The sequence below is a fragment of the Tasmannia lanceolata genome, unplaced genomic scaffold (assembly GCF_043159265.1).
Source record: "Tasmannia lanceolata isolate RefF3 unplaced genomic scaffold, GAP_Taslan_0.1 ptg000008l, whole genome shotgun sequence".
NCBI lineage: Eukaryota > Viridiplantae > Streptophyta > Magnoliopsida > Canellales > Winteraceae > Tasmannia > Tasmannia lanceolata.
In genome coordinates, this window is record NW_027518685.1 from 12,379,820 (window position 1) to 12,519,425 (window position 139,606).

General features: G+C 38.9%; 14 protein-coding genes and 3 non-coding genes across 24 annotated transcripts in view; 6 read left to right on the plus strand and 11 right to left on the minus strand.

Annotated features, from left to right (window-relative positions):
* Positions 1-2,017, minus strand: part of LOC143884379 (uncharacterized) — a 6,805-nt gene extending 4,788 nt beyond the window's left edge. The window contains exon 1 of the mRNA XM_077387908.1: positions 1,844-2,017. The gene's annotated coding sequence lies outside the window, so the exon portion shown is untranslated. The remainder of the gene's footprint in view (positions 1-1,843) is intronic.
* A 3,338-nt stretch (positions 2,018-5,355) lies between these two features.
* LOC143883000 (Cytochrome b561/ferric reductase transmembrane protein family) lies at positions 5,356-7,076 on the minus strand. Of its 2 annotated transcripts, none has more exons than XM_077386372.1 (4): positions 6,815-7,076; positions 6,673-6,724; positions 6,257-6,384; positions 5,356-5,827 (listed from the first exon to the last, which is right to left on the minus strand). In XM_077386372.1, the coding sequence occupies exons 1-4, from the start codon at positions 6,956-6,958 to the stop codon at positions 5,486-5,488; spliced, it is 666 nt and encodes a 221-aa protein (XP_077242487.1). In that variant the 5' UTR covers positions 6,959-7,076; the 3' UTR covers positions 5,356-5,485. The 2 variants fall into 2 exon arrangements, with proteins under 2 accessions (XP_077242487.1, XP_077242486.1); XM_077386371.1 differs by having other exon boundaries at positions 6,257-6,453.
* A 2,573-nt stretch (positions 7,077-9,649) lies between these two features.
* On the minus strand, positions 9,650-22,854 carry LOC143884380 (BED zinc finger and hAT dimerization domain-containing protein). Of its 3 annotated transcripts, none has more exons than XM_077387911.1 (6): positions 22,467-22,854; positions 22,342-22,392; positions 15,922-15,994; positions 12,709-12,930; positions 10,900-11,762; positions 9,650-10,792 (listed from the first exon to the last, which is right to left on the minus strand). In XM_077387911.1, exons 2-6 carry the CDS (start codon positions 22,351-22,353, stop codon positions 9,881-9,883), a joined length of 2,082 nt encoding a protein of 693 aa, XP_077244026.1. In that variant the 5' UTR covers positions 22,354-22,392; positions 22,467-22,854; the 3' UTR covers positions 9,650-9,880. The 3 variants fall into 3 exon arrangements, with proteins under 3 accessions (XP_077244026.1, XP_077244024.1, XP_077244025.1); XM_077387909.1 differs by lacking the exon at positions 22,467-22,854 and adding an exon at positions 13,960-14,187 and having other exon boundaries at positions 22,342-22,390; XM_077387910.1 differs by lacking the exons at positions 15,922-15,994; positions 22,342-22,392; positions 22,467-22,854 and adding exons at positions 13,960-14,187; positions 14,276-15,372.
* A 5,342-nt stretch (positions 22,855-28,196) lies between these two features.
* Positions 28,197-30,556, minus strand: LOC143883002 (Adenine nucleotide alpha hydrolases-like superfamily protein). Its single transcript, XM_077386376.1, has 4 exons — positions 30,146-30,556; positions 29,627-29,745; positions 28,822-28,947; positions 28,197-28,731 (listed from the first exon to the last, which is right to left on the minus strand). The coding sequence occupies exons 1-4, from the start codon at positions 30,365-30,367 to the stop codon at positions 28,644-28,646; spliced, it is 555 nt and encodes a 184-aa protein (XP_077242491.1). The 5' UTR covers positions 30,368-30,556; the 3' UTR covers positions 28,197-28,643.
* A 2,028-nt stretch (positions 30,557-32,584) lies between these two features.
* LOC143884383 (clavaminate synthase-like protein At3g21360) lies at positions 32,585-34,844 on the plus strand. The gene is made up of 3 exons (XM_077387914.1): positions 32,585-33,217; positions 33,659-33,912; positions 34,212-34,844. Exons 1-3 carry the CDS (start codon positions 32,852-32,854, stop codon positions 34,555-34,557), a joined length of 966 nt encoding a protein of 321 aa, XP_077244029.1. The 5' UTR covers positions 32,585-32,851; the 3' UTR covers positions 34,558-34,844.
* A 318-nt stretch (positions 34,845-35,162) lies between these two features.
* On the minus strand, positions 35,163-35,968 carry LOC143882734 (protein decapping 5-like). Its single transcript, XM_077386168.1, has 4 exons — positions 35,876-35,968; positions 35,610-35,804; positions 35,414-35,524; positions 35,163-35,312 (listed from the first exon to the last, which is right to left on the minus strand). Exons 1-4 carry the CDS (start codon positions 35,966-35,968, stop codon positions 35,163-35,165), a joined length of 549 nt encoding a protein of 182 aa, XP_077242283.1.
* Positions 35,969-37,842: 1,874 nt separating this feature from the next.
* Positions 37,843-40,089, plus strand: LOC143884384 (clavaminate synthase-like protein At3g21360). Its single transcript, XM_077387915.1, has 3 exons — positions 37,843-38,498; positions 38,928-39,181; positions 39,481-40,089. Exons 1-3 carry the CDS (start codon positions 38,133-38,135, stop codon positions 39,824-39,826), a joined length of 966 nt encoding a protein of 321 aa, XP_077244030.1. The 5' UTR covers positions 37,843-38,132; the 3' UTR covers positions 39,827-40,089.
* On the minus strand, positions 40,008-57,790 carry LOC143884382 (protein decapping 5-like). The gene is made up of 8 exons (XM_077387912.1): positions 57,449-57,790; positions 46,549-46,649; positions 45,499-45,570; positions 44,487-45,401; positions 43,968-44,033; positions 40,862-41,056; positions 40,667-40,777; positions 40,008-40,568 (listed from the first exon to the last, which is right to left on the minus strand). The coding sequence occupies exons 1-8, from the start codon at positions 57,591-57,593 to the stop codon at positions 40,419-40,421; spliced, it is 1,755 nt and encodes a 584-aa protein (XP_077244027.1). The 5' UTR covers positions 57,594-57,790; the 3' UTR covers positions 40,008-40,418.
* A 2,724-nt stretch (positions 57,791-60,514) lies between these two features.
* Positions 60,515-61,904, plus strand: LOC143883005 (Cyclophilin-like peptidyl-prolyl cis-trans isomerase family protein). The gene is made up of 2 exons (XM_077386378.1): positions 60,515-61,533; positions 61,645-61,904. Exons 1-2 carry the CDS (start codon positions 60,632-60,634, stop codon positions 61,745-61,747), a joined length of 1,005 nt encoding a protein of 334 aa, XP_077242493.1. The 5' UTR covers positions 60,515-60,631; the 3' UTR covers positions 61,748-61,904.
* Positions 61,905-66,942: 5,038 nt separating this feature from the next.
* LOC143884385 (nuclear matrix constituent protein 1-like) lies at positions 66,943-87,859 on the plus strand. Of its 2 annotated transcripts, XM_077387917.1 has the most exons (9): positions 66,943-67,279; positions 67,357-67,698; positions 70,982-71,191; positions 82,394-82,647; positions 82,800-83,070; positions 83,149-83,232; positions 83,473-85,586; positions 85,703-85,955; positions 87,303-87,859. In XM_077387917.1, exons 2-9 carry the CDS (start codon positions 67,390-67,392, stop codon positions 87,567-87,569), a joined length of 3,762 nt encoding a protein of 1,253 aa, XP_077244032.1. In that variant the 5' UTR covers positions 66,943-67,279; positions 67,357-67,389; the 3' UTR covers positions 87,570-87,859. The 2 variants fall into 2 exon arrangements, with proteins under 2 accessions (XP_077244032.1, XP_077244031.1); XM_077387916.1 differs by having other exon boundaries at positions 66,943-67,698.
* On the minus strand, positions 79,227-79,328 carry LOC143885698 (small nucleolar RNA snoR97). The gene has a single exon (XR_013253562.1). It is a non-coding gene; the product is annotated as a small nucleolar RNA snoR97 (small nucleolar RNA).
* Positions 79,651-79,766, minus strand: LOC143885679 (small nucleolar RNA Z278). The gene has a single exon (XR_013253545.1). It is a non-coding gene; the product is annotated as a small nucleolar RNA Z278 (small nucleolar RNA).
* LOC143885680 (small nucleolar RNA Z278) lies at positions 79,884-80,000 on the minus strand. Its single transcript, XR_013253546.1, has one exon. It is a non-coding gene; the product is annotated as a small nucleolar RNA Z278 (small nucleolar RNA).
* Positions 87,860-90,274: 2,415 nt separating the features above from the next.
* On the plus strand, positions 90,275-92,915 carry LOC143883010 (RNI-like superfamily protein). The gene has a single exon (XM_077386381.1). It carries the CDS (start codon positions 91,140-91,142, stop codon positions 92,550-92,552), a length of 1,413 nt encoding a protein of 470 aa, XP_077242496.1. The 5' UTR covers positions 90,275-91,139; the 3' UTR covers positions 92,553-92,915.
* Positions 92,916-107,367: 14,452 nt separating this feature from the next.
* Positions 107,368-110,145, minus strand: NUDX1 (nudix hydrolase 1). Its single transcript, XM_077387918.1, has 3 exons — positions 109,806-110,145; positions 108,708-108,902; positions 107,368-107,878 (listed from the first exon to the last, which is right to left on the minus strand). Exons 1-3 carry the CDS (start codon positions 110,068-110,070, stop codon positions 107,580-107,582), a joined length of 759 nt encoding a protein of 252 aa, XP_077244033.1. The 5' UTR covers positions 110,071-110,145; the 3' UTR covers positions 107,368-107,579.
* Positions 110,146-110,904: 759 nt separating this feature from the next.
* NF-YB13 (nuclear factor Y, subunit B13) lies at positions 110,905-118,882 on the minus strand. 3 transcript variants are annotated; one of them, XM_077387919.1, is made up of 5 exons: positions 118,576-118,882; positions 115,896-115,985; positions 112,477-112,571; positions 111,356-111,424; positions 110,905-111,261 (listed from the first exon to the last, which is right to left on the minus strand). In XM_077387919.1, exons 1-5 carry the CDS (start codon positions 118,628-118,630, stop codon positions 111,097-111,099), a joined length of 474 nt encoding a protein of 157 aa, XP_077244034.1. In that variant the 5' UTR covers positions 118,631-118,882; the 3' UTR covers positions 110,905-111,096. The 3 variants fall into 3 exon arrangements, with proteins under 3 accessions (XP_077244034.1, XP_077244035.1, XP_077244036.1); XM_077387920.1 differs by having other exon boundaries at positions 110,905-111,258; positions 118,576-118,872; XM_077387921.1 differs by lacking the exon at positions 118,576-118,882 and adding an exon at positions 118,137-118,227.
* A 1,491-nt stretch (positions 118,883-120,373) lies between these two features.
* Positions 120,374-139,606, plus strand: part of ELF9 (RNA binding (RRM/RBD/RNP motifs) family protein) — a 20,308-nt gene continuing 1,075 nt past the window's right edge. The window contains exons 1-13 of one of the 2 annotated variants that reach the window (XM_077387923.1): positions 120,374-120,462; positions 123,898-124,008; positions 125,673-125,807; positions 125,915-126,186; positions 126,847-127,035; positions 127,242-127,334; positions 127,553-127,591; positions 131,362-131,451; positions 131,601-131,703; positions 131,918-131,998; positions 132,967-133,043; positions 133,455-133,535; positions 134,155-134,246. In XM_077387923.1, the coding sequence (XP_077244038.1) occupies positions 123,900-124,008; positions 125,673-125,807; positions 125,915-126,186; positions 126,847-127,035; positions 127,242-127,334; positions 127,553-127,591; positions 131,362-131,451; positions 131,601-131,703; positions 131,918-131,998; positions 132,967-133,043; positions 133,455-133,535; positions 134,155-134,246 (1,361 nt within the window). In that variant the 5' untranslated portion in view covers positions 120,374-120,462; positions 123,898-123,899. Of the gene's footprint in view, positions 120,463-120,814; positions 121,266-123,897; positions 124,009-125,672; positions 125,808-125,914; positions 126,187-126,846; positions 127,036-127,241; positions 127,335-127,552; positions 127,592-131,361; positions 131,452-131,600; positions 131,704-131,917; positions 131,999-132,966; positions 133,044-133,454; positions 133,536-134,154; positions 134,247-139,606 lie in introns of those variants that run through there. The other variant, XM_077387922.1, reaches the window with a different exon arrangement.

A 139,606-nucleotide genomic window follows, 5' to 3' on the forward strand; every position in this document is an offset into this window, starting at 1 on the left:
AGAAAATTGTTGCAACTTGGAGAGGTAAACATGGCTGCTGACCATCTTTCAAAAAAAATCATTCTCTATCCATGGCTCTTATATTTCACTTTCTCTCTTACCCAAGATGTTCTACAGATTATTAATAACGATGTTATTGGGATAGAGTATTTTTGGATGTAACTCATTCTAATAAACCTGGTTGGGATCCGCCGAACCTAACTTGCCTATCAAAAAGAGAGAGAAAACATTGCTATTTGAATACACCCACAAACCTCCCATGATTGTAATCTTTTCTTGAAACTTTTCTAGGTGCACACCAACTTTCTTAACTCAAAACTCAAACTGTTCAACTTCCCAATACAAAGAATCGAATAGTTGCAGTCCATCCACTCAACCCATCCTCCATTAACAGGCTGAAAACTTCAAAACTGCATACACCAGCGCATGGTTGCCCCCGTGCACAGTTGTAGAACACATCTAGACGTCCAAGAAGCTTCAAAGCACACTTAATGATAGAAAAAAATGAGAATGACACAATTAGATCACAACGTCTTAACACAAAATGCAAGGTACTATAGCCTTGGGCATGGTGATGAATGTTAGGTTATCTAATTTATCCAAGCAATGCATCAAAATAACAATGGTAAGAACATAAAACCATATGCAAGAACGGCTTTTGCTAATGGAGAAAATACTTAGATGAGTCCCAATAACCATGTTTTCCAGCGTCTGTTTATGCCCAATTTAAAACAATTTGCATTTAAACATCTCCAATTGCTGCAAAAATAAAAAATTTAGATTGTAAAGAGGTAACATACAAAACAGCCAATGGCTGCATCAGCTTCATGGTAACTAATCCCCACCACCACAACTAAGTCCTCTTAATGGGGGAAATATTTAAATGAGTTTTAATGTCTAGGATTGAGGATGCATTAGCACCACCCATCTTGATAAAGACAATGACATGGGTATATATGGTAGTATTCAGGATGCAGAACCAAACTTCCAGCTAATTTTGATGAAGATAAACGTAACACACTTAGATTTCAGAATCCTTCCTTCAATTCTTCCATCTTTCACCATCCACTTGATGCTGCTCTCCCAATCAATAGTATTGAGGGAGTTGTCTTCCATTAATAGCTAGCCCTATGTGAGCAATAAAAAATCCTTAAACCCTTATGTGCTGAATCACTGATTAAAAATGAATATGGGCGTTCAATGTTTGCCAGAATTGGGTCACCTAAACCTGCATTGCCTTCCAAGCTTTATACAGATAATTCCAGGTGATATCCTTTTTCTAACCTTAAAACCATCCAACCAAATGCCTCAAAGAACTTTGCAAGAGTACCCAATTAAAGACCGACAGTAGGGACACTTGCTTGGGACCTATAGCATCACAAGGAAACACAATCACCCCCAAAGATGTGTGCTCTTTGGGACTAGACAAAACCTCCAACTATGCCTTTTCTACATTGTTTGTGAGTTTTGAAACTTTGTCTTTTCTGGTGCCATGGAACTATTTTTAGTGAGCAGAGAGATTAGGGTTTGGAGTGTGGCTTGTCATGCAAGAAGAAGAAAACAGAAAATAACAGAGGCCTCCAACTACTAATTATCAGTGGAGATATTTGCAGGTCTTGATTCTTATGAGAATCAAGCAGAAATATTTTGAAATGGCCAAACCAGAAATACATAACCATATTTCCAGGTCTTGCTGCTTCAAAGTAGTCTATATATGTAGTTAAAATTTTAGGGTAAAAAATCAAACTCATGACCAGAAATCAATTGCCTTCTGATTGTAAAAAAAAAGGTATAAAACTCCATCGAACCTACTGAGAGAGAGAGAGAGAGAGAGAGAGATTACTTTGTCGAGGAGAGACGAGCGTGACGTGAGAGCGTTAGGTCTTCACTTTTCAATGAAGTTGCAGGAAACATTCAGCAGCGATGAATTGCCCTTCGGCGGAAAACCTATTTAACGAAGGAAAGAGGTGTGGATCCGTAATGCCAATGGATGAACCTCTAGGGGCGGAGAATTATACTCATGCTTCTTACTTTTTTAGAATCAGAATCAAAATAATAAAAAACGAATCAATAATCAGAATTAAAATCAAGAAACCGGATTAGAATCATTTCCAAATGCACCTTTAGGCCTGTTTGTTTTAGATTATGACAACCGGTTGTGGAGTCCTCAACCTATTATTGGACCGGAAATCGCACTAAATTTGAGTCTAATAATCGGTTGGGGACTCCAAAATCGGTTGTCATAATCTAAAACAAAATTTGACCCCAGTTGCAACCCATGATTGGAAAACCAATTGTAACCGGCGGTTTGAATGTAGGGAAAAAAATTCAGACTTTTTTTCTTGGAAAATGAATTTTTCAGTGTTTGGTAAACTTCGTTTTTTTTTTTTTTAACAATGTTTGGTAAGCTCATTGTCCATGGAAAATTTTCTTTGCAACTTGGACCGAGTTTCATCCAACCAGCTTTGACCTGCTGACCCGACCCAAAAGTATCCTGGGTTGGGTTCAGAAATCATGGGTCATGGGTTGGACGGCCCTGACCCAATCTCAGATTGGTATTAGGGGCATTTGGAGTTTCGTCTCTAATGACACTTTTTTAGTTATGGATAGTAATTGTGGCAGTTAATTCCTTTATTTTGATATTGAAAATCAGATTTTTTAGATCGACAATCGTAGTGACAATCGCTATTATGATTGTTACATGTACGATATTAAATATAGTTGGAACAATCACATTAATAGTTACCGTTCAAAAAAAAAACCACATTAATAGTTGCATACCGAAGTTCAATAGTACTCTTTGGGTACCTATATATCATGAGATCTATGGCCTCTTCTACTAAGAAGTGTAAAAAAAAAAAAATCTTTTGTATATACATTTTGATGGGCGTAAAAATAACCGCCCAATCGGCAAGCTCCACGTGTCAGAGGCCCTCACAGTATGAAAAGGGTCTTTGAGTAATTTCCCCATGGTCAACAAAAGACCCCTGCAAAAAGCAGTATTTACGGCTCGTTGCTACCCTCTCAAGGGTAATATGGTAATCATACCACAAGGGAAATTACGGATTAACCCTAACACACCCAACCACTATAAATAGGGGTAAAACAAAAAAGGTAAGGAACACGATTCCCAAAACTTACTATTTCCATTGAGTTTTCCTTATCTGTTGCTGTCACTGACTTAAGCATCGGAGGGCCTTCCTGGAGAACCCCTCCGGGTTGGTCTTCTAACCGTTCTTTCGTGTGTGTAGGACAAAAGCATTTTCTTTTATATCGAGAAATAGAAGAAGGGTTTAAAGAAAAGAAAACACCCGTCCCAATCCAATCTCGGATCGGATCATGTTTAAAGAAAAGAAAAAGCCCAACCCAATCACACCTAGGGCTGCAACTCGAGCCGGGTTTTACCCGACCCGCATCGACCCGACCGGAAAATAGCCTGGGTTGGGTTCAGGTTTCATGGGTTTCGGGTTGAGCATTCAAAAGCCCGCATGAATCTCAGGTCGAGCCGGGTTTGAAGGGGCCCGACCCGAGTTACATAAGTTATAGTATGTACATTTTTTTCTATTATTAGTTAAAAGTTAAAAGTAAAAACACACGCACCCACTGTTATTGTGTGTGAGTGTAATTTCTGCTTCTATGAGTTGAGTTCATTCAAGTGTTTGATTCAGCATTGTTTGATTGTAATTACAACATTGTTTGATTCAAGTGTAATGTGAGCGTAATTACATCATTGTTTGATTCAAGTGTAATGTGAGTGTAATTTCTGCTTCTATGAGTTGAGTTCCCTTGCGAAACAAGAATTTTCCTTTAAAAATTGCGTCAATGTGAAAAAAACCCGACCCGAGATTTATCATGGGTAGGGCCAGGTTTGGGAATCATGGGTTTTCCGAAAAAAACCCGACCCGAGATATTTCTAGGGTAAGGTTGGGTTCTCTAAAACCCGACCCGCCCGACCCGAGTTGCAGCCCTAATCACACCCCCTGACATTATTGCATCTTTGCATTGATCAAATAATAATTGCTATGTACATAACCTAATCTGTCATGCGCACGAGAAGGCGCATATTGGAATGGATGGTATGTGACATGTGAGGAAAAAAAAAACAAAAGAATGTTGAGCGTGAGGAGTCCATCCTCCAATTAGATGCGTCAAGTACCTCCATATATGAGGATAAATAGAGTAGCAAGTACCTCCAATTAGATAGCTAGTAAAACACTTAGACTGAAAATCATCATTTAAATACTTTATTCTGGGACTACCATTCCAGGCCCATGCTATTGCAAAGCATGAGGTAAATGGTGGGCCCCACTTCAAAACATGATGTGTAAAATAGGAGCCCATTTTATGCATGGGTTGGGCAGAAACAGTGGACCCCAGCCCATCAAAACATCACCGGTAGAATGGTGAGCCCCACCACATGCTATGTATGGGTGTAACATGGTGGACCTCACTCCATCAAATCGTGAGATGTTAAATGGTGGGTCCCACCCATACTATGCAGTAAAAATATTCTATGAAGAATAATATTCCATGGGAAAAACAAGTATAGGAGGTTTATAATTTTCCTTGAGAAGGAGCGTGGGGGGTTGGCGTGGGAATAATTTTATTGAAAAATGTGTTAAAAAAATTGCTGAAAATTATATTTTCTATGGAAAATTCCAATAAAAACCTTTCATAAAAAAATTTCCAATAAAAAATTTCCAAGGAAAAAAATGAACGATAGGAAAAGCTTACATTGAGTACATATATTATCACAAGAATCCTAAATTGAAGGACGCCCTTGCCATAATCAGGTGCAAGGGCGCGCCCATTGGGACCATGTCAACAAAGTGCATTCATTATTCCTTTTACTTTATCATTATGGGAATGTACATGTAGAATTACGTCAATCCATTGAGTTATGGTATGAGAAATTCTAGATCATATTTGCTACCCTGAAATTCAAGTAATCGGTTACTTCCCAAACAAATCCTCCTACATCTATATCTATATATAAATGCTGGTTCATCAAGAATACGCAAGAAAAGCACTTCGAATTGTTGATTCATCGCCAGTTACATCTTGCAGATTAGCAGACTTGGTCCTTGTTCAAGAGTAAATGGACATCCCATCTATAAGATAACAGGACAAAACAATCAAAGGTGGATCTTAAAACGAGCGCGGGGTAGGATCATTCGATCAAGGTACGCAATGGGTCTGATTTATGGTTGCCTAGACCAGTGATGAACCGAGTCCATGTCACATGGGCTCCAAAAAAGTGACTTTTTGAAAGATTTACGAGTTATAGACTGAATAAGATGCTAGATTTGAACTCGGATTGAATCTATTAGGCAAGAAATACTATCCAAAACAAACTTTAGGTAGACCGGACCCAATGGATCCATCGGGCTTGCTATTGCCCGCCCACTCCAAATCTTTATTTTGGCCAAAAAAGAACACCATACAAAAGCATAACTAACCAAGATTTATATACAAAATAAATCTTCTAAGAAGACACCCATTTCCCATCTGAGTAGATGAATTTACTTTTAGGGTTCTGATGATAATGATGAGAATGATACTTAGGAGAAATGGCAGCCAAAATGACAATGCCGCTGAGCAAGGCGAGTCCGAGTCCGAGGCTGTTGACGACGAGTGACTCGGACGAGTGTCGCAACACATTCCTCTTCGTTTGTAATAAGGTGAGCTTTTCAAGGAGACCCGTCTCAGCAGTAGCCACCGCTAGGCCGTAAGTGTAGAGCCCGAGAAACACGTGCCATGGTAGGACTCTCACTCTTATGGTGCGCACCTCACCCCTGTGCCAGAAGCTCATGAAACCCACCACCCACTGCGCACAGTAGAGAAGAGCCCCAATTGTCAGGTGGAGGGGAAAAGGACACTAGTGGTGGGCCCGCTCATATCACGCTGGATGATATGAAACAATCATTGCGTGGGTCCCACCATGGAGATGTCCAAAAATTAATTTATTGGTTTGTAAATTCTAATCAAATTACGTTGCCTGCACATTGCGGTTAGAAAGATAGAGAAAGAAGGGCATCTAGATGTTACACCCCCACAGGATGAACAATCCAAAACCATGCTGATGTCATGGATGTGGGTCCACTGTGGATAGGCCAAAGCATAATAAAGAAGGGGAATGTAGGGCATCTAGATTTTTATTTTTATTTTGAAATGGAGATGTAGAGAATTTTAAACAAAATGGTAGAAAATTTTTACAATCTAAGCAATTTGTTAATGAATGTGAGGAACTACAGACCTGGGCAGAGAAGAAGAAGAGGCAGATCAAACCCATCCATGAATGCAAGCTGTAGAAATTGGCCACAATCCCTTTCTTTCCATGGAATTTCGTCCACACTCCGAAAACCCCACATGCAAGTGCCATTCCTTGCAGAGACAGATGCACAGATTTCTTAAAATTCCTCGAACCTGGCACCCATCTATGTACCAAAATAGCTACCACAGATAAACCAGAAGCATCAGTGAAGCAACAAGGAGAATGAGTCTTTCCTTTTTCAGTTCAAAATCACTCATTTTTTCAATTCCTACATAACAAAAAATGAGAAAAGGGGACATGGGTTTTTCTCCTTTTATCATTTGCAGAAATGGGTTCTGAGCATTCACATCCAATTTTCAACGGAATGTAAAAAAAAAGGGTTGTGGGTTTGTATTTACCTTCTCCACTGACAAGTATGAAACCGATTACCATGAAAAGAGGATGTAGGACCTGTAAAAAGGGTAAGAGATTTCTGGGTGGGTGTTTTTTGAAATGTAGATTAGAGGATGTGAGGATTTGGGGAAGAAAAATAGAACTTACAGCGTAGATAAGATCTTCATGGGAGGAAGAGAGTGGGAGAAAGCTTGTTTGGAAGACAAGTGCCCAAATGAGGACTAAGAATGCTACTGTGAGAGCTGAGATTCTGGCAAAGATAAGGAGGGGAAGTGAAGAGACAGTGGCCATGAATTGAAATGCTTTGAAATTCAGTAGCAGTAGATCTACTGAATGTTGAGAATTCTTTTGTTCTCTTTAATTATTACTTTAACATCTGCTCAGAGAGACAGAATTAAAGGGTGGATTATCTTAATATAAATGAAGCCTAATTTGGTAGTCCTCTGACTACCAATGTTGGTAGTCTGCCCTTATCTACATTGCATACATGACACGTGTATGATGATGGTAGACTCTCATCCAGTGGTCCCACCATGATACCTAGAATTCTCACCAATCAAACAATCCTAGTTTTCTGATCAACGGCCTGGAAGTGAGACTGTTAAGACCAAAAACGATCCCCAGTTCACTTTCATCAGGTACAGGTCATTGATCAGACGGTTAGGATCAATCAAACGCTGAGATATGGGTTCAGTGCTGAGAAACACTAGGCCCCACACAATAACTTTGGTGGTCCCAGAACTACCTTCCTGTTCCCAAGCTGAGTGGATGTAGCTAACGTGCGCCTAGGGATGATTGTAGCTTCTTACCGACACTTATAAGACTAGAACTTTTACAAATTCTGCCTTGGAACTTGGGTGGCAACTTTACTTTTTTTTTTTTTTTTTCTGGTTTGTCTGTGCCGTTTTGTAATTGGATTGCTTTGAAACCTATTTCTGGTGTATTACAATTTACAAGTTTACAACTACAAGGAATCTACGTGGTAAATTAAATAAATTAGTGTTTTACATTAGAATAAGGGAAGTGATATCAGCACAGCCATGCTTTAATAATTCAACAAATGCAGATTGTCTTTTCATCTATAATTGGTTTGTAAGAGCTTCTGGGGAACTGTAATAACTCTTGACAGCTCTTTAAATAATAGAAAGACGAGATGGGTCAGTGCAATTATCAAAACATGGTTGTGCTGATATTACTTTCTGCTCTTTAAGAGCACGTTTATTGTCAGTGATCACGACCCCTACGCTTAGATCTAGGTTGGAGGATCCAGGCCGTCCATATTGTGGGCCTTTTGGTATAGGGGCTTTAAAATGGATGATTGGAAACAAAAAAAGAGCGGGGCCAACATTCAAGTGTTTTTTATCAAAGGGTTACGATCACTCCTTGAATTGGGTGAAATAACGGGGATGTTCCAATGGAATCCATAATAGTAGAGATGAAAGTGACAGATTAACTACTAATAAAGGCCTCCTAGGATACCCCTAAAAAATTAGGGAAATGTTGTCAGCATAACCATGTTTTCATATTTGCAGTAACTCTTCTTGTCTTTTATCACTTAAAGAGCTGTCAAAGGTTATAACCGTTTGTGCAATTATTAAAGGGAAATGATATCCCTCCCCAACCGATAAAATCCCCCGTCCCTTTAACATTTTTCTTTGCCTTTAAAACTTAACGAATAACGTTAAAGGGGGGAATTTTATCTGCGGGGATATCATTTCCCTTATTAAAACAAGGTTGTGCTGATATAATTTCCCAAAATTTATTTGTGCAATTAGGGATTTGCTAGCGTCCATCGCAGAAGGCATTTCACTGATGGCCTGCTGATTGTGAGAGTAGCCACCTCGTGAAAGAAGACAAAATGTGCTGAAAAGTGAGTCTGTGGGCGGTTGGCTGCTCTCACATGCAACAGGCCGTCCGTAAAATGCCTTCTGCAATGAACACTAGCAAATCCCTAATTCAGTAATGCGTAGTCTTATTTTGTATATAATTTTAGGAGTGTCTACGAAATTTTGCAAAACCATTTCACAACCAGTTTTTTTTTATGTAGGAGCATTGGATAAAAAACTTAAAAATGAACACATAGGTGACATTTCTTTCCAAAGGAAGATGCAAGTGAAGTGGGATTGGAAAATGAGATTAGTGATTTTTAAGTAAAATATGATTATCTGCAAACAATGGTTACAATAGTTGAAGAAATGATAAAGCTAATGGCATCCAAAGTAACCTTAATTACCTTAATGATCCATTTGCAAAAACCATTAAATCAAAACAATCTTATTTGCAAGTAAGAACTAATTTTGGTGGCATCCAATGAGGCCCTGAATTAGCGCATCACTAATAGAATAAAACAAATTAAAAATGGGTTAAGATGCAGGATAATACATGAGTTCTAGTAGAGTAAGCATTTGCTTGTAGGAATGCCCATGAATCAGATCAATGACTCATCGTGCTACACACACATTTGCTTTGTTTAAATAGTTTTGAATCAAAATTAACAGCCTTTGAATTCGAAGCTACTGTCATATCGACTGATAATTTGAACTTCAAATCTTAAAAGTATGAAAAATCATTTCATTAACATAATAATGCATGATTACATTACAATTTAGCTTTCCTAACTTCATTGAACTTCCTCTTTTCTTTCAAATCCAGCTCCACGCTCATTGGCAAATGGCAACTATGGTTTCTTTAAAAAATAATCTGCGACTCCGAGTTCTTCAACTGAAAATCAAATGGGTTCTTTGTTCAAAGAGCTTCGATGCAGGAGATCATCTTTCTGTGAACATCAGTACGAGTACATAAATATCAAATAGAAATATAATACAAATGAAACAAACACGAGACATAACACTTCAAAGAGAAAGCACCTTGGCAACAGTGTGTTTACCGCCTTTTCTGATCTGGCATCTGTACAACGTAACCTTCTGTGTACCATTCACTCAAAAAACAAAACAAAACCTTCTGTCTGTAACAATAAAGAGGAAGAGAGAAAAATCCTCATGACAAAGAGGAGCTACATTCCTTTTCTATTTTTTTCAGTTACAAAATACAAATAGAACCTGTGAAAACAGGAAAGTACTAGATTAACATGGCCTGAATGATGATTTATGTAATACACTGACTCTGGCCCCTAGTCTAGAGTCGGCAGTCAACATTCTCATTCTAACAAGGTTACAAGTTTTTACATACATTCTCATGCCTAGGTTCTCTTTCTCATTTTAATCTCCTTTCAAAACCTACAATAGTACCATCAGGTACGGAAGCAGAAGACTCGAGCAACTTCTCAAAGTCAATTTCAGTTGACCGGAACTTGAATTTGTATCCACTCTGAGTCCACGACCGAATGCACAACACGGCTTGAGCGTTGCTATGGTACAAACACTTCCTTTGCTTGTCTATTTCATCACCTTTGCTCGAGAATAGCTCGTCGGGGGCCACAGAAGTGGCCTGGATGGCTAAGTAATCTCGAGCCATGACAGAGAGTCGTGGATAGCGTGTACTGTTCACCTTCCACCATTCTAAAACATCGGTCGCGATAGGTGCCGGAGGCTCTGATAGATACTGGGAGAGCTCGTCCATGGTGGTCCCCATGCTCACCCTCCGCCTCTTTCGAGCAATCTCCTCCGCAAATGACACACTACTACCTTCTTCACTATCCTGAGCACTATATCCATTACCAATCGATGGGAAATGGCTGGTCGAGTAATTCCTTACAAAATGATTCCTGGCTTCCTCTAGATTGCTCTCCGAGTTGAGATTCTCTGGAAGAAGATCCCCTTTGATTCTCGGATCAAGGATTGCAGACATATAAGTGAATAGATTATGTACTTGGGTGCTGTAACTCCAAGCTTTCTTGGCCATCTCGCCAGCAGCGGCCTTGAGCCAATCAGGGCTACCGCGACCCTCGGTGCACGTACTAATCATTTCGATGACATGGTCCATGAAAAAGAGAACCAGGCCAATCGTGGGGGATTTGCTCGTGCAGAGATTGTTTGTTGTTTTATAGAACGGCTCTAGAAACACGTGAACGATATTCATCACATTCTTCTCTGTATGGTTCAACATATACCTTGTTCCCAGATTCTCCTCGTGCTTCCGCATAACAGTTTCTATAACACTAGGAGCCTGCATAACAAATATCAATTCAGGAGCTCATGATAAAAAAAATGGTTTTACAAATGGTAAAAAAAACTTAGCACTCAGTAGGAGCCCACTCTTCAAATAAGTAATACCTTGCGTACAATGTCAAGCATTGTGTACTCGCCACTCCAACGTGTTGATGCATCTAGCGGTAACTTCCAAACATCTTGATAGCCAGTTGTCAATTGCTTGAAATCATGTGTTATCTCCAAAGAGGCATTCATCTCAAGAACAAATTCCCGGACCTTAGATATTGCCGGTTTTACTGTTTTCAAACCATCCTCTATGATGAGGTTCAAAGCGCGGGCAGCACAAGGGATATAGCAGAAAGGCACCTTCCGTCCATCCAAATCCTCCTTCAAGTTGTGACCGGAATGTATTGCACTCTGACTGTTATCATAAGTACAGGAAAGGATTTTTTTGTCAATATTAAACATCTTGAGTACCTTCAATAGGGTCTGATAGATCTCAGCGCCCCCATAAGGTACATGAGAAATATCAAGAAGAACCTTGTGCGAGGACCAGTTCTCATCGATCCAGTGGCCCGTGATGCTCATATAGCTGACTTTCTCGTAGGAAGTCCAGAAATCAAGTGTGATAGATACCCTAGAATTCACCTGTTCCAGAGATGTCTTTACGTCCTCCACCATGCTTTTGAAAACCTCAAGAATGATTGCTTGGACCCTTTCTCTGGGCCACAACTTGACAGAGGGATTGAGAAACTTGAAGCAATTTGATAGGCCCTCATCCTCAAAGATGGAGATAGGAAGAGAGGATCCAATGAGCCACCTCAGCAGCAACCAGTTCAGATGGTCAAAATCCACAGAAACTGATTTTACTTGAAGTTGAGGCTTCTTGCTTACAGAAACGGATGGCTGTGATACCTGCATGTCAGCATCCCCTTGTTGGCGATCATATCCAGGATGTCGATGGTTAAGGTGTCTGCCCAGATTTCCTTCAAAGAACGTCAAAGTAAAAATTAACAAAAGTAAGTAGTGGCTACCAAAACATTCCATTCTATGTGAAATGGGAAATAATATTAGATAATGATTGATCCCTACTTCAAGTGTTACTATTGAATTTCTTTATAACATCCCTTCCTTTTCTTCAGTGGCAAAATAACTCAGTTCATTTACATACAAGAAAATCATATTTGCTTTTAATGACCCTGCTTAACAAATAAACCAAAAGAGTACTAGAACTGCAGGCCTTTTAAAATACTGAATCAGCTAGAATGAGCGGGAAGCAGGGGTGCTGCTGAATATTTAATAAACATGGTTGCTTGACAACCTGCTGATTTCAAATTGGAGAAGAAAAGCTACTCCAAAATGCCCATTTCTTTTCACAATCATGTGTATTTCTAATGACAAAAATATTTGTAACTTGATAGAGTATTTTATCATTTTGAAGCGGGAGAATTTTTCTCATCCTGTGCACAAAGGGGATGCTCCTCAATCATGGTAACTATGAATGGAAAAGTGTTTTTTCTCACCCCGTGCCCAAAGGGATTCTTCTCATTCGTGGAACTGCATGTGTGTATAAAGAGGGTGAAAAGAGAGAGAGCTTTCATCACATATGGAAACCGTAACATTTTTCAATTAAAAACATGCAAACTCATTGGCCCCAATGATGGGGTGATTTCCATATGGAGTGCACGCAGCGTGCGTGCGTGCGTGCGTGCGTGCGTGTGTGTGTGTGTGAGAGAGAGAGAGAGAGAGAGAGAGAGAGAGAGGAGGAGGAGAGAGAGAGAGAGAGAGAGAGAGAGAGAGAGAGAGAGAGAGAGAGAGAGAGAGAGAGAGGAGGAGGAGGAGGAGGAGGAGGAGGAGGAGAGGGGGGGGATTAGACGTGCACATGAACACACAAATGCTTCTATATCAGGAAATGTGATTGATAGTAATTACCAGTGGCAGTTGCAATGGAATAGTTTTGCTTGCAGAACTTGCACTTTCGACTCTTCCCATCAGGAGCGGTTTCAAAGAACTTGAGATACAAGGATGTCATTGATTTCTTTCTTGGCTTTGGTGCAGGAACAGCATTCCCTTTTTCTGAAGAACCTAACGCAATATCTATTGGATCCATGGTTGGTATGAGTGCCATGTCCATCATAGTTTTGGGTTCCATCTCTGCTCAAGCAACAAACTAAAATCAAATGCAAATATGACAAAGCAAACAAGGAAAAATGAAATATCCACATTCTCAAAAGCGGCCATCCAAAGTTATTAAATAAATCAATAACAGGCACAGACCTTTGTTTATATGAGATTCCTATTCATTTGTCCCTAGCAATTATGTCTGTTTAGTATAAAATATATATGCGTATGCATACACACATAATTTACAACAATTTGTTGGGAACATACATAGCATTACGATTTATGAGCATTAGAAGAGCAAAAGAGCAAAGTTGAGGATTATTTTTTTTTATGGGCAAGGCATAACTTAGATCGAGGAGGGAGACAACTATAACGAGGACATCGACAACTTACTACTTTTTTATAGTTAATATTTTTCATATGATGTTTGAGACTTTGAGAATGAGAATTGATCTCTCTCTCTCTCTCTCTCTCTCTCTCTCTCTCTCTCTATATATATATATATATATATATATATATATATATATATATATATATATATATATATATATATTTGAATGGTGATCTTGTGCCTATATTAGTTTGAAAATTATAAGATTATTGCCCAATATGCATGGGTTAGGATGAGAAAAAGATAATTAGTATGTAATAAGCTTGTTAGCAAACAATTTGTATTATGATATTGAATAATCAATCATAGTAGTTTCTAAATTAATGGATTTGGATGAAAAATGAATAATTGACAATTTCTTTTTCTCTAAATTATTTATAATTTTTTATCTTATATATGTGTGCGTGTGTGTGTCTGTGTGTAGAGAGAGAGAGAGAGAGAGAGAGAGATCTGATTCATCTGAATGAATCTTACGATTTATTATTCGACTCCTATTACAATTTACAGTTCGATTCTTATTTTCAAACATTGCATACAACAAAAAATACCATAAGATGATTGCTTTTATGACCCATCAGAACAAGATTCACTTGACTGGTATGTGTACCAATCCGGAATAGATCAAATACATTTGATCAAATCATGTCACGAATGGATTCAACTTGTACCTTGACCCAAATTATAGGGGGCACTTTCTACATGAAGCTCAGTCATATCAACCTCCACTCGGCATGATGAATCTGCCACTCCATTCACACTTCTTTGAAGGTGTTCGAGACTCTCTATGGAAAGACTCATATTTCCAAGGTTGTATTTGTTAATGCATAGAGCTCGACTTTAATGTGAACCCCATCAAATTGGAAGAGTCCCCTCCATTCAGAGTGGGTCGTCCACTCCTGCAATATATGAAAGTCCATAAAGTAAAGCACACACGAAATTTTCAAATATTTCAGAGAAAGGTGAGAACATGGCAGTAAGCATTACTTGATATCAAACTTGCCATAATTGCTTGGGCTAAGGGCCAAGGCTGGACTCCCATGTTTGGTGGGAACAATTTTAAGGAACTGGACAACGGTTATCACTGAGAAAAAGGGATCCATGAGGGAGATGCCTAGATGGTCGCCACCACCAGATGGGTGCTTCAAACTGAATTTTGACAGCAGTGTTTTCGGGAATCCGGGAAGGGCAGGAGTCAGTGGGGTTATTTGCGATTCCGATGGTCGTGCTATCATGTCATTCTCGGGGCAGCCGGGCATATGCGATGCTAACGAGGCAGAAGCAAAGGCATTACTTTTTGGGCTTCAATGGTATAAAAAACATAACTTAGGTCCATTGATAGTTGAAGGTGATTCTTCTAATACCATCGCTTGGGCTCTGAACCGAAGCAGTGGGCCGTGGCATCAACATGTCACCCTAGACGCTATATGCGACCTTGTTCGACTACTCCATCCTCAACTCTCGCATAAGAGAAGGACTGTGAATACCATGGCAGATGAGTTGGCAAAGGTGGGGGTGGATCATGAGGAAATTGCTGTCATGTTATTCAATCAGTCGAGCAGCAGGCCATGAGGGCTTTTTCCGATTGTATTACTCGGTTCTGTTGTATCTTTGATGTAAGGTGTTGGTTTTTGGGATGTAATGCAGCGGGACACCTTGTCCCCTGTGTTGCTTATTAATGAAATTACCGTTACCTTTAAAAAAAAAAAAAACGTAAAGCACACACGACCACTTTGTTGGAGTTTCTTAATGCATATCGGAATGGAGTAAGCCTTAACAAGTTCAATATCATTTTAATACCCTACTAAACCTGGTCGGCCCCACAGGTTTCTATTAAAACTCATGCTGAAGTTTAGTTTGATGGCACTGAGCAAGTCACAACACCTAACCATGATCATGTCCGGTTTTGCATAGCTTTAGAAATATCTTACCATTCTGGAGATTCGGGCAAACGGTGCCCTCATAAAACGCTATTGTGGGCAATCCACATTTTTTTATTTTAATATTTTGAAAAGATCAATTTATTAAGATACCTAAAAAGGAACTAAGGCTGAGATCAGCAAATATAGTTACAGTATCCAATAATGTTGGGATACTCTATGTTAAGTGATGTCTGTAAATCAAACTAAATTTCTAAACAAGAAAATATGTAACAACAATAAGTAAAGAACTAATATCACAAACTAACTATATGTAACAGGATCTCATGACAATTGAAAAATGAACTAGATGAAAACATCAATTGCGATATATATAAATATATGTGTATATATAGTATAAAATGCGTATGCATGTATGTGTGTGTGTGTGTATACAAATTTATAGAGAGAGAGAGAGAGGAAAAGTATATAGACCACCCTGATGCAACAATCGCAAGAGTTGAGGCGAAAACATCCAATAAAGTCTCCACGGAGAACTCTTCGATATAAGTATGATCAAGTGTAGTTGGTAACTTGGTATCCTATAATGCTCAAACTTAAAAGGTAGTATACCATGCTTCAAAAGAGATACAAGCCAATAAGTGAAACAAACTTCTCTAATTAGGATCACTGTCCAATCCCATGTACAATGTAAAGCCAACTTCACATGTTTTTGGACAGCATAAATGTATGCAAGATACAAGTGCCAATTACCTTTCATGCTTTTGTACGGATTATTAACATGCCAATCCATCATGTTCCCAGTTTTGTCACCGAAGGTTCCAGCCTGACAATCCAATATTTTTCATAAGAAAAACCTTCAATAAATATGTGATAGCTTAAGTAAAGCATGAAGGCAACTCTAAAATCGAAAAAAGAAACCTTATTTGTTTTGTTTATATAACTCATGAATTAATTTCACGCATTTCAAAAAATCGGCAGTGTGATGGGGGCATGCTCCACCTTTATTGAACAGCAATGTATATGGATACTAAATTAAATAATACCTTCCCTCCAAAATTCAAATCTTTAAGAAAATTACTCCAATATTGGGAAATACATATTAGAAGAAAGAAAGACTTCAATGCTCAAGAAACATACAACAAAAAGATATGACACAACATCCATGCCACACTCTATTCCCAAACCAACAATTAGTTTTGACTCTCAGTTGGGCCCAGTGGCTCTCATATGTACTGAAGGAGAAAAAAAAAGGAAGTAATAATTCTCTTACATGAGGTAATTCAAGCTTTACCAGATTGGACCGGGTGCATGATTCCTTGGATATGCAGATTTAAACTTTAGTGAAGCAGACTTTCCACCACATCGTCTAATATAATCACAAACTCCAGATGATTGCAAAATTATTATTGAGATAACTTAACCCTTGGCTTAGTGTGAAGTGCAAGAACTCAATGGTTGGATGCCATCCTTTCAAGAAAAGAAGTCCACAAAAAACCAAAAAAAATAAATTTATCATGTAAAACAGAAGGGCTAACAAAGTGACCGATGTGATATCCAACAAGGGAGTCAAACTCCAAAAGAGTGCACGTCTTTCTGAATCTCAAGTTATACATCCTCCTCAACTTCTACCATTAGTGGACTGTTATACTTTATTCTTTTATTTTCTAATGTTTCACACCTTCAGTCACTAGTCACTGCCCTCTCTTAACTACCATCATCAGTGAACTGTTCCATGTTATTGTTTTGGTTGTGCCTTTCTTTTGGCAAAAGTAATGAACCTATGTGTAGATGTTGTGTGAGCTCTTGCAAAGGAGCCAACAGAGGTAGCACGAAAGACAAGCTGAAATGCATTAATTGTGGCAAACAGAGGCAAACCATAGACATGTGTTGGGATCTTCATCCCCATCCACAACAGAGGTTCAGGGTCCTCGTGCTCACACAGCACCTACAAAGGGCGGCAGGATCTCCATCCATACAGAAAAAGAGAAGGCAGAACCATCCATCTTTCATGAGAAAAGAGCACTAGAAGACCCGCAGCGAACCTCACGGATGGAAGAAAACAAAAAAGATATACACTTTGGGCACTCATATGTGCTGAAGAAAAATAAAAGGGATATTAGTAATTCTTGTACATGAGGCAATTTGACTTTTACAGATTGGGTATGGTGCACGATTCCTTGGATATGCAGATTTTAACTTTAGTGAAGTAGCTTACCCACCGCATGGTCATTGGTCTAATATAACCACGAACTCCGGCCAATTGTGCAATTGTTATTGAGATAACTAATTAAACAACATTGGTTAGCTTAACATAAAGTGCAAGAACTCAATGGCTGATGTGAAGAATTAATGAGGCCTTACCATTCAAAAAAAAAGAAATAATGAGGCCTATCAATGTGTGAGCTAATGCGTAAGTTTATTTAACATTTTGTGGGGTTATACTTGTAAAAATGTCAATTTGGAGATTTTTTTTATTGTGTTATGTTAATATCACTTAAGTTCACTTAAGTGACTTAAGTGTAGGCCCTCTTTGGGTTTTCCCCCTTGTGCAAGTTAATAAAACTGTTTGTGGGTTGGTGGAATTTCCAACACAAGAACACACTTCCTTCCCTTTCTCCTCGTCTGGTCTTTTCACCCCTCATCTTGATCCTCTATTACTTCTTTTCTCTTGCACCTTTCCTTCCAGGGAATTTCTCATGTGGCGAGAAATTGAGAGATGGTCTTCTCTCTCCGTAAATGTGTACGGTCTTGGTTGAGAAGAAGGGATGTAAAGGGTTACAGTTTCTACGTTTCGGGTTAATCCGTTGTAATTCTTGTATTCTTTCTTTCTCATAGTGGATAATCCGTTGTAACTCTTGTATTCTTTCTTTCTCATAGTGGAAGATTGTGATCTCACCTGTGGATGTAGGCATCTTGGCCCAACCACGTAAAAAGTTGGTGTGTCCATCTTGTGGTATGTTGCTTTCTACTATTTTGTGTTTGGTTCGATTGGCTTTCACCCGTCGGATTTCTCAACAAGTGGTATCAGAGCCACAGTTGAAGCGATCATGGGTGTAGTGGTTAGATTGCCCTTAGAGTGATCACCAGAGGAGAATATCAGAGGTAGAAAGATTATTCATTGGTAGAAAGATTGTTCGAAAGATTCGCATTCGAGGTGGAGCTTCGTACCAAGATATTTATTATCTAAACATTCTATCATTTTGGATGGTTACTGTATCAATCTAGGATTGACTAGCGTGATCGGTATGGGGAAAGAGGGATTCTTACTCGTCTTTTCCAGGTTTTCCACCTTGTGTGGAACGACCAAATTTATAGAATATTGTTTAGAGGTGTGGGGTAATCTGAATTAGCCGTAAAGTTGAGTTCTACCCAGCTCAATATCGATAAGTTTGACGGAAAGGGTAGTTTCACCTTATAGCAGATGAGGGTAAAAGACATCATCGTTCAACAATGTTTGTCTAAGGCCTTGAAGGGAAATGATGAGAAGCCGAAGAAGATTATGAATGCCAAGTGGGAACACAATGAGTAGAAGGCAGATCGCAAAATTTGACTGGGTCTAGTGGATAATGTTATGTTCAACGTTAAGGAAGAAGAATCTAGGGGTGAGCATTATTCGGTTAAAACCGAATAACCGAACCGAACCGAACCGAATCAGCCAATTCGGTTCGGTTTTTTTCTTTTCGGTTCGGTTTCGGTTTTTTTTTTCGGAAATTCGGTTATTCGGTTTCGGTTTCGGTTTTATAAAAAAAAAATTCGGTTAACCGAAATAATGGATGAAAACCATTTTTTCCCAAAAAAAAGTGCTATATGTGTACTCCGTAGGATGATCAAAACCGTCCATTTGATTGATCACAACTTAATTAGGTTATGCTCAAAAAATCATTTCGATCGGATGATCCTAGCCCTCCGATCCAAACCGAGATTTTGATTTTTTTCCCCTCTTTTCTCCCACAATTCGGTTATTCGGTTATAACCGAATAACCGAATAAAATTTCGGTTCGGTTTCGGTTCGGTTTTTGGCAAATTTCGGTTCGGTTTCGGTTACCGAAATTTGGAACCGAAATTATTTCGGTTTCCAAATTTCGGTCTATTCGGTTCGGTTTTAACCGAATAACCACCCCTAGAAGAATCAGTGCTTAAGTGCCCACATTATGGGAGAAGTTGGAGAAGCTTTATATGTCGAAAAGCTTGGCCAACAAACTGTATTTGAAGCTGCAGTTGTACAAGTTGAAGATGCAAGAAGGCAGAAATCTTTTAGAACAAATAACTGTGTACAACGGGCTTATGGATCAGCTCCACAAGGTTGATGAAAAGATGAAGGAAGAAGGCAAGTCCCTTATGCTTCTAACCTCGCTCCCAGATTCGTACGACAACCTAGTGACTACTCTATTATATAGTAAGGATACAATAAAGTTAGAAGAGGTCACGACATCGCTCTAATCTAATGAGATGCGAAAGAAACCTTTTCTTGATACAAGTCAATAGCATGGATAGATTGTTCATGGTGGAAATCAAAGACAAGTGTCATCTAACAAGGGATCAAGTAAAGATAGGTCAAGATCCATGATCGGTAGAAAGGGAGTGCAATGTAATCGTTGCAAAGAATATGGTCATGCGAAGCGAAATTGTCCTCAGTGGGCTAACGGTGATTCAGGGAGCACACTTCACTTGTAGTGGCAGGTGAGCTTGACAATTGTGATAGAGATGTATTGATAGTCTCAAAAGGTACGTGCACTTTATCTCATGCCAATGAGTGGTTATTAGATTCCAGCTATTCTATTTATATTTTCTCTGAGCGTGATTATTTTGATAAGTTCCAACACAGAAAGGCAGGTGTTGTGTCATTAGGTGACGGATCCACTTGTGACGTTATGGGTTGGGACCGTTAAAAAAATGTTTGATGAAGTGGTGCGCACTTTTAGTAGTGAGACTGACACATATGTCCCAAAGGTGCGTACGAATCTAATTTCAATTGGCCAGTTGGACTGAAGGTGGACCCATGAAAATCACATGTAGTTGCATTGTCTAAATGAAATGTGAGAAGTGCAGAAAGTTGTATCTTCTGACTGAGGATATCGTAACTAGTGCTCCTAAGATCCCAATGGATGGTGCTATTCAAAAAAAAAAAAAAAAAAAAAAAAAAAGATCTCGATGGATGGTTTGCAACGGTGCACGAATTGCAGGTACTTGTGTACGGTCTCTTTTACAACTGGTACAAATGCTCATGCTGATGGTTTCTGTGATGCATAAGGTGGTGAAGTAATGGCAGAACCTATGATGGGGAGGACATATCGAGATCCCTCTCTAAGGTTAATCGGGTGAGTCAACTGGTTGGCAGCTATACATGAACATTAGCCGTGTTGTTTGAGTCGGGAGAACGAATTGACTAAATGGTGTACGTCCGGTGCTTCAAAAGGCCAATGGTGGTTTGAGGTGACAACGGAATGGTGGAGACATGACATCAATGAAAAATCTTCAAGTGGCCAGAAAACAAGCCAAAGGTGGAGAATGTTGGAATAGGCATCTTGTTTTCCACTCAGGTAGAGTGGGCCCATCCTAGTTTTACTAGGAGTAGGATATGGATCCTTGGTATTATCCCAGTTGGATTTGGAGGAAGGGGGGTAACTTAAGTCTCTAGAAGGTAGAAGCAAGGTGAGAAACCACATGGCCATAAGAGAGTGGAGTGGTGAGGGAAAAGACAGAGTGAGAGGGTGAGAGGGAGAGTTTCTTCTTGGGAATTTTGGGAATTTTTCATGTGGTGAAAAATTGAGAGAGGGTGTTTTCTCTTTGTACTTGTGTACGGTCTTGGTTGAGAAGAAAGGATGGAAAGGGTTATGGCTATTAGGTTTCGGATGAATCCATTGTAATCCTTATAGTTTTGCTTTCTCATAGTGGAAGATCGGGATCTCACCGTGGATGTAGGCATCTTGGCCAGAACACGTAAAATTCGGTGTGTGCATCTTGCGGTTTGTTTCTTTCCAGTATTTTCGTGCATGATCAGATCGGTTGAAGCCCGTCAAAATTTCCAAACAAAGAAAAATAACCAAAAGCAGACATCAAGCTCCCAGAAACAACAAAACAAAAATCGTAGTCCCTGTCAAAGAAATCATCCCGAAGAGTGTAACAATTAGTAAACTCATTGGCCATATTAGCTACTGTGAGTCTGTGACAGTCTTCACTCATTGTCGATTCCCAACAGATGTCGACATTGTTCTCCTTGGTGTTAATACACAGTTTCACACTCTTCACCTGCACAGTTCCCTCTAACGACGCCCAAAAGCTTCCTTCCTCCTCCATGTACGCTTTATTTCAACATACAAATGCCTCGTTGATTCTTGATGGGCCCTACAGAAACTGTGACTCGTACCAACTTTAAAGCTTCTAAGGTAGGACCGGAGGAGGCGGGAATGGGCATGGGAGCCAGAGCACATCAGAGTAAAAGTTGGTACTCTTCATGTTCATGGTTTGAACTTTGAAGCAGACTAGGGAACGCATGCTAGTGGCAGGATCTGGCCTCTAAGCTTCACAGTGATTACAGAAAACTCGATTGTACACGAGAACAATCACACAGTTGTTCACGCATGATTGCGTGCATCCATAGGGATTAGTCCCGCCCTAAAAATGGGATGGGGATACCCTATGTCATCAAATAAAAAAATCACACAGTGAATGCTTCAGAGTCCAAACTTCAGTATGATTACAAACAAACATTCTACATATGCCAATCCAACACCTAATTTAAGGTCCAACAGCATACATCGACTAAAATCAAGATTAATCTACATCAAGATTGATCTACATAGCACATATAAGAAGGACAACCAATGCCACTGCTAATTATACACCTCATATATGAATAAAACTAATTCCTCTTCCATTTCTCCTTCATTGATCTATCTGGTATCATAATTGAACTCATCGAGACCGAGGAATTGGCCGATGACTCGCAACATCATAAACTGTTTATATTTCTCCTCAGTTTGACAAGTAACTATGAACAAACCACTCAAATCATGCATTTGATACTAAAAATCAAAACAACTTTACATATTAAAATTTACTGTCTCAAAAACTAATCAAAGCATCGACCTTTATTTATTCACTACAAGAATGTTTAAAAAAAAGTCCAGGCAAATTTTGAAGGAAGAAAAATTAGTTGCCGATTTTTACCTCAAAACGCATCAGAACCGGAGGCAGGCGTCAACAAGTTGAAAACACGATCTGAAAAACGCGAGGAAATCAGAGAGACATGCAAAAAAACGGAAATTAGGGTTTCGGCAAGAGAGAAAACTCACTGAGAGACGCTTTTTAGGGTTTCTTTGCCTTCTTCCGGCGCCGGATCGAGTCGCCGGAAATTGATCGGAGAACGGCGGCGAGGAACATTCAATTGAATTGAGAGAGGAAGAGAAGATGGAGAAATGGTGGAAATTGTAAGGAAATTGGAGGGAAGAGGAGAGCGAGAGAGGGGAGTTGCAGGGAGGAATTGGAGCCGGATCGGAGCTGGATCGGAGCCGGATCTGAGCCGAGCGAGAGAGATGAGGGCGAGGCGAGAGAGAGAGAGCAGGTACAGAGAGAGATGAGTTTTTTTTTCGTGAAGTCGACGCCTTTTAGCAGGAGCCGCGACGCCTAACATGCGTTTTTTGACGCCTTTTCGACGGCTTGGAGACCACGTTTTGCTTTTTCCTTTCTTTTTTTTTTGGGGGGGGGGGGGGGGGGGAGATGATAAATTCGCACCCGCCTGTAAAAAGGGTTAAAGTTCGCCACATACTCTAACCTTCCAGTGGTGCGAATCATCCTGCAGCGGGTGCGAATTTATCATCGACTTTTTGGGTTTTTTTGTTGCTGGAATCTCATTCCCGGCTAGGATCTGTACTTGGGCTCGGAACTTATCGGTGGAGTCCAGCCAATACAAGCCGTTCGTTAGCTGTATCTTCTATTTCTTGTAAGAGGATGTGCCTCCCACTCCTCCTACTCTATTTGATAAGATTAAAGATTTGATTAATCTTCATTAGCAATAATCAGCACTTATATAAGTACATGCTGATGAACATGATAAAAGATAAAGAGAAGCATAAGAATGATGATCCTGATCTAAACTATCCACCATAATTCAACTCTAGATCCAATGGGTCAGATCTAATATTCTCTTACACTAATCCACCATGTTTTGAAGTACATATATTTTTTCGCTAATTTTATCCCATTCTAGTACACTTAGCTCTATTAGGAGAGCCATTTTGGAACTATTAATCAGATGGTTGAACGTTCAATCCGTCTGATTTATGACTAGAAGTCATCCACGTGAACTACCAATTGTAGATGCTTGACTAGTCTCACACCAAACTAACATCATACCCATAACCCATTGATAGGGGTGCAATTCAAGTCTACTTTTGGGAATTTCGGTTGAGACTTTATCATAAAATCAGATCGCGTTTGGGTCTACTCCAACTCATTTTTTTTTAGCAAAAGCTCAACCCAACACAACCCAAATTGCACCCTTACCACTCGATTAAAGGCTTTCGAATATCGAAGTTCGAACACTTTTATTTTTGGGAAAAATGTCTCAGACAATCCATTTGAATTTTGAATCAATAGGCTGTTATCATCCATTCGGTACAAGATCAAAGAATCCTATAATCTTGTGGTGGCCTAGAAAAGAAAATTCATTCTTCCAAAAAATGAAAATTTGTAATCATGATTCATAAATAAGAGGCGGTCTTGGGTCGGGGTCAATTAAAAACCTATGTATGGTAGAATTTAAAAAAAATGGGAAAGGCATCCTGTAACACTTTTTTTTTTTTTTCTATTTACAACACGCGTGTGCCTGTACATATATAAACTTATTTTCTAAATAAGATAGACAAATAATGAAAGGATAGCTAAGTCCTTGTTCCTTTGAAATTGTCGCAGCCGATTGTGATTATTCGACTCAAAATTACGTTTAGTTTTGAGTCCAATAATCATAATCAGCTGCCACAATCCCAAACGAAGAGGGCCTAAGTGCATATGTTTCCTTAGATTATTTTGGGAGTTTAGCGTGTATATTTGTGCTTCAAATAGATGGTTAAAATTCAACGGCTAGAATCCAACATGGTCTCTTCAAGCCAAACAGGAGCGGTAAAGAGCTGTAGATGCGAGTCACAACTCTCTTTATCCTGTAGGACCCCTTTTACACATTAAAAAGCGTTAAAGTCAGCCATAGGCCCACAGCTCAAGTGAAGAGGGGTGCGAATCATCCAACAGGGGGGGTGAGAATTTCTCATCGCCATTTTTTTGTCTCTTTTTAAATTTCCTTATTTGCTGATGTAGTTGAGTGGGTGGAGTCGATGATATGTAAATGGAGCCGCGAAAGCGACGTGAAAAAGCAGAAAAGGCGCACCCACAGGAGCCAGCCGTCCGAGCCTTTCTTGGTCGCGGCGCTATCTCTCAAGTCCCGACTCAACCAACATGGCTTGGATTTTGCGCTCTTTCCTCTTTCTCTCTCCCTCCTTTCTACACATTTAAACGAGGCTCCATATAGATATTAGCACGTGCATAATTAGCGTCTACTAAAAACCTTGAAGTTGTGAACCCGCTATGCAACCCCACGTCGTCCTAGTCCATCAAGAATGAACATCCCCATTCCTAAGATTAAGGGTTTTAAATATCAACGGTTTAGATTTTCTTGGAGGAACCCTAAAACGATGCTTGTTGGTAAAAAAAAATTTATAGAAAATCTCCGTGAATCAGACAGAAACGATATAATTGTGGTTAATTCAGAAGGATATCATCATAAATTAAAGGCCCTTCTAAATAAAAGGAATGATAGAATGACGGGCGCCCTTGCAAAAATCACCTTCATGAGCGCCCCTATTGGCTACATTATGCAAAGTGTGGTGCCAGGGGCAGAGTCAGGAATTTACACTTGGGGGAAGGACTAATTTACACTTTGCTTGCATTTGTCATTGGGGGGCCGCTTGCTATTACTGGCGTTCAAGAACGTTGGCATATGTATTTTTGTCAACCATTTCTATTGTAGTGATAAAAGGAATTTTGAAAGTTTGGCAACCATGAAATTTTATTTTTTATTTTTTCGTGGAATATTAGCCTATCCAATGAGGAGAGACGGTAGAGGGAAGGATCTGAGGAGTTAGTGAGGAGAGGGTAAGAAGAGGTTGAAAAACAATGAAAAAAATTAATCCACTCAAAATGCAATTTATATTTTCCAATTTTTGTCAATTCTCACCCTCTCCTCACGGGTGTCCTCTCAAAATTGCTCATTCTATGGAAACATATTTCATGATTCCCAAATAATGGCCTAGGTAAACAAATATTCCATGATTTTTTTTTTCATGGTTGTCAGACATACCTCTAGTTTTGCAAAGGTGGGGAAAGGCATTCCAAAACCTAGGGTGCAAGGGTGTCATCCAGTTGGATTAAAATGAGTTTTGTTAAGGATTGGTCCGATTAAATTTGTATCCAGGGTCCATTTTAATCACATCAAATTTTGAGGATCAGTGGATCGCCGAGTCCATTGAAACCCCTATTAGAGAGATCCTACAACTGTCCTTCCTCTGAATTGCATTACCATTTTGGCATTTCCAAATATAAGTCACACAATTCTTCTATGAAAGTGGCACACTTATTTACCTTTAAGACCCTCTTTGTTTTGGATTTTGAGGACTGATTGTGAGTCGGCCCACCCTTGAGAGTATTGGTGTTAGTCCCCTTCTCTATGGTTTTTTGTCTTTTTCCTGCTGTGGGACTTTTTCTTAAAATTACCTAATTGGACTAGTGTTGAGAAAATCCACTTGGCAAATCTAGTCTAATCATGCACAAATAATTGAAAAATAGAAAATAAAAGCAAGCCACAAGATGAACACCGAGATTTACTTGGTTTGGCTGAGATGCCTATGTCCACGGGCGAGAAGTTCTTTTACTATGAGAAAAACAATATACAAGGATTGCAATGGATTCAACCTGAAAACCCACAAACCCGCAACCCTTTCCTTGCCCTCTCACCCAAGATCGTATAGGGGAGTAACCAATGAAAAAAACCAAGAAAAGGGGCGACTTTATCATTTCCTTTTTATATAAAACCTACACAACAAGTGTTTCCATTTTGCCTCCCACCCCTAGGGCTGCAAATGAACGGAGCCAAATCACAAACATGTTTGGGTTCGGCTCATTAAAAGCTCGGCTCAGGCCCGTTCATTTACTAAACGAACCGAACCCGAGCCCAAAAATTAGGCTCGTCAAATAAACGAGCCGAACTTGAGCTTTGTATCGTTCAGCTTGTACAAGCTCGTGAACATTTTAGGCTCGGTTCATAAAGCGAAGCAGAGCTTTAAAGCTCGGATTATGTTCGTTATATATATATTACTTAATGGTATTTATTTGATGTGTTTACTAAACAAGTTGAACCCGAACCCAACCAAGCTCAAGCCTGGCTTGGCTCGGCTCATTAAAAGCTCGTCTCGGGCTCCTTCGTTACTAAACGAGCCGAGCTCAAGCTTTGTTGAATTTTGGCGAGCCGAACACGAGCCCAAAAAAAAAGCTCGTCACGAACACGAACCAAACCTCAAACTAAGCGAGCCGAGTACGAACACCCCAATGTTCGGCTCGGCTCGGCTCGTTTGCAGCCCTACCCACCCCACGTAGGAAACAGGGCAACATTCCCAACAACTAGGATTGGTGTGTTTTAGCCTATTTTGAATAACAGTGGGTTTTTTAAAACTCGAGAAATGTTGGGTATTGAGGTGGCTAACCTAAAACCATGGAGAAGGGGAATAACATCAATACCCTCAAGGGTGGGGGAAGGGGTTTCTCTTGATTGTGAGTGGAGAGAGGGTATTTCCTTGGATTACTAGGGAAAAGTTAAAGAAAAGGGACTTTTTGGGTGAGAAGAAAGGGGGTTTCTGAGGATTGGTCAGTGAAAATCAATTCTTGCCCCGTGGATGCAACTTTTATGCCAAACTACTTGAATCTTCATGTCATACTTGTGCTCTTTATATTTGCTATTTTCTTATTTTTTGTGTGTGATCGGATCAGTTTCTGCCTAACGATTTTCTACATAGTACCGGAGCTATTTAGTGTAATCTATGGTGTCTATGGTTTTGAATTATAACAAAACAACGAGGTAGTAGGAAATTAAAATAGAAGTAATTGAAAATGATCAGATGATGAAAGTAAATTCACTTATCCATCGAGTGAAGTCACTAATCCACATCCGAAATTCACCCCACAAATGACTGATTGACGGTGCAAATGGATTAATAACATATGCCTCGTGATACAAAAATTACACTAGGGTGTGTACTCACGTGGTCTGATAACCTTACGAACACACTAAGTTGTCTTGCCGGTATTCTTGTTTGATAGTATCAAAACAAACTTAAACCTTTTTCTTATTGTTGGGGGTTCCAGGCAAAAGCAAAGATCCCACATCGGAAAAGTGAAGGGATGGTTGATGGGCTTATAAAGGCTCGGGCACTCTTGCTGGGTTTTTTTTTTCCTGGGATTTATGTGGGAAAATATTTAGTGGTCACATCAGCTTTTTCTTGCTGACATCAGCAAAATCTTGTCTTGAAAATGGTGGCATCTCTTTCTCTCTCTACTCTTTCTCTCCGCTCATCATAATATCTTTCTCTAATTAATGATTGTCCCCTCTTTTGTCTCCTACCTTTACCCACATAAATCCCAGGAAAAGAAAAAAACCCGGCATCCAAACGGAGCAGCGGCTAGCTTTTAAGGGTGAGTTCTAACAGTGTCCCATCACTTGTCACTTGCCAATTTATTTATTCATAATGATGTTTCTACTAACTGCAATTCTTCCTACATGTACTTTATCATTATTGCAAGGCAATCTTTTCTCTATCAAACTACACATGGAAAGTTGATGTATAGACTGTGCCTAGTGTCCTATCAGTGCATAAGGTGATTGATCTGGACCATCAAATCACATGGGTACCTCTTAAACAAGCAATAATCTACATCCTTTGATCACAACCGATTAATGTGAAGATTAGGCTATGTCTCATCCAGTGGTCATAATTGATTTCACTAGAGACTGTTTATATAATTGAATGGTTGATACAAAAGATCATTCCTCATTTATCCATGTAAATGCAGAAGGAATAAAATATTCAACTTCAGAGAATTGTAAGTAATCTCATTTTTCTTCACCTCAATGTGAAGGACCCACGAGTTTAATCATACAAAAATCTCTGTTTCTTGCTGCCAATTATGTCAATCAGAAAGGTTATCAAATTCCTGTAACTTTCAAATAGGTGAATTTGTAACATCAATTTTTCCTCCTTGTCAACTTCCAACTGCTCCTCATCAGTACATTCAAGCAGAAAGTGACATGGTAGATTTAGAAATTAAGGAGTAGGTGAGCTTGGCCGGCTACTTAAATCTTACCCAAATCAAAGTTAGCAAGAACATATACGGTGTGATGTGGGCATGACAGTTAGTGAACAGAGCGAAGTTCACATGCTCTCTTTGCTCCTCCTTGATCTCCAAATCATCCCTAGAGAATTAGGGAAGATTTGAAGTGGGGTTTTATGCTCTGAGACACTGAAATTGAAAGGAATTTGGTTAGACAAACAATATTTTTCTTGGAGGATTAAGGTCAAGTATAGATATTAGAAGATTGTTAAAACTCACCGTAATCTTGTGATCTCAATCTGCGAAAACTCCACGTTTCTAGCGCTTTCTTTCCTTGTCGATGGTTGCTTCACGGCGAGAACTCGACAATTGAGCTTGCTTATGCAGTTATTGGCCATTGTCAATCTGAAAAAACAGAGGTTTTAGATCATTTTGAATTCAAGTTCACAAGATTAAGATAATAATAATAGGAATGGTTAGATGGCTAGACTATACACCGATATTCGGTGTATATTCAATCATTTCTCATCCATTTTTCTAAAAGGATCCTCAGATAGTGCACCCCTTGAGACCCACCTCGAGATGATAGTACAGTAGAACAAGATTATCTCTAGAATGGATGGTCGAATATACACCAGATAATAGTGTATATTCATGTACCTGGTCATTCATCTATGAATTTGCAAATTATAGAACCACACTAGAGTCCAAACTTTGGATTTCAAAATTTTTTGGGAAATGACCACTGATCCTAATTAAATAATTCAGAGCCCAGCTGCCTAGCTCCCACCATACATGCGGGTCCCACCCATCGATGGCGTATTCGCCACCTTGGATGATTCATGACCACATATTGATAGGATCCAACGGTCGATTCAGAGCCGACAAATGGACAGTGAGAAACATAATCAAAAAGTAAGTAGATGGTTATATTGATACAATCAGGTCGACTTTTAGGCCATGGCCAATCCAAGGTCGGACCCACTTACTTAGATCACCCTCACCCTACTAATAATGGGGCAATTCTCTCAGCTCTAAATGGAGAATCTTATCCAAATTTGTCATGGAAAGATGAACTTCTTACTTGTAAAGAAAACTGTGATCATGGAGTCCTAAGACCAGCGTCGAAGCTCCGATTTCTTCCGCTAAGGACGCAACTGTTGCACCCTGATCACCCTCTGTGACAATAATCTCCACCTTCGCCTAGCACAATCGGGACCGTTCGATCAAATCAAACCAATTGCAAATAAATTAAAACATCAATAATTAGCCTAGTTCCATTCCAAATGTGATCACATGAAATTTGATATGAACATCTAATAAAGATAAAACAATACACTGGAATTTTGGTATATATGAAAGCATCTCTAACTCCCCAATAATCGGCTAAAGCCTAACCCTCCATTCAAGAGAAACTTATGGGCAATTAGCAAAAGATATGTGAACATTCATAGATTGAGAAGTCCACTGATCAGACAGTTAGGATCAATGACATATAGAGTGATTTGATGGTAGAGATCTATATACTGAGATTTTGTGTATATCCTATACTTAATGATCATAACCCAGAAAGAATACCAAAAAAACTCATTAAAAAACATACCTCAGGAATACCAACACAAAGATCCTTGAAAGACAAGGCCAATTGAAAGCCTTTCAGTCTAAGAACCCTCTGCTTCTGCTTGTTTTTCGATCTCGAACAAGGGAAGACATGGAGTAAGGTGATGAGATCCCCATTGCGAAGGAGATTCTCGACGGCCCATCGGAGCGCGAATCGGGCTGCATCCACATCCTCTACCACCACAATTATCTTTTGATTCTCCATCTATGAGTTGAGAGACTGTGAATTCATTTAAAACTTGAGATGGGTTTGTCTTTAACTGTGCCAAATGAAAATGATTGATAAAAGAAGATTCGGGCTGAGAAGGAGGGCAGTGGTCTAACAAAAGAACCGAGTCCCACTCCTTTTTTAATCTCCTTTTTTTGTTTGTCATTCTCATTCTGCTTGTGAAGGCTTTAACTGCTACTACACTTTGTTGTTGGACTTGGTAAGCGTCATCAGGATAGTATAATTACCAAAACAGACCCCGTACCTAAGTAGCAAGTTGATACACTGAGCTTTGGTGTGTAGTTCATATGCAGAATCTTAGACATTTAAAAGTACTCATCTCGTCCGGCATCTCTAGGATAAATGGCCATGTGGACTATCTTAAGGTGGTTTCCTAGCTTCAATGTACTATTTGTAAAAGGAATGTTATGCTTGTGACACAATTGTATTGCATATGTGGGCCCACAGTTTGATCGATCCGAATCATGTAGGCCCAGTTTGCTTTGGACTCAAATCGACTTGATTTGAGTCCAGAATCGATTTTAAACTACAAATCAAATGCTCAACTTTGCCAAGAATCTGTTTCGAATGATTCTCAAAATCCAAAAGCCTTGTTTGTTTTGGGTTTTGAGAATTGATTTTGTCAAAAAGTGATTATTGGACACAAAATTAAACGCAGTTTTTTTTTAGTCCAATATTCAGTTTTGGGCTCAAAATCTAAAACGAACTGGGCCAAAACAAGTAGTGCCTTAATGGTGGACCCTACCTTGGATCTCTTTTGCTCTAATACTATTTTAATCTCTCCGATTTTAATTTTGGCCTCTTTCTTTGCTTTTAAAATCATCTGACTAACATGATTTTTGGGGCAATAATGGGGCAATGGAGATCCAAGAGAGGGCCCACCAAAATGAAATTGTTCAGATCAATCAAATGTGAGGTCCACACATTTGCAATAATATAGGGAAGACGCTCCTCTTTGGATTTTACACGGAACTTATTTGGACTTACCGGGGGTCACCCATCCTAGTACTAATCTCACCCGAGCATGTTTAGCTTCGGAGTTCATATGGGATTAGTGAATTTGTGCTTGTATGATCGCACCCAATGTGAGCACCACCTAGATAAAAACCCCCAAGTCAATCCTCGACTTGCATGAGTCGACTTGGTTTTATCTAACTTGAGTTCTTATCTGAGTTTAGATTTGACCTTACAGAGTCAATAAAAACTCCTTTCACTGGCCCAAGTTAATGAAACACGGAGCACATTAATCATTGACTCATTCGAGACAACTCAATTTTACCTTTAGCCAAATTCTTATATGAGCCCTAGTTTTTAAATAATGGTTGTTGTACACCTAGTTTTAGTGTATATGATATATGAGAATCATATTTAAATGACGTTAGAATCAACTCATGCAATGGCCGTTAAAAATAATAATAGCTTCACATATTGACAAGAAGAAGATGAGAATAGGATAATATAATGATATATCCTGCACTAATTTTGTTTTCTTTGTGCATGACCTTTGATCTCTGATCATAGCAATGTCTTTTGTCCCTAAAAAAATCTACCCAATATAAAATTATGTTAATTAAATCTAAGTCCATTAGGAATGGTTAACTATATATGACATCTTCTGCCTAAACCTTTCGTAAATAATGCAGACCGCATCTAAATAATCGTAACACTAAAACAAAGTAATGATGCTACAATAAAGCATCATCGATCGCATTTTTCTAAAATAAGTATTTTAGAAAAAGCCAATAAGTATTTTTGGTACTTAATAAATAGGGATTTGCTAAGCTCAGGCTTTTCGAGGCTGGTCTGTTGCACGTCAGACCAGCCCCCTCGTGAATGGAGACAAAAGCTGTTGTCTTCATTAACGAGGTGGCTGGCGCGAAAACCCTTTTGCGATGGACGTTAGCAATTCTCTAATAAATATATATTATATATGAAGAACATTTTTTATGTTAAAAAATTTATATCTAATTGTTACAAAGGAAATGACCTAGAAATATGGGAGGCGTGGGAGGAGTGAAGACCCATGACTCATGAGGGGTATATCTTTTGAGAAATTTCTATCTTTCTAAATGGTCCAGGTTAATCCCATCTATATTATTCTAATTTAAATCAAATCATATATAAAAATTTTTTGGTAGGTAAGCTATTGATATGTTACAGCTATTGATACAATTTTATAATTTCAAAGCTCAAACAACCAAAACAACAAAATTTATTTTAAGAATCAGAAACAGACGGACGTGAATCTCAACGGGAATGTTCACAAAGCTAAAATCTTTACAGTTATGATTCCCTAGTAAAATCCGAACAATCAAAGAGTAGCACCAACACTACTTATAAAAACCCATCCTATCTCCTTCATACCAATCCCAACATAACAGCAAACAGCAAGAAAGAGAAGGTAAAAAAGTTAGATTTTATCCTTTTTTCCAGTCAGGAGGAGGGCCATTTTTTACTGAGATGGAGTCAATCTATGAGGAAATCAAGGTAGGAAAATGTGTGGGCCAGAAGACCATTGATGGTGAAGAAATTCCTATGGTTTTGCAACCTGCAAAATCCCATCAAGATGACATCAGTTCTCTCCTCTCTACCCTTAGAGATAACAAGGAGTGGTTTGAAAAGGAGCTTGTGAAGCACAGTGCCATTCTCCTTCGAGGTTTCAATGTGCAAAGCGCTGAGGAATTCAATGAAGTTGTTGAAACCTTCGGTTGGGATGACATCCGATACGTCGGACCCGCCCCTCGGACCCACATCCACAAACGGATCTGGACCGCAAACGAGGGCCCCCTCTCAGAATTCATATATTACCACCATGAAATGGTTCTGGTAAGTTAGTTACTCAGCTTTCTCAAACTTTGTAAACTTTTAATTCAATTATTCCAAATTTGAATTAAATTATTTTCCAAATTATTTGCAAAACAACACTTTCTCTAGAATAATCCCTTCCGTTGGTTTTAAAATTCATACCAAAAAATGCAGACTGATCTCTAAAGTTAGCACATCTTATCATGGGAATTGGTCTGACATGCGACAGACCAGCTGCGAAATGCCTTTTGCGAAGGACCCTAGCAAATCCGTTATCATATATATGCAAATGATTTTGAAGTTAAATATGATTATTTTTAAGTAGTGGTTGTGTTAGTTTTAGAAATGGTATATTTAATGGCCTCTAAAGAGGCCTTAATGTCCCATTTGCAAATAAGATTAATATAGAACTAATTTTATCTGGGTCTTCAAGATACTATTCATTGGATATGTTTTAAACAGATAAAAGAATGTCCTACCAAAGTAATACTGTGGTGCGACGTGCCACCACCAGAGGGTGGAGAAACACCATTTGTTCCAAGCTTTCGAGTCGCGGAGCGGATGTTAGAGGAATTCCCAGAAGCTGTGAAAGAGATGGAAGAGAAGGGACTGCGATACACATTCACAGCTCTCAGCAAGAACGATACGGCTTCCATGAGAGGTAGAGGTTGGGAGGACGCCTTTCTAACCTCGGACCGAGCCGAAGCCGAGAAAAGGTGTTTTGAACAAGGACATTTTTTTTATGTCCTTTGAATTGGGATTTGATCTAACTTTAATTTTGTTTTGAAGGGTGAAGCAATCATTTAATAGGTTATTTGAGTTTCATCTAGGGAGGGTGAATTGACTCTATTACTTTTTTTCTTTTCCATAGCATTCTTGCCTAACATTCCATGTATATTGTATTTCCTTTCCACCTCCCAATTTTCTACTGGCAGAATATGATATGAATTATTTCATAATAGGCTCTCATTGTGGTTTTGGCTAGAACTTAATATGTTCATCTCATGAGTTGCAGGGCCAACGCCCTAGGGATGGACATGGAATGGCAGCCAAATGGCGCCGCGAAGACAATCTTGGGCCCACGATCTCTAACCAGGGTCTTTCCTGGAAGGAAAGAAAGGAAGATGTGGTTCAACACAATTGTAGGGATGCATGGCAAGGAATTCAGCTCGGCAACATTCGCAGACGGCTCCGAGCTACCTGAAAATGCGGTGAAGAGGTGTGGAGAGATCATTGAAGAAGAGAGCATCCAGTTCAAATGGCAGAAGGGTGACATACTCTTCCTTGATAACTTGGCTTTACTCCATGGAAGGAGGCCTTCCCTACCACCAAGAAGAGTCTTGGTTGCCACTTGCAAATAGAGCGTTTGCACTGGATTTCGGTGTAAGTGGAAGTCACAACCACACTATCTTTAGACCAGATTATCAACGTGTGGTTGCGATTTTAACTCACAGCGAGAGGCGCCCATTGACCCACAATCTGGTCATTATTATTATTATTATTATTATTATTATTAAGTTGTATGCACTTTGGCTCTAGGGAGACTACTACCAATATGAATAATGCTTTGAGCCCATTTACCATTGTGTTGAAGATGTTTCTATCATATTTTACAATAAAGTTTGAATTATAAAGATGCTTTACCCAACAGTTCTATCAATAAAGGAAGCTGATTTGCTACAAGAAAAAGACTTAAATGTTGCTCATTAAAAGAATGAGGGAAAAAAAAAAAAAGACAAGCAAATTCCCACCTGCATGTTCACCAAAAATTCAAACTAGCCCATATACAGATCCCCTTATTTCAAGATTCCATGGCAATCCCTCTGTCCTGAGCTATGATTATTTTACACTGCTGAAAAGAACACACACACTACCATTACATAAGCATAGACCCTCTCTCAGTTTCCCTTCTTGGCAGGTATTAACCTGGAGAAGTTTCATCCAAAATATTAATACCTCTACTTCCCTAACTAGGTGGCCCATTTCGAAAGGGCCGGGTTCCACCCCTCCCAACATAGCCATATCCCCTTCCATAGTAAGCGCCCCGTGAACGACCACCACGAACAGGGCCCCAGCCACCTCGACCGCCACGATGCCTAGGAAAATCGCCAAAAGTCTGCATGCAATACGAAAATCCTCATGTTCTGTAACCTAAATCAATTGTGCAAGAAACAACCAAAAGCAAAATTAAAAAAAACAAAAAAACAAAACAAATACCTCGGTGTCAATTTTAATTTGCTCAGAGAACTTAGTCCTTCCATTTCGAGTTCCTTGGTCCAGTGCATTGCAAGAGAGGGAATCAAAGAAGTCGTCCTTAACATAAACAGGCTGTAGAAGAGGAAAGGTGCAGAAATAAAAAAAAGCTGATGCACAGGATAAAGTTTAGAGGTTAGCTAGAATATTGGAATCATACCTTGATATCAATTTTTGAGGATTCAGAATCATCTTCCTCCGGATTATCCTCTTCATCATCACCTCTTCCATCCCCATTGTCCCTTAAATGGGCCTTACTTTTACCAAGATGACCCCATACTTCATCCTTTTTGAATTTTTCATTCATTCCTATGAAATCGAAGTCTTCTGTGAATTTCGTAACAGCGCGATATATCTGCACGGTCAATGATCAGTGACCCATTACATCCAGCTCAGAGGATAATTTATCACTGCACATTACATTACCTGTGGTGATACTTTTTTTAAAAGTTGACAAAATGTATTGATAATCATACGAAGATTACATGATAGAGGAACCAGGAGTCTCCCATGAGCCATCATATGAGGTCCTAGGAGACAGATTCAAAACCCTGGACAGGTCCAGGGTTTCCCCTTTTACATTACTCTGTACATCTACACCACAAGATACTAATAAATCAAAAACTATAATCTTCCTAGAAGATCATTCCTACAAGCATGGTTTAAAATTTCGGTTTCGGTACCGGTTTCGTACCCCTGAAATTCCGAAATTTTCAAAATTTGTTAATAATTTAAAAAGCTTATTTAATTCATTGCGAAATTTCGGACCAAAATTCCTAAATTTTGTAACATTTCTTTTGTTTGTTTTTTTTAAATTACATTTTCTCGAAATTTCGGACCGAAATTTTGTAAAGGCCGAAATTCGAATTTTTTTAATTTGGTTTCCCCTTTTACATTACTCTGTACATCTATACCACAAGATACTAATAAATCAAAAACTATAATCTTCCTAGAAGATCATTCCTACAAGCATGGTTTAAAATTTCGGTTTCGGACACCTGAAATTTCGACCGAAATTCCAAATATTTGGTCGAAATTTGGTAATAATTAAAAAAGCTTATTTAATTCATTTCGAAATTTTGGACCGAAATTCCAAAATTTTGTAACAATTCTTTTTTTTTTTAATAGCAGTTTCTCGAAAAGGCTGAAATTCGAAATTTCGCCAAATTTCGGATTTCGGTCGAAATTTAAAACCATGCCTACAAGTACCACTTGTTAAAACAACACAACATCTTTGCGATCTTCAAATGAAGATCTTGAGAGAACCCTTCATAAATTAAAGCTAGCTTTCATGCAACCTTCCATGAAGATCTTGACAACCGTGTCTATGCTAATCAGAAAGACATCACCAAACCTACGAGCACTTCTTTAATTCACACAGAAAGTAATCAATCCCGGCTTGCAGCTCCTTTTCTTTAGGGAAGAACACAATAGCGAACTCCGGTACAGGTACTTCTTCCATCGGGTCCGAATTGGTGGCAATTTGTTTCTCTAACTTCTGGACACAAAGCCGTCGGTTGGCCTCCCAACTGAAACGGCGCTCCCTTTTCTCATACCTGTGGTGATATAATTTTACCAAGATGCAGATATGCATGCATGCACGGATGTTGGGGAAAAAAAAAGGTAGCTTATATTCCAAAAGAACTCCAAAGGCACAAATCAAAGCAGCTCTGCCTAGTTACCTAAAAGGACTCCAACATCTTGGGGATCATGAGAAATACGAACAACCTGAACCAGTGTTGGCAAATAATGGGTCTCCGAGAAATGTCTAGAATCCTACACAATGATGGAAGTTCTAACAACCCACTTGATTTCCTTCAATGCACTATTCCCAATCCATAGTTTGATGCAGAAAGAATAAGCAACATAAGAATGCAGCTACTTTCATAGCTTGCTTATTCATGACAAAGCCACTTCTTTTAGTGACATAGAATGCTAACTAGTATATAATTTAATTTCACAAGCACAAATAGAAAAGAGGAACTAACTAGCAAAATTGTAATAAAGTATGCCTTGCCAAGTTGAAATACAAAACATTTTTCTTTTTGAAAGAAGACAGTTCTATTAATAATAGAATAATTACAGAGATTGGGACCAGTAGTCCCTCCAAGCATAACATCAGAAAAGCCAGGATGGATTAATCCCATGGCCAACAGAATATACAAAACATAAGCACAAAATTTATATCTAATGGTTACAAAGGAAATGACCTAGAAATATGGGAGGCGTGGGAGGAGTGAAGACCCATGACTCATGGGGGGTATCTCTTTTGAGAAATTTCTATCTTTCTAAATGGTCCAGGTTAATCCCATCTATATTATTCTAATTTAAATCAAATCATATATAAATTTTTTTTGGTAGGTAAGCTATTGATATGTTACAGCTATTGATACAATTTTATAATTTCAAAGCTCAAGCAACCAAAACAACAAAATTTATTTTAAGAATCAGAAACAGACGGACGTGAATCTCAACGGGGATGTTCACAAAGCTAAAATCTTTACAGTTATGATTCCCTAGTAAAATCCGAACAATCAAAGAGTAGCACCAACACTACTTATAAAAACCCATCCTATCTCCTTCATACCAATCCCAACATAACAGCAAACAGCAAGAAAGAGAAGGTAAAAAAGTTAGATTTTATCCTTTTTTCCAGTCAGGAGGAGGGCCATTTTTTCCTGAGATGGAGTCAATCTATGAGGAAATCAAGGTAGGAAAATGCGTGGGCCAGAAGACCATTGATGGTGAAGAAATTCCTATGGTTTTGCAACCTGCAAAATCCCATCAAGATTACATCAGTTCTCTCCTCTCTACCCTTAGAGATAACAAGGAGTGGTTTGAAAAGGAGCTTGTGAAGCACAGTGCCATTCTCCTTCGAGGTTTCAATGTGCAAAGCGCTGAGGAATTCAATGAAGTGGTTGAAACCTTCGGTTGGGATGACATCCGATACGTCGGACCCGCCCCTCGGACCCACATCCACAAACGGATCTGGACAGCAAACGAGGGCCCCCTCTCAGAATTCATATATTACCACCATGAAATGGTTCTGGTAAGTTAGTTACTCAGCTTTCTCAAACTTTGTAAACTTTTAATTCAATTATTCCAAATTTGAATTAAATTATTTTGAAAACAAGACTTTCTCTAGAATAATCCCTTCCATTGGTTTTAAAATTCATACCAAAAAATGCAGACTAATCTCGAAAGTTAGCACATCTTATCATGGGAATTGGTCTGACATGCGACAGACCAGCTGCGAAATGCCTTTTGCGATGGACCCTAGCAAATCCCTTATCATATATATGCAAATGGTTTTGAAGTTAAATATGATTATTTTTAAGTAGTGGTTGTGTTAGTTTTAGAAATGGTATATTTAATGGCCTCCAAAGAGGTCTTAATGTCCCATTTGCAAATAAGATTAATATAGAACTAATTTTATCTGGGTCTTCAAGATACTATTCATTGGATATGTTTTAAACAGATAAAAGAATGTCCTACCAAAGTAATACTGTGGTGCGACGTGCCACCACCAGAGGGTGGAGAAACACCATTTGTTCCAAGCTTTCGAGTCGCGGAGCGGATGTTAGAGGAATTCCCAGAAGCTGTGAAAGAGATGGAAGAGAAGGGACTGCGATACACATTCACAGCTCTCAGCAAGAACGATACGGCTTCCATGAGAGGTAGAGGTTGGGAGGACGCCTTTCTAACCTCGGACCGAGCCGAAGCCGAGAAAAGGTATTTTGAACAAGGACATTTTTTTTATGTCCTTTGAATTGGGATTTGATCTAACTTTAATTTTGTTTTGAAGGGTGAAGCAATCATTTAATAGGTTATTTGAGTTTCATCTAGGGAGGGTGAATTGACTCTATTACTTTTTTTCTTTTCCATAGCATTCTTGCCTAACATTCCATGTATATTGTATTTCCTTTCCACCTCCCAATTTTCTACTGGCAGAATATGATATGAATTATTTCATAATAGGCTCTCATTGTGGTTTTGGCTAGAACTTAATATGTTCATCTCATGAGTTGCAGGGCCAACGCCCTAGGGATGGACATGGAATGGCAGCCAAATGGCGCCGCGAAGACAATCTTGGGCCCACGATCTCTAACCAGGGTCTTTCCTGGAAGGAAAGAGAGGAAGATGTGGTTCAACACGATTGTAGGGATGCATGGCAAGGAATTCAGCTCGGCAACATTCGCAGACGGCTCCGAGCTACCTGAAAATGCGGTGAAGAGGTGTGGAGAGATCATTGAAGAAGAGAGCATCCAGTTCAAATGGCAGAAGGGTGACATACTCTTCCTTGATAACTTGGCTTTACTCCATGGAAGGAGGCCTTCCCTACCACCAAGAAGAGTCTTGGTTGCCACTTGCAAATAGAGCGTTTGCACTGGATTTCGGTGTAAGTGGAAGTCACAACCACACTATCTTTAGACCAGATTATCAACGTGTGGTTGCGATTTTAACTCACAGCGAGAGGCACCCATTGACCCACAATCTGGTCATTATTATTATTATTATTAAGTTGTATGCACTTTGGCTCTAGGTAGACTACTACCAGTATGAATAATGCTTTGAGCCCATTTACCATTGTGTTGAAGATGTTTCTATCATATTTTACAATAAAGTTTGAATTCTAAAGATGCTTTACCCAACAGTTCTATCAATAAAGGAAGCTGATTTGCTACAAGAAAAAAGACTTAAATGTTGCTCATTAAAAGAATGAGGGAAAAAAAAAAAGGCAAGCAAATTCCCACCTGCATGTTCACCAAAAATTCAAACTAGCCCATATACAGATGTCCTTATTTCAAGATTCCATGGCAATCCCTCTGTCCTGAGCTATGCTTATTTTACACTGCTGAAAAGAACACACACACTACCATTACATAAACATAGACCCTCTCTCAGTTTCCCTTCTTGGCAGGTATTAACCTGGAGAAGTTTCATCCAAAATATTAATACCTCTACTTCCCTAACTAGGTGGCCCATTTCGAAAGGGCCGGGTTCCACCCCTCCCAACATAGCCATATCCCCTTCCATAGTAAGCGCCCCGTGAACGACCACCACGAACAGGGCCCCAGCCACCTCGACCGCCACGATGCCTAGGAAAATCGCCAAAAGTCTGCATGCAATACGAAAATCCTCATGTTCTGTAACCTAAATCAATTGTGCAAGAAACAACCAAAAGCAAAATTTAAAAAAAAAATAAAAAACAAATACCTCGGTGTCAATTTTAATTTGCTCAGAGAACTTAGTACTCCCATTTCGAGTTCCTTGGTCCAGTGCATTGCAAGAGAGGGAATCAAAGAAGTCGTCCTTAACATAAACAGGCTGTAGAAGAGGAAAGGTACAGAAATAAAAAAAGCTGATGCACAGGATAAAGTTTAGAGGTTAGCTAGAATATTGGAATCATACCTTGACATCAATTTTTGAGGATTCAGAATCATCTTCCTCCAGATTATCCTCTTCATCATCACCTCTTCCATCCCCATTGTCCCTTAAATGGGCCTTACTTTTACCAAGATGACCCCATACTTCATCCTTTTTGAATTTTTCATTCATTCCTATGAAATCGAAGTCCTCTGTGAATTTCGTAACAGCGCGATATATCTGCACGGTCAATGATCAGTGACCCATTACATCCAGCTCAGAGGATAATTTATCACTGCACATTACAGTACCTGTGGTGATACTTTTTTTAAAAGTTGACAAAATGTATTGATAATCATACGAAGATTACATGATAGAGGAACAAGGAGTCCCCCATGAGCCATCATATGAGGTCCTAGGAGATAGATTCAAAACCCTGGACAAGTCCAGGGTTTCCCCTTTTACATTACTCTGTACATCTACACCACAAGATACTAATAAATCAAAAACTATAATCTTCCTAGAAGATCATTCCTACAAGCATGGTTTAAAATTTCGGTTTCAGTACCGGTTTCGTACCCCTGAAATTCCGAAATTTTCAAAATTATTTAATAATTAAAAAAGCTTATTTAATTCATTGCGAAATTTCGGACCAAAATTCAGAAATTTTGTAACATTTCTTCTTTCTTTTTTTAAAATTGCATTTTCTCGAAATTTCGGGAGGCCGAAATTCGAATTTTTTTAATTTGGTTTCCCCTTTTACATTACTCTGTACATCTATACCACAAGAAACTAATAAATCAAAAACTATAATCTTCCTAGAAGATCATTCCTACAGGTATGGTTTAAAATTTCGGTTTCGGTACCAGTTTCGGACTCCTGAAATTTCGAAATTTCGACTGAAATTCCAAATATTCGGTCGAAATTTGGTAATAATTAAAAAAGCTTATTTAATTCATTTCAAAATTTTGGACCGAAATTCCGAAATTTTGTAACAATTCTTTTCTTTTTTTTTAAATTGCATTTTCTCGAAAAGGCCGAAATTCGAAATTTCGCCAAATTTCGGGTTCGGTAAATTTCGGATTTCGGTTGAAATTTCGGATTTCGTTCGAAATTTAAAACAATGCCTACAAGTACCACTTGTTAAAACAACACAACATCTTTGCGATCTTCAAATGAAGATCTTGAGAGAACCCTTCATAAATTAAAGCTAGCTTTCATGCAACCTTCCATGAAGATCTTGACAACCGTGTCTATGCTAATCAGAAAGACATCACCAAACCTAAGAGCACTTCTTTAATTCACACAGAAAGTAATCAATCCCGGCTTGCAGCTCCTTTTCTTTAGGGAAGAACACAATAGCGAACTCCGGTACAGGTACTTCTTCCATCGGGTCCGAATTGATGGCAATTAGTTTCTCTAACTTCTGGACACAAAGCCGTCGGTTGGCCTCCCAACTGAAACGGCACTCCCTTTTCTCATACCTGTGGTGATATAATTTTACCAAGATGCAGATATGCATGCATGCACGGATGTTGGGGAAAAAAAAAGGTAGCTTATATTCCAAAAGAACTCCAAAGGCACAAATCAAAGCAGCTCTGCCTAGTTACCTAAAAGGACTCCAACATCTTGGGGATCATGAGAAATACGAACAACCTGAACCAGTGTTGGCAAATAATGGGTCTCCGAGAAATGTCTAGAACCCTACACAATGATGGAAGTTCTAACAACCCACTTGATTTCCTTCAATGCACTATTCCCAATCCATAGTTTGATGCAGAAAGAATAAGCAACATAAGAGTGCAGCTACTTTCATAGCTTGCTTATTCATGACAAAGCCACTTCTTTTAGTGACATAGAATGCTAACTAGTATATAATTTAATTTCACAAGCACAAATAGAAAAGAGGAACTAACTAGCAAAATTGTAATAAAGTATGCCTTGCGAAGTTGAAATACAAAACATTTTTCTTTTTGAAAGAAGACAGTTCTATTAATAATAGAATAATTACAGAGATTGGGGACCAGTAGTCCCTCAAAGCATAACATCAGAAAAGCCAGGATGGATTAATCCCATGGCCAACAGAAAATACAAAACATAAGCACAAAATCGCGAGTTTTCCCAACCCATTACTCGCCAAAGAAAGAGGTAAATGACGAGCACACGACTCAATTATTTATTAAATTACACGGATCATAAGAAGTCATGGTAAGAGAAGAAGAAAATGTTCTGATCCCAATGTATGGTGTTAAGTGTTCAAAATGCACACAAAATGAGAAGAATGCTTCAGCAACGGGCAACCTCATTGTAATAGAATGAGGAGGGCCCTCTATGGATAAGTGGATCCCAAATTTGATTGATCTGAACCATTGCATTGTCTCTTCTGAGGGCCAAAAATAATGACAATCACCCAATCCTATCACCCAAAAATGTGTATTTTTCGTCCTTGAACATGGATGGCCATAAACTGCTAAGAGCCAACAGTTAACATTCAACCAAAAAAACATGATTAGACGTTACGATTTCATGACTACGAATAAACATTGTTAGATCCCACAATTGCCTTGGATCTCCCAAGGCTCAAAAATCATGACAATCACCCAATAACATGTATTTTTCGTCCTTGAACATGGATGGCCATAAACTGCTTAGAGCCAACAGTTCATGATTGGAGTGACTTTTACCTTCGAAAAAAAAGGATTGGAGTGACTTTTGTGCAAAGCAACAGACCCGATCAGTCAAAGGTGGAACCTACTATGCCGTAGCAGGCGCGCCTCATTTTGTTACAGTGGGATCGCGCCTTACTGAAGCTTTCCTCAAGAAAGTAATATTGATATTAAAGGAATTATTAGTAAAGAAAATTCAAGAAAAATCATGGTCATGGCATTGTTTATGTTCTTCCATTTGAATAAATTCATTTTGTAGATCCTTAGGAAAGAATGCCAGAAAATTCTTTTGGAACATGCAAATTACTGATAGAACATCCCAAATTGTCATTACAGGACACATTTGCTTTTAATAGTCTGGAGTTCACTAAAAATTAAGAGACATCAAACTTTATTTAATCATTTAACGGGAGTTAGACTGCATATTATTTAAGGGTCGGTACCTCCTAAATAATCAAAGAGCACAAAGGAAAGAGATGCATTACCCCATTGCCTCTTCCTCTTTCACGGCCCCTATTATTTCCACGGGTTTGTAAAGCAGCTCCATTCAGCTGGAAAATAAACAGCCACATTTTATAACCCTCTTCACATCTATAAAAGGAATCCCGTCAAATGTGAACTTAGACACATAAAAAAGAAGTGTAAAATATGCATTTATGCAGTTCAAAAACTCTCGGACATCAAGGAAATTATCTGAATGACTTGTTGAACTATAAAAGAACACCCAAAAAAAAAAACTGATCTCTGTCTCAAAAATCATCAAGCTTAAGAAACAACAACATAATGCTAGAAATTACGACGCACAAACGAAACCTAGACCACCTTGTTCAAATGATAAAGCTAAACATCAATATGGAGCTTGTACTCAAAATAAAAACACGAGGTACTCAGTAAGTATAAAAACTCAATGACTTACTCTTTGAAAAAGGCTAGTGACGTAATCTTCAAAAAAAATAAAAAAACGGCAAAGCCAAAGTATAATATAAGTATATCATAAGTATTACCTTATGATCTGGTAGTATAGGTAATGGCAATATCGGTGCTTGAGCATCAGTTGGAACCGATGCTGATTGTACTGATAATGCAGGTTGCACAATCTCTATATCTTTATTCACTGATGGTAATGACTGGATTAAAGGAGGTGTGGTGGGTCCCGGTTGCAATAGCTGACCTGGGGTTACCAAAGAAGGTACCAATGTTTCAGCATGGCTTGAACCGGAGGGGCCCACAATCGTGGATATGGACTGAGGCACAGTCTGGTAGGGCAAGGTTGGACCAGGAACTGTATGAGGCTTGCTAGAGATTGGTGCAACAATGGAATTTATGTCAAGAGTAGAAGTTATAGGAGACACCAACGGAAAGTTAGAACTCGGAGTTGATACTGGAAGAGATGTGATAGGAGCCTTATTTGGCATAAGACTTGGTGCTCTTTCGGAAGCTAATGGAGCTTGGATGGGAGCCAGTGTTGATGGAAAACTAGTCGAGCTTAAGTTTAGACTATTAACAGGTGCCAATAAAGAAGGAAACTCTGGAAGATTTGGAGCTCCAGTTGGAAATGATGCATTCATGCCAGGATATTGCATTGGCTGTGGCATGGAATGAGGAATCGGCAAGCCGGGTGGCGGCAGAAGCAAAGGTTGTTGTTGTACATGAGGAAGCCCACTTGAGGGTCCATAAAACCCTTGCCAATACATAGGCATTGGAAGACCAGAACCATTTGCTGTTGGAGGTGGAGGTGGAGGTGGAGGTGAAGAGCCCCACGAACCTAGACTTCCTCCAGGTTGGTATAAAGGCAAACCACCTTGAAACGTCGACCTAGGTAGTCCCGAATGTGCTGAATGGGAGCTAAGATCTGTTATAGTCCCACTTCCAACAGAAGGCACGCTCATCGATATGGATGCTGGCCGAGAATAGTGTGACTGCATAAAATTTAGGGATGTTAATGGTTACATTACAAGCAAGGTAGCAAGTTGAACTGATTTAAAGCACCGGGTATGTAATACTCTCTTCACAGACCTGTATAATTGCAGGGTCATTGTGAATAGGTGGTGTAGTCTGAACAGGTGGGGAGGACTTAACCTGTAAATCCTGTAACCACGTTCAAAAGTAGCAATTCAGAATATATTTTTTTCAATGTTCCATGGTTCCGCGAGACAGAAGTATAAGAGAAGCATATCAAAACAAGCAAGATTTGATTAAGGTGAAAATCATCCAAAATATTATATTATAAGGACTAAACAGAAAAAAAAAAACATGTGTTGCATTATATAGTGAAGATATTTCACAACAGGTAAACATCAACAGTTGCATAACATACTGGAAACAGCAAAGTAAAATTATAACCACATTCAAAAGTAGCATTTCAGAAATATGTTTTCAATGTTCCACGGTTCTGAAAGACAAAGTATACGAAAATCATATCAAAACAAGCGAGATATAAAGAGGTGAACAACAGTCTTCTCTACTTCCTCAAACATGACACATCTAAAAGAAAGCACACTTCGAGAAAACTTGTAGACATTTTGGAGGAGATTCGCAACCTTCGTCATACTGATGTCTCCCCAACCATACATATAGGTTGGCAAACAAGATTGTGGATTCTCAAGGATGGAGTCTCTAGAATGCTTCTAACAAATTGGATCTCCACCCCTCCCCTATTGCTTGTACAATACTTGATTATTAGTTTGTGTGTTGTGTGTTCGATATAATTTCTCCCATTAATGAAAAAAATCTCCCCAAAATCAATATTGTTCTAGTTATTTAAAAAAGAGGGGTAATAGTCACGTACCGGTGGGCAACACATACACATGTGAGAGGTGTAAGGTTTTGAGGTCAGTGGAGAGAGAGGGAGAGGGCAGAGAGAGATTTCAAAACAAATTTGAACATACGGGTACTCAACTTCATACAATAAATAGAAGTCAGTTGACATTCATAATACAAATTTTGAACATTGTTTTTGTAAGCCTGATAGATGGTTAGTGTAGTACCAATGAGAAGCCAATTATATGTCAGCATGCAAAGGTAGGTCATGCTACATGTACCGGTGATTGGTTTTTTTCCATATACCTTGATATCACTACCGCGGAAGAGTATGTACTCATAAACCTTGTCACTTGGAGGAATTTGTGGGCCGTCCTTCTTTCGTCCTTCAGTTCCAAATGATCTTACTGCCAAGAAAGAAGAGAAGAGGAATCAGAACCAAGACTCAAATAAGTGTAACTAGATTTTAACAAAATGCAACATCCTGCACATGACAGAGGAGAGTATAGCAGCAAATGATTTAACAAGAAAATAGCACATGCGAATTGCTTTCCCTTCCAAGATACCTAAGCGTGGTAAAATGTTTATGAATTGGCATCCTTGGTGTCTCTAACAAATTGTTAGACAAAGTTAAAGTTTGCTTTGGCGAGGAGGATGCGTTGCCTAGAAGTGGGGTTGGTCGTACGGAGTTGGAGTTGTTTGATTTTCTCCCTCCGTAGTTTATTTTGTATCTTTTGTATTTTGTATTATGTATTTTTCTTTCCTGCTATGAAGCACGGGTACGGGTACGTGATTTTCCAAAAAAACCCGGGTGCGGATACGTTCGGGTACGCCAAATATAATAATATATTTTAATATTTTATTATATATTTATAAAAATTAAAAAAATAATTGGAGAGCAATCAAATAACAATAACATCACCAAAATGGAAAATTCTAATATTACTCTTCATTTCATAAGTGATTAAGTTCCATACTTCATAACATGAAGCATCAATACATCATTCATTTGAAAAAAAGTGTGTCGCCAGTGTGTTGACCAGTATGTTGACCAGTGCTTGATAAGATGAATAATTTTTAGAGGCCAAATTATGGGATTTTTTATACCGGACTTTTGGGATTTAATAATGTTTGGACATGATAGATTTTATAAATTTTTAAAATTTGAAAAATATCCCACCGTTTGGAAGTTAAGAAAGTTAAAATTTTGACCCGACCCTTTTTCTGCAAATTTTGTACTAGAACAGGAGAGTTGACTTTTTTTCCTTTTAGATTTGGGTCTTGAAACTATTTTTAATAAATCCAAATGGGAGGTATTCCGTTATTTACATGTAAATCTTAAGTAAATGGACAATAAAATAGTAAAGACATTTACTTAAATGATTTACATGAAAATCCTAAGTACAGGAAAGGAGAGAGAATAAGCAGGAAGGGTTTACAAACCAGATTAGAGAAGCAGGACGTGTCGGGTACGCGTGGGTGCGCACCCCCAACGCACCCGACACGCACCCAGTACAAGAAAAATGCTTTTTATTTTTTTAATTATGGGGGTACGTACCCGGGACTTACCCAAGGCGTACCCGCACCCCATACGTGTCGGGTACGGGTACGGGAGGGGCTGGAGAGTACCCGTGCTTCCTAGAGTTTCCTGTTTCTCCCCTGTACATTTGGGTGTGGTCCGCTCGGTCCCCCCTTCTTTTAATGTTATCTCTTTGCCATTTCAAAAAAAAATGAAAGTTTGCTTTGCTTTGTGTGTGTGGTTTTAAATCTCTCTCTCTCTCTCTCTCTCTCTCTCTCTCTCTCTCTCTCTCTCTCTCTCTCTCTCTCTCTCTCTCTGTGTGTGTGTGTGGGTGCGTGGGTGTGGTGGGGGGGAGGGGGGGGGGGCATGGTTTCGGTTTCAGTCACCACAAAAATGGAAATGTTTCGGTTAGAAATTTCAGTGGAAAACCTGTAAAATCATGGAAACACATGCAAATGATAGAATTTTAGGATGAAATTTCATGATATAACAAGCACAAACACCCACTTAAAAATTATGATGTAAGCAAGACAACCATCCATAATGGTTTAATAACATTGAACACCTAGTGACATACGTTGTCCCATGTTTTAAAATTCAATACATACCACATTTCACATGTAATTCATATTAATATTTCAGCTCCCTAGAAGAGGGGGAGAGGATTCGCATTAGAAAAACCATTTGATGAAGAGGAGATAAGTCGGGGCCTCTTTGCCCTAGGTAGCGATAGAGCACTGGGCCCGGATGGTTTAGGCGTAGCGTTTTTCCAAAAGCGCTGGGAGTACATTAGAAACGATCTTCTTAAGGTTTTAAAGGAATTTTATGAAGGTCTGGAGCTAGACAAAGGTATCGGGGCCACCTTCATCGCATTGATCCTTAAAGTAAAAGGGGTTGTGCGAGCGGCAAAATTTAGACCTATAAGCTTGGTAGGGTGCTTGTACAAAGTGCTGGCAAAAGTCTTAGCAGAATGGGTAAAGATGGTGTTACCTACGATTATCTCCCGTAACCAGTCAACATTCGTCCAGAGAAGGCAAATCCTAGACAGTGCTCTAATTGCCAATGAGATCATTGATTATTATTTCAAGCAGGGGCGGCCAGGGAATACGTTGCAAAATGGACATGGAGAAAGCTTTTACGTTAGGATTGGTAGGGTTTCTAAGGTGCTCTATGGAAAAGTTCCTGGCTAAATACCATTGGGGGTGGGAAGGCCAAGAAAAAAATGAATGGGAAATTGATTGTTGAGAAAGTAGAGAAAAGGTTGGATGCTTGGAAGCGTGAGGGGGGGGGGGGGGGCAGAATCACTCTTATCAAGGCAGTCCTAGTAAACATCCCTATATATCAGTTGTCAGTCTTTAAATATCCGTTGAGCGTAATCTAAAGACTAGAGCAACTTCAAAGAAGATTCCTGTTGAGGGGGGGAGCGGATGAAAAGGGAAAATTGCTATTAGTATGCTAGGAGGTGTGAAAGCCTATTAAAGCAGGTGGCCTGGGCATAAGGAGGATAAAAGGTGTAAATAATGCCTTGCTTGAGAAGTGGTTATGGAGATTTGGGAAAGAGTGTGACCATCTTTGGACGCGAGCGGTCAAAGCAAAGTATGGGGTCCGTCCGGGCCAATGGGAATACGATGACAAGTTTAGTCGTAGTGGAGTTACAGTTTGGAGAGACATCTTGAGGCAAAATCATAAGTTCAGTAAGGGCATAAAATTCAGAGTCCACTCAGGTGACAAGATTAGATTTTGGCACGGCAGGTGGTGTCAGGAGGCCCTATTGAAGTCCATGTTCCCATATCAATATTTGGTGGTTATCGATAAGGAAGTGCTTGTTAAGGATTGCTTCGAGCGAGAAGAGGGTGGAATCGCATGGAGAATAAACTTTAGAAGGAACTTTAACAGGGAGTTAAAAAGGGTACGCAGGTTATTTTCAAAAAAGAAAGAAAGAAAGAAAGAAAGGGTAGGCAGGTTACTTGAGATTCAAGACAACTGTTACATTAGAAGCACTTTAGAAGCATTGCCGGAGACGAGAGTTTGGACTTGGTGCTCTTTAGAGATCTTTAATGTTGAATCATTCTACCACTAACTCATCCCCAACCCTGGCCCATCACTTCTAGCTACAGTGTGGAGCATACCAGTACCCCCAAGGGTAGGTGCTTTCATGTGGACAGCCTTTCTGGACAGGATCCTCACGGTGGATCATCTACGGAGTCGCCACATGCTGATCGTGGACCATTGTGAAATGTGCATAAAGTCTAGAGAATCAGTGGAACACATGTTTCTCCACTCCAAGATGGCCAGAGAAGTGTGGAGCAAAAATCTAGACAGGTTTGGTATAGAGTGGGTATTTCCGCAGAGGCTCATCGACCTACTGGAAAGTTGGGTCTTTGCTCCTTGGAGAAAAAGAGGCAAGACCCTTAGGAAGGAGGTGTTGCTAGTCACAATTTGGGTTCTATGGAAGGAGAGAAATGCAAGGTATTCAAGGGTTGTGTCAAGAAAGTCACTTTGTGTTTATAAAGATTATCGCCTCATCCATAGCCTTGGTCTCATGATTTATGCCATGACTGATGAGAGATATGCTCCAGGAGTGAAGCCAACCCCTAGGTGGGAGTCACCAGGGTCAGGTCGTCAGGAAGGATGAAATTTAATTTTGATGGATCTAGCCTGGGAAATCTAGGATTGGCATGAGAGACGAGCATGGAGCAAATCGGCATGAGAGACGAGCATGGAGCAATTATGTGGCCCTTTCCCGGTCTTATTGACTTAGCGGACTCCAATGAAGCAGAGGTTAGAGCTGCCCTCCAGGGTATCATGAGTATAAAGCGTATTATCATGGGCGGGTTATTGATTGAGGGCGGCTCCTTAAATGTCATAAAATGGCTGCAAAGGACCCTCTCTATCCCATGGAGTGGGTTGCATGTTGGTTTGACGAGGTTCAGGATCATCAAGAGGGAGTGTCTGTCTCCTTTCACCATGTAGAAAAGTAGGCCAACAGTGAGGCAGATAGGCTAGCGAGAGAAGGAGCCATGCTAGCAAGGGAAGGAGCCGTTAGAGATTCCCTTCAGTTCTTTGATTTCCTTCCCCCTTTTGTCTATCATTCCTCAAATATTTATACATAATACATAGACAGCATTTCACAGGTAATTCATCTATCTATAATATATAGTAAGCACGTTTCTTTCCATGGTTATCGCTTTCTTTTCAAGAAAAAAATTTACAGGAAAACAATCTCTTGAAAGTTTTGTTTTGATAGGGTGGGACTTAGGCCAAGCATGGCATGGGTGGGGGCCACCATTTTACACTTGCTCTGGTGGGGCCACTATTTTACACCTCATTCTATAATGGATATTGCCCAACATTTTATAAACCATGCCTAGCATGGTTGGGGCCAACCATTCTACACATGGTGTTTTGATGTGGTGGGCCCACCATCTCCACCCAAACCCATGCATAGGGTGGGGCCTACCATTTACATCCCATGTTATTGATGGGATGGGGCCTGCCCTTTTACACCTCAAGTTTTGGTGGGTGGAACCCACCATCTCTGCCCAAAACGATCCATAGGGTGGGGCCCGCCATTTTACCCTTAATGTCCTTGATGATGTGGGGTCCACCATCTCTATCCGAACGTGTGCATTATAGTGGACCCCACATTTTACACCTCATGTTTTGATGTTGTAGGGCCCATCATTTTACACCCATGCATACATGGGACAAGAATACTAGTATAAATATAATTATGTAACACATTTTTATAGTATACTTTTTTTGAATGGTCATATTTTTATAGTATACTAAAATGCACTTACGACTTTGGTGTCAATATTCCTTCCGGCTTTCGGTTTCAGTGTCATTTCGGTGGGGATGGAAACGGAAACATTTCGGACGTTTCGTGACGATTTTGGTGGCAATTTAAAACCATGGGGAGAGGAGGGAAGGTGAAACTTCCACAACTGCACATTTCTCCACAAGCAATCAAGCACAACAAAGATCACAAGATACAAATCGAGTATCTATAAAATAAAACTTCCACAACTTACTACATGGGCATTCAGACTGGATATTATTGAAGATCTATGAACAAACAATCAAAAGTGATAATACAAATGAGAAGGAAAGGAATATAACATTTACAGAATACTTCTGAGAGACCAGTTGCGATACTTCCTAAGCCAGCTCATATGTTGCATCCAGTAATTTTATAGTTTCTCTAAACAGATCACTTTCTGACCAACCTCATAAAATCTACTGATTGAAAGAACAGTAACAGATTGCTCAGATTCAGTCTTCATATTGGTATCAGTAGTCCATAGTTTCCTTTCCCCAGGTTATTCCAAAATGCAATTTGAGTTGCATTGCGCAATTTGCTTACAAGAGGAAAAAGAAAACCTAATTCATACTTTGTCCACCTCAAACCAAATGGAAAATACTGCAGTTCAGAAAAAAAAAAAAACCCAAGGAAAATACTGCAGTCAGCACACTACAAGCCTACCATTCATCTTTCACAGTAATAAGTCCAAATGTCCAATAATGTAGAAGTGTAAAGATGTTGGCAAGGAATGTGATTTCTCTAACACAACTAAGTCAGTTATGCACTGTGAATCCATAGGTTCTTCAAACCAAAAATCAGAGGACTTTTGAAGTAACAAATGTTAATAAATTTTGGAGACTTAATCTGAATTTTCAGAATACCTTTGTTGGGATTTAGAAAATCTCAATTTGACTTATTTAGGCACCAGTTTAGATTGGAAGTTTCTAATTTTAAGTGCAGTCAGAATTTTTATTAAAATAAAAGTTGCATGGGTCTGTCTAAAGTTGGAAAGTGTCTAGGATTATGAGTCCTTACTTCAGGAAGGTTTTAGAGTCATAATAGGGCAAGTACATGGTGTATGTCGGAATCTTTCCTTAATTACAGATTTGAAGTTTATGCAAGATGTTTAGCCTTTTTCTTCATTGTTTTCTCTTGGAGACAGCACCAAAGCTCGGTCCTCTTGTCTTTTATTGACGTGGTTATTCTATTTATATTGCACCAAAATTGGCATCAGAGCAATCATATTTGGTAGCATGCCTACGGAGAATCATTCACGTGAAAATTTTGGAGGCTGAGGGAATATCAATCAGTATTTTGAGATTGTTAATGGCTTGAAAAATGAGCAGATATTTTGCTGAGACATGGATCACCAGTGAATTTTGGTCAAGGGCTACAACCAGACAGAAGCAAAAACAATTACAACAAAAAGTCCTAGGATGTTTGTGTCTAGAGAGGGAGTTTTGGGGGTGAAAAGAGTCATATTGTCGGATATAAAAAACATTCTTTTGAGAGTATTCAATTTTTTATTTTTTTGGAATGGCAAGAAGAGGCGACTCGTGCCAAATTGATGGCGTAAAAAGAGGTAGGGGGCAGACTGAAAACAACTTGGGTAGAAACAGTGAGGAAAGAGTTGATAGCTAGGAACATAACAGAGAACATGACCTTGGATAGGATAGAATGGAAGCAAATGATCCACGTAGAAGAACCCACCAAGAGCCGGGATTAAAGCCGTGTAGATTTCTTTCACCTTCTCCATGAAATTTTTGTAAAGGATTCATTTAGCCGACCCCAACTAGATGGTCAACACAAGAGACAAAGGCTTTGTTGAGTTGAGTTGAGTTGAATGGTAAGAATATTATTAAAAGAAAAGGAGGGGAGACCCCGGCGAACGAGATGGCCAACACAAGAGAAAAGAGAAGCAAAATGAAAAGATACAAAAAATTGTGAGACCTCAAGGTGGGAGGAAGTCATGCAACTCTAATCTCTTCCTATGCACAGCAGCCCAAGCTAGCTTATCCGCATCGCCATTTGCCGACCTTCTTACATGCATGTAAGTGATTGAGGATCCTGTTACTTGCTTCACAATCTCATTGAACCAGTGAGCAAATCCCCAAGGATGAGAGTGACTCCCTTTCAGCCACTTGATTACATTAAGGGAGTCTCCCTCTACTATCCTCCTATTCAAGAGTCTTTGATTACTTACGAATTTAAAGTTTATGCTAGGTATTTTGCCTTTTTCTTTGTTGTTTTCTCTTGGATACATAACCATATCTTAGTTTCTTTATTGCCTTTTATTGAGGCTAATGCTTGGTTTTGTTTTGGATTTGAATTTAAGATTGAAACTTGTGTTTGTTTTTCTTTTTCTGTTGCACCAGCCGATCCTAGTTAGAAAAAACTCTGCTCCTAGTAGAGGGTCAGATTTTATATGAAAAGCAATCAGGTCTTTCCCCATATAGTCTATGCCTTGGGTCTTCCAAGTCAAATGGTGATATATTGCAAACATATAAATTCTCCTTAAAACCATGCAATAACTTGTACAACAACACACATATTTCCACAGGGAAATTGTATCAGGAGTTCAGGACTCCCTCATTTTAAAATGGCACTCCTCACCATATTGAACACTTCTCTAATGGCACATATGGATTGCTGGAATTGGGGATAAGAATCGGAGTCCCATTTCATTTCCTGTGATTCTGGCGATTGGTTCCAAAAATTCAGAGAAATTGGTGATCCCAAGCAGAATTTTGGGCAAAATATTGTGCGGATTTTGTTACCCGCCCATGATGTTTCCCTCCCTCCCTCACTCTTGTGCATCAGTCCTTGAATGGAAGGGATACAAAATCAACCCTGTAATCATCCTCCCCTCCTTAGCGTTCGCTCCAAACAAACAACAAAATGGAGTCCTCAAAAATAAAAATAAAAAGGCGCATCTACTCCCACTTTCTCTTTCACTTTCCTTTTTTCTCTTTTAGAAATCTCCAAGTGTCCATTTGGATACGCCAAGAAGTGAGGAAGTAAAAGGGGAAAAGGGGAAAATTGGGCTTTTTTCGAAAGAAGCGGTTATTTACTTTTATTTACGTGTTTGGTTGACAAGGGAAGTGTTCTCTTTTACTTTCCAATCTTCCCTGTCGACCTCGTGAGTATATCGGCACGAAAACCCTTCCGCTCCTTCAAGATTTGATTTTACATTTTTGGAGATTCTCCGAGAGGATTTAGCTATCAAAGATTCTAGATATCTTAAAGATTTGATTTGCTTCTCCCTTTATTTACGGCTTTAATGCCTTTTTGATATTTCTATAATTTTCGCAAAAGAATAAAAGACTTTATTTTTTCCCTTTCCAACAAAACTACTACCAAACAGTTAGAGGAATCTGAAATTTGCAGATTCCCCTTATTTCCAACTCTTTCCCCTGTCGTCCAGCTCATTATTTCCAATTACTTCCCCTTTCCAACTATCTACGGCATCCAAATGGACCCCATATTATTTCCTTTCAATTCCCTATAAAATAACAACGAATTTTCCCTCTATCTCTCTCCAATCTGTGATTCATTTCCCCGTCTCTACTCTTCCATTTTATAGGGTTTCTAGCAATTTTCCAGGGCTTCTTCTTTTCAGTTTCGCAGTCAAACTAGGATTTTGGGGAGCTGCAGAAGTTGAAGCTGGAGTGCTCGGGCTAGAATGTCTAAAACGATCTAGGATTTCATGAAATCGAGAGGCGGAAATAAAGGAAAAAGATCTGGAATTTCAGGAAATCAAGATGTTGATAAGGATTAGTTGCGAAGGAAAAAGAAAAAGATTGTGGCTATCAACATGATTTTTGTGAAGCTCGACAATTCTCCAATCTTTCGGAAACAGGTCAGATTTCTGAGCCAATTCATGTTTTGCTGCTTCTGAATGTTCGATTTTCGTTCGTCAATCTGTGCTCTATTTTCTTTTCATTGCGTTGGGACTCGAATGATGACTATGGAAGCAACTTCTTCCACTCCATGCATATGAAATGCTGAATCTTTTGGAGGTTTAGATAGTGGCTATCAAGATGCTTTTCGGTGAAAGGTTGTGTTGAATCTTCGATGCTGAAGTTTCTGTTTGTGTTGAAGAAAGAGGGTCTTTGTTGAAGCTTCTGTTTGTGCTGAATCTCAGCACCAAGATCTCAGCAGTTTCTGAAAGAAGGTTTGGTGCTGAATCTCCTCCAGTACCAGTGTTCAGCTTAACACTAGAATCGGAATTGAGATTCCCTTTACAGGACAATTGGAATAGGAATGGAATGTGATGAATATCCCGATTCCTTATTCCGGCAATCCAAACGCACCCAAACTAGTTGTTGGTAGCATTTTGGGAATTATAACAACCTTTGACAGCTAACTAGAAAAATGTAATAAAAATAGGAGTTTCATTACTAAAAAAGGGAGCAGATATACCATTCCCATCCACAAAATTTAAAGCATTTTCCATCGGTAAGAAAGATGCATCATGGTGCAGCATTAATAGAAGATATGAATTACAAAATCTAAAATCTCCGCTAAAGATAAGCATTAAAAAAACCTAATTTTAATTTGAAACTACGCTCATTTTCTGAGACCTTGGCCACATAAAGTGGCAACAGCATGAGGTGAGCAAAAGAACGATGGTTGTAGAAAATCTATGATCTGTGGACACGGACATGGAGTGTCGGACACGGCAAACCCCAAAATTTAGAAACGGGGACACGGCTAAAATAGAAGGCATATATGATACGACAACAAATATTAATTAAAAAGGAGCTATGAAAGAGTTAATAATAAAAGAGATCAACACAATATGCAATAATAAAACAGAATCCCAAACTTGACACAACACAAAAAACATGTCCACACACCCACATTAAGTCTATCACTTATAGTAGTACATTTAAAATTGTCCAAAGGAGCGTCGACACGGGTGGACACGCGTGTCATGTAGGACACGGCAGGACACATGTATCAGCAATAAATTCAAAATGTCGGCTAAATGATAGTAGAAAATTCAGGGATTCGGAATATTTACAGCAATGCTTCCTAAATAGCATGCATAACTGCATTTAAGATTGTGCTTATGAATATGAGATTTTCCTCAATCAGATTGTTCTTATTGACACAAGAACAATGTAATTGGAGCAAGAAGAACATTCATAATTTTGATTCTTAATGTGTAAAGAAGAAAACAGACCCTGTCAGCATAGTCGAGAGATAAGTGTTGATGGGGAACATAATCTAAAAAAACATGGACAAAAGATAAAAATATTGGTGCCAGTTCTACCAAAGCAAAATTGTCAAAGAGGACTATATAAAGCATTTGTAGGATTTTATATATCCAACCAGAGATCTAAATCATAAACAAAACCTCATAAATTCCTCAATTCAATTCCAAACATAACCGAAAATTTCCATGGGTTTGTGAAGAATCGATCCATTTAAACAATGATCATGAGCAAGTGCATAGATATACCGATGTTGTTCAGACTAGCCAAGACCAACATGGGTGTGACTTAAGAAACATACACACTAGACTTATTTTTTCTAGTTATGTTAAATCCACCGTCATATAATGGGTTTAACCATGCTACAGCAAGGATAACAGCTTGAAAATGCTCAATCTTCTAAAGAACCCAAAATTAATGATTAAACCAATAAAATCAATTTCAATCTCGAATAGTAATTACAGGAGAGATTCCTTTTGCCTCAGAAAAAAATAAAAATGAATAGAAACAAAGAAATACTTTGCATGTAGATATGTAAAAAGTAAACTAAATTTCTAAGCAACAAAAACACACCTCAGACTCACAAAAACCCTAGAAAGCAAAATCACACGCAGCGGCCTCCAAACGAAAACCTTAAAAAAAAAACTAATGAAGAGAAAGTACCGTTACGCAATCCAATACTGGATTCTTCTGTGTTAATGTTGTATAAGACGCCTTCGTACCGGATTTCGCACTTTGATGTCAAGCTTATCAAGCTGCCGATGTACGAATCGGCCGGACCACCAGATCTCGACACTTCAGTTGCCATGGTTTTTTAACAGAGATGAGAACATATGAACTCACCAGAGAGAGAGAGAGAGAGAGAGAGAGACCCTTTTTGTACTGTGTTTTTTCAACCTGGGCTGATACATAAATTTTCTTTCCAGTTTTGGACTTCATTCACGCATGTTTTATAGATTTTGTTGCTGGAAGACAGAGATACCGTGGCCCCAAAAATACTCTAAATCAAACAATTCTACCCATTCGATCAATGGCTTGGAAAAAGGATGGCTTAAAAGGGATGTTGAACGGTCCAGATTAGCCGGGTAAGTTATTGTTCAATGGAGGGACCTCTCTGATGGGGACCGGGTAGATGGTTTAGGTCATCTGATGCCTTGTGGGCGGGCCCAAGCATTGGATCTCACGGAAACTCTCCTTTTTGTCCGTCTCAGTGTATCGTTCTTACTACTTTAAGGTATGCATAGGAAATCATATTCTTCATTGATGAAATGTGTTCATGGACAGCTCGAGAGTTTAGGCCATGTTTGGCAGCCATGAAAGTTTTTTCCATGGAATATTAGCTTATCAAGCGGTTGGAGAGGGACAAGAAGGGTGGAGACTGGAGAGGGATAGAATTGGGAGGACACGAGCTTCGAGAGAGCATGAAATTGCTCAAAAAAGAGAAAATTCTACTTGAAATAGAGTTTTTGTTTTTCTTATTTTTCAGCCGCTTTGCATTATCTCCTCACTCCTACCATCTCAATTCTCCTCCCCTCTCACGCTCTGCATGTCCCTCTCTCAACATTTGGTAAGCTAATATTCCACGAAAAAAATTTCTTGGTTGTCAAACATGACCTCAGTGCCTCGGAACAAAATTCATTATGAGACTTCATCACTTCAATACCCATTCTCCGGCGAAACATTTTTGGATTTTTCGTATCAAATTAAGCACAAATTGATTGAGCATCGCATGGTATTCAACGAGTGTATATTATACAAGTGGCATTAAGATTCTCATTCTATATATGGCAAAACTGTGTCATTTTTTCCACCTATGCTGATATCGGCTATGTTGCAAGCCTGAATTTGTCATGGAACATTAAATAAAAAAACCAGCCGCAAGTTCGCCCCGTTGGATCCATGTCACCCAACTACATTTTTATCTCTTTTAATTTTACATTTTTCAGTGTCATTATAAATGCAGCATCCTAAGGGATCCATACCCAACTGCTTTTACTCTTTAATTTTGCATTTTTCAGTTCAATAGAAATGTGGTTGGGTGACATGGATACAATGAGGCACCCTTGCGACCGGGTTTTTGTAAGGGCGTCCTTCGGTACAGCATTCCTCTTAATTTATATTCAAGCATGTCAAATTTAGTAAGGTTGCTGCATTGTGACCTGGTGGTCTCGGGTTCAAGTCACGGAAACAACCTCTCTGCAAAGCAAGGGTAAGGCAGCGTACATCTAGCCCTCTCCGGACCCCGCAATGGCGGGTAGCCTCGTGCACTGGGCTGGCCCTTTTCATTGACAATTCAGTCTTTTAAACCTTTGCCACTTTTCAATTCTAATTGTTGGTGTTTCCTTCCAATCTTTTCAATTGCAAATAGGGTGCCTCGGAAGTATATGTCAACAGACCCCTTCTTTGGGCCAACTTACCTCATTATGCACTGTGCTAATGGGTGTTGTGTCCTTTGTTTAAGATTTAGGGGTGAGATCTTATACATTAGCAATTAGCAAAGCAAAGAAGATTGTTAAGCTTAGTCAGCGATATTCAGCCGAACATTATTGGGGCCAGTTTTGAAAGATGGACGGAGAAGCTCCAATTAGGGATTTCGATCAAGTATCTCCCCATCCCTCCTCCTCAGCTCCTCTTTTACAATTGGGCCCACGAATATTCCATGGAAGGATTTTTCATGGCTGCCAAGCATGCTCATAAAAGGTAGTTTAAATTGACTCGTGATATGAAAACTATTAGATAGTTACAGCAAAGAAAATGCAAATGAAGCAAGATGAGAAGCCACCTGCATGTAGATTGCTAAAACACGTTAGGACAATAGGACCCACTGGTACAAACCAAAGAATTAATGCATACTTTGCCTACAATACAATCAATGGGATGCAAAGTTTAACATAATAGGTACTTCACTAGCACATCAAGCATCATTTTAGGCATTTCACTGCTCTCACACGCAAACAGCATATAAAAAGTGTGAGTGCCTGAAGCCCGGTGTTTTTCACAAAGTGTGGGGTCCACTTCAAAGGATAATCCAAACCGATCATATGTTGGGCCACAACATAAATAAGCTGTACACCGTGGATAATCTCCATAGGATGATCCTAACCCTCCGATCCAATCGGTTTGTTTTTTGGGTCACAACATTAATAAGGTGTACACCGTAGATCATTTCCTTAGGATGATCATAACCCTCCTATCTGTAGACACATTATAGAAGGGTCCAAAGATCAGAAGGTTATGATAATCCAATGGAGATGATCTACATGATAAAACCTATCTGTACTAGTGATACTGTATAAACGTACAACCTATCTACATGCTATTTCTATAATGTGCTGTGGCACATTATAGAAAAGTCTACAGATCAAAGGGTTAGGATCAACCTATGGAGATGATCAAAGGTGTAAAACCTATTTACGTTGTGGCTCATCAAATGATCAGTTTGGATCATCCTAAGAGGTGGGCTCCACTGTACTGTTTGGAAATTCCCGTACTTCCCACAGACAGCATATAAAAAACTCTAGCTATATAGTATAGATAGATGCTACCTACATTTGTTTGTTTGTCTTTTCCTAAAAAAATACTCAATTTTTTGGAAAAGACAAACAGAGCGGGTGGAATAATGAGAAAGGGGGTGGAAGCATAATTTCCTTGTCTTCTGTTAGATTTACAAACTCAAGAGCAGTGTTGTAGTATGTACTACAGCCAACATCAGCTTTGTTACTACAACGAGTGGATTGGCTTTATATCCTTCTTATCCACAATCTCCTGAGCAAAGGAGAGGCCTACAGATAAAGAAAAAATAGCTGAGACCATGAGAGAGAAAGATAAGCAAAGAAGCTCAAGAAAATGAGTAAAACTCTACTACAGACCTTGAATTCATCTCTTCAAATCCTTCAGCCCTCAACACCACCTCACTCACAGACCCAAACCACCCAAACACATCATCTCACCCCAACACCCACAGCTCCATCCACTCTCAAACAGCATTACAAACTCTCGCGCAGGGAGTTAGCAATTCGAGGAGTCTCTTCCCCACTTCTTTTGCTCTTGGGTACATATGCCATCGACCCATTCCATCTCTCCAAAGCTCGAGCCGATGACGAACTGACCAACTCCAACAAAGGCGAAATAGAGGAGGATCTGAAGTCCAACAGTTGCACTGGTAGAAGTCTAACAAAGAAGGCATTCTTTGATATCTCAATTGATGGAGAGCCTGTGGGTCGCATTATCGTCGGGCTCTATGGAGCCAATGCACCAATTGGCACTTCAAGATTCTCCAGTGTGGTCAGTGGAGCAGCAGGAATCAGTTATAGAAGGAAAGAGTTTGTTAAGATCGTGCCCAATTACATACAACATGGAGGGCTGAGATCATATGGTGTTGATGTAGAGCTTGCCAATAACACAGGCAGTAATCTAGTAATAGATAATCTGGTTGAAGAATGGGAGAAGGAGAATGAGAGGTGCCCAGGGACTAAGAATTTAGCAGGGTCATTGAGCATTATTGTCAGGGACCCATCAAAACCACCTCCAAATCTGAAGCTAGTAGCACGCAATGGGAAGCTGCAGATCGACAAAGAGGAAGTTGGGACCGCCCCAAATGGGACTGAGTTTGTGATCACGATAAAAGACTCGCCGGAGCTGGATGCCTCAACGCTGCTGATAGGCAGGGTCTTGGATGGGATGGAGGTGGTTGAGAGGATCTCCAAGGTGAAGACTGTGCAGGAGAATACAAGTTCCCCTTATTTCAGGTGAATTACTATGGTGGCTCTAAATCTCTCACTTTGTTGTTTTATTTATGGTGGAGTACTACATTTCATCTCAAGGTGAAGAGTACATTAATTTTCCTGTTTGGTGTGCAGGGTGGCCAAGTTGATAGGAGATAAGAGGGCTGTGGTTGCAGAACGAGGTTTTAATCGACCTTATTCGAAGATTCTCGTCGCTAATTGTGGTTTGATCAATTAGCACCATTTTATATTTTCAGTTTTTTTTTCCTCATTTTCATTATAGAGTGAAAATCAGGTCTGGAGTTGTCTCTGTTGTTTCATAAAACCAGACACATTGTTCCAAACATTTTCAGTTAAATAATTCAAGTCATGCCTGGAAAGTAGGTTCTCTCTTCCGGTCATAGTGTTGCTCTGACTAATCAATACCTCAATAACTGGATCTATAACATTTGATTCTCAATTATCATCATTCTGCCAAGTCAATAGGAGTAGAGAGGACTATATGGTTTAAAGATGGCGATGCCTCAAAGATTGTTCATGTACACCGCAAGAATTAGGAAAGAAAAATGAGTTATTTTCCATGTGGCTCGAGGTATCAAAATAAGATCACTGTGGGTGTATATTAAGCTAAGCAGAAACCAGAGGGCTGCTCCCAAAAGAGGGGTAAGGGCAGGGGCGATGCCACATGAGAGGAAAGGGGGGCAATTGCCCCCCTTATTTTTTTGGAAAAAAAAATATGCCTTTATTTTTTAATACTTACCCCCTTTTTAAAAAAATATGCCCCCCTTTCCAATCATCCCTAAGATAGAAAATAAGTTTAAAATTTTAATTTTACCATTTTTATCTCCCTTTTTTGTGCAAAATTTACTATAATTTTTGCCCCCCCGTGCAAAATTTCAGATAGAAATTTTTTCTATCTTAATTTCAAGATAGATAAAAAATTACTATAATTTTTGCCCCCCTTGTGCAAAATTTCTGGCATCGCCCCTGGGTAAGGGGAGAAACAAACGTTCCAACAGAATCTGATAAGAGAGAAAAGTGTTGATGTGGATGGCTTAGCATGGTCTCTTATCAAGCTCAGTCTATGTCCAGAAATTTCTTTTTCTAACAAACCAATAATTTTCTTTGAGTAGGTGTAGCGAATCACTTTTAAGTATCCCTTCCTACAAAACCACTCTTAGATCCACGCAAAGAGGCCACCTCTGTTTTTCGATAGATAACAAACACTTACTAATGGAGAAAAGGAATAAAACTACAATGGGGGTGAAGATTGCCCCTCGAGTAATACATCCCCACTTGCTCGTCCCTTGGCTAAAGAGTCAGCCAACACATTGTTGGTTTCTCTAAGGACATGAGTAGAGGAAACATCGTTATCCTTACATAAAATCATTACAAATAGAACTCATGGTCCAATGTTTTTTTACAAGTCACCCACCCGATTGCATTCTTCAAGTCACCTTCAACCAAGAAACTTCTTCCGTGTTTTTTTTTTTTTTTTTTGAATGGTATGAAACTTCTTCCTAACCTTATAAAAATCAACATAAACTAGTGAGAAGAGCTCTAGACTCTCCCGATTTGAATCTTCGATGTTTAGTTTTTTTTTTTTTTAATGGTCAGGAGATTCATTAACATAAAGACCGAGATGGTCCAATACAACAAATCAAGAGAAACCAAAAAAAAAAAAAAAACCAAGAGCAACAGAAAATGAAAATCATGGTGGAAGGAAATCATGAAGCTCTAATGCTTGCAAGAAAAGCTAATAGGGCCAGAAAAGGTAACACAGCCTAGCCATTACAACCTCTAAAAACTCCGCCTCGCTTTCTTTCGTCTTTTATCTCCTCTTCGTCTTCCTCTCCTTGAACGTAGCTCCAAAAGATCTAATCCCTCTTTCTTTATCCTTCTTCCTTCTCACAGGATTTTATCTTGGAATAGTTGGCAATTGCCAACCACCTCCCCTACGTTTGGCTCCATGTCTCTCCATTTTCTCCTTCATGGGACGTTACGCAACTTCCTTTTTTTAAAAAAATGGAGATGACTCATTTCTTTTCCATGCAAAAGTTCCATTTAGGAATCCCCTTTCTTTACATTGCTTTTTCGTTTTTACTTTTTCTTGAATTTATGAATCTCCTTGTTTGACTTAGTTGTAGGTGTGTGGCCAATTTTCTTTTCACCAAGGGTTTTTACTTTCTCCGTTTTTGTTGGTGAATGCCTCAAGATTGTTTTATTAACATATTGTTAGAGTATAAAATGATTAAATAACGCCATCTCCAAAGACTTCAGCTTTTGGAGTAATTGGTAGTTTAACATGGTATCAGAGCAAAGGTCCTAGGTTCAAAACTCCTTGATATTAAAAATCCACACGTAATGCCCAACCCAAAAGAGGGGCCACACGTGTCATTTGTAGGCCAACCCAAAAAAGAGGGGCTACACATGAGGGGGGTGTTAGAGTATAAAAGATTAAATAACGCCATCTCCAACGGCTTAAGATTTTTGAGTTAACACCATCTCCAACAGCTTAAGCTTTTGGAGTAATTGGTTGCTTCACAGGGTGAAGTTATCAAATGAAATGGCAATTGGTTCATTATTTTCTTTCATTTTGTATGATCTGTATTTTAGTTATAATAACAAAAGTAGCTTCCATTTTGTTTAGGTTATTTCTTAACCACTGTATGTCATTAACAGATATAGAGTAAATAATCAGAAATGGTAACCTATACGAAGACAAGAATTGTTGATTACCATTGATCAGTTGGAGTTGGCAGATTCAACACCAACAAACCAGTTCTGGTCTATAAATCAGTTCAGCTAGGGGCTGTTGTGCAGTGAACCAGCCGATTCATGAAGCATCAACCATACATGTAACAGTGTTACACTCAAATAAAGTACAAAAAGAAAATTTGAGTTAATGTAGCTGTTGCATTTATAAAAAAATTGCTTAACATTAGCTAAGTCCTAATGGAAAAAAAAGGGATTAATAAATCTGGTGGAGTAAAACGTGGGAAAATGGACAAATTAAAACAAACCATGCATCGAATCTCATTAATGCTTATTAGATCCCTATGTCTTCTCCCAAGAGTGGACTTTTGATGCCATCAATGGCCTCAGTAACACTTACTATCCTTACTGGTTTGAATTGTGATAAATGTTCTAGCATAAGTTGCTTTGCTATTGGATATCATAGTTCTTCTCAATCACTTGATAGTGCAAGAACAACCTGCCATTGCAAACAAAATTGTTCCTGATACGGTCATACATAACTTCAGTCAATTTATTAAACAGAAATAATGAAACTAAAAAGGGGGGATCAAGTCCACTAAGGCAAGAGGCTCGGAAATGGCCCCTGGCTAACAAGTCTGCAACTCCACTGACCTCTAGGACTATCAACAAAAGAAATACCTAAATAGTGGGCTAGATCAATAATCCCCTCCACCTCGTTAGAAAGCCTCTACTCTAACTGAAGAAATCACCTCTAGTCAGTCACCTGATCGCATTAATCATACCATCTTCTGCAATCAGATGGCGGTAAAAGTCCGCACATAAATCCTAATGGCTTCAAGTCTTCAACAGAGTAATAACTTCTGCAACATAAGGATCCACAACACAAATATGCCAATATAACCCGGCCGAGTTTTGCACCGTTGATCTCCAGTAAATCCATCATTTACCAATGTTACAAATTGGAACCCCATCAAAATTAAGCACCAAAATATGCATCAAAACTCAGATCCAGAGCTTGTAATTTAGCTTGTGTGTGCAGTTTCCATTGTTTTCAAGCAGGTGTAGAAGGGATCTCAATCTATTCAGGGAAAAAAACAGTCCCACTACAACATCAAGTCATCCCTAACAACCATCCAACGAGAATAGAGATAAAACTAAATTTTATAAAATTAATAGCATTAATCATGTGGTGGATGAAAAAAGGCTACTGAGATTCCCCCTATCATGATTTGATAGTGAGACAAACGTGCCTTGTCTTAATTTTATTATTTGAAAAAGCTATCAAAAGCTATTACAATTCCCAAAAAGCTCATAGCAGCCCATTGGGAAGGAAAATATAAGGTGAGTCTGTTTGACTCATTATCAAATCATGGTAGTGCAATTATCAGTTGCCTGGAAAAATTATTGTTCTTCTATTAGAAAAGTGACGCAGTGCCAACATGGCAGCCGTGTCATGCCTAGGTGGTTTTAGTGGAGTTCAAAGGTGCATTCCGGCATTAAAGCTTCTGACCGATTTTCAACCAAGTTTTGGAGCTATTAAATGGCAGAATTATGAAAAGTGGTAAACTACAAAAAAATGAAGGTTGCATAATACCCTCCAAGTTTTGGGCATTTAAAATGATACAATAACCCACACTCCCTAGTTCATTTTTCTTGTCTTTGGGTTGTAGGCATTGCTCTCATGTGGGATCTTCTCGATCTCTGCGTTTTAAATGAAATCTATTTGCCATTGAAAAAATAAACAGATAACCCACACTCCCAAGTTCAATCAGCACTACCTCACTCGATGAAGCCGATGGCGTACAACAATCTAAGGTCCATGTCATGGGCTTAGAATGATCGTCCCTTTACGACGTACTGTCTGCATGGCATGACTAGAAAATGTACGAGAAGTCAAGTAGCGGTTCATGGAATTGTGAAGCTGCCACCATTAGTAAAAGCCTCCGCAGCTACAACTATCATTAGTGCATCCATCATCATACCCATCTAATCTTCATCATCAGGGAGCAAATCAAGAAAAACAAACGATGGAAGCATAGGAATGGATAATTGGTTTTTGGGCACTATTATGTTGAATTAGTTACTACAGATTTTTTACCGCTGGGCATACAGGAGCGAATACCAGACATGGATGGTTTCAGTTAATCTTTAATTTGTTTGGTTGCGCAGAGGTGGCTTAGAGAGCAGTGGAATAAGGAGTCAAAAGAGAGAAGACAGGCATTTTGATTTATTTGGAATTACTTCTGAGAATAGTGTACAGTAGTGACTGGTTGCGCGGCATATATATGGAGAGTAAGAGAATAAATGGGGGTGTCATTACCAATATAGAGAGGATAGATAGAGGAGAGAGAGAGAGAGAGAGAGAGAGAGAGAGAGCATGGGGCAAAAAAGAGGATGCTTATCTTCAAACCCTCTCACGACACTCTGGCATTACATTTTTTTGGCATATTCTACTCAAATTCCCTTTCTTAATACTTTACCCCCACTTCAAATGAAGTTAACTGAAATTACCCAGATGCCGTCGATTGTCCATAAAATTGCCAAACCACCTACGACCCCAGCAGCAAAATAAACATCCCCCACACTTTAGCCGTCACGAAAAGAATATTCAAAGCTTACCTTTCAAATCTCACCCCACTAACGAAAGGGCATTTTCGTCAACCAGAAGATACAAGTGGTAGGGCCAATAAATAAAAGTAAGATCAAACACGAACCATCCGCGCAAGAGTGGGGGAAAGGGCAAAAAACTAAAAAGGCGACGAGAAAAAGCTAGACGTTTTTGAGTTTCCTTCTCCCATCGTTCTTCGCATCTTCCTTCGGATTCCAGAGCCATACTCTTCGCCGGATTTGATAAACCTGTTCACGTCCGCCACTTTCCCTACTCTCTCTATTTCTTTTCTTGATCTCTTGCAGGAGCCAAGATTAGGGTAGGGTTTTCTAGGGCTCCAATAAGAGGGCAAATTCCCTTTTCTCTTCTGGCTAGGGTTAGGCGTTCTTCTCCTAGAAGCCGTGAAGTTAGGGTTTCGTGAAGGGGACGAATTTCCAGGCGCTTGTAAGGGTTTGGTTTTTTTTTTTTTTTTGGTCTCTTTATTTTCTTATGAAAGAGAAATCTGAGATCTGGAATCGCAGAATTTGTGAGGGATTTTTGGAGGAGATTTGGTGATGTTTACTCCACAGAAAAAAGGATGGCAGGGTTGGTCACTTTCGCCGAGAACAGAGGCTTCTTCAAACCCTAGAAATGGAGGAGGAAGTGGTGTTGGGAAAGGTAAGCGTGTGGCTGTTGTTGATGGGCCTCCTCCGCCATTGGCATCATTAGACGAGAATGGTGGTGATGCGTTGGTGGGTTTCGAAGGCGGTGGTGAGGCGGATGTTTGGAGGAGGTTTAGGGATGCTGGGTTGTTGGACGAGGCGTCATTGGAGAAGAAGGACCGCGAAGCATTCGTTCAGAGGATAACTAAGCTCGAAAAAGAGGTTAGTGAAGAACCCATATCTGTTTGTTTCTCCAACATGGGTATGTTGTTTTGGCTTTTGGGTTTGTTTGCTTGATTGGTTTTGAGCGAATTGCCGTATATTGTCTAATTTCCTTCATGGGTTTTGTGGGTTTTCATGAATTTTTAAACTTTGATTTGGGTGGGTGTAGCTTTTAGAGGTTGATGTTGTGGTGTGGTTCTAACCTGTTTTTCCTGTTGTATTCATGGATCATATGATTGTTATAGCTTTTTGTTGCCTTTCTCTGGATCAGTAAGATTGGAATTGCATTATTTGAATGTAGTGAGCATTGAACATGTCAGACATCTTTAATTGAGTCATAAAATGCAACACTATCAAAGACATTAGTATACTCATGATGGCTGTTCTGGGCTTGTTCACTTGGTGACGCATTTGCAAAATCAGAAACTATGTCAGGTTCAAGCATTAGAGCTTTACTAACTTGCGAGTTAATATAAAGTTTTTATACGCTGGCGCTGTAGCTTATATCAGATATTCCAGGATGCAAAGTGTATTTACATGCATGGGGGAAATTCTAGTTACTAAATGTGAAGCACACTGTTATTAGATGTCTGCATATCAATTATGAAATGAGGATTGGTTTATCTGTTTTGTAATGTCCAATAGCACTCTTAATGTTAAACTTATATCAGCACTAGATTTGAACTCTCAAAAAAACCTACCTCACCTAACAGTGAACTCTTTAAGGCCACCTAAATTGTAAGCTTATCCACCCAAAACACGTCATGTTTACTTGATAGGACCCACATAAATATGGACTCATATTTAAACTGCCCCTTTCATACAAAGTATAAACCAGGTTTTTTTTATAAGTCAAGTATAAACCAGCTTAAACCAACTTAAAAAAATACTTAATGAATTAAATAACTCCTCCCTCACAAAAAAGATGCAACTTTTGTACTTTTGAGTCCTATAACCAGTTTTGGACTTACAAATTACAATTAGTTATCAAATCCAAAAAAATTAAGGCCTTAGGTGGTGGATTTTTTCCCTATTGATTATGAACCATTCATTTTTTCGGTCATCCACGTGCAGGTCACTAAGAATCATAAATAAGACATTTGCGGCATAATCTAACTGTGTTGGGTCCTCAGTTCATGAGGTGCACCATGCACCTATATTGCTGGATGGTTCAAAGAAAATAAGCTTCAACCCAAAAGCTTGAGAATCCCCAGTCTAAATATTTACCATATATCGCACCTAGAGGGATATGAATAGGTTCGTAGGTTCCATGGTTTTAAATTCCTCCGACGTTTTCCCGAAAAGATAGAAATGTTTCCATTTTCATCCCCACTGAAATGAAATCTCAATGAATTCCTTCCACGCCATTATTTTCGACTGAAATTCCCGAAATTCGACTGAAATGGTCGCAACAACAAAAAAGGAAAGGTCTTATGATTTACATCATATAAAGCTATTTACATGGTATTGACGCAGAGTTGGGGTACTTGGAGGGGAGGCTGGTCATTGTGCTTTCTTATACTTCATTACCTTGTACTTCTTTATTGACTTTTAACATGACGAAATGTTATGGTGGATCCTTCAACGAGCTCCTGGATTTCATCAAAACACCTTGTAAATCTCCAAGGTGGGGTGTGACTGACTGCCCATAAGCCATCTAATGAAATTTAGAGTCTCCTTCTATGGTAACTCTATCAAGAGAGGCCCTCTCTGAATATCGCAGACCCTACAATACCAACCTACCCTTCGCCTCGTTTGAGTCAGGCGTTCCTATGGGGACCCGAAAAAGGCCCATTACGTCTCCCGTTGTTCATCTCTGACGTAATGTGACCTCGAACGCTTGCCGGGCCCAAGTTCTCCAAATTGGATCAGTCAAAATTTGGCCGTCTGGTGGTTTCCATGAGATTTTCTGCGACTCCATGTGTTCTCTGCTGTTGCACACCTCTCTCCACCCATACCACAGGTTGTAAGCCGAGATGAATCAGAAAGAAGGAAGGATTTTGGCCCAAGCAATAGTTAAGGCTATCACCTTAGTGAAAATAAACTCCGATCTCTTCACCAGCCCCTTAAAAACACGCGCATTCCTTTCCTTCCATATCACCTAAATGGTGGCCACAAGGACCATGCTCTAGAGAATTTTCCTTTCTTTTGCTATGGTACATAGAAACAACATTTCAACAGGTCAGCTAGGCTCGCCGTAAATACCCATGAGATGATGCCAAATCTACTGATAACTTTGCTACACACTTCTCTACCCAAACGATTGTAAATCAAAATGTGGTTCGCTGACTCCTGACTATACTCACAATGCACAATGGTCTACAATCAACATTTCCCGGCTTTGTAGGTGATCTACCGTGAGGATTTTGTCCTGGAAGGTTTACCAACCAAACACACTAACTCTGGGAGGAGCCGGGATGTCCCATACCTTGGAGAGGAGAGAGGGATTTTGCCTATGATTTGGCCGACACTTTGAATTTATAGCTAACGCATGTGTTGTGTCGTGTCCGACACGACACCCATGTCCACATGTGTCAACACTCCTTTGGACACTTGAAGTGTACTGCTAGAAGTGTCAGTAACTTTATATGTATGTACGTGTATGAGCGTGCCATTATTTCTAGATTTTTAGGGGTTTCCATGTCAGATACCTCGCATCCGTGTCGAAACTCGGTACACGAATCTGTGTCCACAAATCATGATTATATGTACTTTCTATTTTAGTTGTATCCCCGTTTCTAAATTTTGGGATTTTACCGTGTTCGACACTCTGTGTCCGTGTCGACATGCGACACTCGTGCCTGTGTCCACAAATCATAGGATTTTGCGCAAAAGCCAGCTGATAATAAAATGATTTGACAAAAAAGACCCCCGAAGAGCATCCATGGGTCTTCTGTGTATTCTAATTTTGTTGTGTATTTTAATTTTTCTGTTTTCATATTTTGAAGATACTTTTCACTGAAAATCTAAGTTTCAGCCACTATATAATGTTACGAGAAAGCATCTATTGTTTTATGCCTTTTTAAATCAATTCCTTTTTGCCATCTATATGTTAACTTGTTTTCTATTTCTTAATTCCTTTTTGTCATCTATATGTTGACCTGGTCTCCATTTCACAATCTAATCTGTGAAATGCATGATACTCAATCTGATGTATGGATATTTTGAATGAAGTTGTTCATGGGTTTGGTTCTCATCTTTCAATTGTCGTTCTAGTATAAAATTTGGATCTGATGTTAAATGATGGTTTCATTTTTATGTTTCTAACTGGTTTTATGCGCAGCTGTATGAATACCAGTATAATATGGGGCTTCTCTTGATTGAGAAGAAGGAGTGGATTTCTAAGTTTGAAGAACTGAGGCAAGCATTGGAAGAAGCAGAGGAGATGCTAAAACGAGAACAAGCTGCACACTTGATTGCCATGTCTGAAGTAGAAAAGCGGGATGAGAATTTGAAGAAGGCCCTTGGGGTGGAGAAACAATGTGTTTCAGATGTAAGCTATTTACTTGTTTTGTGTTTACTTTTCCTGCTTTGGTTTTACTTTCTTTTGCTTTGAAAGATTCATGTTTGTTTTTTTTTTTTTTTTTGCATTAATTCCTTCTTCTTCTTCTTTTTTTTGTATTATATAACATGCTCTTTGTTTTTCCACATAGAAGAATATTGACCATATTGCATATTAGCTTTACTGTGCAAGAATTACAATGATGGAATTTAGGGTCTAAGTTTAATTACAGTGATGGCAATTGGTTCTAAGTTTAAAAGATGTCATGAAATTTGGAACTGGAGAGGTTTTACTTCTAGTCATCTTGGCCATTTTTTGGGTTACTGTATTTTCCTTTCCAATGAAGTTGTGTTGTTCTTTTCTTTTTTCCTTTCTTGATCCTTAGAAATTGATCAAGTTATCTAACATCAATTCAAGCCTTCCCAAATTTAGATGAGTCTTTTTTGACTTGGTCAAGGGTTCTGTTCCAGAGTATATCTTTTCAGGGTCGAACCAAAAAACGAAAAAGGAACTTCGAATATTTCTCTCTTTACTTTACCTTTATTCGGCAGAAAAAAAGGAAAATTCCCCAGTTTGTCCCTGCCCCGAAATGAAATATGAAATATGCAATAACAGGAGACTGGAATGAAAGTCTCCATTGCATTGGTGGAACAAAACTATCTGATGTATCAAGTTAAAATCTTGTTTGTTTAATTTCTCAAGATGGGTCATGTTAAGTAAGCTCAATATTGGTTCATTGATTTTAATCTTTTCTGTTGTTTTGTGATTTATGTTGGGAAATCGATTATGGTTGGAAATACTTGCTGTCATTTTACCTCATGTTTGCATATGATGGATCCACTCGGCACACAATGGCCATGTGAATAGACTAGCTACTACTGTGTAATTCTCTCGAGTTTTAGTTGCATAGGCACCACTTACGTGATTGTTTGTTTTTACCTTAATAGCTGGCAAACTCACTGGGTTCTATAGACTTGGGTGAGTCAATCTAAATCGAACACATATACTGGGTTGACCTGGCATAATTACAAGGTTTGTGCGTAACTTGGGTTTGACTCCATTGGGGCACTATTCATACATGTCTAGAACGATTTGTGCAGTTAATGATATTGGGACTTTACGGGATTTAATCTTTTCCTTTTGTAACTTGGAAAAAATTCAAGAGTGAATCACCTTAATATTGTACAACTCTTTCTCATCGAATGGTCATATTTCAACTATGATTGAAAGGATTAACAATCATTTACTCATGCTATGGCTCCTAAATATACTGAGCTGGGTATTACGACTATGGTGTTTTGGTGGACTACAAATAGGATTTAAGATTGCCTTGCATTTTTGCATTCTGTTTAAATGAAGATAATTATCTCCTGTGGGCCCTTGTCGGGAAAACTATATCTTTGAGAGAGGAGGGCGTGGGGTTATGTTTATCGTACTGATATTGCCCATCAAAAGGTGATTTTTAAACCATGGTTGGAAGGAGTAGCGATTATTTACTCATGATATGGCTCCTTAATATACTGAGCTGAGTATTACAACAATGTTGTTGTTTTGGTGGATTGCAAAGGGGATTTTGGATTACCTTGCATTTTTTCATTCAAGTGGAACAATGTAAAAATATTTCTAGTGGAAAGTGAGTTATAAATTTGCAACAAATTGATCTCACTACCACTGATTTATCATAATAAGCTAGAATTTCTATGTAAGGAAGTAACTTATTATTACCCTCAAATTCTTGTTTTACTTGTACATGCACTTGTTGTGCAAGAAAGAAGTGTTCACATTAAATGGATCTTTAGTACTCGTTTCAATTCCATGGTAGATTAATACCTTAATTTGAGCTTACTGAAATCATTTTTCTTGTGATCGAACATGTCATAAATGTCACATTAGCTGTGATCAAGGTTCTGAAAATTGGAATCGAATCGTAAATCGTAACAGGGTTCTAATCGTATCGAATCGTAAATCGTAAGATTTTTTCAGATTTATATATAAAAATAGAAAAAATATTAAAAAAATAAAAAAAATAAGAACAAAATGAGTAATTATCTATTTTTCGTTCAAAACTATTAAAATAAATATAGAATTCCATGATTAGTAATCTGAAGCACAAACCACATTCATCGTACAATAGATCACTAAACAAAGCACAAATTATATTCATCATACAGTAAATCATTACATAATTTATCACAGCAGCAAACAAAGCACATACTCAATTAAGGGTGTCAGTTTGGGCTAGGGCTCGGAGGCTCGCTTGAGCTTGGTTCGGTATGGGCTCGGCTTGAACTCGGCTCCAATCTTTAACGAGACAAGCCGAGCCCGAGCTAAGCCAGGTTCAGCTCGGCTCGGGCGCGGCTCGTTTAGATGAAAGGGTGCTATTATCAAAACATAGCAGCACCAATATCATTTTTCTTTTCTTTTTAAGAAAATATAATAAAGAGAATATACATGTTTTTACTAAGACCACCCCTGGTATCTAAAAGAGTAGTCATAAATTCATCAAAGGGGTTGTCCATGGAGTAGAAGGGGAAGTAAATATATGTATTTTTTAGGCTACTTTTCACCTCAGACCACCCACAGTGGAGGCTGTGGTGTAAAAAAGAGTAGTCAAATACAATACAAGGGGCTGTCCATGAGAAGAAAAAGGGGCCAAATATATCACTCCCTTTTTAAGCAGAAATGAGAAATCCAATTAGGGTTTCAAGGGGGCCTTCATCTTCGTTGAAAACTTGAAAAGGAGAGAGCAACAGAGAGAGAGAGGGACTTGGTAGGGGTTTTGCCCTGCTCATCTTCTCCGACAAATCCACCACCGGCAAGCAATCCGTATCCAACAACCACCTCCATCTCTACCATCAACTACCTCCAATACGAACCCTAGATCTACTCCCCTTTCATTAGATCCAACTCCACCTCTATAGATTCCGTCAATCTTGCCGGAATCCGGCCATCTCCATCTTCTCCGGCTGTCCTCGCTGGAAGCCGATGAGTTCTCTCCAAACTAGCACCTTTGTCTCTGCAAGTTCTGACCTCTCCAACACAAATCTGGTTTTTCTTCATGTGATTCCAGTTTGCACTGACCCCTATTCTGGTGATTCACGCCATCCGCCCCATCCAAAAGAAGAAAGAGAAGTCTTTTTTTTCTTCACGAGCTCGGGAAGGCTCGCGAGCGGCTCGTGAGCTTGGCCGAGCCCTGCCGAGCTCAAGCCTGGTTCGAGCCCGAGCTCGGGTATTGAGCTTAACGAGCCGAGCCGAGCTGGGCCAAGCTCGGCTTGGCTCATTTACACCCCTATACTCAATTCAATTATATAATAATCACCATACAAAGAAATTCCCGCAATAAACAAAGCATATCGAAATTATTTTCATTTTGAAATCACATTCAGTTCTCAAGATCCAAAAAAGACAAAATCGTAAGAATCGTAAAAATCGCACGATTCAAAGTCGAATCATACTTGAATCTTACGATTTTTATGAAAACCGATTCTTCTGCCGGTTTGAATCATTCATTACTACTCTCATTGTTGTCTTGCCACAATCTTTGTTTTTATTTCATTGATTTCTATCCATATGTGGCCCTTCATGAAAATGTTGTTTTTATTGAATAGGCCTAGAAATGCAAGTTCACTTGTCATGTATATTACAATAGCTCAGCCATCTGAATGTATAGTGTGGATAGTTGTACTAGTAGTTGTTTGAAATGGATGAGGCTTGTTTTCATTGTTTTTCCTTGTTGGGATTAAACATGTTGTGGTACCTTTGTGTATTTTTGGTTTGGCGACTTAGAGAGGGGGATGTGCCTTTGGTCGAGCAGTTCCCTAAGGTCAGTTAAACTTGAGGAGTTCTTCCAAGAGGATTAGTTAGCAGATTTTGTTTCTGTAACGAATTTGGTGCTTATTGAAACACTTGGTGGGGGAGTTCTAACAAGGTTCCTAGATGCTATACTTTCGTGGGATGACTAAGACCAAACAACTTGATCAGGGAGAGTGAAGCACTTGGTAGGATTCTGGTTTATTGTGCCATGCTCTTCGCATAGTTGGCAACTCACCTAAGCAGCAACTATGGGAAATGTTTGGAGAAAGGTATGCTATGCACAAACTTATGATTATATGGAGTTAGGCAATCGCCTAGTTGACTGCATTGATGTCGAAGCCCTCATCTAGGTGCTTGGGCAAACACCTAGGAAGGATTTAGATTTCCAGCTTTAAGAGAAGAACCATGCATTTGAAAAAGAATCTGTTTGATGACTTGCCGATCCCTTCCCAGATTTACTTGCACGCACGTCTTTCTCCTTATTGCAAATCGAGATTTGGATGGTGGGGCTCTGTAAACTGCGCGCGCACGCTATTGATATTTCACGTGTTTTATCTTCGCATTACTGCTCAAATCATGACAGACACTTTCTCGTTGATTGAGCTTTCTACAAAAAAACTGATGTGAGAGCGTATTATCTTATTGAAGCTAAGATGGAATTTGGATCAATCAAGAAACTATTCAGAAGATCTATTGAAGAGATTTAAGGTACAAAATTGCAAGCAGGTAGCAACTCATGCTGATTCGGAATTGTCTTTCATTCCAAGGCATGTGTGTAAACGGATGGTCTTGCGGTGACCTTATCTTGGATTCGCAAGACTTCTTTCGATCCATCTCCTTAGCGTCAAAGAATAGCAAGGGAAATTTTCCAGCATTCAATTCTTTTTCTAATGTGCTTTCTTTAGCTATATCTGCATTTTTCCTCAAGCAAGGAGCTTACCCAAAGTTTGTGGAAGTTGGTTTACACTTCTGCATTGGGAGCATTTTGACGAAGAGTTCACTTTCGCTGAATTTAGGTATGGAGTTTGTTGTTGTTATTGGAGATGCACATTTTTACTTTTTTGAGTGTTGCACAGCGCATAACATTACCTGGGGATCTTAGATTATTGTTTTATGGCCCCCTTATTAGTTTTGGTTAGGAGATGATGCTCTCAATTCATCAACAACTATAAAAGAAAGTGGTTTTCTTTCTTTTTTTTCTTTATTGTGGTTTAGACGTTGGTCATCTGCAATGAATGATCCTGTAGTGTGCCTTGGTTTTTTATTACACTGCTGCATTTAGGTTACCTGTCTTCCCAGATGTCTATTTACTTTTGAATTTTATATTTGTCACCATACTTCACATTAAACACCCCAGATGAGTTCAAAATCCAAATCTTTCTGCCCCTGCCATTCTTCTTAAAGTAAATGAAGTGAAGGATGTCTAGGAGAAGGTAATCCTGTCAACCTCTCCATCAAAGAAATTCCACTTGAAGTTAAGCTTCCAAGAGATCCGCTCCCTATCCCTCTCAATGCAATCCTGAACGGAAGCTTCTTTTTTAGAAGTCACTACAAAAAGTTCAGGGAAAAGATCCATTAACGGCACCTGTTTGCACCATATGGCTTGCCAAAACTTAACCCAAATCAGCATAAACATAGCATAAATATCAATCTCAACGAGGATTTTCAAAGAAGTTCTAAGCTTTAAAGGTCACCCATCAAAAAAAAAAAATCTTCCAAACATATTCTATACAATAATCCCAAACGAAATGAACTAAGGAGCCAAGAAATCAGGTCTCAGTCAATGTTGTTACAGAAATAATTTCTCTAAAGAAAAAAACCAAACTATGGCCCAAACAATGTCCAATAGGGGTAAGAAAATAAGTGAAATTATATGGTGCACGTATGTAACTGCTCGTAATCGGTGTAAGACATAAGTGCCACCTTCGATGTTTGATCCAACGAAAACCTCTCAAAAAACACACTGCCGTTGGATCAAGCATCAAGGGAGACAACAACCTCTTGAAAAACAGGTTGTCGTTGGACCAAACATCAAGGGAGACACCTTGATTGCATGCAGCTACGCTTGGACCATATAAAAACTCAGAAAATTATGCATGATGATATGATTAGGGTAGGATGTAATGGGAAAGATTTTGTTATGTTGGAAGAAAGAAAGGGGAATGTTCATAGGGGTGAGAATGATGGGTTAGGTTGTAGGAAAGTAAAGGGGAAATAGAATCAATACCTGGGATGACATGCTTAGCTTCGTGCCTTGATCTTCTACAGCAGGCAATGCAAAAGTGGAGAAAAGAGAAAGCTAGATAGAGTGAGGGAATGAAGGGCTGATCTTAGCTAAAGTAAAGAGAGACAAAAAGAGGGGAGAAGATCAGATCGAAAGAAAGAGTGTGTTATGTTGTCCAACTTTGGTGGGAAAGGACAGGGAAAGCACCTCTTTTTTCCTAAAATACAGAAATCCGGGTATTTTGTTGAGCCACTTTAGTGGAGTGAGAAATGACGTGGCAATAATGTCGGCTCACGCGGATTCTTTGTAGGGCTCGTTTTCTCATTTTCAAAATCCGGCTATGAAGAGAGGATTTTGGGCTTGGGAAAAGGAAAACAATTTTTGGGCTCTGTTCAATTGCATTCCTTGGGTTGGAATCCTTTGGAAAATGACGTGTCAAAAAAGAAAAGAGAAAGAAAAGAAAATGGAAATGAAAATAGAAAAGGAATAAAAAACGATCGTTTGGAATCCTTTGGAAAATGACTTGTCAAAAAAGAAAGAGAGAAGAAAATGGAAATGAAAATAAAAAATGAATAATAAATGATCGTTTTGTTGCCAAGAAAAAGAAAAGAATCCAAGCCCCTTAGTTGTTGAAAATGGAGAATAATAAAACACAATCATTTTGTTGTCAAGAAAAAGAAAAGAATCCAAGCCTAAAAGTTGATTTCCTTTTCCTAAGCCCAAAATCCTTTCTTCACATCCGGAATGTGAAAGTGAGAAAACGCGTCCAACAAAAAATCCACACGGGCTAACATTGTTGTCACGTCATTTTCAATTTCCACTAAAGTGGCTCAACAAAACACCCGGATTTCTGTCTTTTAGGAAAAAAAGAGAGATGTTGTCCTTTTATTTTTTTAAAAAAGAGGTGCTTTCCTTCTTTTTTTTTTTGAATGGCGAAGATAGTCTCCATGCTTGATCACATAAAAAGTAAAGAGGGGTCACTGAGGAGCATAGTTTGGGACCATACAAGTCCACGATTTGTTTAAGTCCAACTCCAACCATTTCTGATGACTTGAGCCCATTCCATCTGGACTTAAAGAAGTTTTATTTTAGTGAGTTTTTAATTGTTAAGTTACCAGAACTTGCTAGAGGATAAGTTTTGCAGTCCTCTTAGACCAGGGTTTATTAGGGTTTAGGGTTTCGTTCAAGTCAAGTAAGACAGTTAGTAGGATGAGTTAGATGCCATTTAGTCAGGAGTCTACATTCAGTGTAGTCAGGAGTGTACTTGCTTAAGTCAAGTAGACAGTTAGTTGGATGAGTTAGATGCCATTAAGTGTAGCCAGGAGTGTACTTGCAAAGTCTAGTTAGGTTTCTATTTCTAGTTGTTGAGGAGAGAGTCTACATGATGTGTAATGGACTAAAAGCCTACGACCATGGAAAATGTGATTTTATGATGATTCCAATTAGTAAAAAAATAGTTTCCACCACTATTTGCACTTTTCGTGGATGTGATGTCTGCAAAAGCAAGGTATGGGGCCTTGACCCCTTGCTGTGATACCTATGGTTTCATTGGTGTGATGCCGTGGACCTGCTAGTGTGATTCTAGATTGATTTATCACTTTTATCATATGATTTCAGGTGTGTAGACATATTCTTCTCTACTTAATTTTATGTTATCCCTGCTATAAGTCATCTTAGTCTTCTATTTCTTCATAATCCTTGCATTAGGTTATCAATTTCCCACTTTCAATCTCATCTAGGACTTAGATCATCATTCCAAACCCCACAAACAGTTTCCAGAATCCTTAATTTACAGCTTTGTGGTTAAACTTCCATGTTTCGATTCATCCAATTTTGAAACCTTCGATTCTTTATTTTTAGAGTGATCTGTTAGTTTTGTTCTATTACTTCCAGATCCTATAGTTGCCATTATACAACCTGTTAGTCCAGTTTTATCACTTCTTGTAAACCCTGTTAAACCTGAATTCAGTTCTTTGCCTTGTATGTTACAAATAACCTGAAATCAGTTCTTATCTCATTGTTAGACAAGAGAAGAACCTGATGACAACACGCAATTTTGAGTTTTTTAAGCCTTTATGCCCACCATGCATTTAGGGCAAAAGGATAGTTAAAAACTCATGTGTGAGAAAACAGCTGAGCAACATGAAATTATACAGCATCTATTAAAGCTTCTTGTTCTGAAGAGGAAAAAAAGACATGAAAAAATTGAGACAGCAATAGATGAGATCTAAACATAGGGGAGACACAAAATTAGGAACAAAAGAGAAGTACCCGCATTGACACCATCCAGGAATGCCAAGCTGAATGCAACCAAAGGTCACTACCCTAAGTTATATTTAAGCCAGAAATCTACTTACATCATTCTTTAATTTCTTTCAGGTAAGAAGGGTTTTCTTTAAATAATTGTAGCATAGCCTCAGCTAGATCCATTGATGTCACGTGAAATGTAGCTTGGTCAAGTAGGTTGTCCCTGTAAACAGGGTCTTGGATTCACTACACCTCCAAATATATGGATATATCATCATTGGCATTGTCAAATATGATAGTGTTGTTCAACACGTTCTTGTTGTGGCAGGAAAAACATCTAATCCTATGTTCAAGCAAAAAAAAAATGTAAATATTAAAAAAAGCAGTGATAAAGCTAATACTTCATAATGATCCAATGATGTCATATGAATATAGTAGCTCCAAGTAGGTTCTCCCTATAAAATCAGGTGCTTGAAGCCAGTCACACCAAAAAAACATGGATGTATGATCACCGGCAGCTAAAAAAACTTGTTCTGATGCAATCTGTACAGATTACCAAATCCTTCTGATCCCACCTTTTTTTAGTAATTGGGGTGTTTATAGTATATGGGCCCCATATTGTGTAAATGGCCACATGTGGACTCTACATGTTGTTTAGAGTGGATTTGGTGAACTTTTTAGGCAACAAAACATACAGTTTTGTATTTTCTGTTTATTTTCTTTACAGTTTCCTGACAAGTAAACACTCGTATCACAGGCTTTCCTTTCCATTTTCCTCGTCATTTCCTTTTCCTTTCTCACGGGAGTAAAACAACTGAACGCACCCTAACATATTCCTCGTCATTTCCTCTTCCTTTCTTGGTTTTGCCAAGAAAACCTTAGGAATTGATGTTTGCCGGTCCCAAATGTGCCATGATATACGATCTGGTCTAGATCTGGTTTGCATTTGTGAGTCTGGCCTGTTACTGCTCGCCTTTCCATGACTGGATGATCCTAGCCCCTTGATCAAGAAGGATTCATTTAATCCTTTATCTTGCAGATGGACGTCCTTTTGGCATCCGATGGAGATCACTCATGTTGCCATATGGGTGGCGGCCTATCAGATGGTTGGGTCTTGATCTCGTGCCACGAGAGACCACAACTGTATGTTACTTACAAATCAAATCCTATCTGTGATAGTTTGTGTTGTCTAACTTAGTAGTTGTCAGGGCAAAACACATGCGCAGCTCCCTAACATTTAGGGAATAAACTTGCACAGTGCTATTAGCTTCCACATTCCTTATTTCCCTCACTGGTTTAGAATATTCCTGTTTTGTGGGGTATTCGCCAGTATCAAATTTTCTTGTTGTGCTGCTAGCATCCCTCGAATTATCCAACTTCCAGGCACTGCTGACTTTATTTAACTATTCGTCTGTGAGTGGACGACAATTAATTACTCGTCGATTAAGTATTTGTTTACCATTGGCTAGTGGTGTGTATTGCAGCCGTATGATTGTGTTTAAATACATACGCCCATGTCGAGGTTGTGTGTCGAGTCTAATTCATTTCTCCATAAGTGACTGACATTGTTTTTCGTGGGGTCAGATATTTTTGTACCATTTGGTGGCTGCCTTTATGACAGCAGTTGGATGGTTAAGTGAAAATTCATATTCTAGCTTTGATGTTGTCAGATCCAATCCTCTCCAAATTATTCTTGGTGGGCAAAGTAAAAGTTTTTCATTGCAAGTATAGTTTATGAGGAAAATGATTGTGAGCTTGAAGCTCATATAGCTTATATGAGCTTGAGGGCCCAAACACATGGGTCCCACATTTTTTGTGGTGATCCAAACTATTCATTTGCAAGGCCCCATCATAGATAGGGTGTGTACCAAAAATCAGCTCCATTGGATCATCCTAACCCCTCCAAAATCGGAGGGCAAAAATGGGCAGATTTGTGGCAAACAGTGTCTGTCCATTTTGCCCTCCACTTTTGGATGGGTTAGGATGATCCTATGGAGCTGATTTTTTGTACACACCCTATCTATGTAAGGGCCTTTCAAATGAATGCTTTGGATCACCTAACAATGTGGGCCCACATATGTTTGGGCCCTCAAGCTCATATAAGCTATATGAGCTTCAATCTCACAATCATTTTCCTCATAGTTTATATGTAATAGGCAGGATTGTAGTTTATCTGATGTTTACTTTCGATGCATATGTTCAATGGGGATGGTTGTGTGTTGCAACCCTGACACTGTTATCCAATGACATACTTGGCAAACACAAACAGTAGGATTCATGGATTTAACACTAAATTTATTACTTGTGTATGATATATATATATATATATATATGGCAAGCAAAGAAATCCAATTGTGTATGATATTAATCAGGTTACAGAATGGTTAGTAGGTTAAATAAACGTAATATATATATTTCCTTGTAAAAAGCTTTATTCGGATTGTTATAACTCAACACCTGTGGAAAATGTAAATGTAGGCTTGTGGAATTCAGAGAAAAGCAAAATAAATAGAAATAGAAATCTGTAATCTTCAATGAAATCGGCTACCTCTTTCAAAATAAAAAATAAAAATGGAAATCTGTAACTTTTGATCCCGAATGTATAGGTTATAGCAATTTAGAATACGGCACATGAAATGCATGCCAGAAGAATCCTTTCAACATGTCTTTTTGTGTAGGCTAAGCATGTGGAATCGATGCCTTAATTCTGCAGTAAACTTAACTTCCTACTAGTACTTTGACTGCGGTTTATGCTTATGCATCTCTGTAACATCACTAGTTTATTTTTGTCATGGTCCTGACAAACGAATTAGCAGGTTTAGTCATCAATTTGGTTTTCTGATGGACTTTACCATTCAAAAAAAAAAAATGGTTTACTGATGGATGCGAGGATTTTGTATTGTCTGCAGCTTGAGAAGGCTTTGCATGAGATGCGTGCCGAATCAGCAGAAAACAAGTTCACTTCTGATAAGAAGTTGGCCGAAGCTCATGCTTTGGTTGCTGGTATTGAAGAAAAAGCTTTGGAGGTAGAAGCAAAACTGCGAGCTGCTGATGCCAAGCTGGCAGAAGCAAGTCGAAAAAGTTCGGAGATTGAAAGGAAACTAGAAGACATGGATGCCCGTGAAAGAGAACTTCGTAGGGCGCGGCTTTCCTTCAATTCTGAGTATGCCATAGACTTGTTTCTACTCGTCTTCAAATTACTTTCTCTCAATTATTCTTGTACCTTGATTATGTATTGAGGTTGTGTTTTCTAGTTGCAAGTGCAAATTCTTTTTTCATCCTTTTTTATGATTATTATCGTGAGTTGTCATTCAGGAAAAACACACACGAAAGTGACGTTTCTAAGCAAAGAGAAGAATTTAGAGACTGGGAAAGAAAGTTACAAGAGGGTCAGCAGAGGCTTTTTGAGAGCCAGGGACTTCTTAACCAGCGGGAGGACAGGGCAAATGAGAAGGATAGGCTTCTTATTCAGAAAGAAAGGGATCTTGAAGAAGTACAAAAGAAGATTGATATAAATAATTCAAATTTTAACAAGAAAGAAGCTGATATGAGTATAAGACTAACAACATTAACTGTTAAAGAGGAGGTAAGTCTAATTTTAGCTATTTCCATATTTGTCATCCACCTATAAATTCTTACAATTAAGTTTATGTTTTGGGTGCAGGAAGCTGATCTTCAGAAAAGGAACCTAGAGGTGAAAGAGCAGCAATTACTTGCATTAGAAGTGGAGCTTATTGCCAGAGAAAATGTGACTTCCTATCAATAAATATATATATCTAAAAGAAACTCCACTGCCCTTCGTAATTTCTTGGGCAGTTTTTAACCGTACATTAAATTCAAGCGTATATTTCTATCTTGTCTAGAATGGGAAGGATATGATTTCGATTTCTTGATCCTGTTGGGTTCTTTTCACATTTGTGCTAATCAGTTTCCTGGAATTTTAGTTTACAATTAGGACCTAATAACTAAGTGCATTGGTTTATTATAGGTGGAGATTCAAAAGCTTGTTGATGAGCACGATGCTATTCTAAAGAAAAAAAGGGTAGATTTTGAGTCTGAACTGGAACAAAAAAGAAAATTTCAGGATGAAGAATTTGAAAAAAAGCTGAATGCGGTGAAGCAAAAGGAAGAAGACATCAACCACAAGGAGGAAAAACTTGTTAAAAGAGAGCAGGCTCTAGAAAACAAGTCTGAGAATTTGAGGGAGAAAGAGAAAGACTACGAATCAAAATTGAAAGCTTTGAAGGAGAGGGAGAAGTCCGTCAAGGTTGAAGAGAAGGCCTTGGCGACAGAGAAAAAGAAAGCAGAGGCTGATAAACAGGAGTTGTTGAATCTAAAGGCTGAACTTGAGAAAGGTAGGGTTGCTATGGAAGAACAAGAACTGCGCATTCTTAAAGAGCAGGAGAATCTTAAAGTGATTGAAGCCGAGCGGAGCGAACATATCCGGCTGCAATCAGAATTAGAACTGGAAATAAATGAATACAGAATTCTGAAAGAATCTCTTACAAAGGAAAAGGAGGATCTGAGGCAGCTAAGAGAGAAGTTGGAGAGAGACTGGGAAGTGCTAGACGATAGAAAAGTTGAGATTGAAAAAGAGCTAAATCAAGTCAATGAGGAGAAAGAAAAGTTGAAAAGATGGAAATTAGATGAAGAGGAAAGAGTGAAATCCGAGAAGGTGGCATTAGAAGCTCAGATGCAAAGGGAGAGGGAAGCTCTTAGACTGGAGAAAGAAGCATTCAGAGCCACCATGGAGCATGAGCGATCCGAGATATTGGAAAAAGCCGAAAGAGATCGTGAAAATATGTGTCATGATTTTGATGTTCGTAAGCACACACTCGATGCTGCTATGCAGAGTAAGAAGGACGAGATGGAGAAACAATTGCAGGAAAAAGACAGGGAGTTTGAGGAATATAGAGATAGAGAAACGAGTCATATTAATTCCCTCAAAGGACAAGCTCGAAGGGAGATGGAAGAAATGAGGCTAGAAAGGCAGATGATTGAAAGGGAGCGGCAGAAAATTTCAATGAGCAGAAATGATCTCGAAAGAAACCGAATTGATATACAAAAAGACATCGAAAAGCTTGATATTATTAGCAGGAACTTGAAAGATCAAAGAGAAGAGTTGATTAGGGAGAGGAAGCACTTCCTTGCCCTTGTTGAGCAGCATAAGAATTGCAGAAATTGTGGGGTATTGGTGCTTTCTGATTTCCAACCCTTATTACTAGAAGTTGAGGATGCAGAGCCTTTTCTTCTGCCAAGACTGGCCGAAGGCTATTTGGAGGAGACTATGGCGGATAGGGTTGCTCCTCCTGAAAATCCAAACATCGATATGTCTCCACCAGGGGGAGTGGGCCCAAGTTCTACGAGTCCTGCTAGTGGGATGTCTTGGCTTCGGAAATGCACTTCAAGGATATTTAACTTTTCCCCTGGAAAGAGAGATGAGAATGCCATGCAGGGTCAGCCAGAGGATAACAGGGAGGCTTCTCATGGATTAGATGAAGCTGAAGATGAGCTGGAACCCTCCTTTGGATTAGCGAGTGATTCTTTTGTTATCCAGGAGATCCAATCTGATACCAGTATTAAAGAGATGGGAGGTGAACCTACACCATCTGTTGATGAAAAGAGTGACACTGTTAGGGCAGAAGGTGTTGCAGAAGTTCTTCCCGCATTGCCTGAAAATATGGGAGACTCCCCACCTGTGACGACTAAATATAGCAGACGCGGACGCAATTCTGGCAGGAAAGGTAAGCTCAGAGCTACACGCTCAGTGAAGAACGTCATTGAAGAGGCCAAGGCGATTCTTGGGGAAACCTCGGAACAGAACAACGATGAGCCAACGAATGGGAAAGCTGAAGATCTTGCGGTGATCAATGAGGAAAGCCAGGGAGATTCTATTCACGCGGATAGGAAAACTACAAATGTTGGGCGGAAGCGGCAGCATGCTCATGCTTCGAGAACTACTACTAGTGAGCAAGAGACTGGTGACAGTGAAGCGCGTTCTGATAGTGTCACAACAGGTGGTCGCCGTAAAAGGAGGCAAATCATTGCTCCAGAGATTCAGACTCCTGGAGGAAAACGCTACAATCTCAGACGGTCTACTGTGTAAATTCTTTTTTCTTTCACCATTAAAAAAAAGTTCTTTTTTCTTATGTATTCTTTTACCGGTATCCTTGCCCTTTTAACTTGTTACCTAAAGTTGCATCTAAATGTGGTTTCAGTGCAGGCGCGGCTGCAGCAGCCCAAGCTTTGACTGATCAGACTGTAGGAACTGAGAGAGGGGATCATCAATTACCTGGATTGCCCAAAAACAAGGTTGTGGGTGGTGGCGACAATTCACAAGAACAAGCTCCTATCCTTGACCACACTGTTGCACCTAGTGAGGATGATACTAGAATGCAATTGATGCACAAAACGACGACAGAAAGCATCGTGGAAGTTCACGAGGAATTTTCACTGCAGAAAATTGTCAGGGTAAATGTTTTCTTTGCTTATTTCCTTATTTCCTTATTTCAATATTATTTTAGAAAAGTAATAGTAAATTTATTATTATTGCCTAAGCCAAAATACATCATGGGGGACAAGGCATCCCTCCAACACAACAATCGTCTGACTATCCCAACAAAACAGCAACTTCATGCTTACCCCCATGTACCCACACGAGCAACAGAGATACATAATCGTCACTCGATGAACAATCTTTATACCACTGAGAAATTGTGTACTGTAACCTGCATTCCCACCATATCATCCACTCCCTGTCTCGCAAATGCATCTGCCGATTCCTTGTTGATCTCCTCCTATGATGAATTTGGGGAGCAGCAATACGAAGGAGATCCCTAATTTTAGCGATAATATGGGCCAGCCTCCACGGACCCATAGACTCCTTAGTTGCCCACGCTATTACATTAGACGAGTCTCCTTCAATCATTAGTGGACGAAGGCTATCATCCACACACCACTTCAGACCCCATAATAAGGCTTTAGCTTCAGCTTTGTTTGAGTTACAAATCCCAGTTGATCATGCATACGACATTTATTGTCCTGCCATTTGAGTGATGAATTACTCCAATCCTTGCTTCACGTGGCTTACCCTTGGAGCTCCCATCAAAGTTCAATTTGAACCATCCGATTGGAGGTGGTTGCCATTTTGGAGCGACGGATATCCTTGATCTATCCTCTTGCGCAATCGCTTTCCATTCTCTCGTGATGTCACCCACTTGATAACTAGCTCCTACCGGGTCCTTTTCCCCCCAAGATATTATTTCAATTTTTACGTCTAGAAGGATCCTTCCCCAACCTTTCTTCTTGTCCTTGAAAATTCAGTTATTTCTTTCCTTCTAAATGTGTCAAGTGAGAAGCGTATGGGACTGCCTTCCATAATGTTTGACCAGTTTGTCCAAATGGGCCAGTGAACCAATTTGAAAAGATCGTGCTGATCAATCTTTGGTGAATCCATGAAAGGCCAAAACAAATAATCAAAGCCTACCACAACCGATATGAGAAAGGACAATGCACCATAATGTGATCCAACTTATCACCTCTTTTTTGCAAAGAATACACCTGCTTACCATAAGGTATTTTCCTTATTTCAATACGTTAGGGACATTTTGATTTGTTGCATTCCCCACTACTCACCACCCTATGGTCTCAGTAGTTCATGATTCTTGCAAGTCGCGAACAAACTTCCATGTTCTTGTTCCATGAACAGTCTAGTTTGCACCGCATGTACCCTTCTATCTTGGCTCCGCAAACTGGCCACTGCCATTTCTGCCATTTGTTGAACCACATCACTAATACAGTTTGTTTGTTTTGTGGCAGCTCGAAACCAGGGAGGAGGTCTGCACGGAGACCGATGGAAATGTTGATATGAACCTAGTCGAGGAGGACCAAGAGTTCAGCACGCAGGATAATCATGTGGGGGAGAATGGGGAGGAGGATGTAAATGGGACGGAAGAGGCAAAGGATGATGAAGGATATGGAACTGAAGAGACTGAGGATGGTGGTTATGGAGATGATGGAGGGGATGAATCTGAGATTGGCAATGCGTCAATCGGGAAGAAATTGTGGAATTTCTTTACCACATGAGCTCACTGTTCTCTTTTCTTCGAACAGCCAGCGGGCTCTTTTGACTGCATTGGTTTTTTTTAGTCTGCTGTAAACGCCGTGCGTGATGTGTTTATTTCATTTTGAAAAAAGAGAGTAGTAAACTCGTCTCTTAGGTAGGTGTTTGCTTTCTTTTCCTTTTTTTGGTTTTGAAGGATGTGTTATATTTTCATGTAGTAAATAGCTGTTTCATTTCAACTGATACTGTTTAGACTCTTTCCTCCCTGTATCAACTGATTCTTTGCTCGAGTGCATCAATCTCCTTGCTAGTCCGGACTCTTTGTTTTCATTATATGAGAAGCTTGCGTGGTGGTATGTTTTCAATAGAATCTAATATATACACTGAACTGATGGTGTATATACTGCACAGTTGTTATATATGATTTGCTAGTGACTTTGGCATAAAGGCATTTTGCGGCTGGCTGTTACAGAACCCTAATATCATTGAGAATTTTCACTCCCTTTTATTTGTCTTTATCTATAAATGACTTTACTTTCGGGATAGGACAAACAAAAGAGGGTGGGGATGGGTTAGAGTCGTGTTAAAGAAAAGACAAATGAAAGTGGTTGAAATGTTAGAGAAGGGAGTAACAATATCATTTCCCATATGGTAAATATAAATAAATAGAAGTGGTCCTTCACTGCACCCCAAAAGAGCCCTAATCTGGTTTGGTGACCCGTGACCACAAGAATGGTATGGTGGGTTGGTGTCAAAGATCTAAAAGGACCTCTCTATAAAATCATTGGCAGTTTGACAACCCTATCAATCAACAACTCTCTTTGATTAATTGTGGGAGTTAATGCAAAAGCTACTACAAAGCAAAGGCCTCTACAAGGCAGAGAAAGAAAGAAGATGGGAAATGACTCCTCATCTTGGCCTGAAAATGACAATGAGAAGTAGCCTTTTAAGCCTCCTTTACATTGATAGGAGTGGTCCAAACTCCAATGAGTCTTTAACCCTAATTACTACCAAGCTGTTAGCTGTGATCTTTCTGGCCCAATTTCTCTCCACTTGAGTTGATCTTCAGCTAGATCCTTCCAGTGTCTTGAGATATTTTATAAAGAAGTGGGTGTCGACTGTATAAACAGGGAAATGATATCTACACTCCTTTTTTTGATAAAAGCACTCGAAACTTTCTTAACTACATTTTTTTATTGGCTATTGAAGGCATTTTGGGAAAGATAATAGCCTTTAAAAGCTAACTAGAAGGGTGCGTTTGGATTGCGGGAATCGGCATCCTATTCCGATTCCAATGTATGTTCGAAAAAATATGTATAAGCAGCCCAGGGGGTGGAATTAAGCTTGGGGGGAAATGCTAGATCAGTAGATCTGTTTCCCCAGTAGGGTCCCAGTGAATGAAATTTAATTAGATTTTTTTTAATTAAATTATTATTTAAAAAGATTTTCCATTCCGTTTCCAAGTTCGTCAAATTAGGATACTAATTCAGATTTCGATTCTTGATTCTAACAATCCAAGCACAGCTGAAATAACAGATATATGTGCTACAAAAAAGACAAATACTTGCATCTTTTCTGGATATTTTGTGGACTGATTTTCCCCAATCACATTGCCTGAGGAATTATTCCCCAATCCAAACTATGCTGACATATAATGGTGTGTATTCCTGGCATCTCTCTTAAATGTAAATGGGACATTAAGGTCACGTTAGACCTCGTTAACTAAGATATGCATTAAGCTAATTAAATAATGTTTTGTGTCGATTTTATATGAGATTATATTTAAATTATTTTTGTAAGGTATCTAAACCGCCCCCTTTGTCTAAATCTTCACGCTCGATCTTTCCTCTTTACGGACATAATGTCACTGAAATTACCAAATTATCGAATTGTATGGGTTGGCACTAAAAAATCTTATAAATCCCATGTTCAATAGTTATTAAACCTTATTTTTTGGTGAGTAAGTTGGGTATGCAGGACCCAACCTGGTAGTGGGGCCTACCCAGGCATGGAACTAGGTGAGACCCAACTTGTATGAGACAAGTTTAAAGGGCCTTTCCTTACGCGTTTGATCAACTATGGGGCTTTTGGTGTATTATTTAGATACCTAACATTTGTTATTGTCCTAAGTGGGATCTACCTATGCATGGGACTAGATGGGACCCAGCCCGGTATGAGACAGGTTTAAAGGGCCTAAACTAGGAGGGTCGATCAATTGTGAGGTTTTTGGCATATTGGTTATGCATGTAACATTTGGTATGGTCCAGTGGGAGCCTGCCTAGGTATGGAACTGGGTGGCACCCGTCTTGTATGGGCCATCATTGGATTGTGCCTATAGATTATTGACAAAAATGTTGACCAAAAATGCTCATGATCGAACGGTTGTAACCAACTTGATAAATGCAATCCATGCTATGGCTCATCAAGATGCAATGGCAATGGTCAAGATCGATTGGTATGTATCCGTATGGGGAAATAGAGATTGATTTTCGGCTGTAAAATAAGTCGATCAATTGACCTCTGCAATTTTCACCATCAATTTGCACATGTAGTAAATGGATGATAACAGTGGATGGGATATACACCTTCTTTTTGGTATATTATCCATCCAAATGCACAATACCCGGAAGAAGAAAATCCTTTTCTGGGTTGCATGCATGGCTTGCATGGCAAATGGTCCCCCCAAAACCCTAACTACCTAACCCCACTCCCCTCCTCCTCCATCTCTGTCTTTTCCAAACCTACACGGAGCCTCCATAGTACAGCCTACATATATCATCAATCCTTTCAGTTATTGTTATTACTATCACTACATTGGAAAACGTGTAGCTTTTGCTATAAACACTAGATCTTCTTCCTCTGTATCTGCTGTTCTATATCAACAAAGGGGTCTTTGAAAAATGGAAATGGCTGTAGTTTGGTGACTGTTCTATTGGATATTAGAGTAGACCCATCCTTTCATTTCTCTCAACTTTTCATATTTTCTCTTCTTGGATTGTTTTCTGCGTTTCAGGTTAGCAGTGGGGAAAGTTCATCTGCAGGCAAGTTCTTTTCCTCTAGTCCCAAATACTTTCTTTTTGTAGTTGAATCAAAGAATGAAAAAAGCCAACTTTTAGACTTCTCTATTTGACATTGGAGGTGGGTTTTCTTGCTTTTTGTTTGTAAGCATGGATTATTCATCTGAAAGTTCATTTGCCTTCATTCCCTTATCTGGGTGAATGAGAGATTGGGAAAAGCTTGCGTTGTCTTTCTCCTTATGATTTCCGACTTGGGTTTTGTTGCTTTTTGTATGAAAGTTTGGATTCCTCATTGGAATGCTCATCTTTCTTCGACCTCTGTGGCTCCTCAGTTATCAGTCCATTGAGAAAATCCATATTCGTCCTCCTCTTAAGTCTTAAGATTTTCATTGAGAAGTGAAGTAGTCCATTTGCATTGGAGCTCTTTTATCTCCTACTCATTTCCTTATTTTTTCTACTTAATTGAGGGACTTCATTTGTAGTGAACTTTATTTCTGTACTCTCAAATCCTCTGTTTCTCTCTGGATCAAATATTTGTTCCCTGTTTTCTTATCTTCTCTCTGGGTTTTAGCCCTCATGAGAAATTTCATCAGCATTCAATCTCTACTCCTCATCATCCTTTGCCTCTATGTTTCTGCAGAGGCGAACACTTCAATATCACCCATGGATAAAACAGAGCAAAATGCTCTGTATTCTGCCATTCAATCATTAGTAGGAAAATGGTGGAATGGCTCCGATCTCTATCCAGACCCCTGTGGTTGGACACCAATTCAGGGAGTTTCTTGTGATCTATTCAATGATCTATGGTATGTCACAGTCATAAACATTGGACCCATCAATGACAACTCTCTCGAATGCGCTCGAAATCTCGAAATTAGTCCTCATCTCTTTGGATTGAAGCATTTGAAGAGCCTATCCTTCTTCAATTGCTTCAACTACCCAATCACCGTCCCAAGTGAAAATTGGGAAAAGCTTGCTGGGAGCTTAGAGAGCTTAGAATTCCGATCGAACCCGAAACTTTTGGGAGAATTCCCAACAGGTCTCTGCTCCCTCACAAAGCTTCAATCTCTAGTTTTAATGGACAACGGGTTGACAGGCGAATTGCCAGCGAATCTTGGTAATTTAGCGGAATTAAAGCGATTGGTGCTTGCCGGAAACCGGTTCTCCGGTCGAATTCCGGTGTCTCTTGGTGGTTTGACGGAGCTCTTGATCATTGACTTGAGTAGGAATTTTATATCTGGGGTTTTGCCTATGAGCATTGGTGGGCTGGTTTCTCTTCTCAAGCTTGATTTGAGTAACAATCTTTTGAATGGGAAGCTCCCAGAGGAGCTTGGAAAGATGAAGAATCTTACACTATTAGATCTAAGAAACAATAGTTTCTCAGGTGGGTTGCCTCAATCTATTGTAGAGATGGTTTCTTTGGAAGAGATGCTTTTGGGCAATAACTCACTAATGGGTGGGAATCTAATGAAGGTTGGTTGGGGGAATTTGAAAAATCTTATTATGTTGGATCTCTCTAACTTGGGTCTGACTGGAAAGATTCCAGAATCTATTGCAGAGATGAGGAGATTGAGGTTTTTGGCAATGGATAACAACCAGCTTACAGGGAAGCTTTCCCCAAAGCTTGCAGATATGCCTAGTGTTAATGCTCTCTATTTGAATGGAAATAATCTGACAGGGGAGCTTGAATTCTCTGAAGAGTTTTATGGGAAAATGGGGAGGCGTTTTGCTGTTTGGAGCAACCCAAATCTCTGTTATCCTGTTGGGTTGTTGGCCATAGGTCATACACCTTTAGGAGTAAAACAGTGTAACCAGCAGGCTTCTATTTCTTCCTCAGGTTTGAAAACTGAGCTGGGTGTAGGAAATCCAAATCAAAATGCTAATTTCATGGCCTTACATGTATTTTCAGGTTCTGCTTTTGGTGGGTTTTGGTGGTCTGTTTTGGTGAAGGTGATGGTGATTGTTTTTTTTGTGACTCTGTTCTTATAGAGCACTGTTTAGGGTTGTTTTTGTTTTTTGAAGAACAGAGAGAAATTGCACTACAAGGTTGTATTGACTATTCAGATGCTAAAGATAACCTCTGAGAGATGATACTGTTTTCCTCTTTTTTTTTCTTTGTTCTTTTTGAATTGAAGCAAAAAAGCTGAATTTGTTAGTTGGGGATGTTTAATATTAATGTTGCCAAAGTTGACTCCCTAAAATGATGTGGCTGGATTGTATTTTCTTTTGCCCCCCAAGTTTGGGGTTGGTCTTGGTCTTCATGTAATCTTTTATCTCTTATGAATATATTAGGGGTCTGCCTAGCCCCAGCTTACCCAAACAAAAAAATGATGTAAGAATTTTTATTTTATTTTTTTCTTCTTTTGTGCTTCATTTCTGTTCTTGGTCATCTTCTGAAGTTGGATGGTGAGTCTTTATGTTGGGAAATAATTAAGGAATCAAGGATTTTGGGTGTTGCCCTTTACCTTTTCTGTTCATGATATGGATGATGCTCTAGCAATTTTTGGCAATATCCAACTTGTAAGAGTACAAAGTAATACCTGGCCCCACCTATGGATATCCCATTAATTTGTAATGTTTGTATAGTAATTAATAGAGTATTTATTTCTAACCATATTCTGAAAATTATAATTGATATCCAGAAGCCATGATCTTAAAGTTGATGGATCAAGAGCCCAGGATGATCCATCAACTTTCTACAAATAAATGTCTGTTGAATTTTGTAGTCTTTTATCTTAAAGACCATGTGGACACCCCTTGTGATGTTCTACAAGATCAACTGTCTTGATCTCCCATGTATGTTGTCATCTACTTACATTACAAGCCCCCAATATTTGCTTTTTATTGTTACCCTAAAATTGACTTCCAGCTTTTTCATTTGTGAAAAGTGAGAATTTATATGATGGGTGGCCATGAAAACACGTGAAGTCTAAAAAAGTAGGTACGGCCCACTTTTTTGGATGATCCAAACCACTTTTTTGGATGATCCAAACCGTTCATCTGTTTGGGCACAACGTAAATAGGTTGTGTCCCAAAAATCAGTTCCATAGGATGATCCTAACCCTCAGATCTGAACTGCTATGAATATGGAGATTTCCAAAAATCATTTATGGAATCTTCTACAGATCGGAGGGTTAGGATCATCCTATGGAACTGATTTTTTGGACACAACCTATTTACGATGTGCCCAAACAGATGAACGGTTTGGATCATCAAAAAAAGTGAGTCGTACCTACTTTTTTTTAGACTTCATGTGTTTTCACAGCCACCCATCATATAAATTCTCGTGAAAAGTATCGAAACCATAAAAGGTCTCCTAAAACCGTGAGACATTTATCATCATCAATCCTAAATTTCTTACGGAAATGATTTCAGCACGACTCACCTGATTTTACATTTTTATCAAGCTAGTCAAAAGCAGTCATATAATTCCCCCAAAGCACTAAGCAGCCAATTGGAGAAGTGTAAAACAAGGGCATTCGTCTCATTATCAAAGCATGGTCGTGCAGATATCAGCTCCCCTCTTAGTATTATGCCTGTTGTTGAAGTTATCAAAGAGAGTGTCTGCAGGCTGCAGAAAGAGAGATGAATATTATTAATGAACTAATGTACTATTGCTAAAGATAACCTCTTGGTTGATACTTGATACAGCCTTAATTTGTCTTTTTTTCTGTTGTTTTTCTTTTGTGAAAAGACTTGAATGCTAGGAATTTTTGTTTGAGAAAAGTATGGAATGAGGGCTAATGTTTAGAGGAATTACGGATTGAGGGCGCCTTTTAAAGCAAGAACAAAGCGTGGGCTAATCTTCAAAATCGGGTGGTCAAAAGACCCGATACCATTCTGACATGGACAGAGTCATCCTTTTTCATTAATGCCTATTAAATTGGCGCGCTTCACGAGGCTTCTTTTGGTTCGTTTGAATGCATATTTGAACCAAAAGAACATTGGGTTCGTTTCTATTTTGGCCGTCGAAAATAACTAGAAACGGATGGATGCTTGACACGTGTTGAAAAACTTTTTGGAACGCTCACAACCCAAAGTCAATCATAATCTTTTCTCACTTCTTTTTTGGCTTAAAACGGTAACGTTATTTAATACGTCTCTTTTGGCTTTGGGTTTGTTTCTATCTTTTCACTTCTCTTTTAGTCCTTACTTCTCTTTTGGCTTATAACGGTAACGTTATTGAATACGCCTCTTTTGGCTTAGAACGGCGACTTTATTGAATATTTTATTATTTCTCACGTCTCTTTTGGCATAGAACGCCTCCGGATTCAGGAGTACTCCGTCGGAATATTAAGGGGTACGCCGACGGAAATAAGGTGTAAGCGGAAATAGGGTGTACGCCGGTGGAAAGCGTAAATAATTGGGTAAGCCGGCGAAAATAATGAGGACCAAAAGAGAAGGAAAAAGATTTTAAGCCAAACGAAAAATAGGGTGTACGCTGGCGGAAATATTGGGTACGCCGGCGAAAATAATGAGGTACACCGGCAGAAAGCGTAAATAATGGGGTAAGTCGGCGTAAATAATGATGACCAAAAGAGAAGGGAAAATATTCTAAGCCAAAAGAGAAATAGGGTGTACGCGGCTGAAAGCGTAAATAATGGGGTAAGCCGGCGTAAATAATGAAGACCAAAAGAGAAGGGAAAAGATTCTAAGCCAAAAGAGAAATAGGGTGTACGTCGACGTAAATAATGGGGTACACCGGCGGAAAGAGTAATAATGGGGTAAGCCGATAGAAATAATGAGGACCAAAAGAGAAGGGAAAAATTTCTAAGCCAAAAGAGAATAATGGGTACGCCGGCGTAATCAATGGGTAAGCCAGCGTTAAATAATGGGGTAAGCCAGCGTAAATAATGAGGACCAAAAGAGAAGGAAAAAGATTCTAAGCCAAAGAGACGTTTTCAATAACGTTACCGTTCTAAGCCAAACGAGAAGTGAGAAAAGATGACCCTGCTCACTAAAGTATTCAATAACGTTAGCATTTCAAAATATTTAAGTTTTCCAACACGTTTCAAGCATCCATCCGTCTCTAGTTATTTCCGACGGCCAAGATGGAAACGAACCCATGGTTCTTTCGGTTCAAATACCCATTCTGACGAACCAAAAGAATTCTCGTGAAGCGTGCTAATTTAATAGGCAGTAATAAAAAAGGAGGACTCTGTCGATGTCAGAAGGGTATCAGGGTCTTTTGACCACCCGATTTTAAAAGGTGCCCTAATCCTTAATTTCCCCGAACATTAGCCCTCATTCCTTATTTTTCTCTTTTTGCTTGGAAGGAATTGAATGAGGTTTCTTGTTTAATTGTGTGGCAATGTATGATGTATCATAGAAAGGCAGGAGGCTAAAACAGTAGGGTCTAAGGCCTATTTGAGGTGGACATGGGGGTTGGGTTTTTTTGTTAATGGTGTGGTATTATGTTGAAGTGGGCCTTTGACAGGCGGCTATTTCAGCTGATTTCTGCTGAGATGTAGCTTTCACTGCAGGCTACCATTTGCTTTGGGGCATTAAAGTCGAAGCAGGAATCAATATTCTATGCCCTTCTATAGATCTCTTTTTTCAACAAAGGACGCTGTAAGGCTTCTCTTTTACCATCTGCGTTATCATTTACTTTGTTCGCCGTTAGTACATCTTTCTGGATTTGACATTCATTCTTTCGATTTGATAGCCTCCTAAAGTAATTTTTGAGAATAGCTAGGCAGATAGTAACAATCTATCTTGATAAATGGTAAGACGAAAACGACAACTTAAACCAACCCTACGCAATTTTTACTAACCCTGTTCAGTTTTTTACTTAGAAGGACCACACTGGGCTAATTACAGCTCTCCCTTCTTTCATTCTGTTTTTAACCTCAGGCGTTAGCTCTCGAAGAAGTGTCTAGAGTGCGACTAGAGTCTTTGATTTTCTATCTCCTTGATGAGGGTTGTATGATTGTATCCTTTTATCATCATTTTATTGCTCTTGTTTCTTTGTTTCTATGGCTGGCTTGGTCGTCGGCAATCTTTTTGGCCTGACAAAGAAGTCTTATGTCCTCCGAGTCGCACGGCGTTTTAACCGAAAGAACTACTTGCGCAATTCATGCGTTTCTGTTTTTATTACCATAAATTGTTCCTTTATTTCCACTTCAAATTGTTTCTTTGTTTTCATCAATAAAGTTTTAAACATTTCAAAAAGAATTATGATGATATCCCTGACTTAACCTCAGGCGTTAGCTCGCGAAGACGTTACTTCTTGCTACTCGGTGAGATTAAGCAATTGTTCATCTGACATATATACTTATAATTGATCTCTTTATCTCAAGGTCACCATCCCAATTTGAAATAGTGCATTTTTTCACCGATTTTAGTGATTTCCCATGCTCTCTCCAACCCTGTCCTCTCAAGTCTCTCCCTCTCCCTCTTCATCCTCAGCTCCCCCTCTCACAATTGTGCCAACTATTAATTTTCATGGTTGCCAAAACATGCCATAAGGTTAAATTTGGCAACCATGAAACTTTTCTTGATAAATTTTAAAAAATAATTTTTGATAATGTATTTTTAAGTAAAATTTATTTCAGCTAAAACTTTTCTAGTGAAAAGCCTTACAAGTTTTATTTGAAATAATTTTTGACGTAGAATAATGGGTTATTAAATAAATCCTTCGATAAATAAGTTTTCAAGAAAAAATTTCATGTTCCCAAACATGCCCTAAGACAAATTTTCTTTTCCTCCTGTACTGCCTCGGTCTAAGAGACACATGCCATTCCTACTTGGAAAATCATCACAACATGACCCCACATCGTGAGGACATAGAAAAACACGTTTTATTGGTTTGCCGTTTAATACTCTGTTTAAAACTTTTACAGTAAAAATCTGTTTTTGTAAGGAAAATGTTTTAAACGTATTAAACCCACTTTTCGGCCAACTTTCCAACTTTACCCCACTATATTTTGTAAATGACAAAATTTAAAGCATTTTTTTGTGTTTTAATTTTTTCACTACATTTTTTTTTAACCAATACCGTATTAAACTCGCAATTTCCTCTTCTTTTTTTTTTTTTTTTTTGCCGAATCACATTTTGCTAACTATGGATAAAATCATAAAAGCAAGCACCGCCTAATATGCCAACCTGGTGTGGCAAAAAGACACGTGTGGGTGCAACCTTCCCTATCGATTGGCCTCTAATATTGTATTGTGAACAAGTTAACCTCACATTTTGTGGGCAAATTACAAACCGTGACGAAAGATACAAGCAATTAGGCGCCCTATTTTGACTCTGACTTGCTTATTTCTAGCTTGTCTATATATGCCTAAGTGTGAAAATGATTCGTTCAGTTATCAAAACATAGTCATGCAAATATCAGTCCCCTCTATAGATTTTCAATGCCGTGTTTGTAAGGATTTGACGAGAATTTGCAAACCTGAGCCATTGACCAAAGAAGAAATGTATTAAAATTGCAAATTGGAAGCAAGTAATAAATTAATAAGCCAAGTAACATATGTTCCAAATTCCAATGGTGCAAATCTTTCAATCAATGACCTTTAAATTGACAATTTAAATGAAATTTATGAGAGTTCACAATCCATACATTGAGAAGACGACTAGGATGATCCAACAGTCGTGATTTCTTGATCGTTGGAACTTGGCCCATCAGCCAAGTTGCCGTGGATCAGCCAAGTTCACACCAACATGTGCCATTTGTACAGTGATGCAAGCTCTTAGTGTCCTAATAAATAGAACATTATTTTTCTAAACCTTGATAATATATGCCGATGAGAAGGTGCAAAGAAATAGACAAGTGGCCAAGTGAAGAGAATTAGGAAGGAACCCAAAATTTTCTAGTTGACAACTTCAATTTCTATAGTCGTTGCCGTGGATCTCACTTTTCTTCAAAAACCCTACTTTTTCTTCTTCCCATGCACATATAAAATACACCCTCCCTTGAACAACTCTCCATTCAACTAATTCAATTCAAACTCCCAAAAATCATTCTCACATGGGTTCTTCCTCTTCCTCCTCTTCTTCATGTAGACATCCTTCTTTGGGTTTCTTTCTTCTTCTCTTAATCCTCTTTCATGGCTCTTGTAATGCTACTAGGCTTGGACCTAGCCGTGATCTTTCGACCGATACCAATCAAATTATGCCTCGACATCAAATGCTCCAAACGGGTTTTTTCGCACGAGGCCAGATGTTCAACTTCTTCCCTAGAGGCACCCCAGTACCTCCTTCTGGTCCTTCCAATGGACAAAATGAAGTAGTGGACTCTCTACCTCTGGATCAAATCGATTCTCCATGAAAGATAAGATTAGACCTTTTTCTCTCGAATGATGCAGAATTCTTCAGCCTAACGTTAAAGAGAACAAGTTGAAGCTCCGATCGTCTTGATCTTTTTGGGTTTATTTTTCTCTAGAGTGTATAGTATATCTTGATTCAAATACAACACATCGTCGATTGATGTTTTTAGTCTGTGCAATTAATTTAAGGATAATTCAGTTCTTTGCTTAGTCGAATATCCTTCAACTCCCCTAAATTTTGTTCCTGTTTTTTAATTTGACATTTGAATGGTGCCAATACAAGAGTTCTTGATCATTATTTTATGGATTCTTTGAGTTGATTTCTTTTATTTGGTCAGATTGATTTAAGGCCTGGACAAAGTCTTCTCATTCTCATCACGGTGATATCAAGGTTTGGATTCATTGATGGCATAAGAGAGGGGATGGTATGTACACCTTAAAAATTAGGCATGACGGCCATGTCACTTTGTCCTGTACGAGGAATTATGAAATGACACGAGGCAACCTTGTTTTTCTCACTTGATAACCTTATGTAGAGGGCCCATCATTTGGTGATCTAGACCGTTGATCTAATAAGGCCAGCAATTTTTCTCCTCCATTGGACGATCCCAGCGATCCGATCAGCGAATTTTTCTTTTCTCCATGGCCTCAGAAGAATGATTCGGAATTTCGAGTGTTAATTATGGGTCGCGCTTATCCAACTCGCCAACCCAAAATCTCCTCCTCTACACAACTCCAAGTGGGCTCTAACCCTGTACATGCTCTGTTGGATCAATTGGATGGTTGTGTAAGAATTTTAATAGACTTGCACAGCACATGTTTTAGCTTTTATAAAAATTATATTGCAGAGGATGTCTGATTACAGTAATCCAGATCGGCTTATATATTGATAACTAGTGGTCAAAATGATTTGATCTAAGAATACCTTAGCCACATGCATGCACTTTGGATATAATAATGGGTTAACAATGTGTGGGCCCAATGTAAGCCCAATAAGGCAGATGAGCTTAGTTGAGGAGCAAGAGTATATGTACGTATGTGGTCGATCCATAAATACTCTTACACATTCTTATGTGTTGTTATTTCTCTCCATTCGAATCAAGATACGGCTTTTGTGGAGAGAATAAAAATCCCACCTCGGATAGTTCTTCATTTTTTGTAGTGGATTGGTATCATCCCAGGATTGAGCGTAGTCTTTCTGCCGAAAGAACAAGAACCATGGAGAGAGTAATTTAATTATGTCCGATCCTTCTCATGTTTAACTTGTTCAATCATATGCTTATGGTTTGATCATGCAATATATGAAATAAGAAACCCTCATGTCATGGCTGGTGGCATATGTGACCAAGATGGGCATTGGCACTCGCCCCTTCCCTAATAAAAATCAAAGGTCCGTGTGAGTTGTCGACACAACCACACAACAACCAATTTTCTCCCACTTACGATGGATTGGACGAACTCTCACCGTACGATTCCAACCATTGGATCCGCAATATTCCATCGATCAAGTGCTTAGGATCACAAAGTTCAATGCTATTCTTAATTAGATACAGGAGATCCAAAATTTAGAGAGGTATCACGAACTACCTGTCTTTTGGAAAGCAATTGACGCATTTATACGTTGTCAACCGTGTTACTTGCGGTGTCAAAAGTTTGAAGTTTGAAGTTTGGACTTTGAACTTTGAACAATACAAAAAGGAAAAACTTCAAATTGCAACGACACAACAGGATACTGTGTGTTTAAGAGTCTTTGTTAACTTTTTTATTCCTATGGAGAGGTTGGTGAAGAGGACAATGAACTATTATATGTAGAATTTAAAGTTCTTTTTTCTTCTTATTTTTTACATTTATTCTGGATTATATTAGGAATGAAAGTCGCTACTGTGTACAGTAGTTATAGATACTTCTGTTTAAGGAGTTGGTAGACTAGCTAGTTATACTGTAAAGTTGTCTATTAGAGCTAAATGGGTTATGGTGATGGTGATGGTGATGGTGATGGAAGGGATACAAAGAAGATTAGGATTGCCCCTGTGCGAGGATATGACAAACAAATTGAGAAATGGTCCTAAATGGCCGACGGTGATAAGAATTTAGATGAAGAATTAAGACTGCTAATTCTATGTTAAGATAAATAAATTAGAACAATTTTGTGATTGTGAGAACAATCAACAAAACAAAAAGAAACAACATGCAATGAAATGATTAGCTTACAAACGTTAACTATGTGAGACCTCTCAATATGTGGGAAATAGTGAAGGTGACATATAAGACGATCCTAAACGCGTTGATCTACGGAGATTTGTGGCCCCCGTATTTGGACATGTAATGAATACTCCCCAAATCGAACGGATTATGATCATACAATAGCCTTTATCGATCTACGGTTGGGCTCTAAAAATGAATGGCTCAGATTATCCAATCATGTAGGCCTCACTATCCTTTTGGACTCTACGCCCACTGCACTTGTGTGAACCATATAAAAGCTCCATATATAAGATATAAATGCAATGTCTCTTCTTAGACCTTAATAAGAGCTTCTTCTTCTTCTACTTGAAATGGTGAAATTTTATTATATAGGAAACAAAGAGAACCAAGAAAAGGAAAAAACTATACAATGGCTTTGGAGGTAACCAATTGAAAATCTCTGGTGACGGTCTTGACACTCGCACGAGTTACCCCATCCACCACACCAGTCACTGACCTCCTAATATTTTGGAAACGGATTAAGTGACCCTCCACAAATCAAATATCTCATCTATAAACTCTTAATGAGATCTACTATCTTGTTGGGACCTAGGTAGAACTTGTCCTTAAAAGTTAGCCATTAAGGGGAGGGTGCCCAAGTCCTTACAAGCCCTTCCACATCCATTCACTTTTTTGAAGTGGGAACTTTGCTTTCGTGTGATACCACATGTTGGGACCAAGTTAGAACTCAACCTCAAAAGCTAGTCATTAAGGGGAGGGTGCCCAATCTCTTACAAACACATCCACATCTCTATACTTTTCCGTTGTGGGATCTTTTGCTTTTGTGTGGAACCCCCAACAACCTCCCCCTCCACACGAAAGAAACATGGACAATCTCGCCCATCCACAAGGGAGCAACATGGGATCTACGAGATCTTCCCCAATGGATTTCTCCGTCCTCGATGGTACACCGGGGTTAGATGTTCCCTGGCCCGAGGGATGTTTCCATCCTCAATGGCATACAGGAGTTACCATGGCCTGGCTCTGATACTACTTGTTGGGACAACTCTCCCCTTAACGGCTAGCTTTTAAGGGTGTGTTCTACCCGGGTCCCTGCAGGAAGCGACAATAGTGTTAGGGACCTTCCTAAGAGCCCTCTAGATCACTTTCTTTTGACATAAATTATCAGATTTCGTTTGACTAAGTGCGTCCCCTTGAAATTAGCCTTTCACTTTTTTGTGATGGGTTGCCATAAAAATACACAGTTTTTAGTGAGTTTAATCTTAGCCCCTTCACATAAAGGATTTTTAGAGCGTACTTAGTCCCGACTGAGGTGAAATAGACAATGTTTCGTACAACTCAGAGGCCCTAAACAGAAGGGCCTTACAAAAACTATATCGTAGTTTAAGACCTCAACCGGGTATAGTAAAAAATTGGAAAAATTACTAAAAAAAACCCTAAATCAAAACCTACATACAAGAACCCCCAAATTTTCTTAATAACAAATAACAACATGTCTTATGCCATAAGTAGCATTTTAAGTTTTTCTCTACCCTTTTTACCCTTAATTATTAGGAGTGCAACTCGGGTCGGGTCGGGTCGGGTCTAATTTTTTACCGGAAAACCCGAGATTCGTAAACCCGACCCTACCCAAGATAGTTTCTCGGGTCGGACTGGGTTTTCATTTTTTAGCATGGGATAGTGACTAATTTTAAAGATTTTAAATCTTCACACCAAAAATCTCAAAATTTATGTCATCAAGTGTATAAATATAAGATGGACACTGTATTTTCACATAACAGACGTGATCACCTCAATGAAAACAATTGTATCAATATTTGGAAAATAATTTTCTATGTTATCCAAGATATATTTAAGAAAGTCACAGTACACCCATACGAGTTGGGTCGGGTTTCGGGTTTTTGTTCTTTAAACGCGGCCCTTCCCAAGATTGAGTCGGGTTTTACAATTTAAAACCCGACCCTACTCAAGACCCATGATTTCTAAACCCAACCCATGTTATTTTCAGGTCGGGTAAAACTCGGCCCAAGTTGCACCCCTATGACATAGGGTATTTAGGGACTATTCCCTACGGGTGCGCAATCACCCATAAACAACGCTCATCGGGTAATTATATTACACTTGACTACACTCTATTACACTATATTACACATTTTCCCATCATTTATTTGTGAAAATTTCACCATTGAGATGGTGAAGCTAGGGGTGCAAGTATGACAATGGACGACTTTAACCAAATAAACAAAAGGGAAAAAAGAAAATTCAAAGGATGCCTACCCAAAATTTATTTTAATAAAAAAAAAAAAAAAAGGAGTTAGACAGACATACCATGCTAAATGAGGAGATTTCCCTGGAGTTTTTGCCCTTTTCAGGTCTCTCGATCAAGTCTATCTATTAATGCATGTATGATCCTTTTGCATGTATGGTCTGTTAAGTTTCCTAAACATAAAGGGAAACAGCTCAAAATACAGAGGATATATACAAGAGAGAGTCTAGTTCCTGAGAGTAAGATTGCAGTCTTTTTTAAGTTAATCTTGTGGAGATACCTAAAATAACAAAACAAACCCATTACATTGAAGCCACCCCTTTTTTAAGGAAAGAAATTAAAAGCTATATATTGATATTTACACCCCTCAACAAAAAAAAAAAAGAACAAGAATATATCCAGTGCGTACACCAAACTTCGACATACATCCTTCCCGCTAAGGCACTAACCACAAAAGTGCCTAACCGAGTTTCCAGTGGCATAACCAATGCGAAAACATAAAAAAATAGTCAGAAATGAACTTCAATGGCACTAACCACAAAAGTGTGATGACGCTCTAAAACCCTGGATGGTGAATATACAGAGTGTCCAGTGTATAACCAATGCAACATTATAAAAAAAAGAAGAAGTCAGAAGTGTACTTCAATGGCGAAGCAAATAAATACTAAGTTCACTAAGCAAATAAATAGAGAGTATCCAGTGTATAACCAATTCTGTAGAACCTCTGTTTCTCTCTCCTCCTTCTCTTCTTCCTCTTCACAAGTGTTGAATGTTAGAGGTTCTTTTTTTCTCTTCCATTGGAAGGAAGAGTCATGATGGATTTTAGCCATGAATCTACTCTTTTGAGACTAGAGTTGGAATTGTGGAAAGTGATTAAAGGTTGGGAATAAATAGAGAGAGATTGGAATGGATGGAGTCAAAGTAGCCAATCCTAGAGGTTAACGTATTATAAAAAGAGGTTTTAAGCCCAAAAAGATTCAATCGCCTAATCCTATTTTAACTCAACTACCTAAATTTATTAAAATTCAATTACCAAACTCCTATCAACCAAATCTTCTATTATAGAAGCTTCAAGAATCCCAAACTATAGATTTTCGCCCCCATACTAAAAATTTCTAAGGGAGTTTTTATTAATTAGGACTCCGTTTAGATAAGTGATAAGAGTTTGTAGTTAGCATAATAAGTAGGATTAATTTTATCTATTGCATGGTTGATGTTACCGACTCAACTGATATAAGATTCACCCCGTGCTTGCAAACTAGTAACAAACTACACTAGGACTCTTGCTACAACCATAAAAGTGTTGCTTCTAAGGTAACGTGGCCACATCATGAATCCAATGGTTCCAGGGCGCCTATTAGTCGAAAGGGACCCAGGTCTGTTCAGTTGGGAACTGCACCTCTTCTCATTTCTGCCAGTGAGAGCTTGACTAAGGTGTATTTCCCTAAATAATGCAAGTTAGTTTTACAAATTTCACACAAAATGGAAAGAATAAGTAGCAAAACAAGGAGGCCGTTTGGTCACAAAACTCTCGGTGAAAACTGAACAACAATCAGGAGAAAAAGGCCACAGTTTCAAGCGATGATGAGAAGCATGAAACAATGAAAAATTCACCAGAAGGCTAGAAATGTACGAGAAGCAAGCATAAAAATGAAAATTCAGCTGATACTTATGCATAGAGGGCTTCAAAGGAAGCTCACCAAGATACAGAATCTGAGCAGTGTGGGCAGATCATTATTACTAGCAAGAAATGGCACGCAACAGATGGTACACAGCATTAGTCTGAAATTTCACCTTATGCACCAGAAACTAAAAGAAATTGAATTGGAAAAAAAAAAAAAAAAAACCACCACCTGTAAAAACCCAAAATACTCGTGAAATTTTTCTAAAAGATCCTAAAAATCATGGACCATGAGACTATGCTTTTTTAGTTTGAGAACCCATAACTAATTAAATAGTTATATATTTCACAACAAATTCAATCAATTACCAAATTCATAGCACGGTCAGCTATAGTCTAATTGCCCAAGTGTCTACCTTCTAGACAGAGCATACATTGAATAGACCAAACGTAGAAGAATTGAGACTTCTATCCAAGAAATACTAGTTTAATAAAAAGAAACATGTATGGTGATAGCCAATGACACTTATTCCTGTTTCTCACCAAAACGATAGATGCTAAACAAAACAGTTAAGTTTATGCAAGCATCAAACGTTTCATTCGAGTTTAGCACATGAAACAGCAATCAAGTCATGGTGACACTCACCTTTAGCACCTTTTTCAGTAAGTATCACGGCTAACATGCCTATGTTAATCCAACAAGCATAAGAAGTTTCATTTGACATTAGCATCACTAAATAGATTAATAAAGAAAATACAGATTGAATACTAATTGGTTTCGGACTCACAGTCTGTTGTCATAATCTTAAACGAACAGGGCCTTATAATTCAGTAAAATAAATATGGGCAACCTAACATGAGATGCAAAGACCATTTATCCATGAATGTCAATTATGGTCAATTTAGCACATCTCTTTATCATAACAAATGTTCCTAAAAATCAAATCTGCTTATTAAACTTGTAAGAGTGCTTAAAATCAAATAGGTAATTATAAAATCTATTCGATACTTTAGAAAACTAGTAAAACTGGTAAAGATAATTAAATATCTTGTAAAATGCGACATATAAAATGTATGCCGCCATGTGGGACCCAAAAATTGATTGTCACAGCGACAGCCTGAGTCGTTCATTTGGGTTTAGTCGTGCAGGGTTTTGAAGGTCATATGAACTCTCTCAAATTGTCAGTGACATTTAGGGTGCGTTTTTTTTTTTTTTTTTTAAAGTTACGTAGGCACTAAGGGCCCGTTTGGATGCTGAGAAGATTTTGATTTGGATTTCTCACATTTGCAGCCATTTTTGTGTTGTGATTTGGTTCCGGATCAAATCCTTTGATTTCCAATTCAGCGACTGATAGTTGAAAAATCAGATTTCCAAATATGCTGTGGAAATAAGTAATTGGAAATCCACAAATCTGACAGTTTCCTTTACCCTTTTTTCTCCTTAACCCCTTTCTTCTCTATCTCCCTCAACATGAGCTGGCGGATCTATTCATTTTGTATTCAAAACTCAATTCTAAATCCAAATACAAAATATGTGGTATCCAAACGGGCCCTAAAGGACTTGGACTTTGAATGTGTGGACTCATAAACTTTCATGAACTTTGAACAACACAGCAATTGGGTATGAGATTAGGGGTTTCATAAATAAGAAATCTTACACGTTTTTTCCTTGGTTGGAAAGTGGTAATGGCACTTGCGAAAAAAATTTCAAAGAGATCAGTTTGAGTGTATAATATTATTAGAGATTCTGAATGGAAGCATTAGATCTGATGGCTAGACTCTGACATGCTGAAAGCTTGTTTGGGTGTTGTGCTTTTCGTTTCAAAAAAAATTAAACGTAATTTTGAGTCCAAGAATCAGCAACGAAAATACAAGCCTAAGCCATCTCGATCCTTTCAATGATCAAGCTCTATTATTCTCATTTTCTTTTTTTCCTTCAAACCCAGTTACGAAGAAGGATAGTTTATTGAAACTTCAAACTGTTTTAGAAATAAAACACAAACACAAGTATGCTGATGACACGAACACATGAATTCAAGTTTTTTTCCAATAACCCAAAACTTGAAGAGCTTTTTAGTGTGTGGAGCTTAGTGCGTGGAGCAAATATATCGTCGTACATGGAGGTGAATTGTGTTTCTTCAGTTTGGAACACTTTTTCGGTGTTCTGGCTGGAACGTGGACGTACTGCCAGCTTCGGGGACATTGATCCGAAGCTTAAGCTTCTGAAGTAATTGGTTGTTTCACACAAACCGCACTATTATATAGCCAAAGGGAGCCTGAAGTCATTCCAAGTGCTGCTAATGTCGACAATCTCAATCTTCCATCGAGTTGTAAGTTTATCAATAAATTTCCCACATGTAAGTTTATCAATCGACTTTTAACATGCAAGTTTATCAATATCAGACTAGATCATAGTGATTTAAATTTACATGAGACCAGTATGATAAAGTCACACGGATAAATCTTTTGGATTCCAAATTACTTAAAAATCTGAAGTGAGACAACAAATTGTAAAGCTAGCCATTCATAGGAATAAGATTACAAGTACATAATAAACCAAATCAAGAGAAGTAGAGAACACATCGAGGCTCTGTTAATTTTGGAATTTTGAGAACCGATTGTGTGTCCAAAACTGATTATTGTAAAGATAATATCATTCGGTAGGGAAAGGATTGAAGCCGGTACGGAGCATAGCATCCAAAGGAGGAAAGAGAGGTTGGGGGAGGTTGTTCCAGTCGTACCAGTCCCACCCATCACACTTTTCTGGCTCCACATTTTCCGGCGCTTTTTGTGGGTCTGCCGGAACAGACCGCATGAAGATGACAACATAATGGGAGGGCTTATTCTCGTCTTTGAAGACATGGTTGTTGACTGTCAGGTACTCTACCTTCTCTATGTCTAGACCTGTTTCCTCCTTCACTTCTCTCGCCGCACATTCTTCGAAACTCTCCCCTGAAATACGAAGGAAAACAAAGAAGATAAATACCCTGCATTAATTTTAGGGAAATGTTATCAGCACTAACTGTGTTTTGATGAGGGCACTCCTCACTTTATTAAAAGTATGGTATGGCCCGCACCATAGGATGATCCAAACCGTCCATTAGATGGGCCACAGCCTAAATAGGTTGTGCCCCAAAAAATCATGTCCATAGGTTGATCCCAGCCGTCCGATCTGAATGTTAGAGGGTTGATCCTAACCCACTATAGCTCGGAGGGTTTGGATCAACCTATGGAAATAATTTTTGGGGCACAACCTATTTAGGCTGTGGCCCATCTAATGGACGGTTTGGATCATCCTATGGTGCGGGCCATACCGTACTTTTAATAAAGTGAGAGTGCCCTCAGTGCTGATGGACGATTTGGATCATCTAGGTTGAACAAGCTAAACCCTGGATTTTATAATCTAATTAAACTCTGGATAAGTGGATTTTGTGAGCTAAAATCCGCTAGGCGCACATTAGCAAGGCTAGGTTTCTGGTATCGTACGCTGTACGGCTAGAGGATTGTGCCGGACAAATATCAGCCGTCGGTCTTTGCCCCACAACAAGCCTGCTATGCGCGGTACACACCCGCCCAAGATAGCAGAAGACACTTAGCTTGCGCCGGGAACTCACGGAAGTTATGCGAATCCAAGGGCCCTCACTATTAGGGTTCCGGTTAAGCAGGGATGCTGCTAGCGCAAGTTAGAATCATGCCGTGATATTTAGGGTTTAGACTTTAGAGAGAGAGAGAGAGAGAGAGAGAGAGAGAGAGAGAGAGAGAGAGAGAGTCCGACTCTGACCGAATTCGAGGTGACCACCAGGGAGGGCGAAGGTGCCGTTGCCGACGGCCGTGCGACGCTTGCCCAAGAGGATGGTCTTTCCCTTGACCACGAACACCCCGACTCCAACTTTTGGCACCCTTTCCATTTCCAGAATGTACGGATCGGGTGCCGGTTTACTAACAGGCGCCCACCAGCGCTTTCTAGCCCAACCTGCTTTTCTTTTATAAAATGCCCGGGGCTTTGCAATGCATTATATACGGGTAAAAAAACACGAAGAAGTGCGCGCTTCATATGTCTCTATATCTTTAAATTTTTTTTTGCAGCACTTTCCTCGAGGAAAATGATATCAGCACAACCATGTTTTGATATTTGCACTAACTTGCCTTGTCTTTTATTATTTAAGAAGCTCTTGCAAGCCAATTAAAAAGAAAAGACAAGCTGGGTTAGTGCAATTACCAAAACATCACGTCAAGTCTTTTCCTTGTTCGTCAAGTAAATGCCAGTAGGTGTTCTCGGTCGGTGGATCATCCTTAGTACTTTACCTCATGTCTCAACAAATGAACGGTTTCGATCATCCTGCTAAGTGGGCCCACTGTACTTTCTAAAAACTACTGGACTCTGCGCATGCACCATATAAAATCTCCCTATTTCCCTTCGGCTACCAACACATCGTGAGGCTCTGCTTTTCTCTCTTTTTTTATTTGAGAAGAAAAAGGGGATTAATTTAATTTTCTCGTACGGGGTGCCTATATTTTTTCTACCCGAAATTATGAGCACAATTTGGGCCACCTACTCAATGATCCGAACCATTTATTTCCTATGCCTTGCCATGGGCTTTGGAGCAAAATCAATGGATCCTTGCATGAAAATTGGAGTGCAGATGTGTATTAGAAGAAAGGCTTGATGAAATAGGAGAAGGGAACGAGAGCATAGGAAAGCCTGAGAAATAAATAGTTTGGATCATTGAGCAAGTAGCCTCTAATTGTACCTTGGTAAATTATATGCATTCATCAAATAAAAATCCTAATTATAGGGATATTTTTAAAATTAAGTAAAACATAGATTCTCATTTACAAATTCAAGACAGAAGAAATTGATTGAGAGAGAGGGTCTAACCGAATTCCAAGTGACCGCCTGGGAGACCAAAGGCATCGTTGGACGTGACAGTCCGGCGCCTTCCCAAGAGGACGCTTTTGCCTTTCATCACAAAAGCCACCACCCCAACTCCCGGCACCGGACCACCGCTCTTCATTGCAGATATTACCGCGAGTGGGTGCCGTTTACTTACACACGCCCAACTCTGCTTTCTGGTTCTACCCGAATTTCTCAACAACTTTACATTTAGGTGGGAAGAAGAACAGAACAGGGCCTTAGCATCCATGGTTCCTCTCTTCGGCCAAGATTGATAGTCTCGACAACAAGTAGCAGTTTGCACGTGGAACTTGCTTTAATAGAATATATATTTCATGAAAGCTTAAACAAAGTAGAGAGAGAGAGAGAGAGAGAGAGAGAGAGAGAGAGAGGGAGACAGATGAATCAAATGCAACTTAAAATAGGACCATAAATGCATTTTGTAGTTGAAAATTCTAAAAAGAAAGGAGTTGATAGTTGGGTCCACTTTTGCTGTGTGGCCCTGATCAGATCTGTTGATCAGGCGAAACAACTTGAATGGATGATCCTAGGCCCTTGATCAAACGAGCTTGGATGAGTAAGATCTTCTGATGGGCATCTTTTTCTGGAATCAAAGGTTGAGCCCACCCATTTGCACAATTAGCATACCTCACTATATTGTAATGTTGATACACCAACCATTGGACCACTCCTATACATTTTCCCATTTTCAGCATTTACTATTGAGAAAATAATGTCAAGCAGAATTGCTATTGTCAAGAAAATAAATTTGCATTGACAGAATCAACCTTTTAATAAAATCTCAAATCCTGATATAGCAAAGTAGAAATCATAATTTAATCACTTTTCTCGATAGTTTCTGCACCAAATTTGAAGTTGAACGCCTTCATTTGATTTTTGCTTGTACGAGTATCAAGATAGCAACCTCATAGATAGGTCAATCCCCTTACGGACGCAGTGCCCATCTGGGTTAGCATATTTTCCAGGTCTCATTGCCGTTTCAATTTCCTTACACATTGGATACAAAATCAGAAGAAAGTGCAAGTGCATAAATGGGCCCAGCAGTGTGTATATTCTATCAGACTGGAGAAAGATTTATTATGTAGACTTGATTGATTGGAATAAGATGAAACCCATCTGCCATTTTACACAATCCATACATAGATACAAAGATGTGCAAATTCCACAGATGGCGCATCAAATCAGCAAGAAAAGTGAACAGAACCCACATGGAACTAACCAGGAATGCCAAATGATTCATGATGTCAATGTCAAATTAGCTATCTAAACTCCGGTCCATGTCCGATTGCTTTGGAATAATACTCGCCCCATTGTTCATTCTTGCACGTGCTTCTGCAAACATCCTCTGTTGCTCAGCTAAGGCTTCTTCCTCAGTCATCTCAGCTCCACCAGTCCACTTGCCGCCTTTAGGGGAATCCTGCTAAAGGCATTTCAGAAAAAAAAAATGTACGTAAGTAATGATTACAACAGGGAATGGAGATGAGAAATGGAAACAAGATAATAAATATGCGCACCAGAGTCTCGAGCTTATGTTGTTCATACGCAGCATAAACCTCCTCAATGTACTCACCAAACCCAAGAACCTGAGTGAAAATCATTACTGTTCTACCAGAGCTCTAAAGCAATTCATGTAAATTTCTAAAAGCTAACGTCAATTTGTTGTTAAATTCAGCACACGCATCTGACATTTGGAGAACAGGTTTTCAGTAGCACATGATATCCCATGTTTCAGATCAAAGTTGACATTGTCTATAAGAACACGGGAACCTAGGGGAAATGTGAAAAGCACAAAGTCAACAGTGTTGGGTCAATGGGGTATTACTAACCTTCCATCTGCATTCTCCACCAAGAGCTTTGAACAAGTTTTTTTTATTTCCTTTTTCCCCCTGATCTTTGGTGATTTCTAGTCGGTTTCTAATGGTGAATTGCGTCGTCAATGTTATGCAAACAGACTGGCGCTGGTTTCAAGCTCTCAACTGAAAGAATTTTAAGTTTCAGACTCGAGATCAAAATCACTACACTATTGTTGGTAACAGTGGCAGCATCGGAGCTAGCGAAGACATTCATCCTGCAGTGTCCAAATGAGGGTAACATTTTCCTGTCATTCTTCAAACGACAATAAGACAAATCCCAAAGATGGTAACCATTAGTGGCGTGTGGAACAATAAATGCCTAGTAAGTCTTTAAGATCTAGGGTTCCTGTTTGAGTTTGTTTCCATACTATTTTTTTCAAACCTTGCTGTGCTGGTGTGAACCTAAGCTAGAATGTCGGTGTTTGATAGGCTCGATTCCCTGAGTTTGTTACCATTCTGTTTTTGGCAAATCTTGAAGTGTTGGTGTGAGCCTAGAATGTCGGTGCTTGCTACGCTGGATTCCTTGAGTGGAGGCTTTGTGTTTGTTGGTTCTTGTTATAATTTTCTCACCATAACATTTTTATGTATGAGAAAAATAAACAAACACATATAATGTAAATTGTAAAATCTATTTGTAAAACTTAGCATGAAGGTATTGCATGTCATTCATAAGGATTATGGACCAGGACAATCATATACAGAGATGCCCACAGATATATGCATGGATTCAACTGGAACTCTAATTTTAACATGGGGGAAAAAGAATATGCGATCAGCCAAACCTCTAAAGCCTTGAGAACATGCTCAGGTGCAATTGTTCTTTTTTCCTCCTTGCTACAAACTTCATTGGACTCTGAAGAAATTAGGTTGATAAACTCTGCAAGGAGAAGCAAGTACAAAGCAACATTTTGTTTATCCTGGAGATAATACAAAACAAAAATGTACCCATACTAAGCACCAAATATGACGACAATAATCCAACAGCAGATAGTCCATGGATTATCTTTTAGTAAAAATTTAGGGAAAACCAATGGAAGATTCTACGACTTGGTTTCCATTACATCAATTGTAGATTTGAATCTTGTTAGTAGATAATAGATTTAATTAATGAAGAACAATTTGAGAGTAACAAAAAAGAAAGCCAAAAGAAATTTATTTCTGGGTGTTAGGCTTTTGATCATAAATGTCCACAACTCAAGATCACAAGCGTAACATAACACCAATGGGTAAGCATTTAAGAGATTATATTATCTTGAGTTGCACACAAGGCGGAGACAATGGGACTGCCCCTCCATATAGATTTGTTTTTATCTCCTAACATGAAAATTGCACTGAAGAACCTACATAGTGGGCAGAACCAATGATAAAAGATGCAGGGATTTCCAGAAGCCAAATCTTCGTAGAATAGTAATACCCTAACTTTCTCATAGGCCAAGAAACTATTTATAAATCAAATTAGATAGTACAATGCAAGGGCATCATGACCACCACCTTGGGAATAACTGTTAAGGACAACCTTGGATGGCTCCAGTAACCCAGAAAGGTGAATCAACCCACAAAGGCACTTCTCTACCAATTATATATCTTGGTTTACCTCTTGGAATTAGATTCCCATCAAAATCTCCTTGAATCCAGTGGTAGAAATGGTGGAGAAAAAAATTGGCTATGTGGATAAGGAACTAATTGTTTATTGGGGGAAGAATCACCTTATATCAGAGCCGCTCTATCTAATCTCCAAATTTATTTCATGTCATTATTCGAGATGTCAGGTATCAATTGCAAATGGATTGGAAAAATTACAGAGAGATTTTTATGGGAGGGTAAGGAGGAAGGCAAGAAGCAAAAACACCTTATGGATTGCGAGGTGGTAAGAAAACCCAAAAAGAAGGTGGCCTTAGCCTTGTTGGGGAAATGGCCGTGGTGATTCAACGAATAACGCTTTGCCTTTTTATTTAATGCAATTATCAATAAAAAAAGATTCAGTGAAGAAAAAATGGTTTATGGCATAAAATTATGGGGAGAAATATGGAGTGGAAAGGGGCTCAGGTGCAAAGCGTTCCAATTGCTTTTATGAAGTTATGTTTGTCTTAGATTGTAGATTTTGTGGGTGGGAGTGTGATGTGATCCATCCTACCTGACGAATCCTAACATTGTTAACTAAAGAAACTTTGATCTCCCATCAAAATTCAGAACTCTGATGCTCCCATCGAAATTCAGTTCAATCCAATCCCTACCAGGGGTTGCCCATATATCAGGATTCAGGAGGCCTTTGGGGGGACACAATTATTACGACCTCAAACCAATCATTGATAATATCATGAAGCGGAATGACAGTAAAGAATAGGTCCCCTTTGAACAACTTCCACGATGATTTTATTGATGATCGATCCATCACTACAAATGTCATCAACTTCCACATAAGATGCATTCTTTCATCAATAGGACTTTCTCCATTCATAAGATCAAGGGTATTGATCTCCTCCAAGGCCGTAGTCCCACCATTTAACCTCATGTTTTCGTGGTTTCTATCCGAGCCAATCAACCAACTTTTTCAATTTCTTAACAAAATAGAAAAGAAAATAAAGACTTGCAGTGCATCAAAACACACTTCCTTCTCTCATCAATTTTTTAGCAACACCTCTCGCCCTCTCTCTATCTATTCACCAATCTATATACGTTTGAGAGAGTTTCAATAACCTAGTGCCGTATGTTAATATGGAGCATAGCTTTGTGGTGAGTCAATTCATCGAGAACTTGTCATTTTATCAATGACGAAAAATATAGCTTGAATATCACACCCAAAATGGTGTCGATTACGGAACGATAATAGGTTATCACACTATTTGAGCTCTTAACATGTGTTGAGGACATCTGAAGCAAGACCGTCAATGAGGATATTAAATGAAAGAAATCACTCTTCAAAAGCTAATCTTCTCTTAAAAATTTAATCCACTCCAAATAAGCAGTTTCACTGAGCTAACGGGCATAGGTTGAGGCAAATCAAAAGGTCTTCAGACATGGTATCTGTATAACAGATATGCGAACCGCCTTCAAAAAACTGGCATACCTTTGAATAAAGGATATAACCTAGTAAGGTTGCGCTCAAGTCAATGACCGGACCAATTAAGTGCCCTTTTCTTGGTAGAAATCCAGTGCCATTTGTGTAGGACTTGGCAAGATTCTTACAGGTACGGGCATATTCATCTTATAAGAAACAATAAATTCAATTGGGGGAAGGGTTTCTTAAGTTTAGAAAGAGAGAATAGGAGAAAAGGATAATTGAACGATTTACGAATATTGGTTTAGGACCAGGTAAGTGGTGAATAGTTTCAGGAGGCAATAAAAGAGGCAAGCATAATTGATAGTTGTCAGAGCTTGGCACTGCATAGTATGCGGCATACACACATCCGCCGAGGGGGGGAGAGAGAGAGAGAGAGAGAGAGAGAGAGAGAGAGAGAGAGAGAGAGAGAGAGAGAGAGAGAGAGAGAGAGAGAGAGAGAGAGAGAGAGAGAGAGAGAGAGACTTAATCTTAATCATCTTTGTTGCAAATATTAACTACATTAAAATAGAGATTAGACACCAAAAACCAATCTCGAAATTTTTTGAATAATTCATTGTGGAAAAAGGTTCTAATTGTGCAAGTGGGAAAAAGAAACTCTCGCGTAAGATGAGAAGAGAATGGTGCATTATGACAGACAAGAGATTAAAGCATCTGAAAGTTGAGAAATAATCATCAGTTTGAACTTTGAACTCTATTAACTGGAAAAAATCATAAAAAACGTTTAATATATTTAGAGGGATTCTAGATTGAAGGGCGCCCTTGTAAAAAAAGGGATGAAAGGGTGCCCTTATTGGCTGCATGTCACCATTCCATTTGACTATCCAGACATCATTAAATTCAAGATGGTGACGTGCAGCCAATGGGGGCGCCCTTTCAGCCCATTTTTACAAGGGCTCCCTTCAGTCTAGAATCCCTCATATATTTAAGACCACTTTGGGCTATGTGAAAAGCCGACCCCAACTAGTTTGGTACAAAGGCTTCGTTGAGTTGAGTTGAGAGTTGAGTTTGGGCTATGTGAAAATTTATGATAAATTTTAGATACACTATCAGTACCAACTATAGCACATTTAGGAAAATGTATAGGCTGCAGAAAAGTACAACATTCTCAAGCCATCAATAATCTAATCATTATCATCTCACCTACACAACACTCGACAAGAAGATCTTGAGTGTCTCTTGCAACACGAACATCTGGTGGGAGCATCTCCTTGATGATCTTAGTCATAGTTGCTGTAAAGTAATAAAAGATTGCATGAACACAAGTTCCTAGAGAAACAATAATAGAATTATAATCTTAATTTCACCCATCATTTCTAAACATAGTTGCATGTAATCTTGCATGGTAGCAAGAACAAAATAACATCACAAAATTTTGTTTGTCCTACCTCAATCTTATGTATACCTGCATGCGTGGAACGTTTACGTGTAATTCTTGTAATATATTTACATTACCATAGCTACATTATGCAACTTAATTTCTCCCAAAATGGATTCTTCCCAAAGGTTTGTAGATATAGGAGATAACGGCTTTATAACTGATACCAAAAAGAAAAATGCGGCATCTATGATAAGTAAAAAGTGATAAATGGAAACAGTAATTCCACTTGAAGATGAACTGTTTGTAGTTTCCATTCATTCAAGAAAATGGTTACCTAACAATTGTGATTGTGTTCTTATAACAATCAAGAATATTGGGTCTACTGCATAGTTTTAAATTTTTTTTTTTTGGAGATAACGACCACAAATCTTCAAAGCCCATATCAAGGCATTCTAGTTTAGAAAGAACATGAGGCTAAGGCTAATACACGCATCTCTAGGCCCGCGTATAAACTAAAAGCTCACATGAGACCTTTTTATCTCGCATCAAGTAGTAGTAGTAGAATCATTTAAAAAAAAAAATCAAGTAGTAGTAGAAACCATGAAATAAAATTTACAGCTGAAACAACAAGTAGTAGAATCATTTCCACGCCGCATGTTCTTGGTAGTTTCGCCTGCATCATTTGCCCGGCTTGAAGAAAACTCGACCTCAAATTTAGGCCATTATCTTCCAAATCTAATTGTTTCTCAATAAAGACATCATAACAACATGTTGCATCAGCCCTCTCTTCTTCCTTTATTTTCTCATCCTTTTTTATCCCCTATATAGCGCTTAGACATGAAAAGGACTCTCGAAGACACTCAAAACCATTAGTATCTTCCTCATGGATGTGGAGTTCGAGTAGTGCTAATTGTGTGTGAAAGTCTCCATTTGTTGGAGTTGCTCGTTCTCCGCGGCTAAATCGGGTTGGGCAACATTAGGGGCAACAACTTCTGCATCCCATTGTGCATGTCACGGAGATACCTTGTGCTCTGATACCAACTGATGTAGGACCGTCGAACAACAACACAAAATGGAGATCACACAATTAGCAACTAAATCATCTCATGAGGGTTTGAAAAACCCATACCAAGGTTTTGAGAAAAAACTCCAATATGACATGTGAAGGAGCCAAGCTCCCCCAAGCTCCTTAACCACGTGAGAGAGCCAAGGCTCTCTTCACTAGAGTCTTCATCAACAACCCATTTGCCATTCTAGGGATTGTCCTTTTGAGGTATGTTTTTTTAGACGATTAAGTAATGGTATTGCCTATAATAGATAATCAAAACCCCTCCAAGAGCCAAGGCTCTCTTCACTAGAGTCTTCATCAACAACCCATTTGTCATTTTAAGGATTGTCCTTTTGAGGTATGTTTTTTAGACGATAAAAGTAATGGTGTTGCCTGGAATAGATAATCAAACCATCAAAGCCCCTCAAAGATTTCAAGTTATCTTCCCATTCTGCTAAACATTCATGGATTCCTTATGTTTTGAAATTTTATACCGTTAGTGAAAAACATAAAAAGCTCTCCTCTATCGCGGCCCTCAACCCAAACCTTTGGGGAATACAGTACCTATCCTTAATGTCCCCCCAGCTTGGACTCATCAAGGATATTCTCCTCGTAAAGAGCCTGAACGTTGTATTGGGGATTGGCGTCCATCCGGGCCCTAGCTACGACCTCAACGGCCCGGCCCGGGAGGAATGTTGTGGACGCCTCAGCGGCGTCGCTACCAACGCTCGCCTCTGCTTGAAAGTAACTATCCGTTGGGGGCGGGGTGGTGTTCAAATCCAAAATCACCTCGTCCTCACTATCTACGACTTCTACACTAACATCGGGACTCGCCATATAGGGGCCGGGAGTCCTGGGCGGATTATTTTGGGTCCTCCCTGACGAACTAGACCCTGAGCTACTGGAAGAGGACTCCCATGAACCGGACTCCGAACCATACTCAGAGCTAGAGGTACTACGGGACATGAAGAACCCAGGAAAAGAAACGAGTAAAAGACGCGCTCAAGAAGATTACCGGTCCGAACAGAGAGCTCCTAATCCACGGACGATCACAACCACGAGCTACCCGAGCGGAGCCGGCAGAGCAAAAAGCAGAAAGGCGAGAGTAAAAAGTTAAAAAGTGAGAAAAAGAAGGGTGAAAACCTCTTCTTATAGCCTCTAGGCTTGAGATAATGCGAACCAGATAATGCCACGTGTCTTTTCATTAATGACAGACACACACACCTCTCTTACTTTCCAAAACGATGAATTTCATTTAAATCAAAAGAAATATGTAATTAGATCTGTTCCAATCCACATAAATTTGCATCCATGACATCGATGAGAATGCAAAGCAATGACTGGCATGAAACTCAAAATACTAGATGACTAAGAAAAAAATAAAGATATTATTTCCCAAATCGTGAGACTGCAAAGACGAAAATGGGAAGAAAAAGAAAGGAAGATGAGCTCACCTTTGGGTAGTGAAACGTCCTCTTTCGACTTGCCGACGATATCCATGGGTTCCATTCTCGAAAAAAAGGCTGAAAACCAATGAATTGAAAAGATGGAACAGATATAGAAATCCTCCGAATCCAACGCCCTAACAGCGCTTCAATCAATCTGACAACAGCGAATCCGAATGACTCACGGAAAACCCAGATGGAGTCCGATCATATAAAAGATGAAGAAACTTGCACAGAGAGAGAGAGAGAGAGAGAGAGAGAGAGAGATGAAAGCGGTCTAGGGCAGATTGGCAGAAAGAGGGGGAATGGGATTCGAACTGAAATTACGAAAGTGTCCTATTTGCATTTATTGGTTGTTTTGTGGGTTTTAACTTGTGCATGGAATGGATTTGGAGGTGTTCCTCTTTCGAGGTATTCCGGGCCCATGCTGTCCATGGGTGTAACAAGGAGGGCCCCACCCCATGATTGTAAAATGGTGGACCCCACGCTAATGCACAGGCTTCGGTAGAGATTGTGGCCTCATCATCAACAAAATTAGGGGTGAATGGTGGGTCCTATCATTTGTATTTTTACGTAAGCTAGGATTGAACTTGAGACCTCGAGGTCGAAAAACAGAGCCTCAACATTTGAGCTATAATAGGCCCAACCCCTACAAAATTATTATGCTCTCCTCTGACCTCTGTAATGTCAAAATTTATCAAGTGGTGGGCCCTAACCTCTACATGGGTTTTGGTGGGAGATGGTGGGCCCTGCCCCATCAAAGTATGAGGTGTAAAATGTTCGGCCCCACCCATGCTAGGCATGGTGATAAAATGTTGGGCCCCAGCCCACCATAGCATGAGGTACAAAATAGTGGTGGTCCCCAGCATATGCATGGGTTTTAGGTGGAGAGACTGTGGCTGCCGAATCAACAGTAAAATGGTGGTCCCCACCTATGCTATTCTTGGATATAAAATGGTAGGCCCCACGCTTGAAAACATATCAAAACATGAATTGTAAAATGATGGGCCTCATCAATCCTATTCATGAGGTGTAAAATATGGACAAAAGTTTTCCAATAAAATCTTTTACTGGAAAGAAACATGGTTAGCATATATTATAGATAGATAGATAGGAGATACGGGTACGCTTCCAGGGAAAACTATTATCAGACGTGGAATTTCTTATTTAAAAGCTAAAAATGACGTGGAAATTGACTTTTTCCTTGTTACTTGAGATTTGCTTTCCGATTAAATCTATCGAAAAGAGGCTTTCTAGGGAAAACAAAGCCTTTTCCTTTGGATTCCTTTTCCTTCTGCCATGTCACCTGGAAAGGAAAGGAAAGGAAAATGCCGGGGAAAAGAAGTGAACATAGCCTTAGAAAACTCAATTTTTCGATGTTTTCTTAATTTCCTAGGAAAACTAAAATAATTACGTGGAAAATAGAAACAATTACGTGGAAATTGTGTTTCGTAGAAGTTTCTTTCAAAACTTTTTCGATTATGAGACACGACACTAAGACAAGTTCGTTTTAGATTATGAAAACCGATTGTGAGTGCTAAACCGATTATTGGACTCAAATTTAAACGTAATTTTGCTCGATGTTTTCTTAGTTTCCTAGGAAAACTAAAATAATTACGTGGAAAATAGAAACAATTACGTGGAAATTGTGTTTCGTAGAAGTTTCTTTCAAAACTTTTTCGATTACGAGACACGACACTAAGACAAGTTCGTTTTAGATTATGAAAACCGATTGTGAGTGCTAAACCGATTATTGGACTCAAATTTAAACGTAATTTTGCCTTTACTAATAGGTTAGGCACTCACAATCGGTTTACATAATCTTAAATGGACAAGCTAAACAACTCGTTTCGACCTTCACTTGGACGAACCAAGAAAAGGTTATCGATTTTCCAGGTACGAGCTCTCCTCCCCTCTCTCTCTCTCTCTCTCTCTCTCTCTCCTCTTATTTTTTCTTTGTCTGTGGTTTAGATATCATTCTTCTTTTTATTTTTTTACCGATTTATAGTTTCGTAGATTAGGGTTTTCTATAGTAGGGTTTGTGGATTAGGATTGTAGTTCCTAGTTACAGATTAGATCTTCTTCTCCTCCTCCATCTTCTTCTTCTTCAGTATCTTACACTGATTTAGGGTTTCTAGATTTTAAAGATTTGTGGTTTCTAGATTAGGGCTTCTTCTTCATCGTCTTCTCTCTCTCCCTCTCTCTAACGATTCTTCTTCTTCTTCTACATTTTACAGATTTGGGATTTTCTTTCTTCTCTCTAACTATTCTTGTTGGGTAGTTTTCCAGAGTTTTCCATACGAATATCAAAATTGGGAAGTGACATGTTCGCCCGTTTGTTTTACCTGGGACATCCCCCTCTAGTGTATCTACGACAACTCTTCTACACAGGAGTGGCTGTTCCAAGTAAAAAAAGAGACGCGAATACATCATATCCCTTTTCAAAATCAAACTTTCGTCACCAGGTAGATGAAAGTGAAACAATGCACCCTATAAAGTAACCAATTAAATGAAATTAGGGCACTTTCGTCATTTAATCTCTCTCTCTCTCTCTCTCTCTCTCTCTCTCTCCATCTGGGTTTTCCGGATTTCGATTTCTGTTGCGTTTTTTCAATTCATTGGTTTTCAGCCATTTTTTTCGAGAATGGAATCCACTGATATTGTCGATAAGTCTAAAGACGACGATTCACTGCCCAAAGGTGAGATCATCTTCCTGCCTTTTTTTTCCCCTCATCGTCTTCACAGTCTCACGATTTCGGAATGGAATTTCTCTATTTTTTTTTCTTATGGGTTCTCAGATAGGGTCATTTAGCATTTTGAGTTTCACACTATCATAGACGACCATTAAAAAACAGTCAAGAATCAATTGCATCCTATGCCAAAGCCAAGAACTCTTTGAATGTTAAATGCACACCACAGTGACAAAATCTTCATATCAGAAATTAATTCCCTTTAAGATTGACACAAAGATCTTATCATTCTACTCTTGCAATTCCCAAGAAAACACAACAACTATTCTCCAAACATTAAAATATACACAAAACTAGAGAAAGTAGTACAGTACTCCCTGATTCTATCCAAAATCAATTTAAACAAAACCACCCAGAAAAAGCAGTAAATTACTCCCCATTTCTATCCAAAATCAACTCCCTAGTTCCAGACATGTGCGGCAACGCATGTCACTAGGTGTTAGTCTGTGATTCTTTTCTTTTCTTTTTTAGTGATTAAGCCATTATGGATGGTTTTCTTTTTTTTCTTTTTTTTGAATGGTGTGGATGGTTTTCTTGTTCTTGCTTATGTGTTGGTTTCTAAATATGTATTTGTGCTTATTGTAGCATTTTCCAAAGTTTCATCTTAAAATTTCATCATTTGCATATGTTTCCATACGTTTATGTGTTTTTACAAGATTTCTACTGAAACTGAAATGTTTCGTTTCCATGCCGACCGAAACCAACACAGAAATTTCAACCGTGCACTCAGCCACGTCAACCGAATACTTGACCGCGTCGTGCTGAGTTGACTAGGATTTTCTTCGGCCTCATTTTGACCCGCACCTGTGATTTGAAAGACTGGTTAATGCTATTTGCTGACTTGTGTGCCTGGATAAGATTCTCACTGTTGATCACCTTCGTTGTAGATAGAGGAAGCAAGTTAATCACTGTGCTTTGTGTCTTGAGGAAGCTGAGTCCACTGATCACGTTCTACTTCATTTCAGATTTATGCATGAGATTTGATATTTTGTTCTTAGGCTCTTCAAAGTGAGTTGGCTTCTTCCTGGTCATATTACGGATCATTTTGAGTCGTCGGGTTGCACTTCATGGCCTTATAGAGTTATAGTTTACCGAGTCTTATTTGTGTTGCATGTCTTTGGCTTGTTTGGAAAGAAAGAAACATGAGAGTTTTTAATTGGGCATCCAAAGTAGTGCTAAATTCTATAGACAAATCTTCTCTTTGGTGCTCCTGTGGGCACCGGCCCTTCCCATTTTCAGTGGTATCTCGATGACTTTTCTCCTCATGTCATGGGTGGAGATTCACATGAGGAGAAGTGGTAAGAAACATCCTTCCTCTATCATGTTCTTTCTCCCGTGTTTTCAAAGCTGAACTTCGACCACGTGAGTCTCGGTAACCTTGGCCCAACTGATATCAACAGTCTTCTTAGAAGCACTGACGGGGAGGTGATTTGGGCATTTTTGGGGCATGTTGGAGTGAAGGCCTCTAACAACGTAGAGGTTTGGGTGCTCCTTTTTTGGTATCCGCCTTGTGGATTTGTCTCAATTAGATCACACTGAGGGTGGCTATTGCAATTTTATAAGGTGGGTGAGAGACCGGCCAAGTTATCCTTGGAAATTGGTGTGAGTGAGGAAATCCGAGATTTGATTGATGCACATGGCATGGAGATTCGACATGGCTGGCGGTCGACTAATAATGATGCAGATTTGCTTGCTCAAAGTCGACAAAATTCCGACCTTGATGTTTGATCGCCTCCCTCCCTGAGGATGTTCTTTTTGAATCTTTTTGTTTTCTGTTGTTTTGTGTCCTTTTGTTTTCTGTAGACCTCCTCAATCTTTTTGTTCTTTCGACTTTGATTGATCTTATTACCATAAAAAATATATTTAATGGGCAATCGCTCCACTTTGCAAGCCAAGCGCAACCGGAACTTTTGTCTTGACTTTTATTGTTACAATATTTACAGGATAATTTCCTCTGAGAGTGTGTTATTTTGTCTTTAAAGTACATAGTATTTCAGTTATTATGCAATGGAATAAATTTCGTTCATTTTGATTATTTTTTTTTGGGATCGGGGTTTTTAAAATAATTGAGGATAATTATTTTTTATAAATATTTGAGAGCTTATAATTGAGTATTTTTTCCGTAGATTTGTCTAGAAATCCTTGTCAATTATCTGCTTTTTACCTGAATTCAATTGTTATAATCATCACATAGAAACTCTTATTATATGGGAATTACAAAAGAGCTAAAAAAAGAAAAAAAGGAACAGCTGATTTAAAGAATATCATTAATTGAAAATATGGTAGTAAGTTTGTAGTTTTTAACTTATTTAGCTGATAGAAATGATTTGCTAACATTTTCTATAGAACTCTAAATGTTCAAATATGCTACGGAACTAATTTCCTTTATTGCGACTGCTAGTCTGCTAGTTGATTTTATTAGAAGATGGGAAAACAAAGAATATGGGATGGTTAGCCTTGGTTGAGCCTCATGCCTTTTGGGATAAGAATGTAGTTTGGATTTTGGAACTTTTATGGGTGGGTACCCAGCTTACTTATTAATGGAAAAAGATTTATAAGCTCAAATTCTTGATTTTTGTAGGTATGGGAAATGGCTGCGATATGGATTCCAGAACTATTTCTGAAGTTGGGTGGTATTTGCTTGGAGAGAATCAGGAATATGTTGGTCCATATGCCTTTTCAGAGTTGCAAGGTGAGTTTGGTTCGGTACTAGGAAAAGGTGATTTCATTATTTTCTATCCTTTTTTATTGGATGTGTTTTATAAAGTTCTCAGTTTTCACCAGGCATTGCTTTGGTTGTTTTCCTGTAGCGAATTGAAACATCAACCAAAACTTATTCCCATTCTCCCTCTTTCCAGATGCACTTGCATATTCTTGCTGTTGAAACATTTAATGCTGTTTTGATTGCACAATTGCTAGTTTGTTTTTGTTGTGTTTATTCCCGGACTGTTGGAAACTTGGAGTCATTAGGATTTCAAGTCTGTCTCCTCAAGATAACATTATCCTCATTAGTTATAATTCAATTCATTATTTCTCGAAATGTGCTATTTTTAATTCAATTCACTATTCGTGGACTCTTGGGGTCAGAGCTAGCAGTGTCTTCTTTTTGATGTAGAATTCTATTAGTAGCCAATAGCACATTTTAAACATTAATGTCTTTTCTAAGGGGCTTATCTTTACAAAAACTAGATCCATCAAAATTTAGCTTGAGGAATCCTATAGGCGGGGATTCCCATTTTTGAAATACCGTTTTCTTCTTCTCCATGCTCGTACACACTTCCATCCTTCCCACAGATCATATGCCGATACAAATGCAAATGCTGGAAGAGCTTTCACTCACGAAATGGTAAGGGCTAACACCTTGATGAATAAAAAGTCGGGACTTCTTGCATGGCCCTTCAATAGTCTCACATTTCTCTCCTTCCATAGAACCCACATTGTGGCTAGGAGGGATACATCCCACAAAATCTTCCCTTTCTTCTTCCAAGCAACCAAAGGGCTAACCCCCAATGGATGCCAAACCGGTTTAGTAACTTACCACCCTAACCACTTTACAATGAAGCGGGAGATGGCTGGCTGTTTCTCCTACCTCGATACATGCACAATGATCTACAATTATCATCTTCCTTTTGGGGAAGCGGATGCATCAGAAGCGGAGGTCTGGGCTGCACATGAGGGCATTAACTCTTAGCATCAAATGGTTTGGATCATGTCATGGTGGACGACGATTCTTTAACCACCATCAAATGGCGTAAAGTAACAAAGAAAAAACCCTTGGAGGTTTTATAGTTGGATCTTTTTTATTCTCTTCCCCCCAAATTTCTTTTCGTTTTTTCGTATCTCTCTTTCTTGTTTGTACCTTGACCATCTCGGGGGGGGGGTGGGGGGTGGGGGGGATGGGGTGGGGCACGCTTAACCTTGCGGCTTGTGCGTTTGGGTTTTCTAGTATTTTGTATCTCTGAACTTGCTGAATATGAAAACTGTGAAGCATACTCCGCCCCATTCCTTCTTCCTTTTTTCTCTCTTAGGCCACCAACCCACAGACATGCTGCTGAAAGTCTGAAATGTTAGATTCTGGTTGCCTTCATTTGTATCAATTTCTTTTCCAAGGGTCCTATTTTGGGACTTATCGGGGTTTTGATCGTGCTTCTCTTGATAGGGTTATTTTTTTAAATTTAATTCATCATTTCCCAAAGTTAACAGTGTTTTATCTTCTTGAAATTTCGGTTTGACCACTAGGCGATTGTATGTTTGTCAGAACAATTGTTCTTTCTGCACTGTCTTCAAAATATCAAGTTCAAATGGTGTAGCTAGCTATTGAATGATCTAATAAGCTACTTTTCTTCACGTGGGCAGAGCATTTCTTGAATGGGTACATCTCTGAAAATACACTCCTGTGGTCTGAAGGAAGGAGTGATTGGACGAAACTGTCCACTATTCCTGAGTTATTTACGGGGATATCTTTACGCGGGGCTGATTATTCTACTACAGGTGAAGGAATCTCTCAACCCCGGCATAATATTCAGGATCAATTATCTTTTTTCTTTTTTTTGAATTGTTTCAGCATCAAATATCTCAGTCTGTAAATTATTGTGCAGAGATTTCCAACAAAGATGATGATTTCCTTAAATGGCAGAATGAGGTAAGAGATGCAGAGGCTGAAGCAAAGGCTCTGAAACAAGGTGCTATCTCAGGTGAAGTTGGTCGGTTTGATGTGTCTAAGGACTTGGAGGGAGAGGGCACGCTGCAAGAATCAGGGGCAGATGCCGATGACCGGCCTCTGACACCACCAGACGGTGAGGAAGAATTCACTGATGATGATGGAACTACTTACAAATGGGATAGCGGCCTTAGAGCATGGGTTCCTCAAGTGGGTATTTGGACTGTGCTTCTGCATAAACCTTATCGTTTTGTGTGTTCTGTCATGATTTTTGGAGTTTGATATAGCTTCATTTTGAAAATCCATTAGGTTTAGGACACATTAAATATCATGTTGAACCAATCAATTGTAGTAGATGCTTGCTGCTTAATGAGTGGTGATGCCATCTCAGATTTTTGCTCTTCAGAATTTCTGGGTTTTTGTTATTGGTGTTCTTTTTCCTCTGTTATTGGTGTTCTTAACCATTAGATGACAGCAATTTTATCTTATCATGCTTAATTACCTTAAGCATTACATTGGATGTCTCAGCTGTTTTTGACCGTTGTATATAATATTCTGTCTTTTCACTCCATTTATTTTTCTTTTTATTTTTTCTATATTTCCATTAGTAAAGGTGCTTGTCTCTTTTATTTCTTTCTTTTTAATGCAAGGTGATCTTTGCTTTTGTCTATTTTTTTAAGAGTAGTTTCTTTTGTCTAATTAATGAAATTGTTTTCAACAAGCTTGTCAGTTCACATCATATCCACTCATGTTTCTGTCAGAATTTGTTCTGGGACTTATACCTATTAGTTTCGGATCGTTAGTTGCATTCTTGTACTGTCATATGCTAATTTTGCAGGGAGCAATCTGACAAAATTCCCTTTATTTTAGGATAACTCATTTTCTAAAAGTGAACTGTATGGGCTAGAAGAGATGACTTTTTTGGACGAGGAGGAGGTCTTCCCAGCAATAGCGGTTTCTGAATCCTCTATTGGGGAAGAAACAATTGCTAATGCCGAGACACTGGAAGCCAAACTAGAACTAAAGAGGAAATTGCCCGAGAAGCCGACAGAAAAGAAGGTTTTCCCTTGTGCATTTCTGTTCCTTCTGTTTAGTTGCCTGTATTTGCTCAGTTTGTTTTGAAGCGTTGTTGCACAGTCAGATTATGTTTTAATCGCCATGCATTTTGGGATGTTAGGGTATGAAGGCACTGTCTTTTCCAAATGCCGCGGTTCTAAATATATGATGGGAGTGATGCTGATGCATTTGAGATCTTACTTTAACAGGAAGCAAATAAACCTCCAGATAGTTGGTTCGATCTGAAAGTGAATACGCATGTCTATGTGACCGGGCTGCCCGATGATGTTACAACTGAGGAAGTAAGTCATGTTCGTTTGTTTTCTCCATTTTGATAATGGGGTGGGATTGTCTTAGTGTGTCTTCTTAGATTCCATTCTAGTGTCTTATAAGTAGGTCACGGATAGGTTAAAGACTATCATGAACACAATTTTTTAGTAAAAGCAGTGGTTAGTTCTGTTTGTCTATTTTTGAATTTATTCTGTTACTTCAATTATGCTTTTCTGAATATTTCTGGCAGGTAGTGGAAGCATTTTCCAAGTGTGGCATCATAAAGGAGGTGAGAGGGATTTCCTATCTTCTACTTTAATAATTTTCTAGGCATTAAAGTTGTTTACTTAGTGCACACGTGCATTGCATGATTGGACTCAGAATAGATATTTATGCATATACTTTTGCTCATTGCAAAACAACTCTTAATATAAGCACACACATTTATCTGTGTATTATATGCACGTGTGTGCTATTCTGGTTAATGTTTCTTTTTGCTAGATTCATTTGAAAAATGATTTTATTCATCTTTGGTTTTGATCCAGAATTTGAAAGAACCCAAGTGCTGAAACAAGAGCTTTGTACAACCTAGTCAAAATGATCACAAACTAATTTAGGCAGACATCCCAACACATTGTAAGAGGAGCATTAATAGCCAAAAGGCAACATTTCTTTCCAGTACCTCACTGCCCATATTCCCACGTTGGCGCACCGTCAGAACATCTTTTCTTCAATCTATTCCTTGATTGTTAAAAGTTCCAATTCTACGATTGTTAAAAGTTCTAGAATGCAGGCTTCTGTCCTCCAGAACTTTTTTTGTGGCCCTAGAAATGATATTCTATGGATTGGCTTTAATAGTTTGTTGCCCTATCTCTTGTAGAGCAAAATCTTGGTGTCGTATGAAATATAATCTATCCGACCTTGTTTTCTGCAAACAACAGCGTTCGGATTTGTGGATGTGGCACACCCCTTTCTAGAAAAGCTTTTGAATGCTGATGACGCCCAAAATCTGACTGCACGAACTAGCTACGCAGAACCTGTAATCCTGCGCTCACAGAAAAAGCGTCAACGGGCCCGGAGTTGTGGCTCCGGACGGCCACTTCGACACTCAAGTCAGAGACGGACAATCATAGACAATGGACGGGGAATGGGAGAGGGCTAAGTCAAGTTACCAGACCAAAGAAGAAGAGAGGGAGAGCTGGATGCCCTTGCTTGAGTGCGTAGTCCCCTTTTTGTAGGGGTGGAGATCCACGATCTTGGAGATATCAATCGTGCCTTTGATTTCGCCCACGTGGAGCGTGATGGCGGGAGAATAAGATCGTGTAGACATCAATCATACCCTAGATTTAACCCACGTGGAGCTTGATAGCTGGCGAATAAACACGTGGAGATACGATTTCCGATGATTCTGGGCGAAGATCGTGGATGGTGATTTAGGCGGGATGTTTTGAATTCGAAAGCCGCGCCTTATGTGTACCGGCCGTCCGGATTGCCCGTTTGGGGGCGAGATCTCCGCGATTGTGTTTGATTCCCTTGGTAGCTCGGTATCGCTCAAGGGAGAAGTATCAAGGAGGTCCGATCGATGTTCGTTACTGAGTGTTGCAGCGGGGGTTGCATTGATCTGGTTTGAGTAATGGAGAAAGGGTTTGAGATTCGGTACCGGATATACCTATTTTACCCCTAACAAATGCAAAAGTCAAATGTGAATAAATGTTTCTGCTACAGTTCCTGGAAACTTCCCAGGAACTTGAATATGGAGTTCAAGTTGTAAATGCCTTAACACTCACCTAAATTATAGCTACAACATTTTGCAGATTTATGTACAACTAATAAACATAACTTCTTAAACTTTTGTTTTGAATGGTTACATATTTCATTAATAAGGGACCACCGAGTGGGTCATACCAAAAGATACAGAAAAAGCTTAAACAATACAAGAAAAATGGTGTTGAAGCAACAAAAAGCCCACATCACTGAGGCCAGAAATCATACAACTCCAGACCTATTTTCTCCACTCCTTCCCTGGCCAAATGATATGCATACCATTGGCAAATCTTCTGACATGCATGAATATGATACACGATCTTACAATTATATCATGGATTTCGTCAGATATAGGGGCAAATCTCCAAGGAGGAACCTTAGCTTTTCTGAGCCATCGGATGGTATTATGAGAGTCGCCCTCCACTATCAGCCTGTTCAAGTCTTCCCTTCCCAGTCTCTTAATTCCTTGATGGGCAGCTATCCTCGGCCTCACTAGCATATGCAATACCAATCGGACCTGAGTACGCCCATATCACTTCTCCACTAGAATCTCTAAGAATACCTTCTGTACCAGTAGAGTCAGGGTTGCCCACGTTGGAACAATCGAAGTTTAATTTTAACATGCCATTAGATGGGGGCTGCCAAACCTGCAGGATAGGATCATGCCTCTCAACACTGAAACAAAAAACCTTCCATCCCTCCCATAGGTTGTAGGACAGCACAAAACGAAAAGAGGAAAGGCATCTAGCCTAAACAAGTGTCAAGCTGATAAAATAAAAAGGGAGGCGATTTGGCCACACCTACAAATACCCTAGCATTCCTTTCTTTCCAAAGAACCCACAGGGTTGCATGGTTTGAATTTCGATTTCGGCATAAATTTTGGACCTAGCCGAAACCGAAATTTAAGCCGAAATCCTGAAATTTCGGCTGAAATTCGGCAAAGACACTCGAAATGTCGATTTTTTGGCTGAAATTACTGAAATTTCGGTAATTTCGGCTTAAATTTGGGAAGGAATAAAAATTAAATTTTTTTTCCAAATTTCATCAAAATTGACAAAATTTGGTACGTTTCGCCAATTTCGGTTTCGGAACGTTTAGTTTTCAGTCTTGACCAAGACCGAAATTTTGGATTTCGGATGAAATTTAAAACCATGCTGCAAGGAGGCACAAATTCAAAGGATTCTTCCTTTCTTTTTCAATGGCATTAAAAACCCAACCTTCAAGTAACTTCGGAAGAGAGGAGGGAAAGACCCAAGAAATTCCAAACCTAGAAAGAATACCCCTCCAAACCTGTCTCGCCACCTTGCAATGAATAAAAATGTGATCCATGGATTCTCTAGCTGTGCTATGCACACGGCACAATGGTCAACTATCGACTTCTTGTGCTTCCTAAGAAAGTCCACTGTTTGTATCCGAGATTTCGCAGGGCCGCCCAACTGAAAGTGCAAACTCTTGACGGGGCCTGGATTTTCCACACTTTTGCTTCAATTGGAGCTGCCAGACTAGGCACCAAATAACTGCAAAAGGATTTAACAGAGAAGTCCCCAGCAGTATCCCAAATCCACATGCCCTTGTCCTTCCTACAGAGACTAATAGAGCACCCTTCTGACACCTCAAACATTCTTGCAACCACATGCAGCTCCCTGTCAAAAAAATTCCTTCTAAAAGAAAGTCTCCATATTAACCGGTCAAAGCAGGCTTTTACCATTGCCTCTTTCTGAGATGCAACTGCATATAAACTTGGGAAAAGCATCTGCAATGATGAATGAGAGCACCAGATATCTTTCCAGAAACTGATCCTATCTCCAGAATAAACTATAACTTTTTAAAGTTAAATTTAATAACCTTGGATGCCACAAAATGCATGCACGTGGGAACTCAAGTATTAAATGCAACTTCATAAATCTAGAATGACCAGCTTGCATGTATGGCTTTAAAGATCTAGTCATTCTTAGTCCCAACAGAATCACACAATCCTAAGTGATGTGACCCACCGATGATGTCATCTATATGAGCGTGGAGAACTTCTTATTGTATTGCCAAGGGCTGATTCCTTTGATCAGAATTATTCTTCTGCATCTTCTTAGCTCTCTTGGGTAATTTGGATGCTGCATTATTTTTTGTAATCTTCAGTTTTGAAACAGCAATTAATTGTGCCATATATTCTCTTAGTTTATTTGAAGCCCATATAAATCTAGTGTTCTCTTTAAAATTCTTCATCTAAAGATGAATTCTGAATCTTTATATTTTATGTCATGCCATTTGTTCTTCTAACAGGCTTCTGTTTAATTTTAGGACCCTGAAACGAAAAAGCCCCGTGTGAAGATCTATGTCGATAAAGAAACAGGTATAATAAAGGGGGATGCACTCGTATCGTACTTGAAGGTAATTCTCATTCAATGGTCATTGACTTATTGTACCTCCTAACAATGTTTCAGAACAATAGTACAATTTTGATTGACTCATTGTAGAACTTAACATTGTTTTAGAATGAAAGTGTACCTTTGTTAATGATACCGTTCTGAATACATTAGGAACCTTCAGTTGCTCTAGCCATCCAAATTTTGGACGGGGCACCTTTCCGTCCTGGTGGAAAGATACCTATGTCTGTAAGCCAAGCTAAATTTGAGCAAAAAGGTAATGGTTTTTGCCACAATATTCTTCCATGCGTTTAGCTGAATTACTTGATACATTTTGCATACTTTGCTCATTTGTTTTCTTCCCGATAGAAGTTGATGCAATATTTTGCTATAAAGTAATCAATATCATATTGGTGTTTTTCAATGGTTATCCATACAAATTCAATGCTTTTAACGTTTGCATCAATGGCCTTCCCATATTTTCTGTGCAGGGGATAGGTTTATAGCCAAGCAAGCGGATAAAAAAAAGAAAAAGAAGCTAAAAAGAGTGGAAGACAAAATACTTGGCTGGGGTAAGTCTTTAACTTACATTTCACTTTAAAATGTATCACATTATGTTACATTACAACCTTTCCTTTGTTTAAATGGTGGGTGTGGACTTTGCACTATGAAAATCTTCTGTTCAGCGGTGTTCACTGAGTTCTTTTTGTGGATCCAAGGTTCAATGACTTATACAGTGGTTTGCCTAAATTTTATCCAATTAATCATATTTGTGGTCTATAAGATATCTGATTCTGGAACAAATATTCCAGCTACTTGTTCCAGAGTTACAATAGTGGAAATTGCATCTCCTGTTCCTTCAATAAACTGCATGAAACATCCTTTTGAGAAATTTGACTCTTTGAATCTCCATATCCATCTTTCTTCATAAAAGTTAGTACATCTCCTCAAGTAAAGAGGGTTGGGAAAAGTTTGATTTATTTTTTATTTTAACATATATAATTCTCACTTGGTTTTTTTACTTTAGACAAATCCAAAACATCTGTTACCATATTGGTTCCAGAGCTGTGTAATGGGTTTCCCTGTGAAACATGGATTGTACAGTTCCTTAATGTGGATACACGAACACATGTTGAAACAACTCTTATCTTTCTGTTTTATGGTATTATTTATGTACGGTTTATATAGTTTAAAGTATTTCTACTTACCTATACATACATTTTCCTATATCTTATGCTTTCATAAGCTGATGCATGCATACTAGTATCTTTTAAAATATAATTGCACCATATAACATTATGGACATGTCAAGTATGTCGAGTTTTCATTGGCCGAGTCATGCCTGACACTGGCACACTTTTTTCAATGTCTACATACGCCTCCCCTTATTGTTCAAGATGTCCTCCTTTGTATCTTTCTTGTCATATGATGACTTAGTGTTTAATTCTAGTCATAACAATTATCAACCCCGATTTAAGTTGGATTTACTTGATTAGGATGGCAAGCCATCACTAACATTATCAACTTTCCATTTATATAGGTGGCCATGATGATTCAAAGGTGATAATCCCGAGTACCATTGTTCTCCGTCATATGTTCACCCCTTCGGAATTGAGGGTAAACAGTCTGAAACTTCTAATCCTACAAAGCATGCATTTCTTTAACATTGTTCAAGAAGTCATCAACTCTGAAAATGGCGGATTAAACTCGTTTTGGGCTTTCTGGCCTAGCTCAGAGTGATGAGTCCAATCTCCAATTTTATAATCCGGGTGGGTCAATCTTAAAATATAAATACCATTTCTGGGTTGAGCCCAAGTTCTTGAACATTGGTTCTCTAGTCTACAACTCTGAGCTGTAACATAACTTGCAATCTATTTTAATTTTGCGAGTTCATATTTATCTGTTTTGTTTTATTGGAATTTTGGGATTGGAGGCTCTACAAAAGCTTTATCTTGTTAAATGAAATTAATTTTGTATTTGACATATGCGGACAATTTCACCAAAATTGTGGACTTCTGATGTTTACAGTCTGATCCAAGTCTTGGTCCAGAGTTAGAGGCAGACGTAAAAGAGGAATGTACAAAGCTTGGTCTTGTGGAATCAATCAAGGTGTGCATGAGACTCAACACATGTACTGATGTACCCATGTTGAAATGATATACTACTCTCCCCATCCTTCCATTCTGTACAGATGGATATTGATCAGAGATTTTAAGCGTAAATAGATAAATTGACATCCATAAATCACAACAAAAAATCATTTATTCTCACTTTTGCTTTGTTGTAAATATTTGCATCATAGGCATTCTTAAACAATCAATGAAGAGCCTTTGGAACATGAACTTCGACTTGAATCACTGAATAAATGTGGTCATATATTTCCTAGGGCCAGATCCTTTTGGTTAAATATTTCTTTTATATATGATGGCATCACTGATTTTTTGGGATATATGGGTTATGTGTGTTTCAATATATTATACAATCTCTTGCCTACGGACTGCTGTTTAGAACTTTTTAGTTCTTACTATTTTATATTCATCATTAAGTTTTTTTTGGTGGGTAGAACATTTATATATAAAATTTATTGGAGAAAAAAAAGTCTTCAACAAAGCTTGCAACTTACCGAACAAATTTTATAATATAATAACCTTTCCTTTTTGGTTTTATATTGCATTAGTTTTGTTGGAAATTTACTGTTGATGCATGAATTTCTTGTTCTGGAATGCAGGTATGTGAAAATCACCCACAGGGAGTTGTTCTGGTGAGATTTAAGGATCGAAGGGATGGACTTAAATGCATTGAGTTGATGAATGGAAGATGGTAATTGTTCTCAACTTTACTGGCTATTTTCCTGAGGCAGAAGAGTTAGTTTACTGTAGCACATTGCATCATCTTAATTGACTCTTGTTATAACAACTTAAAATATCTTTTAGTCCTTTTCTATTGCTTTCAGGGTTTTGATTTTTCCATGTAAGAACTTTGATTTGGTTGTTTTTGACACGTGCCAGACTGCAAATTATTTAGGCTGCATATAAATGAAATGCTTTGCAGATTCATAATTCTTTCTTTGATGTTGACATTTCTAGTTCTGCTTTTCAATTTGTTGGTGCAGAAGAAGCTTTTCTTGTTTATGGCTTTGTTTTTAATGCTAAAAAAGCTTCTTGTTTATGATTCACATCCCTCAACTCTACTCAACTCAACTGAGCCTTTGTCCCAAACTAGTTGGGGTTGGCTAATGAATCCTTCAGAAAATTTATGGCTCACATCCCTAAATTCTAAAAATCTTAGACCCCAAGTCCCAAACACTTTGGTTCCACACACTCAAGTTACCTAAACTGTATATTTTTTTACTGTTGCGTCTTGCCGAAAAAGGAGGAATATCTGTAGTTGGATATTTATCTCCTTTGATTGGAAACTAGAGCTTTTTGAGTTAGCTATGTGTTTTGTGTGCTTTTAAGGGCGAATACCACCCTTGAACATAAAAATCATAAGCCCTAAACCTTTCAGTAAGTGAATCTAAAACCCGAGCTTGTTTATTTGATTGAGTTTATTATTTCGTACTTTGAATGATGTTAACTTTGATAATCTTCATCCATGAAAGGTGAAAGGCTAAGAAGAAGAAGAAAAGAAATAAGAAAGAAACAGCTCAAACATTCTATCTGGTAGATACTTAATAGTATATACCCAACGTCATCCTACAACTCTCTTCCCTTTAAGTGATTAAGAGAGGCCCGCGTTTGATTTTGTTCTAGGGCACTCATTTAATTGTCCATAGCCTTCCTCAATCCATCATGAGACATCGTCTCTTGGTAAGTATGAGGTAAAACAATAGAAGAAAGGGATGCAACAGAACTTTTGTATGTTGATAACAAGGAAATCAAAAGAAATGAAGTTAGCAATGAGATGGTGAGTATAGGGCTATGTATCTTTTCAAACAACAATGGGGAGATTTACATAAGAAGGATCCACGACAGAATCCGCAGACACATATGGAGATTGAGATATAAGTTTAGTCAAAGCTTGTACTTTTTGTCGAGTTACTCGAGTATATGCCTTTAGTGGCTATGAATGAATGATATTAAGTTCAGAGGGTTGTCAAGGAGAGTCAGTTGTTTCTAGCAGAGGGACAGCTAGGTAATGGAGCGTGGGAAAAAGTAGATTCATGATATGTTGGAGAGGATCTAAACGAAGTAAATAATGGATTATCCTCAAAGAATGTGATATTTGCACATACAAACACTTTTTGGGATGCAAGATTGTTACAACAGTATCCTTTCTCAGTACAGGAGTATCCAAAAATACACATTTAACAGATCTAGAATCCACTAGGCAAGGTAAGAACCTAGATAATGATGGAATCATACACAACCATGCACTTTTGAGGCTAGTTTTCTTCTCCCCGTTCTTGTATAAAACACTTCTGATTTTTTTTTTCAGCCACTTCTATTGTAAAAAAAAAAAGATTTACCCAGCCTTATTTTCATCCGTTTTGTCCCTGATTCTCAGCCCCTCAGAACTCTCTATTTTCACTATCTTGCTCCCAAGCCCTTTTCCAGTTTGTTGCCATCCACTTCCCACCATCTTCATTGCTACCACCGTAATCAATCCCAACAACTCGCTGAGAATTTTATGGTTATGGGCCAATAGTATCACTATCTTGCTGCCATTATCACAACCCATCTTCTCTAACTAATTTCTAAATCCCGGATGTGCAGCCCACCCAAAACCAACCCAGAAAAATCCACACCCTACTCAGCCGAGTACCCATTCCTATAAGCAGTCTCCCACAAACCTCTCTTCGTCCCTACAAAACCGCCACCCATTGTTACCCGGATTCATGTAATAGCCACCGATTTACACCACTTTCCCCTCCTTCCTTTTATCCAATCAAAATCAGAAGACAGGTTCCTTAGTTTTATCCATCCGATCCTATTTTTTAGCCTATTATAATCCCTAAAAATCACCCCAAATCTTACCTCCTAATTTCCAGCCCCTTTCCTAACCTGAGAACTCTTAGTTTAGGCATGTTTTTTCCTCCCTTTTTTTTCAGCCCATAAACCAGTTGCCCAACATCCAATCCCATTATTAACAGCCGAACTTACCATCCCAAAACCCTTCTTTCTTGCTACACGTTAACCCCCCAAAACTTCCGATTTCAGCCCAATAGCCCTAATTAATAGCCGCACCTCATTTTTTTTTTTTTTTTCATACCAACAAATTTTCTTTCTACCTTTACCATGTTTAATTGCCAATTCCTTTCAGCCTAAAACAACTATATTCTAACCGTTGAACACCAAATTTAGCCAAGTACCTACAGTACCTAAAATTTCTACCCATAAATTTCATTCCATAGCCTTCCTAATATTTAACCTCTTTTCCCTCGTCCAATAAACTCTCAAAACATCCACTTCACTTAACCCAAAAAGTCCCTCTTTCCTCTCTAACAAGAAAACCACCCACGAATAACCCCTTCCACCATTCCAACCCTGTTCCAACTCTTTCAAACTACCATTTTTCTCACTTTCCCTAGTTTTTCTTTTCCTTAATCTCCCATGTATCTATAGTTCATCCCACCTTTTTCAGATATGGTGATTGTGAGTTTGCGTGTTTAGAATGGATTGATGCGATTGAGAATTGTATAGATAAATATCGTTTGAGCCACACAGAGACAATTAAATATACTAGAGTGACCATTGACCTTCATGCCAAATCCTTCTCGAAAAAGATGGAACGGGAGCGATACAAATTAGAGCAATCACCCTTCAGTTGTTGGTATGAAGTGTTTGGTTTGTTTATCAAAGAATTTGCACTAGTTGCCTATCGCGAGAGTCTTTGAAGATCCAGGCTAGAATCAGGCGAGAGAAAAGCCCAAAAGGCCAACGATCGTGCCAAGAAGAAAGTTGCGTGCCTCCTAATTCAAAAGACTTGGCTCATGTACAGGGCCAGGCGAGAATATAAGAGGTCTGTCTGTTATGTGATCAAGATTCAGAGTTGGTGGTGACAAACGATCGCTCGAGTTGATTACTTGTGCACAAAATATGCCGCCAACGTAATTCAGAGAGCGCCTGGAGAGCCCAGATCATGAGACAGAGCATCGTGATGAAATTCTTAGTTGCAATGCATGAGTCAGAGGTGACAGACGAAGATCTACCCCATCTCTACGACAACGCCGTTCACACTGAGCAAAGTGAAGGATACGTTGTACCTCAATTAGACAATTACCCAGGATCAAAGAGTTTATTGAGGCTTTGATTTCTAGTTGAATCAAGTCTAACCTTGTACGAGGCAGATGGAAGTACCTGGTTCGATGGAAAGGATTTCAATTCGAAGTCGAAGTGAGCTGTTCATATGTAAAAATCTATTCTACGAAAGGTCTAATTTTCAGCTTGTTCAATTCATTTTTGTCTAAACTCGAGGACGAGTTTCTTTCAAGTGGGAGGGACTGACGTAGGACACTAGATTACTAATTATTTGTGTTTTTTCCTTTTAGAAAGTAGGTGATAAGTTTCTTGATTGTTTAGGATTTTATTTCATAAGTGTAGTAGGATTACACTTCTAATATAGGTGTTCTAATTTTGGGGCTTTCTTTTAAGAGAAGATTACTAAGTCAGGGATTGCATTTCTTTTACATAAGACATTGTAAACCTTAGTTTTTAATCAATCATGGAATAATATTAAAGTGGTTTTGTCTATCTATCTCTCTCTTCTTCTTCTCCCCTTTCCTAGTGGATTCTAGGGCAATTATCGGATCGTACGCTTCGGTTGCGATTCCCGTTTGATCCGCTGCATTATATTAGGGTTACCCAAGGATGAGCCCTATGAAACAAACATGAATAATTACTATGTTAAGAACATGTAGTGGACTGTATCTCTTCAACAACTGGAAGCTAGTATTTATTGAGTTAACTATGTGCTGCATGACCTTCAAAACTATGAAATATTGGCACTTAACCCTGATTGTTAAACTCTAAGCACTAAACCATTTAACTTAATCCCTAATTTCTTTAGCTCGGTACATCTGTTATTTTTTAACCTTGGCTGGAAAATAGAACTTTCTGATTGTACTACATGATACACGAGCTTTAAGCCATGTAGTCAAGACCCATGAACCCTTAACTCTCAACCCTCAAGCCCTAAAGCTGAAGTTTCCATAATTGCCTGCTCCCTCTCACAAAATAGAAGGTAATGGCATTTACTTTTCTGGAAACTAGAAGTTCTAATTTAACTGAGAGATAAATGGGCATCAAGTCGGTGTAGGAGCTTGAGGTCTGTTCAGTATACAATGGAATGTGGACCATAAAGTATGTGGATTATTTTTCTCTCAACTCAACAAAGCCTTTGTCTCAAACTAGTTGGGGTCGGCTAAATGAATCCTTTAGAAATATTTCATGAAGAAAGTGAAAGGAATCTACCTGGCTCTAATCCACCTGTGTTTTTCACAGCCTGTCCCAAGCCAGGATAAAGGAGGAGGATTGGCGTCAGGTTGGCAGCCAGCCGTAAACTTTGCCACTCCTCTATGAAATGAATCCTATAGAAAAGTATGGATTATTATTATTATTATTATTATTATTATTATTATTATTATTATTATTATTTTTTGAATGGTTCACAAGTTCGTACAAAATTAGATATTTGGTAAAAGGCAACCTTATAACATGAATGTGGATTATAAATGAGTGATCGGCACACTCCTGACTTTGATAAACACTTTCTCGATTGTTTGTTGATAGTTTATTTGTGTGAATTGTAACACCCTATAAGCGGTAATTAGAAAACTGTAAAATAAAGAGAAAGAGTGTCGTTATTAAAATATTGGACGCTGGTATCATTTCCTGGATTTATTCACTAATTTCAACGTTGGATGATGACTTGCAACTTCTGGAATTAAGTCTCACAATTGTCAAACTGGTATGGCAATCCAGCTGCATATGTTCCTAGATAAATATATTACATGCATGATTCATAGAGGAAATGTGTTCGGAGCCACTTCCAACGCTGGTATGAGAACAGCTTGTTTGTGGGTCTCAAGTTCTCTTCAAGCAGCCATTGTATCCCCCAGTTGTAGGTCTCACATTCATAATAATTTTTGCCTACTTTCCCCCTTACGAATGCGACTCAGACCAGTTGCAAAGTACTTATTGTTTGTGGACCTACATTTGAATACCTATTGGGGCTGTTCT

What these genes read in the sequence shown, in the direction of transcription:
- LOC143883000 (XM_077386371.1), bottom strand. Translation starts at nt 6,958, where the DNA reads ATGGCCACTGTCTCTTCACTTCCCCTCCTTATCTTTGCCAGAATCTCA. An exon ending in CATACTTGTCAGTGGAGAAG is followed by an intron (nt 6,454 to 6,672) that starts GTAAATACAAAC and finishes TATCTGTGGTAG; the next exon opens with CTATTTTGGTACATAGATGG. An exon ending in TCTTCTTCTTCTCTGCCCAG is followed by an intron (nt 5,828 to 6,256) that starts GTCTGTAGTTCC and finishes TACTGTGCGCAG; the next exon opens with TGGGTGGTGGGTTTCATGAG.
- LOC143884380 (XM_077387909.1), bottom strand. Translation starts at nt 14,089, where the DNA reads ATGAGTCTTTCCATAGAGAGTCTCGAACACCTTCAAAGAAGTGTGAAT. An exon ending in CCCCTATAATTTGGGTCAAG is followed by an intron (nt 12,931 to 13,959) that starts GTACAAGTTGAA and finishes TTGCTTGAGCAG; the next exon opens with AGATGGAACCCAAAACTATG. An exon ending in TTCCATTGCAACTGCCACTG is followed by an intron (nt 11,763 to 12,708) that starts GTAATTACTATC and finishes CGTTCTTTGAAG; the next exon opens with GAAATCTGGGCAGACACCTT.
- LOC143883002 (XM_077386376.1), bottom strand. Translation starts at nt 30,367, where the DNA reads ATGGAGAATCAAAAGATAATTGTGGTGGTAGAGGATGTGGATGCAGCC. An exon ending in TTTGTGTTGGTATTCCTGAG is followed by an intron (nt 29,746 to 30,145) that starts GTATGTTTTTTA and finishes CGATTGTGCTAG; the next exon opens with GCGAAGGTGGAGATTATTGT. An exon ending in GATCACAGTTTTCTTTACAA is followed by an intron (nt 28,948 to 29,626) that starts GTAAGAAGTTCA and finishes CTGTTTTTTCAG; the next exon opens with ATTGACAATGGCCAATAACT.
- LOC143884383 (XM_077387914.1), top strand. Translation starts at nt 32,852, where the DNA reads ATGGAGTCAATCTATGAGGAAATCAAGGTAGGAAAATGTGTGGGCCAG. An exon ending in ACCACCATGAAATGGTTCTG is followed by an intron (nt 33,218 to 33,658) that starts GTAAGTTAGTTA and finishes TGTTTTAAACAG; the next exon opens with ATAAAAGAATGTCCTACCAA. An exon ending in CGAGCCGAAGCCGAGAAAAG is followed by an intron (nt 33,913 to 34,211) that starts GTGTTTTGAACA and finishes CATGAGTTGCAG; the next exon opens with GGCCAACGCCCTAGGGATGG.
- LOC143882734 (XM_077386168.1), bottom strand. Translation starts at nt 35,968, where the DNA reads ATGGCTCATGGGAGACTCCTGGTTCCTCTATCATGTAATCTTCGTATG. An exon ending in TAAAAAAAGTATCACCACAG is followed by an intron (nt 35,805 to 35,875) that starts GTAATGTAATGT and finishes TTGACCGTGCAG; the next exon opens with ATATATCGCGCTGTTACGAA. An exon ending in CCTCAAAAATTGATATCAAG is followed by an intron (nt 35,525 to 35,609) that starts GTATGATTCCAA and finishes CCTCTTCTACAG; the next exon opens with CCTGTTTATGTTAAGGACGA.
- LOC143884384 (XM_077387915.1), top strand. Translation starts at nt 38,133, where the DNA reads ATGGAGTCAATCTATGAGGAAATCAAGGTAGGAAAATGCGTGGGCCAG. An exon ending in ACCACCATGAAATGGTTCTG is followed by an intron (nt 38,499 to 38,927) that starts GTAAGTTAGTTA and finishes TGTTTTAAACAG; the next exon opens with ATAAAAGAATGTCCTACCAA. An exon ending in CGAGCCGAAGCCGAGAAAAG is followed by an intron (nt 39,182 to 39,480) that starts GTATTTTGAACA and finishes CATGAGTTGCAG; the next exon opens with GGCCAACGCCCTAGGGATGG.
- LOC143884382 (XM_077387912.1), bottom strand. Translation starts at nt 57,593, where the DNA reads ATGGCAACTGAAGTGTCGAGATCTGGTGGTCCGGCCGATTCGTACATC. An exon ending in CCTCAAAAATTGATGTCAAG is followed by an intron (nt 40,778 to 40,861) that starts GTATGATTCCAA and finishes CCTCTTCTACAG; the next exon opens with CCTGTTTATGTTAAGGACGA. An exon ending in AAATTAAAATTGACACCGAG is followed by an intron (nt 40,569 to 40,666) that starts GTATTTGTTTTT and finishes TATTGCATGCAG; the next exon opens with ACTTTTGGCGATTTTCCTAG.
- LOC143883005 (XM_077386378.1), top strand. Translation starts at nt 60,632, where the DNA reads ATGAGTAAAACTCTACTACAGACCTTGAATTCATCTCTTCAAATCCTT. An exon ending in ACAAGTTCCCCTTATTTCAG is followed by an intron (nt 61,534 to 61,644) that starts GTGAATTACTAT and finishes TTTGGTGTGCAG; the next exon opens with GGTGGCCAAGTTGATAGGAG.
- LOC143884385 (XM_077387916.1), top strand. Translation starts at nt 67,390, where the DNA reads ATGTTTACTCCACAGAAAAAAGGATGGCAGGGTTGGTCACTTTCGCCG. An exon ending in TAACTAAGCTCGAAAAAGAG is followed by an intron (nt 67,699 to 70,981) that starts GTTAGTGAAGAA and finishes TTTTATGCGCAG; the next exon opens with CTGTATGAATACCAGTATAA. An exon ending in AGAAACAATGTGTTTCAGAT is followed by an intron (nt 71,192 to 82,393) that starts GTAAGCTATTTA and finishes TATTGTCTGCAG; the next exon opens with CTTGAGAAGGCTTTGCATGA.
- LOC143883010 (XM_077386381.1), top strand. Translation starts at nt 91,140, where the DNA reads ATGAGAAATTTCATCAGCATTCAATCTCTACTCCTCATCATCCTTTGC.
- NUDX1 (XM_077387918.1), bottom strand. Translation starts at nt 110,070, where the DNA reads ATGGATGCTAAGGCCCTGTTCTGTTCTTCTTCCCACCTAAATGTAAAG. An exon ending in AGGCGGTCACTTGGAATTCG is followed by an intron (nt 108,903 to 109,805) that starts GTTAGACCCTCT and finishes ATAAAAGAAAAG; the next exon opens with CAGGTTGGGCTAGAAAGCGC. An exon ending in TGGTGGTCACCTCGAATTCG is followed by an intron (nt 107,879 to 108,707) that starts GTCAGAGTCGGA and finishes TTCGTATTTCAG; the next exon opens with GGGAGAGTTTCGAAGAATGT.
- NF-YB13 (XM_077387919.1), bottom strand. Translation starts at nt 118,630, where the DNA reads ATGGAACCCATGGATATCGTCGGCAAGTCGAAAGAGGACGTTTCACTA. An exon ending in GGACGTTTCACTACCCAAAG is followed by an intron (nt 115,986 to 118,575) that starts GTGAGCTCATCT and finishes ATTACTTTACAG; the next exon opens with CAACTATGACTAAGATCATC. An exon ending in ATGTTCTCAAGGCTTTAGAG is followed by an intron (nt 111,425 to 112,476) that starts GTTTGGCTGATC and finishes ATTTTCACTCAG; the next exon opens with GTTCTTGGGTTTGGTGAGTA.